At 43.4% G+C, this 110,620-nt stretch overlaps 1 protein-coding gene across 1 annotated transcript; it reads right to left on the bottom strand.

The window, feature by feature from the left end:
- Positions 1–9,768: 9,768 nt before the first annotated feature.
- On the bottom strand, positions 9,769–102,306 carry SAXO1 (stabilizer of axonemal microtubules 1). The gene is made up of 4 exons (XM_012535324.2): positions 102,065–102,306; positions 40,695–40,874; positions 21,871–22,073; positions 9,769–10,976 (listed from the first exon to the last, which is right to left on the bottom strand). Exons 1-4 carry the CDS (start codon positions 102,109–102,111, stop codon positions 9,973–9,975), a joined length of 1,434 nt encoding a protein of 477 aa, XP_012390778.2. The 5' UTR covers positions 102,112–102,306; the 3' UTR covers positions 9,769–9,972.
- Positions 102,307–110,620: the final 8,314 nt, after the last annotated feature.

Genomic DNA, 110,620 nt, shown 5'->3' with positions numbered 1-110,620 from the left:
ATCTGGGCACTTCTCAGTTGGCTCCCCTTAGAGTAAAAGCCAAACTCCTGGCAATGGTCTCTATAGCCCTCACGGGCCTCCTGACTGCTCCCTGGACACCCCTAGACCAAACTGTGCCCACCCTGGGGCCTTTGCACTAGCTGCTCCCCGAGAGCCTCACCTCTCCCTTTGAGACTCTCAAGGACCCCCTTCTCAGTGAGGTCCACCCGGACCGTTCCCTTCAAGACACCCTGTACCTCCCAGAGCTCCCGGGCCCTCTTTCATCCCGATCACCTTTTCCTTTTCCCATGGCTCTTATCACCTTCTAACTTACAATACAAAGGAGGCTTTTTATTTATCATGTGCGTATTACTGCATTTCTATTATATATTCCACACTATTAGATAGTCATATATTAGTGAACTGCACAGTACACCTATTTATTATTGAACGTCTGTCTCCCCCACTAGACTGTAAGCCCCACGAAGGGTAGGATCTGCATCTGCTCTGTTTACTGATATAGCCCGAAGCACCTAATAAATATTTTCTGAAGGAATGAACCAATCTATGTATGTATGTGTGTACAGGTGGCTGGGAGGGGGAGGACGAGGGAGGGTGGTCAGCGCTATGACAGACGGGGCGTGCTGTCCCTCCTGGTGACGGAGCTGAGACAGTAGCTGTAGGACTGTGGGGGGCAGGGAGGCGTATCTAGGGGGCGGAGGCACATATGATGGGATGTGTGGAGGGAGAAGGAAAGATTTCTGAGAAACCACCCATCAGACAGGGAATTCATTGGATGGAGTAGAGGAAACGAAAGCCCATGGAGACGCGGGAGAACACCTAAGGGCCATCTGGATGGGTCCCCTGGAGGTGCCCACAGGGCAAGGGCATGGCGAGAACTATGGCTGACCCAGGAGTCTGGGAAAAGGGCTGCACAGACACTGCGATAGCCTCAAGTCAGACAGACCCCTGGGGCAGCCAGGCAAGCAGAGGTAGGAGATACAGCAATGTTCGGATCTCAGGGACACAGCCTCCCTTTGAGAGCTTATAATAAAACATACACAGCAGATGTGACTGTATGTTACCAAATCACAAGATGAAAATAACTTTTTCCTTGGAAAATCCCAAGGGATCTTTTTCTAAAGTGATTAACTATTTTAGACCAAAAGCTTAAAATGTAAAAATCTCTGCAAATAACCTTCATCTCTAAATGTAATCATTCCTCATTATACATTACAGTTGTAAGTAAGTATCATGGAAAGAAGCCCTATTGCAACTTAATCAACATTTTTGTATCTATGTGTGTGTGTGTGTGTGTGTGTGTGTGTGTGTGTGTGTGTGTGTGTCCAGAAGCAATTAGTGACTAGGTCTGAATGCTAACTCAGTACTAGGTACAGTGGCGAATCACTCACACATACAATTACCATTCCCAAAGTTCTTTCAACCTTATTATTTCTGAAGCCACACACCTGCAAACCACAGAGCCTTTGAAAAGCTTTCCAAATTCCATTTTTTTCTCTCAACTTCAAGAGCCTCCTGCCTCTCTCTAGCAGCGCTCCCCTTCCTCCAAATCCACGGCATCATTCAAAAACATCTTCACTGTTCACAAGGTTTGTTTTACATACACAAGGTTTGTGTGTGTATAAAGTGAGGTGGTACGTGCTGGTGCTGTGGGAACTCGACAGAGTACGGCACGGGAGATACGCACTTGTGTCCACCGTCCCGTGCGTGAACTTTCTCAGGCTCCCTGTGCCCTGCGCTCCGGCTGTGCCCTAACTTCCCATTTACCAAGAAGCCACACGATCTCAACGGACGGTGAGCGGGACCCTGAGGCACGGCAGGATCCACTGTGTTTCTGCATCATCGAAGAAAGGTCCGACCACGTGTTTGCATGCGTATGTGTTTTACTGCATTCTAAACTTCTTTGAGAAAAATGTATGATGAGAGGGAGACGCAAGAGGAAGGAGATATGGGGATATATGTATAGCTGATTCACTTTGTTATAAAGCAGAAACTAACACACCATTGTAAAGCAATTATACTCCAATAAAGATGTTTAAAAACAAAAAATCTATGATGAGCTCTTGGCAGTATTTCTCCATGTGTGTTCCAATAGGTTTTGCACAATAAAAGGACTCTGTTGTTGGAGTTGGAAATGATTGTTTCTGCCTGCTCGGCATTTATCCCTCCCTTCCCTGGAAACCATAACCCAGTTTTCTTTGGGGCATCCCCCTCACTCCCAGCCCTCCTACAGTTTGTGTAGCTCACATGGGATTGACCGCCCCCCCCCCCCACACACACACACACACTGCTCAGTGCAGGGGTGGACCCTGACTCTGGCCTGGACAGTGAGTATTTTCCATCTCCCTGGCCATGGCCATCGGTTCAGGGACCAGCATGAGACACAGCCAGGCAAGACAGACTCAGTTTAGGGATTTTTACTGCAACCACCGGAAAGAAGCCCTTTAGCTAAAAGGATACTGTAAGGTTAGAATTGCTGGAAACTACCACATGGAAAGAGCCTGCCTAAGAGGGCAATGCAGAAGAAAAGAAAGCCAAAAGACGAAGACCAAGCCCCCATCACAGCATTCAGGCCCCTGGATCCAGCTGTGCCTAAAGCCCACAGATAAAGCCCTAGACTGTTCAACTGCCTGAACCAACAAATCCCCTTTTTCATTTGAGCACGTGTAATTTGAGCACTTACAAGAATGCTGAGTCGGGACTTCTCTGGTGGCGCAGCGGTTGGGAATCTGCCTGCCAGTGCAGGAGACATGAGTTCAAGCCCTGGTCCGGGAGGATCCCACATGCCGCGGAGCAACTGGGCCCGTGCGCCACAACTACTGAGCCTGTGCTCTGGAGCCAGCAAGACACAAAGACTGAGCCCTCATGCCTAGGGCCCGTGCTCCGCAGCAAGAGAAGCCACCGCACACCGCCAACGAAGGGTGGCCCCCGCTCGCCGCAACTAGAGAAAGCCCACATGCAGCAGCGAAGACCGAATGCAGCCAAAAATAAATAAAAGAAAAAGGAAAAGAAATAAATAAATAAAAGAATGCTGAGTCACAGCCTGGGTTATACAAAGTTAAACAAGGTGCCTTTACTATAGTGTTTCACAGACCTTTCAAACGATTAACACACATCATGCATCTCCAACAGGAGGCTCTAACATGCAGCCTTTCCCAAACTTAGATGTCCAATGAACGTTTTTGAGAACCATATCACAGGACTGGTATTCCAAGGAAAAGACCTTGGGCTGATACATATGACCTGTAGGTTGACCTCAAGTTAAAATACTCCAAATCCCCATTCCCTTATTATTCTGGATAAATGAGATAAACGGGAATTCATTTATCCAACACTACTGATGCATTTGTCCAGACTTTAAAAATGTGTACGATTTTTTATTCTTTTTACTAAATTGGGGTCATAAGCACAAACTATGGTATATTTTTTAAACTTAGTATGTATGCACATACGTGTGTGTGTGTGTTATACTGGGATAATTCATGAGCTGCCATACTTTTGAGTTCTGCCCTTTTTAATTGGGTTTATTTTATTTTATTTTATTTTGGCCTCTAGTCCCATTGCCAAGCTATTAGCTGTCACTGCTTTCTGTTCTAAATGTGTCTACTTCTATCAGCAGAGTCTCTGACTCTTCTCTGGGCTAGTAAACCAGGTAAGAGAAGCTCTTTGGGAACTTTGTGTGTTTAAAAAAAAAAAAAAGTGTGGATGACGGGCCCACATGCTGAGAGTGAGCGCTGCGTAAAGCACCTGAGTTTCCATACATGAACTGCATGTCAATGACTGGCAGCTTAAAAGCTGCTTATTTCCAGGTTCTTGCCTCAGTTTGGGACAGCTGAAGTTTCCAAATAACTGACCTCCAAATGTAAGAGATGTTACCATGCTTAGCCAAGAAAAGAGCCCCTCCAAGTCAACAGTAAGCATCGCGCCCTGCTTAGAAACTCCAAAATGAAAAAGGTTTGTTGGTTTTTTTTTATGCCCAGGAGAGCCTATAGTCCAAAAAAATTCCATTTCTTAGTTTATAAGTCATTCACTGGCATAGATGTCAAATTTCAGTCATTTTTCAGGTATTCTGTCTGTCTATAACTCTCAAGTAGCTGCTTGCCTGTTTTAAGGAGTATTTGTGGGCTCCCCTGTCCTATAACATGAAATGGATGGGGTATTGGGGACATCAGGGAAGAAACCAAGCTTCCCCCTTGTCGTTGAAAGAACAGCCTTGGTCCCGATGAGATGAGGTGTGCAGGCGGGCTGGCTGGTCTTGGGCATTAAAAGCCCAAGAAAATCAGTGTTTTAGATTCAACCACAGGAATGGAAAGTTCCTGAATCCTTTCAGTTAGCATCAAGCTGGGTTTGCTGCCACACTTCAGTTGACGAGGAAAACCCATCAGTACGTCTCACGTCGGCATCCAACCCTGTGACCCAGAGGTACGGCTTAAAGAGGAGCCCAGCTTAGCATTGCCCTGATGCCTCTTCCAGAATCCAGAGCACGTGTTCTGAAAGGCTCCCCCAGGGCACCCCCAACGTGGGGAGGAACCAAGCACCTGCTCAGCCAGCCATGTGGAAACTCTGAGCCTGCCTGGCCAAAGTAAACACCCCTGTCTGTCCCCACCCCTGGTGTTTATGCTCAGAAGGGCCTCTGTCCTCCGCTTCACTTCAAGGCCTGAGGACCAGATGCGGGCCCGGGTGATGGCTGGGCAGGCCTGAGGAGCCAGGGGGCCATTTAAGCCGCAGTTAGGACCTGTACACACCCCTCACCCGCCCTGCCCACTTCCTCTTGACAACTGCACAGCTGAAGAGCACTTTTGGAGGAAACGGACTGCTCAGCCCATCTTCATGGCCTAAATGACCAGATCCCAAAAAGGTGCGCCCCTCTGGGAAGGTTCTGCTGTGCCGATCCCATGGCCTTGGGGCACTTTGCTTCACTCCTGCATTTGAGGCAGAAGCGTGGAGCGGGGTGGGGAGCACAGCTACTCTAAGCGTGTACATTACTGCAAACACTTTCAGGGCCGTGTGACTATGACGAAAAGGCGTCTGGACACACAGCAGGGAGTGCTTGCTCCCCTGCCACCCCCAGCAAGGCCCTGGCCGGGACAGCTGCTCCCGGTGTCAGAACTGGGCTGTGATTTCCACTTAGTGGAGGGCTTTCCCTGAGCCCCCAGACCCTCCGCCATGAAATTGCTGGTGATGTCTGAAATGGGTAGGAAGGAGGGTGACTGGGGCCGAGGACGGAGTGGGAGAGCACTGTCTGATGCCGTCTGCACAGCGTTGGGGAGTGGCCTGGGGCTCAGAGGGTAGTGGCCCAAGATCCAGGGCTCCCATCACTGCATACACTGGTTGGCCCGGCACTTATTCTACACCAACTGCCCAGGTTTGCCTTTCGGTCCCATAAGCGCTAAAAGTCACCCTCCACGTGTGCTTTCCAGTGGAGAAGACCCCACAGAAGTCCATTAGTGCGGCACCACCTTCAACAGGCCCTCTGCCCAGGCAAGTGCCTTCCCGCTACGTCACATACACCATTCAACTCTAATAAAGCAATAATGAAATTATGAAATACCACAGGCAAGAAGGCGGGAGGAGGGTCATCAGTGAACAAGGGTTTTCAAGAAAATGGAAGAAGATGGGAGGTAGATGGCAGAACGAGCGCAGAGCAAAGCCCAGAATAAAAATGCCGCAGGCGTGCTGGGGCTGATAGGGGGCAGGTCTGCCAGGCAGAACCCAGCAGGGGCTCAGGATTTGAAACAGCAGGTACCACAGAAAGCAGAGAGACAAACAGTGCTGAAAATGGGGACTGCCGAAAGAATCACTGACAATGGGCCCCACCTTCCCCAGCCTCTAGACACTGCCTGGCATAAGATCTCAAAGCCAAGCCAAAACAGGGGGGCCCATCTTCAAAGACTTTGACCCCTGTGAAAATGCAACAAGCAGGAAAACGGAGATCCTTCAAGCTATTCTTGGTGCTGTATTTATGTCATAATTGGGAAGCCAAGTCGAAAGACGGTTCCTGATCTTCAAAAAATACAAGTGATGTGCCAGGGTCTTTATCCACACAGGTGGCCCCACTGGAAGGTGAACCAGGGGATAAGGGGCTCCCTGGCCACCTAGCCTGCTGACACAGGGCTGCCCCGTACAAAGCACGGGCAGGAAGACACCATCGTCAGGAGTGGGACATCCCAGCAGATGCCCCCGGGCACCATATGCTACACCAGCAGACCACATCCACCCCACCCAGGGTCTCCACACCAACTAGTCCCACTATCTCCAGCCAATCAGCCTCACCCTGAGGCCCCGCCTTCCTTAAGCAGGATAGAGTTTGCCATCTTTGGGCTTTAAAAGCTCCACCTGTTTTCTTCTCCAGCGCCTCATCCTCAGAGCATATTGGATTCTGCACTGGAGCAGGTTCCCTGCTTGGCCGTAACTTTTCTTCGTGTTTGATTTCTGGTCTCTAATAATTTTTCTTTTATAACCTGCTGAAAGCCTTGAAAACCCTGTGCTTTCATAGGTGATTAAGCTCCCACATCATTCCCACAAATGAAAAATACATGAAACAAATTATAAATGTGTATTTCAAAAGAAGGCAACGTGTTTGAAGTCTTCCATCATTGGAGTGTGTTGAATAGGATGCTATGGGGTATTAGAGCAGCGTGTGCACGCATGTGCGTGTGTTTTCACAGCTGCTAAAGAATCTTTCTCCCACAAACTCTTATATGGGAGTCCAATACACAGAACTGATTACAAGAAGCTACCATGGCAAAGCAGGGAGGGGAATCAAGGCCCCATCTGCGCAGCTCACCTTCTCTTTCCCTTCTCGTGGCCCAAGTAACTTCTAAAACGACATTTCCAGGGAGCACAGTTAGCAACCCTGCCTCGGAACAACTAAAAAGTAAACTTAACTATATGAAAAAAAAGGAGGTACTTTAACTTTATAAAATATACAAAATTTAAAACATGAGCAGTTATCCTTACCTGCACACTTGTGAACACTGACCAATAAAATCACCGGTAAATTCAGCCAGGTGGAATTCAGCCATCACCACCACTGTCTTCACCACCACCGTCCTCATCCTCACCTATGTTTAATAAATTAAAGGTGAGCCAGGCCTGAGTGACTGAAACATACTCAATCATTCAATCCAAACAACAAAACCATGAGACCAGTATTGCTATTATCCACATTTTAAAGAATTTGACCAAGGTCCCATAGCTAGTGGGTGACAAGGGCCAAGATGCAAGCCCAGGTCTGCTGGACTCTCCTTGCACACTCTTAGTCATGGTGTTCCACTAGTACCCAAGATAGCCACTTGTGTCCTTCTTTATGTGTTTTATGAATTTTTTGTACTTGTATTAACCACTTTCATAAGAAGGAAGACAGGTATCAGAGGGAGAGCCAACTCCTTAAGTCCTAAAGAGACAGGTAAGGCAGGGATGCCCTGGGTGGCTCATCTAGCCTGGGATCACCATGGAGGTGACCCCAAAAGTACCAAAGGAAGGGCTCAGAGGAAATTTCTCACCCCAAGGGGACTCAGTGCTCCTGAATCAGCCAGGTCTGCACATCCTTCTTCAGCTTCTTCCCTTCCTACTCATCAGACACATTAGAAAAGCTTATTAGTTTTGATATAACCACACACTATCATATAACTATACTAAGAAGACGGGGGAGAGAAGGAAGGGACGTAAAAGAATTAATATTCCTAATCCACCAAAACAGACAATGTCTAAAATTGATAAGTCAGGGACTTCCCTCATGGTGCAGGGGTTAAGAATCCGCCTGCCAATGCAGGAGACAAGGGTTCGATCCCTGGTCTGGGAAGATCCCACATGCCGCGGAGCAACTAAGCCCATGCACCACAACTACTGAGCCTGCGCTCTAGAGCCCGTGAGCCACAACTACTGAGCCCATGAGCCACAACTACTGAAGCCTGCGCCCTAGACCCCGTGCTCTGCAAAAAGAGATGGCACCCAATGAGAAGCCCACTCACCGCAACTAGAGAAAGCCCATGTGCAGCAGTGAAGACCCAATGCAGCCAAAAAAAATAAATAAAAATAGTGAGAAAATATTTTTTAAACTTTTTTTTCATTAAAAAATAAAATTGATGAATCAACAGACAGCAGTATATTATTTAGGAATTTGAAGGAAAATATTAGCAGAAACAGATCCAATAATTTACAAATTGTTCTCTGGGGAAGTCACAGTAGAGGCCAAGGGGCAGCTACTTAAGAGATTGCTACATTTTTATAAGCATTTTAGCACCATTTGGTTTTTCAAATCAAGTGCCAATATTTGATTTGTGAAAATGAAACAAAAATAATAAAACCTACCCTCCTAAGTGGTCTCCTCTAGCTTAATGGACTCCAGAAAGGAGTTCAGACAGAGACAGTGTGGTTTGATGTGGTTTGTGGAGCCATGCAATCTGAGCCACTGCAGATGGGGGGTGCCTGGTGTTGGGTGAACAGCCCTGGATCTTGAAACAGAAGACCTGGGTTCCAATCCTGGCCTTGGTGCTCCAAGCTCTGTGGCTTTCCGCAAGCTGCACAATCTCTCTGAGCTTCTTTACCACGTAAGGGCAGGCATCCAGACCTGATATAACCAAGAGGATTAAATAATATAGATCCCAACCCAGTGAAGCAAACCTCGTGAGAAGAAAAGGGTGGGGACCTGAATGTCTGGGCCAGGCAGGTGAGAGCCATGGAAAGACAGACTTGGATAAGAGACACAGGTTTCTTGCCTGTGAACAGGCACTGAGCTGAAATTTCCCCTCTCCCCTCCACACTGTTCCCCAGTTCCCTGAGACCGTGGAGTATATTTTAGGGTTCCACAGACTCAAAAGAGAGGTGGGTATCCGAGGTGTCAATCTGCATCCCTCTGTATGAGGCTCACCCAGACCCTGAATCCATCTTTGATCCTGGCCTGGGCCCTCCTGAACAAAGTCCCTCCTTGACTCTTCTGAATTAAAAAAAAAATCTCCAAACTACTTAGCCTTAGGATCAAACCTTAGGCCCCAAAGAGGAACCTCCAGCCCTTTCTCCAGGATAGGATCCAGCTCACCGCTGTGTCAAGCCTTGTGAGAGGTCTGATCACAGCTGTCATTTTAGGACAAGCAGGTCCAGGAACCAGCCCAAGCTGAGGCCATTTTTTCCAGGTTCTGAGCATTTCGAAGAGCTCACAGCTCAAGGGCCAGCTGCCGACTGCCTGGTTGCCAAGGGTCCCTTTTTCCCCCTCCTCTCCCTGGACTCAGAGCCTGCGCTGGTTTGGGAGTGAGAGAGGTCTGGCAGGTCCATGCTTTCCTGGGACTGCCATAGAACCTCTTCCTACCCCTCCAACTCCCATGACCAGACCCACACCCATTGAGACAACACTGCTTGTGCTCATATGCCATGATGTAAAGAGGTAGAAAGATGCCCTGTGCAACAGCCCTGGGCAGAGAGAACCCAAAACAAGACTCCAGATCAGGCCCAAGGCACTCCCACCGGGACGCGGAGGCAAGGAGAGTTAGGCTGAAATCTCCCCGAAGCTCGCAAAGAACACAGCCTGCTCTCTGTGTAGACAGCATGTGGGGTGAACACGTGGACCTGCAGATTCGATCCCCCCAAAGTAAAGTTTATATTCTTTGGCACTTCATACTCGGCAAGGGTTAATCATAATGTCGATTAATACAATGATTAAATTAATAAAATACATCTGGATGGGAAAAAAAAACCCTCAGAGGCCAGCTTTGATTCCATGAGCACAAGGTAAAGGACCCAAGAGGGGGAGACAGCAGAAGGAGGGTTAAGGGGACTAATTACCCAGTGATTAAATGTCATTTTCCTTGAGTCAAGTGATTCTCATTTTATTCAAGTGTGCTGGAAACGATGGTGAAGATTTCTTTTTTTTCGTTTTGGGGAATTCTTTTTTTTTTTTTTTTTTTTGTCCAACGAATAACTCAATCATCTGCTTTTAAAAGTAGTCTGCAATTTCTAAATTACAATCTTTCAAAATCAAGCTGACACTGTCAACTCCTGCTGGTTAGGATTTTCTGAATCACCTACAGAAAGACGGCTGCTCGGCCGAGAGCCTGTCTGGGAAACTGGCCTGTATATTCTGTGCCCCAAAGCATCTGTTTTCTCAAAGATGTAGCCGGGAGGCTCAGGGTATGAAGCCAGGCACCTGCTCATTTTCTTAGGAGTAAAGCTGATGGTATATGTGGTCTGGCCCTCCACAGGGATATTCCGTCGGAGGCCAGACCAGGCGGGCTTACAGCTTTTGGTAGTGACGGGAGGGCAGGGCACATAGTGGGCTCGTGTGGTGGTCAGGTGGTCCAAGGGCTCGGTGGGACGTTTCAGCTGCGAGACGGGCTTGATTGGCTTGGTCTGCACGCCGACCCACTGCTTAAAGTCCTCTTTGGTCGTGGTGGAACTTTCAAAGCGGCCACCCTTCTTGACCGAGAGCACCGGTCGGCAGGACTGAGCTGGGGCACCCTTAGGGTACGTGTAGTGGGCCTGCACTGTTGTCAGAAGGTCCATCTTTTCTTCAGGAGCGACATAGGTGGCGGGAGCTTTGGAGAACATCCGGGGCGTTGGCCAAGCTTGGTACTTATCTCGAAATTCGCTGGTGTTAGAGAACGGCGTGTCTAGCACACTAGGCCTGGCTGGAGGTTTCAAGCTCTTGGCTGGCTCCCCCATCAGGCCCCGGTATGACTCGTTGTGAGTGGTAAGGCTTTCAAAGGGGATTTCACAGGGCTTGAACTTCTCCGGCTCATACACATAGCGTTTCTCCATGGGGTGGGCCACGTAGCTCATCTTGTAGTCTGTCAGATCCTCCAGGGGGATGTTACAGAGCCTGAGTGCGGCCGGAGGCTTACAGCTCTTGGTGTTCACCAGGCCCTTCATGGAGTAGTCATCCTGGTGTGTGGTTCGGCTATCAAACTTGGTTGACGCTGGCCGGTAGCTGTGTGGCACACGAAGCAGTTCTCGTCTTGGTTGGTTCCAGGGTAAATAATCAGCTGAAAATAAAGCAGAAGTGGTCATCACTCATAAATCCAGTCACTCAACCTGCCTGTATTCCAAGAAGCCCCAAAGCCACAAGCCAATCTCCAGTGAGATGTTCCCTGAGACAAAGAACAGAGTAGATCCCTGCTACCACCTCAACCAAGGGCTTGGTGTTCCAACTTTGTGGTATCTGAGGGCTGCTGTGCGGATGAGACAAATTTAGAGGAGTCTCATCATACCCACGAGGCTGCATGCAGGGATTTTAGAGGGTCCACAGCCGTGGGAGGATACAGGGAAGCGATTCCAACAGAGAAGTCCAACCGCTGGTTTACCCTGATCCAAGAACAGTTCCACTCCTCTAAGGGGAAGGTGGCCTCTGTGAATCAGCAAAGAGTGGCTGTGAAGGTGCAGGCAGGGCAGTGAGACAGGGGATTCACAACCCACCACTGTTGGGCCACCAGCCAGACCTACCAGGCCTCCCTGGTCATCCGTGGCGTGACAGCCATTAAGTCCCTATAATCTACGCAAATCAAATATGGCGCTCCAAGGGAATAAGGGCACTGTGTTGGCTAGCCAACTCGGAATCCACAGGGAATTCTCTTGCCTACAACTTTACAAAGAAAACGAAAGCAGCTTCCCAGGAGTCTTTGAGGTATATAGCCAACACCAGTGGAGTCCACAGGCACACTTTCTTTAAACAGCTTTCTTGAGGTATGATTTGTGTAACATAAAATAAAATGTACCATCCTTCATACACAATTCAATAACTTCTACAGAGTTGTGCAACTATCTATAATCAAAATCTAGTTATACTGAGTCACCTTGCTGTACAGCAGAAATTAACACAACATTGTAAATCAACTATACTTCAATAAAAAAATAAATTTAAAAAATCTATTTGTAGGTGGGAGGGAGGGAGACGCAAGAGGGAAGACATATGGGAACATATGTTTATGTATGACTGATTCACTTTGTTATAAAGCAGAAACTAACACACCATTGTAAAGCAATTATACCCCAATAAAGATGTTAAAAAAAAAAATCTATTTGTAAAACATTTCCATCAACCCAAAAAATATCAATCAAGCCCATCTGCAATCTTCATTCCCATCCCTGGGCAACCATTTATCAGTTGTTGGTCTCTATAAATGTGCCTTTTTCTGGACATTTCCTATAAAGAGAATTGCACAGTAGGTAGTGTTTTGCATTGGCTTCATTCACTAAGCATGTAATGGAGGTTTATCCCTGTCATAGCATATATCAGTTCACTCCTTTTTATTGTTGAATAGTACTAGAGTATATGGATATACCAAATTTTGTTTATCCATTCATCAGCTGATGGGCATTTGAGTTGTTTTCACCTTTTGGCTATTATGAAAATTTCTGCTATGAACATTGACAGACAAGTATTTGTGTGGATATATCTTTTCATTTCTCTTACATAGATACCAAGAAGCAGAATTGATAGGTTATATGTTAAATCTATGTTTAACTTTTCAGGATACTGCAAACTCTTCCAAAGTGGGTGTGCCAGTTTACTTTCCTACCAGCAATGTATGAAGGTTCTCATTTCTCCACATCTTCAACACTTGTTATTATGGTTTGTTTTTTTAATTATAGACATTCTGTAGTGGGTGTTTAGTGGTATCTCATCGTATTTTAATTTACATTTCCCTGATGACTAAAAATGTTGAGTATCTCTATATGTGCTTATTAGCCATTCATGTGTCTTTTTTGGTAAAATATCTACTCAAATCCTTTGCCCATTTTTTAAAACAGTTGTTTGTCTTATTTTTGAGTTATAAGAGTTATTGGCATATTCTAGATACAAGTCCAATAGCAGATATGTGATTTGTAAATATTTTTTCCCGGTCTGTCACTTATCATTTCATTTTCTTGCTGGTATCTCTTGAAGCACACAGGTTTTGAATTTTCATCAAGTTCAGTTTTTTCCCTATGTCTTAGCCTAAAAGATTTAAAATTTTACCTTTTACATTTAGGTCTCTAACACTTTTCGAGTTAATTTTTTAGTATGGCGTGAAGTAAGGTCTATGCTCACTTTTCTGCATGTGGATATCTAATATGTCAGCATCATTTGTCAAAAAGATAAATTTTCAGCTCTTTTGGTTTGATTTTTACATATAAAATTTAGGATCACTTTGCCAATTTCTGCAACAACAAGCCTGCTGGAATTTTGATAGGAATAGCATTAAATCTATAAATAAATTTGGGTGGAACGGTATCTTAACTGTATTGAATCTTCCAGTCTATGAACATGGACTATTGCTACCTGTTTCCATATTATTTCTCTCGGCACTATTTTGTACTTTTCAGTGTACAAGCCTTAAATTTGTTTTTTTTAACTTATTACAAGTATTTTATTCATTTTGAGGCTATAATGAAAACTGTCCTTAATTTTGTTTTCAGATTTTCAATGCTAATATATATTTTTCAATGCTAATTTTTATATATTGCTCTTCAACACTGACACACTGATGAATTCATTCTAGTAGGTTTTTTTTTGTGGATTCTTTAGGATTATCTTATCTGAGAATAAAGACAGATTTACTTCTTCCTTTCTAATCTAGATGCATTTATTTATTTGTTTTTCTTGCATTACTGCACTGGCTAGAACCTCAACTACAATGTTGAATAAAAGAGGTGAGAACTGCTATCCTAGCCATGTTCCCAATCTTAAGGGGAAAGCATTCAGTCTTTCCACATTAAGTATGATGTTAGCTATAGGGGTTTTTGTGGAAGCACTTTATCAGGCTGAGGAAGTTTCCTTCTATTCCTAGTTTCTTGAGAGCTTTTATGGGTATCAGATCTTGTCAAATGCTTTATCTGTGGCTTTCGATCTTTTACCTTATTAATATAGTATATTACATTAATTGATTTACTGATGTTAAACCAATCTTGCATTCCTGGAATAAACCCCACAGTTTTATAATTATTGGTTCTGTAATTGTCTTTTAATTTAGAGAAAAGTATATATTTACCTATATAAGCAGTTTTATCAGTGCTCTTTATTCTTTGCATGGATTTGTGTTAACATTCAGTATTATTTTCTTTTAGCCTGAAGGACTTCCTTTATTATTTCTTGTAAGGCAAGTCAGTGAGCTACAAATAAACTCAGTCTCTGTTTATCTGGGAATATATTTTCCCATCATTTTTTTTAACATCTTTATTGGATTATAATTGCTTTACAATGGTGTGTTAGTGTCTGCTGTATAACAAAGTGAATCAGCTATACATATACATATGTCCCCATATCTCTTCCCTCTTGCATCTCCCTCCCACCCTCCCTATCCCACCCCTCTAGGTGGTCACAAAGCACTGAGCTGATCTCCCTGTGCTATGCAGCTGCTTCCCACTAGCTAGTTATTTTACATTTGGTGGTGTCTATATGTCCATGCCACTTTCTCACCTCCTTTCCCATCATTTTTGAAGCATAATCTTTAATAGTTATAGAATTCTTGGTTGACAGGATTTTTTTTCCTTTCAGTACTGTGAGTAGGTCACACCACTGTTTCTGATGAGAGGTTAGTTAGTTATTGTTGTCATTTCCCCGTACGTGATGAGTTGTTTCTCTTTTGCTCTTTTCCAAATCTTTGGCTTTCAACAGTTTGACTGTTATGTGCATAGGGGTGGATCTCTTTGCATTTCTTCTCTTTGGATTGTGCTTCTTGGATGTGCAGATTAATATTTTTCATCAAACTTAACAGTTTTGACAATTAAATACTTTTCTGCCCCTTCTTCTTCTGGGCCTCCCATTATCTGTCTGTTGGTACACTTAATGGTATCTCACAAGTCTCTGAGTTCATTTTTCTCAATTTTTTCTCATTCTTCAGATTGGATAATCTCTACTGAGATCTCCATTTTCATGGATTCTTTCTTCTGTCAGCTCAAATCTGCTATTAAGCACCTCTAATGAATTTTTTTATTTTGATTACTGTCCTTCCCATTGCAGAATTTTCATTCAATTATTTTTAGGATCTCCCTTTATAGTATTCTCTATTTGACTGGAAACTGTTTTTATATTTCCCTTTATTTCTTTAAACAGGGTTTCCTGTTGTTCTTCGAACATATTTATAATAGCTACTTTGAAATATTTGTCTGCTAGGTCTAACATCTGGGCCTCTTCAGAGGTAGTTTCTATTAACTGCTTTTTTCCTGGATCACACTTCCCTGTTTCTTTTTATGCCTCATCACTGTTTGTTAAAAACTCAACACTTTGGACAATATGCCTCAGCAACCCTGGATTCTGATCTTCCACCGGGAATAGTTTTTGCTGTTTGTTTAGTGACCTGCCTGCAGTAATTCTATAGAGACTTATCTCCCCTGCAATGTGCGGCCACTGATGTTTTTGCTGAGTGTTTTCTTTTTAATTGATTTTATTTTTAAGCCTAGGTTCCTAAGAGCCACCCTCTATCAGCATAGTTTAGCAATCAGCCTATGATTCACCAGAAGTTATACTTCATCACCTTAAGCCGCTAAGGCTTTCGCCATTTGCTAATGGATCCGTGTGTGGGTTGGGGAATAGAGTCAAAGATCAGGCAACTAACAAGTCTTCCCCGGCTTTTATTTTCTGCTGGGCTGTCTCTTGTCTCCTCTGCACATGCACTAGGCATCATATTCAGCCAGGAATGATGAGTAAATAACTAGACCCTTTCTCTGATCTCTTGAGCCTGCACACTGCCTTGCCCATATGCACAGTCTTCCAGACCACCAGGAATATGTAGGAGCTTATCAAGGCCTACTCTGTGTCTGTCTCATTCTCTGCATCTCTTTGGGAAATTTCTGACTCTTCTACTGGACTGCTGCTTGCTTCAAGTAGTACTGCAACCTCAGACTAACTGCACAAGTTGTCTTCCCTGGTTATTTTGCCATTAATATCACAATTTTTTTACGGGAATGCCTGCGTATGTACTTTACTCCAATCAGCCCCCACTGGCAGCAGAGCTGCTGGTTTTCACAGCCCAGCCTACCCAGGCAGAACCTACCACACAGATGGAACTTGGGGGAGGGGTGATGGAAGCAGCCCCAGGATAAAACACCACACACCCCCACTGTTCATAACAAAGTTTAGTAGTTTTTCCTGAATAAATGGTTCGCAATTTGTTGTATGCCTTTGGTTGATTTCCAGAGTCCTAAAATGATTGTTTTTTTACTATTTTGTTCCTTTTTTGGGAAGAGAATTTGTCAGGCTCCTCACTCTACCACTCTGTAAGGCCTGACATACCCCACCCCCCAGGCACACTCTTAAGCTTATTTTAGGCTAATAATACTACCAACTATTTATTTTAAATTGGCTTCATTTTAATTGAAAATCTAATCTTTCTCCAAGAGCCATTAATGGCTCTATCAGCATCTTGAAAGCATTAGGAGGCCTTAGAGGGAACCATCTCGCTGAATATAAACCACATGTTTCCCCCTCAGACTTTAAGCCTCACTGAAATGGGGGCATCTACCTGTAGATGCCTACACACTGCCTCAAGGTGCATGGGGGTGGGTAGGACAGGGTTTTCCGGCCCTCTTCTGGGATGGATGAAGTGTTACGAAAACAGGTTCCTAAACTGAAAGTTGCCTCATGTGATTTCTGATACCCAACAATACAGCTGAAACCACATTATTATCTAACCTCCTAACTTCCTCCACCCAGCATATATTACAAAAAACCTCCACAGGACCCTGAAAACCTCAGAATTCCACATGACAAACTATTCACATGCCTGAAAAGCCACCAGTAAAAGCCCTTCAGGGCCAGAGTGTCATGTGTGTAATTGGCAAGAACCTCTTTAAAAGAGATTCCATTCAATAAATGTGTCTTTAAAAAAAAAAAAAAAAAAAAAAAAACTTAGCTAAACCTGAAGCTGAGTATCAACTAATTACACTCTCAGTCTTTCCAATTGCACAGCGTTTTGAAAATGTCAAAATTACAACCAAATGCTACCGGAGCATATATTACTGGTGGTTTTCTGGAGCCCAGTAGAGGTGCTGGCCATAAGAGTAGTAAGAGAAAACTTTGAATATTTTTCCTATGGAACCAATAGTAAGCAGAGCATATAGACGTAATATAGATGCACCCATTGAAATACATATATTTAATGACCTTGGACTTTGATTTCTTTTTTCCCCTCCTTTGTAAGGAGAATCAGTGTATGGCCACAAAACTATGAAGGTTGCTACGAAACAGACTTATGAAAGCAAATTTCCACAAGAGAAACAAGTCATCAAATGAGTGATAAACCAAGAGATAAGGCAAGGATGTGGCCCCTCAAAGATGCGTGAGGTTGTGCGGGACCAACCACAGGGCAGAGCAAACGTCATGGGTCTTCTCTCATCTTCACTCCTGCTCTTGGCCTGCACCCACAGAGTAACAGACCTGATGGGGATTTGCGCAAATCTAATGCCAAAAGGTGTCACCTGGAGCCCTCGTAAACGGTGATCCAGAACCATGCGTTCATTTATTCCCTCACTAAACACACCTTTGTTGCTGCATCTCCTGTGCTAAAAACTGTAAGTACGTGTTTGGCATTCAAGACCAAGTTTTGGAAGCCACTGTATCATAGAGGAGTCATGGAAAAAATAAACCACTGGGATTATATGATATGACAAGTATTATTCAAAAAACTAGTAAGACACATAGACTGCAAACTGACACCTATAGGTGAGTTCTCATGACAGATATGTTCTCTTTGACTACAAACTGATTTGTTTCTTTTTAAACCTGAATTTCAGAGGAGAACTACGAAATCCACCCTCAAGTACATATGTAGCCAGAATAAAAGCAAAGGGTTGAGACTTCCCTGGTGGTACCGTGGTTAAGAATCTGCCTGCCAATGCAGGGGACACGGGTTCGATCCCCGGTCAGGGAAGATCCCACATGCCACAGAGCAACTAAGCCTGTGTGCCACAACTACTGAGCCTGTGCTCTAGAGACAGCAAGCCACAGCTACTGGAGCCCGTGCACCACAACTACTGAAGCCCACACGCCTAGAGCCCGTGCTCCACGACAAGAGAAGCCACCACAATGAGAAGCCCACACACTGCAACGAAGAGTAGCCCACACTCACTGCAACTAGAGAAAGCCCATGTGCAGCAACAAAGACCCAACACAGCCAAAAATTCAAAAAAAAAAAAATCCGCCTGCCAATGAAGGGGACACGAGTTCAATCCCTGGGCCAGGAAGATCCCACATGCTGCAGAGCAACTAAGCCCATGCACCACGACTACTGAGTCTGCGTGCCACAACTACTGAGCCCACATGCTGCAACTACTGAAGCCCGCGCGCCTAGAGCCTGTGCTCCGCCACAAGAGAAACCACCATGATGAGAATCCCGTGCACCCCAGCGAAGAGTAGCCCCCACTCACCGCAACTAGAGAAAGCCCGTGCACGGCAACGAAGACCCAACACAGACAAAACTAAAAAAAAAAACAAAGGGTCTAAGCCTGCCTGGTTCAGAAGAGTCCTGTTGCTACTTCACTGGTATACATTCATTAAATACGTGTAAGTAGATAGCAGTTAACAGGTGCCAGAAGTTTAAGAAAAATAAAAGAGAAGAAAATAAGGTTTTCTCAATCTTAACTTTCTCAGTAGGGAAAAGTCAGCCATGATTCAGTTTTAGCAGCGGAATACTATCCTCTGGTTTGCAGAGGGCAATTTGAGATGTAACTGTTTGGAGAAGGGGAGGAATGTGGGAGAGCTGGAGGTAGGAGAGATTAAAACTTAAGTATTAGGATTTTTTTTTTTTTTTCTGTGTGTTGATTTTGAGGGGTGAGTATTTTGTGGGAGGAAGTGGGGGGACTTTCCTTAAAATAACACCACTAGGCTACTCCATCCTTGCCAACCCCTAAGGAAAGCAAGGAGCATTTCTCACCCCTAGACCTCTCCCTGCATGTAGGGCAAGGCGGGGCAGGAAAACTGAGCTGAGCAGGCAGTTGTTCTGAAGAATCTCTAACTATTCCAAGATGTGTAAATCCAGGCAGCCCACAGGGAGGATGTGGAAAGTAGAGGATGTAGTTGGATGAGCCCGACCAAGTCCCTGCCCCTCCCCCAGTGAAGGAAGTGCTCACGGCAGCTTTGTTTTTTCCTGGTTCTCAGCGTCCATTTTTGGCCCTCCTGTAAACACTGGATGAAAAGAGAGACAAACGAGCCCTGCAGAGGCCTGAGTGCCATCCCACCGCATGCCTGGTTGCGCTGACCCCTTAGTAAAACATCTGCTATGGTGCCTGCTTTGTTGAGGGGTAACAGGCAAAGAAAAAGATCCCTGCCCTCCAGGAGCTTGCAGTCTAGCCAAGGAGACAATGTTAAACAAAATTACAAAATGAATTACAAAACAAGCGAGCACAAGACACTCTTAGAGCACCTAACAGGGTGTGTTTGGTCTGACATGAGGGAAGGTCTGGGACTCCCTCTGAAGGCGTGATCCTTCCGCCACTCGTTGAAGGATGATGCTGGACAGGAGACAGGAGGACAGCTCTCTAAAGAGGGAAGAGCAGTGCAAAATGCCCTGAGACAGAAAAGAAATAGAGCAAAGGAACTGAAAGAAGTTCCTGTGGTCGGAGCAGAGGGGCTCAGGGAGAAGGAACCAAATCTGCAAGGAAGCAGAGGATTTTATCCTAAGAACCATAATAATTACTTAAGGAGTTTTAGGCAGAGGTCACGTCATCTGCAAAAGCCCTCTCTGCTTCCATTCGGTGGATAGTGGAGATGAGCTGACAAGGTCGGAGCGACGCTCAGGCACATGTCCAGGTGTAGACATGGAGAAGACAGGGTTCGGTTGCTGCTAGGAGGAAGCAACCGCAGGACAGAAGAGAGAGGGAGTAGGAGACGGGCTGCAGTGATATAATGTGGAATAGGCTGTATGATGACAGGCACAGGCGGGGCTGATGCTGAGAGAAGGAAGGCTGAGGCATCAGTGGGCTGGAGATCCCAGTGAGGCCAAGGACTGTCAAGGTGGGCGTAAATAGGGGAGCAAGCCAGAAGGAGCCGGTGGTGGAGGGCACGAAGGTGGAGCCATGCAGGGGTATGACGACCTCCAGAATGTGGCTTGGCAGAAGGCGGCTACAGAAGAGTGGAAGAGGACGACACTGAAGGTAAGAAAGTAAAAGGACACACACACACACACACACACAAAGAAAAAGCAGAGAAGCTCAGCCACATGCAGAATCTTCAAGAATAATAGATCTAGAGCTCCTGGAAGGGCTTCAGGAAGATTCCTACAACCCCTCAAGCCTCCCCACCTCCCCTCGGCTAAGTGTTTGGCATGGCTAAGTAAAAGCCGTTATCATCACGATCACATAGACACCCACAGACATGTGACAGGAACAGTTCAGCACCTACTTTTAAGGCAGCCACGTGCATCGTAAGCAGCAAAGCTAATGGTCACAAAGCGGGCCTCCATCCTCATGGTCTCAGCCCTGTGGCTCGTGCTGCACGGAGAGAGCGACACGCTGCCTGCGCTACCACACCCGCCACTCCACACCCTGTCTCTCCTACTAGACTGTAAAGTCAAGGGCAGGTCACAGTTCCCAATACCATGCCTGGGATGCAGGAGGTGCTTAATGAAGAATGCAATCGTCCCATTAAAATGAAGTTCAAACCTGGCAAAAGTAATTTATGAAGTTAAAAGTCAGCATAATGGTTCTATCCTGGGTGGAAATGGTAACTGGAAGGGAGTATCAATGCTATATGTCTTGATCTGCATCCTGTTTTCCACGTGTATTTACTCAAAATTCACTGGTCTGTATCATTATGTATTTGTGCATTTTTTCTGTATGTTACGTTTTCATAATTTTTTTAATGAACCAACCCATCAGTCAGTGGTGGAACTCAACTAAGCTTAAACTTGAAATGCTTCCCTCATATAGGATGGGAACGGCAAGCTGAGGCAGGGGTTGGCAGATATTTTCTGTAAGCGGCCAGATATTAAATGTGTTAGCCCTCGCATGCCATACGGTCTCTGTCTCAGCCCCTCAGCTTTGCTGCTGTAGCACAAACGTAGCCATAGATAACAGAGAAACCAGATGGGTGTGGCTGTGTTCCAGCAAAACATAGCCATGATACTGAACTTTGAATTTCACTTACTATTCACATGTTCTAAAGTAATAGCCTTTTTCTCATTTTTTTTTAAGCATTCAAAAATTTAAAAAGCATTCTTAGCTCTCTAGCTGTACAGAAACAGGCTGCAGGCCAGATTTGGCCACAAAAAGTACTCTGCCCAGCACTATTTACAATAGCCAGGACATGGAAGCAACCTAAGTGTCCCTCGACAGATGAATGGATAAAGAAGATGTGGCACATATATATATAATGGAATATTACTCGGCCATAAAAAGGAACAAAAGTGAGTTATTTGTAGTGAGGTGGATGGACCTAGAGTCTGTCATACAGAGTGAAGTAAGTCAGAAAGAGAAAAACAAACACCATATGCTAACATAGGTATATGGAATCTAAAAAAAAAAAAAAGACGTTTCTGAAGATCCTAGAGTCAGGACAGGAATAAAGACGCAGACGAAGAGGATGGACTTGAGGACACGTCCTCAAGTATTTTACACTACCAAATGTGAAACAGGTGGCTAGTGGGAAGCAGCCGCATAGCACAGGGAGATCAGCTCGGTGCTTTGCGACCACCTAGAGGGGTGGGATAGGGAGGGTGGGAGGGAGACGCAAAAGGGAAGAGATATGGGGGCATATGTATATGTATAGCTGATTCACTTTGTTATACAGCAGAAACTAACACACCATTGTAAAGCAATTATACTCCAATAAAGATGTTTTAAAAAAAAAAAAAAGTACTCTGCCCAACCTCCGCGCTGGGGTGTGTGTGTATAAAACCCACTTCCCAGCCAGCACTCAGGCTCAGCCCATCCTTCCCCCAACCTGCGCCTCGGGCACTCTCCCACCTTTGTAAGTAGGCAGACACTCCATCTTGCCCCCGCGTGGGTATTTACTGTCCTGAGGTTTGATGGGGTCCACTCGACTGACAGGGTACGGGTTGTAATCTTGTTTATACGTCGTGAGCAGATCCATATCCTCTTGGCTTGGGACAAACGGGTCGGGCTGGTGGATCTTCACCGGTAACACCCTGTGAGGCCCAAAATCTCTCCTGTAAGGAAAATAAGCACACACCTTGGGGGCCCTTGCCTTGGAATAAGGCTCATGGTTTCCATTCAACCCGGTTCTACAAATGCTTGCTGAGAAGTCATCCTCTCCTCTATCCCTTAAGCACTCTTCCTCCTGTTTCCCGCTTTCGAGAGAGATACTGCCATTCACTCCTCTCTCAAGTCAGACGCCTTCACGGTCCAGTCATTCCCCAAGTGTGCCCGCCTCACAGCTCCTCGGTGTGTCTCTCCCCCTCAGTTCAGACCCTGACCATTTCTCATGTGGGTCATGTGACAACCCATCCCCCGGGCTTCCTGCATCATTCCCGCCACTCCTACTTCCATCCTCATAGTGTGGTCAAAATCAACTCTCTAAAACCAAAAATCGCACCTTTCACTCCTCAGATTAAAAATCTTCCAGATAAAACCCAACTTTCCAGCATAGTATGCAAGCCTTCCTGGACCTGCCTCGGCCTCCTCCCCAACCACAGCTGCCCCCTCTCTCTCCCACTCCCCACGCACATTCTACCTCAGCCGCCCTGGGCCACTGGGAAGGTCTCCCCTGTGCCTGCTCTCTCCACCTCCCTCCCCCAACCTGTTCACTGTGGAGCTAACTTCTGTTTTTCAGGGCCCACCACCTCTTTCTCTGTGCTCCCAAGAGCTCCTGCTGAGATTTATCTCCTGCCTCTATTCAATCTCCCAGAAAACCCAGTAGAAAAGGCCAATAAGTGGAGGCAATGAACCTTTCACTTCTCAGCTCTCTGGCATCAGCGCCCCCATTATTTCAGGCTATATGAAAACAATGGGATAGGAAAAGCAAGACACCCTTTACTGAAGAGTTTAGGAAGCGCTCTCTTCCCAAAGCATCCCACAGTTCTAAAAAGGCCAAGATGCGACTGCAACACCACCACGAAGCACCCTGCGGCACCAGGGCTCAGCTTGGGCACCCACTGCCTACCGCGGCAGTCTCAGCCTCCCACTGCCCAGGGCAAACTCTCTTGAGCAAACATTCCCCCCCATCCTCCGAGAACTTCTGCTTTACACAATGGCCTGTTTTTGCCTGAAAGCCATTTATCCAACTGGACAAGAGGAAGGTAGGTTTTCCCTGATGGTGCTTGCTAAAACAACCTCACCAAAGGAAAGGGAAGGCTTCCGGACAGGAAGACATCAGGCCCAAACACCAATAAAACCTACTTCCTGGCCAAAATGTGGAGCAGCATTACTGAGCCATGCTTGACTAGCAGAGGTAACACGCTCCACTGTAACCTGTCTTGCATGAATTATACACATGGTTGTCGATAAACCCAAACCGGGGCCTGAAAATGCTTGCTGGGATGGGAGGAGGGAGTTAGGAAGCCGGAGAATTCGTCTCTCTAGGGCTCAAAGGGGGAAATAGGAGATGCTTCAGTTGAACTCCCTGTAATACCCTCTGGGTAGGTTTAAAAACACATCTCAGCAGCAGTTACCGGACCTGCAGCCTGGGCTGCCTTCTCGGGGGCCCCATGCTGGCAAACAGCAAGAGGAAGCCCAGTGACCCGAGGCGACTGGAAGCTGACTGTGTACGTCGGGGTTGATGGAGGGAATGGGCTAAACAAGAAGCCAAGAATCAACTCCATGCTCCTACTCTCCTTAGTGTGCAAGTACCTCACGCTGGTGTCCGTTCAGTGCGAAACCAACTGCAGCAGGGAACCAGAAGCGTCAGGCCCTAGGCTTCAGAGAGAAATGGAAATGCCCAGAAAACCCTGGCTGAAAACCAGTTAACTGCAAAGTGGCTTTGGTCAGAAAGTCTCTGTTCTCAGGGAAGGGCTCCAAAGGGGTGGAGTGGGGTTGAAAGCAGCCTGAGACCACACAGCTCCATACAAACCTGTCTTCACTGACGGCTACCCAAGGGTTCAGCCCTCTTTGCTTCCAACAAAGGAGATACCAGGGGATACCAGGGGCAGGCACTGAGAAACAAAGCTGAATGCCCAAGCTGCCCCGTGGAGCCCCCCGAAGCCCAGAGCAGCCAGGAGCGCTCTCCTGTCATGGCCCTGTCGCACCCTGGAACCCCGCACACAGGGCACAACATTCTCTTCTGCTGTTACTTCTACTGAGGGAACCAACTTCCCCTCAGAGATACTGCAAGAACCTTCCTACAAGGCCTGCCAAGCTCTCTGGCAACTAAAATGTGCTTAATGCCCCCATTTCCTGCTGCTACAAGAAAAGAACAGATAAATGCCCACAACCAAACTCACCAATTCATGGACTTTCCTGAAGCTGGTTTTTCAAAAGCAAAATGTGTCGCAGCAAAATCCTTACTGACCATGTTCAGGGAATGAAATTGTTAACTGAATCTCCTCCTCCGACAAAAAATTTAAGTTATTGTAATGAAAGTACGTTTATGGGTTGAATTTACGGAGGTAGTGATCTACCTCTGAAGAGAGGAAAGAAGTTTAAAGTCTAATTCATTTCTCTTCCACCCAAAATTATTTACTGTGGCTTAAGGGTGAATTTAATCAGAATTTATGTGTTTTCTCATTATGTTTTTATGTTCAGAACATTCACTGAAACCTATCATTAACCACAACATAACTGCAGGTCCCCAACCTCACATAATCTTACAGCCTTTAAGCTCACGTAAAAGAAAAATATTTTATCCTTCCCAGAAATTGCTCAATTTTAGTAGCTTTTTTTTTGTTTAAGAACACTCCCTTCTCTTCCTGTGGTACATTTCCTAGTCTCTGTGCCCATTCTGACTATGAACCAAGAAAACAATTGGTCAAAGATGTTAATAAGTTTCTTTTAGGTGCATAGCCATGAAAGTTATCTAGTATGGAAAGCCCCGAGTTAAACTCTGAGTTAAGTAAAGGTTAAAGAGAACTTGCTGGGAAGCCATAACAATTTGACTTCCCATCATTAGGCAAAATTAAAGAAAGGCATTTGAAAAGAGTCTGGCAAAAGGAAAGAAACTGTAACGTAACAGCTAACTAGGGTCATGAGCCTGGAAGAGGGAAAAGGATATTTTCATCATGATAAAGAGGATACGCAATACTTTACTTTTTTTTAAATCTATTTTTAATGTTTATCTATGCAAACTTCAGAATTTGTGAGTATGCCCAGAGAGTTCATCATATTAAATGGAATCCATTTTAAGAAGAGCTCCTGCCTGGAAATTAACCCATGCACTTATGATCAATTAATCTACAACAAAGGAGGCCAGGATATACAATAAAGAAAAGACAGTCTCTTCAATAACCGGTGCTGGGAAAACTGGACAGCTACATGTAAAAGAATGAAGTTAGAACATTCTCTAATACCATATACAAAAATAAACTCAAAATGGATTAAAGACCTAAATGTAAGACCAGAAACCATAAAACTCTTAGAAGAAAACACAGGCAGAATACTCTTTGATATAAATCGTAGCAATATTTTTTTTTTGGATCTGTCTCATAAAGCAAAGGAAATAAAAACAAAAATAAACACATGGGACCTAATTAAACTTAAAAGCTTTTACACAGCAAAGGAAACCACCAACAAAACAAAAAGATAACCTATGAAGTGGGAGAAAATATTTGCAAATGATATGAGCAGTAAGGGGGGTTAATATCCAACATATATAAACAGCTCATATAACATCAAAAAAACCCCAAAAAGCCTGATTAAAAAATGGGCAGGGGCTTCCCTGGTGGCGCAGTGGTTGAGAGTCCACCTGCCGATGCAGGGGACACGGGCTCGTGGCCCGGTCCGGGAAGATCCCACATGCCGTGGAGCGGCTGGGCCCTTGAGCCATGGCCACTGAGCCTGCGCGTCCAGAGCCTGTGCTCCGCAACGGGAGAGGCCACAACAGTGAGAGGCCCGCATACCGTAAAAAAAAAAAAAAAAATGGGCAGAAGATCTGAATAGACATTTTTCCAAAGAAGACATGCAGATGGCCAACAGGCACACAAAGAGATGCTCAAAACCGCTAATGACCAGGGAAATGCAAATCAAAACCACAGTGAAATATCACGTCACACCTGTCAGAATGACTATCATCAAAAAGAACACAAGTAACAAATGTCAGAGAGGATGTGGAAAAAAGGGAACCCTTGTACACTGTTGGTGGGAATGTAAATTGGTGCAGCCACTGTAGAAAACAGTATGTAGGTTTCTCAAAAAACTAAAAATAGAGCTACCATATGACCTAGCAATTCCACTCCTGGGTATATATTTGAAAGAAATAAAGACACGAATTCGAAAAGATACATGCACATCAATGTTCATAGCAGCAGTATTTACAATTGCCAAGATATGGAAGCAACTTAAGTGTCCATTAACAGATGAATGGATAAAGAAGATGTGGTGTGTATGTGTGTATATATATATATACACACACACACACAATGGAATACTACCCAGACATAAAAAAGAATAAAATTTTGTCATTTTCAACAACATGGATGGATTTGGAGGCTATTATTCTAAGTGAAATAAGACAGAGAAAGACAAATACTGTATGATATCACCTACATGTGGAAGTGGAACCTAAAAATTACAACAAACTAGTGGATACGACAGAAAAGAAGCAGACTCACAGATATAGAGAACAAACCATCAGTTACCAGCGGGGAGAGGGAAAGAGAGAGGAGCAATATACCGGTAGGGGATTAAGAGGTATAAACTATCAATATTATGCATAAAAAGCTACAAGGATATATACTAGAAACTCACACAACATTGTAAAACAACTATACTCCAATAAAAATTAATTAAAAAAATTTTTAAGCTACAAGCATATATTGTATAATACAGGGAATACAGCCAATATTTTATAATGACTATAAATGGAGTATAATCTTTAAAAATTGTGAATCACTATATTGTACACCTGTAACCTATACAATATTGTACATCAAGTATACTCCAATTTAAAAAAAAAAGAGTTCCTCCTCTTGGCCCAAAGCCAATCCCTTCACCCCTGCCCTAAATCTCCCCAACCTCTTTCTCAAGGACCCCTTCTGTGGAGCCCGTCAGTGGTTTCACCTTTTCCTCCTACTGGCTGCTTTCTGTCAGTTTTGGGGGGAGGGGGTTTGTTTGTTTTTTGGCCACGCCATGCAGCTTGTGGGATCTTAGTTCCCCGACCAGGGAATGAACCCAGGCCCTTGGTAGTAAAAGTGCGGGAATTCCCTCTATCAGTATTTAAACATGCTGCAGTCTTTCCCACTTTTAAAGGAAAACAATAAACAACAACCCTCACTGGAGTTCACTCTCCTCCAGTTCTCTCCCCTCCACTTCTCTCTGCTAGAAAGGGCTGTCTACAGATACAGGCTTGCCTTCCTCACCCCCTACTCAGGCGCCATCTATCAAATCTCATTCTACTCACTCCTTGCTTCAGCCAAGGCCTCCAAAGAACCACCTTATTTCCAAATCCAGTCACTGGTCCCCAGGTTTCTACCATTATGCACATCTTCATGGCATCCATCCTCTCACTCATTTTTGTAATACTTTCCCTTGACTTCTGCGATACTCCTCCTTGTCATTTGTCCTCTCAGTCTCTTCTATGGGGTTTTGCTCTTTGTCTTTCCATTAATTTCATTTCACTACTTCCACATGTAATTCTGAAACTCCCGGGGTACAGGAACCCTCTAAGGAAACCATTATGTCATTGCAGGCAGGTTGGGCAGGCCACTCCAGCACACTGAGAAAGATCCCTAGGCTGATTCACAGGGCTTGATTCGCGCCGCTTATCCTGGTAAGGACACACTGAGCCCTCCTAACCTTCTCTGTGATAGACGGATTCCAAGAATACGCCTCCAGTATGGACATCCCTCAGTATCCAGTATCCGTGGAGGACTGCTTCCAGGACCCCCCATAGCTACCAAAATCTCTGGATACTCAAGTCCCTTACATAAAATGCTGTAGTATTTGCAGATACCCTGTGCACAACCTGTTGTATACTTTAAATCATCTCTAGATTACTTACAATACCCAGTGCAATGTAAATGTTATGTAAATAGCTGCTAGTGTATGGAAAATTCAACTTGAGCCTTGGGGAACTTTCCGGAATTTTCAAAAATATTTTCAATGCACAGATGTGGAAACCACAGATATGGAGGGATGACTGTACCTGTCTATTCCTCTACTCTCTCATCTCCTCAAACCCCACTAAAGCTGAGGATAAAATCTGTCATTGCTTCATATAAACTCTGGACAAAATATGAAAATGACTACCTGTGAGCACTAAAGAGCAACAAAGATAGGCAAATTCTGGAGCCGAACCAACAGGTGGGAGAAGAGAATGGTACTGGGTGAGTCTCTGTGTTAAGCTTCCTTTTTTTTTTTTTTCAGTGCTTCCAGTCTGAAGGCAGGCTCCAGCCTGTGCCAGGCAAGGCAGCTAAAATGTGAATAGAAAACCTTCCATCCTTCTTGACTGAAGAACCAGAGGATGAAGTTTGAGACAACCACAGATGCTAGAAAGTGAGGAAGGAATCCTGAAAAGGAGAGACCAGAGACAGGAAGGCTCAAATTCTGTTTATAAACTGGGCTCAAATCTCTGGCTGACCTCACTTGCATGGGACAGACTTCAAACAATTGCGCGAAAGATAAAGAACTGAACTGAGATTAGAGTTGCACCCAAAACACCAAGTTTCCATTTTGAGTCCAATCAACTTACTATCTGCTTTAAAAAACACACTCTACAGAGGAATGTAAAAAAAATCCAGACTCTACATGCACCCCAATGTTCACTGCAGCACTATTTACAATAGCCAGGACATGGAAGCAACCTAAGTGTCCATCAACAGAGGAATGGATGAAGAAGATGTGGCACATATATACAATGGAATATTACTCAGCCATAAAAATGAAATAATGCCATCTGCAGCAACATGGACTTAGGAAATTGTTATAGTGAAGAAAGTCAGACAGAGAAAGACAAATATCATATGATATTGCTTAAATGTGGAATCTAAAAAAAAAGTGGTACAAATGAACTTATTTATAAAACAGAAATAGAGTCACAGACATAGAAAACAATCTATGGTTACCAAGGGGGAATGGGGGGAGGGATACATTGGGAGATTGGGGTTGACATATACACACTACCATATATAAAACAGATAACTAATAAGGACCTACTTTATAGCACAGGGAACTCTATTCAATACTCTGTAATGCCCTCTACAGTAAAAGAATCTAAAAAAGAGTGGATATATGTATACGTATAACTGATTCACTTTGCTGCACAGCAGAAACTAACACAACATTGTAAACCAACTATACTCCAATAAAAAAATTTTTTTTTAAATCCAGAGTCTCCACAACATAACAATAACAATGCACAGGGCAGGAGGGACTCTGAAGGGTGGGCAAGAGGCCTCTGCATTTGGCACCCTATGAGCAAGTGAAACTAGATGATGCACAAAGGAAAAGAAAAAAAAGGTTCTGCTGTTTGCCTTCTGCCACAAGAGTAGCATGTCCCCAAAAGGAGCTTCTCTTTGACTCTGGTACCCCAGAATAAGAAGACCTGTGGAACAGAGTAGCCAACATGTAGCAACTGCCATGCAAGACTTAACAACAAAAACACAATCTGGGGGGACCTTCAAGATGGCGGAGGACTAACACGCGGAGATCACCTTCCTCCCCACAAGTACGTCAAAAATACATCTACGTGTGAAACAACTCCTACAGAACACCTACTGAACGCTGGCAGAGGACCTCAGACCTCCCAAAAGGCAAAAAAGTCCCCACGTACCTGGGTAGGGCAAAAGAAAAAAGAATAAACAGACAAAAGAATAGGGACGGGACCTGCACCAGTGGGAGGGAGCTGTGAAGGAGGAAAGGTTTCCACACTCTAGGAAGGCCCTTCGTGGGCGGAGACTGCAGGTGGCGGAGGGGTGAAAGCTTCGGAGCCGCGGAGGAGAGCACAGCAACAGGGGTGCGGAGGGCAAAGCGGGGAGATTCCCGCACAGAGGATCGGGGCCGACCGGCACTCACCAGCCCGAGAGGCTTGTCTGCTGACCCGCCGGGGCGGGCAGGGGCTAGGAGCTGAGGCTTGGGCTTCAGTCGGAGCGCAGGGAGAGGACTGGGGTTGGCTGCATGAAGACATGTCTGAAGGGGGCTAGTGCACCACAGCTAGCCGGGAGGGAGTCTGGATAAAAGTCTGGACCTGCCTGTTTTGAAGTGCGCAAGGAGAGGGGATTCCTTCCCCGTGTGCCCACAGAAGGCAGAGCACTGCCTAAGTGAGCTCCGGAGATGGTCGTGAGCCACGGCTGTCAGCTCAGACCCCAGAGACGGGCATGAAATGCTAACGCTGCTGCTGCTGTGCAGCACGCCACTGCCAGGGTCCCGAGATCCAGGGACAACTTCCCCATGAGAACACACAGTGCGCCTCAGGTTGCTGCAATGTCACGCCAGCCTCTGCTGCCACAGCCTCACCCTGCATTCTGTACCCCTCCCTCCCCCGAGCCTGAGACAGCAAGAGAGCCCTAATCAGCTGCTGCTTTAACTCCCTCCTGTCTGGGCGGGGAACAGATGCCTGAGGGCGACCGACAAGCAGAGGCGGGGCCAAAACCAAAGCTGAATCCCAGGAGCTGTGCAAACAAAGAAGAGAAAGGGAAATTTCTCCCAGCAGCCTCAGGAGCAGCAGATTAAAGCTCCACAATCAACTTGATGTACGCTGCATCTGTGGAATAACTTAATAGACAACAAATTGTCCCAAAATTGAGGCGGTGGACTTTGCGAGCAACTGTAGACTTCGGGTTTGCTGTCTGCGACTGATTTCTTTCTGATTTTTATATTTATCTTAGTTTAGTTTTTAGTGCTTGTTATCATTGGTGGATTTGTTTATTGGTTTGGTTACTCTCTTCTTTCTATTTTTTTTACTTTTATTTTTTAAATATTTTTTTAATTTCTTTTTTCTTCTTTTTTCTCTTCTTTTTCTTCTGAGCCATGTGGCTGACAGGGTCTTTGTTTTCCGGCCGGGTGTCAGGCCTGAGCCTCCAACGTGGGAGAGCAGAGTCCAGGACATTGGACCACCAGAGACCTCACGGCCCCACCTAATATCAATCGGCGAGAGCTCTTCCAGAGATCTCCATCTCAACACTAAGACCCAGCTCCACCCAGCGGTCAACAAGCTCCAGTGCTGGACTCCCCATGCCAAACAACTAGCAAGACAGGAACACAACCCCACCCATTAGCACAGAGGCTGCCTAAAATCATACTAAGTTCACAGACACCCCAAAACACACCACCGGATGTGGTCCTGCCCACCAGAAAGACAAGATCCAGCCCCACTCACCAGAACACAGGTGCCAGTGCCCCCCACCAGGAAGCCTACACAATTCACTGAACCAACCTCACCCATGGGGGACAGTCACCAAAAACAACAGGAATTACGAACTGCAGCCTGAGAAAAGGAGACCCCAAACACAGTAAGTTAAACAAAATGAGAAGACAGAGAAATATGCAGCAGATGAAGGAGCAAGGTAAACACCTACCAGACCAAACAAATGAAGAGGAAATAGGCAGCGTATCTGAAAAAAAACTCAGAATAATGAGAGTAAAGATGTCCAAATCTTGGAAATGGAGAAACTACAAGAAATGTTTAACAAGGACCTAGAAGAACGAAAGAGCAAACAAACAATTATGCACAACACAATAAATGAAATTAAAAATTCTCTAGAAGGAATCAATAGCAGAATAACTGAGGCAGAAGAACAGATAAGTGACCTGGAAGATAAAGCAGTGGAAATAACTGCCACAGAGCAGAATAAAGAGAAAAGAAGGAAAAGAATTGAGGACAATCTCAGAGACCTCTGGGACAACATTAAATGCACTAACATTCAAATTATAGGGGTCCCAGAAGAAGAGGAGAAAAAGAAAGGGTCTGAGAAAACATTTGAAGAGATTATACTTGAAAACTTGCCTACCATGGGAAAGGAAATAGTCAATCAAGTCCAGTAAGCGCAGAGAATCCCATACAGGATAAATCCAAGGAGAAACGTGCCAAGACATATATTAAAAAACTATCAAAAATTAAATAGAAAGAAAAAATACCAAAAGCAGCAAGGGAAAAGCAACAAATAACATACAAGGGAATCCCCATAAGGTTAACAGCTGATCGTTCAGCAGACACTCTGCAAGCCAGAGGGAGAGGCAGGACATACTTAATGTGATGAAAGGGAAAAACCTACAACCAAGATTACTCTACCCAGCAAGGATCTCATTCAGATTTGACAGAGAAATTAAAACCTTTACAGACAAGCAAAAGTTAAGAGAATTCAGCATCACCAAACCAACTTTACAACAAATGCTAAAGGAACTTCTCTAGGCAAGAAAAACAGAGAAGGAAAAGAGCTATAAAAACAAACGCAAAACAATTAAGAAAATGGTAACAGGAACATACATATCGATAATTACCTTAAATGTAAATGGATTAAATGCTCCAACGAAAACACACAGGCTCACTGAATAGATACAAAAACAAGACCCATATATATGCTGTCTACAAGAGACCCACTTCAGACCAAGGAACACATACAGACTGAAAATGAGGGGCTGGAAAAAGATATTCCATGCAAACGGAAATCAAAAGAAAGATGGAGTAGCAGTTCTCATATCAGACAAAATAGACTTTAAAACGAAGACTATTACAAGAGACAAAGAAGGACACTACATAATGATCAAGGGATCAACCCAAGAAGAAGATATAACAATTGTAAATATTTATGCACTCAACATAGGAGCACCTCAATACATAGGCAAATGCTAACAGCCATAAAAGGAGAAATCGACAGTAACACAATCATAGTAGGGGACTTTAACAACCCACTTTCACCAATGGACAAATCATCCAAAATGAAAATAAATAAGGAAACACAAGCTTTAAATGACACATTAGACAAGATGGACTTCATTGATATTTATAGGACATTCCATCTAAAACCAACAGAATACACTTTCTTCTCAAGTGCTCATGGAACATTCTCCAGGATAGATCATATCTTGGGTCACAAATAAAACCTCAGTAAATTTAAGAATATTGAAATCATATCAAGTATCTTTTCTGACCACAACCTATGAGATTAGATATCAGTCACAGGAAAAAACTGTAAAAAATACAAACACATGGAGGCTAAACAATATGCTACTAAATAACCAAGAGATCACTGAAGAAATCAAAGAGGAAATCAAAACATACCTAGAAACAAATGACAATGAAAACACAACGACCCAAAACCTGTGGGATGCAGCAAAAGCAGTTCTAAGAGGGAAGTTTACAGCAATACAATCCTACCTCAAACAAGAAAATCTCAAATAAACAAGAAAAATCTCAAATAAACAAACTAACCTTACACCTAAAGCAATTAGAGAAAGAAGCACACAAAAAAAACACCCAAAGTTAGCAGAAGGAAAGAAATCATAAAGATTAGATCAGAAACAGATGAAAAAGAAATGAAGGAAACGATAGCAAAGATCAATAAAACTAAAATCTGGTTCTTTGAGAAGATAAACAAAATTGATAAACCATTAGCCAGACTCATGAGGAAAAGAAGAGAGAAGACTCAAATCAATAGAATTAGAAATGAAAAAGGAGAAGTAACAACGGACACTGCACAAATACAAAGGATCATGAGAGATAACTACAAGCAACTATATGCCAATAAAATGGACAACCTGGAAGAAATGGACAAATTCTTAGAAAAGCAAAACCTTCCAAGACTGAACCAGGAAGAAACAGAAAATATAAACAGAGCAATCACAAGCACTGAAATTGAGACAGTGATTAAAAATCTTCCAACAAACAAAAGCCCAGGACCAAATGACTTTACAGGGGAATTCTATCAAACATTTAGAGAAGAGCTAACACCCATCCTTCTCAAACTCTTCCAAAATAGAACAGAGGGAGGAACACTCCCAAACTCATTCTACAAGGCCACCATCACCCTGATACTAAAACCAGACAAAGATGTCACAAAGAAAGAAAACTACAGGCCAATATCACTGATGAACATAGATGCAAAAATCCTCAACAAAATACTAGCAAACAGAATCCAACAGCACATTAAAAGGATCATACACCATGATCAAGAGGGGTTTATCCCAGGAATGCAAGGATTCTTCAATATACACAATCAATGTGATTCACCATATTAACAAATTGAAGGATAAAAACCATATGATCATCTCAATAGATGCAGAGAAAGCTTTTGACAAAATTCAACACCATTTATGATTAAAAAAACTCTCCAAAAAGTAAGAATAGAGGGAACCTACCTCAACAAAATAAAGGCCATATATGACAAACCCACAGCTAACATCGTTCTCAGTAGTGAAAAACTGAAATCATTTCCTCTGAGATCAGGAACAAGACAAGCTTGCCCACTCTCACCACTACTATTCAACATAGTTTTGGAAGTTTTAGCCACAGCAATCAGAGAATAAAAAGAAATAAAAGAAATTCAAATTGGAAAAGAAGAAGTAAAACTGTCACTGTTTGCAGATGACACGATACTATACCTAGAGAATCCTAAAGATGCTACCAGAAAACTACTAGAGCTAATCAAGGAATCTGGTAAAGTAGCAGGATACAAAATTAATGCACAGAAATCTCTTCCATTCCTACACACTAATGACGAAAAATCTTAATGTGAAATTAAGGAAACACTCCCATTTACCACTGCAACAAAAAGAATAAAATACCTAGGAATAAACCTACCTAAGGAGATGAAAGACCTGTATGCAGAAAACTATAAGACCCTGATGAAAGAAATTAAAGACAATACAAACAGATGGAGAGATATACCATGTTCTTGGATTGGAAGGATCAACATTGTGAAATTGACTCTACTACTCAAAGTAATTGTCAGATTCAATGTAATCCCTATCAAACTACAAATGGCATTTTTCACAGAACTAGAACAAAAAATTTCACAATTTTTATGGAAACACAAAAGACCCTGAATAGCCAAAGCAATCTTGAGAAAGAGAAACGGAGCTGGAGGAATCAGGCTCCCTGGCTTCAGACTATACTACAAAGTTACAGTCATCGGAACAGTATGGTACTGGCACAAAAAACAGAAATATAGACCAATGGAACAGGATAGAAAGCCCAGAGATAAACCCATGCACATATGGTCACCTTATCTTTGATAAAGGAGGCAGGAATATACAATGGAGAAAAGACAGTCTCTTCAATAAGTGGTGCTGGGAAAACTGGACAGCTACATGTAAAAGAATGAAATTAGAACAATTCCTAACACCATACACAAAAATAAACTCAAAATGGAATAAAGACCTAAATGTAAGGCCAGACACTATCAAACTCTTAGAGGAAAACATAGGCAGAACACTCTGTGACATAAATCACAGCAAGATCCTTTTTGACCCATCTCCTACAGAAATGGAAATAGAAGCAAAAATAAACAAATGGGATCTAATGAAACTTAAAAGCTTTTGCACAGCAAAGGAAACCATAAACAAGATGAAAAGACAACCCTCAGAATGGGAGAAATGTTTGCAAATGAAGCAACTGACAAAGGATTAATCTCCAAAATACACAAGCAGCTCATGCAGCTCAATAACAAAAAAACAAACAACCCATTCCAAAAATGGGAGAAGACCTAAATAGACATTTCTCCGAAGAAGACATAGAGATTGCCAACAAACACATGAAAGGATGCTCAACATCACTAATCATTAGAGAAATGCAAACCAAAAGCACAATGATGTATCACCTCACACCGGTCAGAATGGCCATCATCAAGAACTCTACAAACAACAAATGCTGGAGAGGGTGTGGAGAAAAGGGAACCCTCTTGCACTGTTGGTGGAAATATAAATTGATACAGTCAGTATGGAGAACTGTATGGAGGTTCCTTAAAAAACTACCATATGACCCAGCAATCCCACTACTGGGCATACATCCAGAAAAAATCATAATTCAGAAAGAGACACATACCACAATGTTTATCGCAGCACTATTTACAGTAGCCAGGACATGGAAGCAACCTAAGTGTCCATTAATAGATGAATGGATAAAGAAGAGGTGACACAAATATACAATGGAATATTAGTCAGCCATAAAAAGAAATGAAACTGAGTTATTTGTAGTGAGGTGGATGGACCTAGAGTCAGTCATACAGAGTGAAGTAAGTCAGAAAGAGAAAAACAAACACCATATGCTAACATACATATCTATCTAACATACATACATATCTAAAAAACATACATACATATCTAAAAAAAAACATGGTTCTAATGAACCGAGGGGCAGGAAAGGAATAAAGACACAGATGTAGAGAATGGACTTAAGGGCATGGGGAGGGGGAAGGGTAAGCTGGGACAAAGTGAAAGAGTGGCATGGACATATATGTACTACTAAATGTCGAATAGATAGCTAGTGTGAAGCAGCCGCATAGCACAGGGATATCAGCTCGGTGCTTTGTGACCACCTAGAGGGGTGGGATAATGAGGGAGGGTGGGAGGCGCAAGAGGGAGGGGATATGGGGATATATGTATACATACAGCTGATTCACTCTGTTATACAGGAGCAACTAACACAACATTGTAAAGCAATTATACTCCAATAAAGATGTTAAAAAAATAAAAAAACACAATCCAAAAACAAGAGCAATGTACAGGATCAATCCAAATTTCTTGACATACACAGAGAAAATGTGACGCATTCTCAAGGGAAAAAAAAGATAATCATGAAGACCAGCCCCAAGCTGACCCAGATGTTGCAAGTAGCAGGCAAGGATTAGACAGCTGCTATTTTCACTATGCTTTGTTGCAAAATGGAAAATAAGGTCACAATGAATTAAAAGGCAGGGAGTCACAGAACAGAAAGAGAAATTGTATATGAAAAGAACCACACGTAAATTCTAAAACTGAAAAACACAACATCTAAAATAAAACACTCACTGGATGGGCTTAATAGCAGAATGGAAATAGAGGAAGAAAGAAAGGCTTGGTGAACTTGAAAATGGTTGAATAGAAGCTCTCCAATATGAAGGATAGAGAGAGAAAAAGATTGGGGGAAAGAAATGAACAGAGCCTTGGGTACAGAAAAAATACTTAAAGAAAGAACGGCCAAAATGTCCCCCAAATTAATCAAAGATGCACATCAAAGGCTCTTAAACTACCCAAGCAAGTCTAGCGCCGAGACCTTTTACTGCATGTCTTAATTCTCAGGTCCAATCTATAGAGGTGAGGAAGTATACCTGCACTGGGATAGCTGTGAGTAGAGAAATATGTATTTGAACAGGAAATGTGTAATATTCAATAGGTAGGAAAAGACTCAAGCCTACTACCATCTTGCTTCTTTCCTGGCTTTTCTAAAAGCCCTTTCACTTTTAGCTCTTCCCCCTTACACTCCGATTTACCAAGGAGTCTTGTCAATACATGAAGGAATCTGTGCCACCAACTTCCTGCCCTCTTCCCTGCAGCCAAACCCATCAGGGGTGAACCCGATTCCATCCTCCCCCTCTGCACCTCCATTTCACCCTACCCTCGGCCCCTCTCCCTTTAAGAATAAAGGTCTAACACCATCTTGAAGACTCACCTCTTTTTTCTGAGGCTGTCACTTTGCCCATCTTTAGGGATCTCACTTAGCTAACAAAATAATGTCCCCTAATGGGGCCCAACTGTTTTACATGGTGACGTGCCTAAGGGGAAATGAGGTTTGAAGTACAAACCTCTTATTCATAAACTGATCTCAGGTCTACCCGAACTAAAGGCAGATCCTCTGTGAGAGAATTACTCAGGGCGGCAAGAAACAGTTCAACGTTAAGAAGGGCTGAAAAGCACAAGCATTCACCTCATGGTACCTGCTGTAAATGCCCAAGATTTACAGTCAGTAAGAGCTGTGTGCAGCTGTAATCATGCCTCATGCTGGGATGATAACCTTTCCAGAAACCAGGTGTTTTTTGTGTCTGAGCTTAATCGCCAAACCTAGCCAAGCCACGGGCCACATGACTTTTTCATGCAGCAGGTGGCAGCCCCAATCTCAGAAACTAAGCCAGGTCAGCCTTTAGAGAGGTAAGTGGGTCGGACATTCTAATAATCAGAGTTCTAAGGGCAGAAGGATGACGATCCACACAGACACAGAGGTGTGCAGACACAGGGCTGGCCCATCCTTTCCCCAGCATCCTCTGGCAGAGAACCTAGATGACAACAACTCTACATTGCCCAATGGGGAACACTTTTACTGTATGTATTCAGATACGGGCCAGAGTCTCTGCTGAGTTTATAAAGTTCAGAAAAGATGGTTAGTACAATCTCGATTTTTGTTAATTTATGTCAATAAAAGCCCACCAAAGCTCAAAAAAAAAAAAGAAGGCATCCTGACAGGGGCATAGGTTTTTTTTTTTTTCAGTCTATGAAAATGTGCCCAGCAGGGTAGGCACAGGGCTGAGAAATGATGAGATTGAGGGACGGGGGAGAGAAGAGATGCCTTCTGCTCATCCGTCCCTTAGTCCTCTTTCTGGGGAAGGAAATAAAGGAGAGGAGAGAAGCACTTCTGTTCTTTTTTCTTCCCATGGGTAACCATGATCCTGCCACTTTTCTTTTTAAGGCTCTTACAATCATTAATAAGTTGTTTTGGAAATTCTTTCAGTATCTTCATTCTTCCACTTCGGCCGTATCTTAACATGAATGATTTTGTTATTCTGGCCTTGGCAGGGACAGAGAGACTTTCTGGGTGAAATGTTTATTGTTGTAAGTGACACAAGGCAAGGATAATTTAGGACAGGTCAAAGGGCAAGTTTTTGTTTTGCAAAGCACCATCGGGAAGAGGGAGGGCATGTGGGGCTCCACTGGAGGCCTCAGAGCTAGGGGATGGGACAGGACGCCTGCTCCAGAGAAAGGATTTGTTCTCATTCTCCTGAGCTTGTGGGCAACAAAAAGAAAGCACTCCTCAACATCCAACACTCCAAGTATCCAAATATTTCCAGGACAATATCTGAAACTGGCCTGTACTCTGTATTCCACAAGGCACTCTTGACTTCCTGCAAATTGGGTACAAAGAGAAGTGAAGACCAGCATCTAGAAACTGAACGTGATGTTTGTAATCCATTCCTCAACACTGCTCTTATCCTTTCCTACCAATTACATGTCTCTTATACATAAGCCTAGTTCCTTTCATGAGCACTGACTGTGGTTTCTTAAAACGAAAAGCAATGCTCCAGAATGATCCACTTCTCTTGTTGTGGTCTTTAGACTCATAGAAACAAAGAACGCCGTTTTCCTGGGAAAATGAAGCCCAAACTTTAAGGTTTATATTGTTTAGTAAGTCACAGGTTGAAAAACAGGTTGCATAGATTACATTTTTTTTCATGAATCAGGACCCAGAAACCTTGTGCTGACCTCAAATCATTTAATGTAACTACTCAGCATAAAGGTGACCTGATTCAAGTCAAGAGTCAGATAAGACCCTCGAGTCCCTCTCATTCTCAAGCGGCCCCTGTCCAGGGGTTCCCACAAAGCCGAGAAATCCCTGGGCTTCATTCCCCACATTGTGGGTCTTTTCTGATAACCCAGACATGGACTTCTTCCTTTGGATCTAGAAGACAGCAGCTTTTAGGAGGAATACTTCATGCCTCCAACCCACATTCTAAACAGAGGACATTTCCAGGCCCGTCCTGGGGGAAACTGAATGAACTGGTGTTCTGCTCAGCCAGGGTCACCTGGGACCTTTACAGAAAAGCACAAAATTGCGAGGCAAAGGGGGAAGCAACAGGAAGAAATTTTACCAGGTCTTGCAAACCTGTAACGTGCGGGCATCATGGTAGAACAATTTCACCTCCACCACACAGCAATCCTGCCCTGTAGGGATGAGGAACTTGGGAGGCAGAGAAGGCGCCCAGCTCTCAGGTCTCATGTGGGGACTGAGTTCTACAACCTGGAACACTGCCCAACTGACTCAAAGACGTTTCTACTCCTCTGGGTCACCAGTCACAGGTCATCACCTGGAGATCACTAACTGAGCTGTCAACAGCAGATTCTGTTAGAGCCCTGCAGCATGTGGAACAACCCTGAGACTGATCATGTGTGCCCACCCCCTCAGTACAGATACCTCTGCAGGCCTGACACGCTGAGCCACGGGGTTCAGTCTCCTCACAGAGCTGGAGCTCAAGAGCCAGAGTTGCTAAGTCAAGGGTAATGTAAAAGGAAATATTCTTTGTTCATATTCCTGAAGAATGTTCAAGGGGACCCCAACTCAAACTCTATAGCATAATTTCAAAAAAGCTCAAGTTCTCTTTCACCACGACCGACATCACTACCACCACCCAAGCTGACCTAGAGCTTCTGTGCAGAAGCCCAAAGCTCCTTTTTCTGCAGTAGCCACCCTCTTTCTAGTTATTATTTTCCTTTCATAGTTAACTTAACCTCCCACCCTTTTGATGTAGATCAATTTACAATTCCCACCCCACGGCTCCCCCTTCCCCCGCCCCAAGTAAGAATCCTTTCTCTTTAAGAGGGGACTAGGGAAAACTAAACAGGCTAATAAATGCAGGGTTTTCTTTCAGAGATACAGTAAATTAACATTCAAGCAGTAATAGCATGTATTGATAGTGCACGTCAATGCAATTTGAACGTTAGGTTAATGCTGTACGTTACTCCAGTAGTGGTGTGCGTTTATACGTTCACACTATTGCCCTCACCTAAATGTGGTCAGGCCTTCCATTGGCGCGGACGCTTTCTGGTACTCCAGCTTGGGCTTGAAGGACTCTCTGGGCAGGTAAGAGCGATAGAGAGGGTAGTTCTTGGTATATTCGGAGAAAAGACATGGTTTCTCTGTTTTATCATATATCTTGGTAGGGAGGTGTGGACAGTGATGCCGCCTAATTTAAAAAAAAGAAAAAAGAAAACAGGAATGTTAGGTTAGTTACCTTCTTGGGAAGAATACATTCAGTTTGCTACCTCCTCAAAATCTGACCCAGAGTATAAAATCATGACTGCCGGCATTGAAAACAGCACTTTAACCCTTCCTTTTCTCTACTGAACTATGTGAGGTGGCCATAATTTCTTAAATGATCTGTAACTGCCATTGGTTAATGGTCAAAATACCTTGAACCATAAAATTATGCACAAGCACGGCTGATGACCAGCCATCACACGTGCCATGCTGCTTGTTTAAATACTGAAATACTTCCATACCATAATAGGTGAACGGTTGTGGCCCCCAAGGCATCTGAGTGCCAACCTAGTCCCTCCCCTGAAACCCGCCCTCCCAATCACCCAGCAATTAAGGGCTTAACACCTGCCCTAATGGGGGCTCCAAGGCTGTGCTCTAGGGCCAGGCTACTGTCTTTCCTCATTAGTTCCTGGGTCAATTCAGAATATCACCCTCGCACACAAGTGGCATCATACATAGCAGAACCACCTCAGTTCTGAGTCTACTAAACACCACTGACTATGTGAAACCATTTTTACATTGAAAGCCTGGCTCCTTTATTCTTTCAGGTCTCACTTCACTTAGGCTTCCGCTGATCATCTTTACCTAAAATACACCCCTCCACGCCCTCACCTCTCAAACAGAGTTTCTCTCATCACGTGGATGCCTTTCCCATCGCTTACTCTTATCTGTAATTGGCACATTTGTTGCTGAGTTTATTATCTGTCTCATCTGTCAAGCTCAGAACCTTTTTCTATCTTGTTCACTGCTACATCCCTAGTACCTCTCATATCCTGCCTGGCACAGAGTAGGCATTCAATAAACATTTATTAAACGAATACTGAACATATGAAGGAATGATTAAATAAACTTTATGCCTCATTATGCAGGGAGATGATAGATAATAATTTGAAGTTATAATTTATAGTGAGTTTTTCCATTTTACATGCATGGTAATAAATGACCTTATTATTCTACTTGCAGGTGAATAAAGGGCAGCTATTTGAGCTGTCCAAAACAAAGTAGTGTATCAATTATTTAAATGCCCACATACAATCCTTGCAAACCAGCTAGGGTACCTCTAATCATCAGACACCAGCACATCCACAAAACTCCATGTTAGTGATCGCCAACTTAGTTACATCCAGAAATGGCACAGAATTTTAAAAAACTTTTTACACTAAACTGATTCTGATTACAGAAACTAAGATACACAGTATTCTGGGGCAGCACATCAGAGAAAAGAGAAACAGACATACAGAGAACTCATCACTGCTCCAATCAAAAGCTGGTTTCTAGGCAACAGTTAGCGTGCTGCTCCCGTTGTTAATAAGTTCAACCCTCTACATGAATATTGCTGCCACCACTGTTATTACTGTGTGCCTCTCTTCAACCTCCAACCACTGCCCTGTCACCTGCCCCCACCAGGGAAAATGGTCAACACCTGCATGGTTCGTACGGGTAGAGCTGCATATGAACAAGTTTATCCCTATTTTCATTTCACGTGTAGATTTGTGTATCAGATTAGGATTCCTACAAACCTCAAATTAAAAGCCAAGAAGTGCTGGTTACTCAAAAATACCTCTGCAGATATATTTTATTCACCCAGACTCTGAGAGAGAAATCAAGACTTTATTAAGGGTAACTTAGATTCAGGCACTTGTAATAAAGTGGACTCCACAGGCCTAACAGTATTTTCCCTCTCTAGTGCCCTTCTTTTTTTTTTTTTGCGGTACACGGGCCTCTCACTGTTGTGGCCTCTCCCGTTGTGGAGCACAGGCTCCGGACGTGCAGGCTCAGTGGCCATGGCTCACGGGCCCAGCCGCTCCACGGCACGTGGGATCTTCCCGGACCGGGGCACGAACCCGCGTCCCCTGCATCGGCAGGCGGACTCTCAACCACTGCGCCACCAGGGAAGCCCTCTAGTGCCCTTTTTTAAACCAGTAAAACTTTGCTTTTATATAACCCCCTTTCTATATTGTTACTTTTAAAAAATGTAACATATATATATATATTTATAGGGCAGATTTTATTCATTTGATGTGTTGGTAGTTAACTAAGACCTTGTCTCACTCTGGAACATCAAAAACTCTCAACCGAAAGTCAACTTTTCATCGCCTAGTGTGCTCATGGTGCCACCCTCTTTCCTCACCTGTGCCCACCCCAGCTTGAATGTCCCTCTCAAGACAGAAAGCACCATGTATTCACCTTGTTGGTGAAGTTTAAAGGTGGAACCCCTTTATCCAGGAGCTCCTCAAGGATAAAGACCAAGTCTTCTACTTCTGTGTTCTGGAAACTAGCCCCATACCTGGTATATTTTATTTAATAGCAGATGGACAGTGTATAAGAGGATGAACTGCTGAAAGAAAAGATATTTACAAAGACATGACTGATTTGTTCTAACATTAGTAGAGCCAAAAGGGAAAATACAGATCAGATTCTCAGTTTTTATGGACCTAGACAGTGTCTAAATAAACTTTATGGGATCACCGTGCATGGGGTATTCAAAAGCAGTCTTAACAGTCATGAACCAAAGAAAGGAGAGACCTCTCCTCCCAGCTCTCTGATGCTTCTACCATTTTAAAGGAGCTGGTGGGCCACCTTGTTCAGGAGCACACTGAAACAAGCCAAGATGGGCCAACAGACAGAGAAGAGAAGGAGAGTAAGAACGTTTCCTTAATCTATCAGAACTCTGAAGTCTTTCCACTCCAAGAATTACTAAAGGACCACAAGTAAGAGGAAATAATCCAGACTTTTTCTGACATTTGGTAAAGGGAGCAGTAGAGACCTTTCAATGGAACCCAGAAAAAGTTAATAGCTGACACCAAGCTAGAAACATAGAATTTTTTTAATTGAAAGGGGCCATGGAAAATATCTGATCTAACGTCCGCACTACACAGATGAAGTCTCTGAAGCTCAGAGAACCATGTATGTAACCTAGCCATAGAGAGAAACTAGGTCTCCATCACATCTGAATGAGCAAGTATGTTTCCTGAGGTGCACCCAGCTCAAAGCCATCTAGGACTCAGATGACCCCAGAATGGATGACAGAACTTTAAGTATAGAACAAGTCCCTCCAGAATAGCACCATCCAATAGAAACAGAAGGCAAGCCACGAATGAGAACCACATGTGTCATTTTGTTGTTTTTTGTTTTTTGGGTTTTTTTTTTTGCGGTACGCGGGCCTCTCACTGTTGTGGCCTCTCCCGTTGCGGAGCACAGGCTCTGGACGCGCAGGCTCAGCGGCCATGGCTCACGGGCCCAGCACCTCTGCGGCATGTGGGATCTTCCCGGACCGGGGCACGAACCCGTGTCCCCTGCATCGGCAGGCGGTCTTTCAACCACTACGCCACCAGGGAAGCCTCACACATGTCATTTTAAATTTTCTAGTAGCCACATTAAAAAGGTCAAAAGCAGGTGAACTTAATTTTAATATTTTACTTTTAATCCAATCTATCCAAAATACCATTTCAACATGTAATCAATACCCAAAATTGAGATATTTTCCTTTCTTACTATGTCTTCAAAATCCAGTGTGTGTCTCACATTGACAGCACACGTCAGGAGGACCACGTTTCAAGCCATATGTGGCGGTGGATTCCCCACTGGGAAGTGCAGGTACAGACAGAAGAACTGCAAGCACCCTGGTGCTGGAAGCTCCCCTACAGATGGAGGAAAGACAAAGATGCTTAGAAGTATTTTTGTTGACAAATAGGGTATCTGCCTCTTGGACTCTCTGACCTGCCTTCATGTAACACAATCAAAGGCATTAAAAGACATGAAAAATTAGTTGGAGGATTTTTTCATTATCTCCTCACTCCACAGAGCTCAGCTTCAGTGTTATGCACCTGGAATGCACCCTGTAGCTGCTCTCTTTCCTGCCACCTCCACTTTTCCAACATGTTTCCCTTCCTTCGAGGCCCATCTTGAATGCTACTTCCACCACCACCGTCACCGCCATCACCACCACCACAGGAAGCTACTGATGATCCCACTGTACCCTGTTACTGGCCGTGACTCTCTCTCCTCTGATTGTGCATGGTGTAGTGTCCCTACCTCTTTCAGGACCCTTTACTGCTCTGCTCTGCCTTGCATGGTCCTCTACTTATCAATTTTCAGGTTAAGAATTTTCATGGTTGCAAACAAAGCCGTTCATCGGGGGAAAGCATGGTAATTCTTCCTGCCACCAAGAGGCAGCATGAACAGTAGCTACTAGAATGTCACTCTGAACTTTTCAAACAAATGAACTTCCAGTAGTTCTTTAGAACCCAACCTGTTTGTAAGCAGAACAGCTTTTGGTGGATATGGGTGACTCGTCTTGCCTCTCTCATGGTCTTTTAGAATCCCCTGCTGAGCCCAGCCTGCTGTGGGCAGTGAGGAGGGCTCTCCATTCCAGGAGGCAGAGGGCATGGCAGAAGGAGACTCTGGAGGCAGGAAGATGCGGTTTCCAATCCTAGCTCTGTCACTGACTGCTTGTGTAACGTGGAGAACATTACTTAACTCTTCTGAACTTCGATTTCCTCCTCTGTAATTTGTGGCTAACAACTTCTACCATTTAGTATGATTGTGTGACCTTCTCCTCAGATACCAGAGGAAAAATGCGTAGCCCAGTCTAAGGCAAGCACTCTGATTAAGAGGCTATGCTTATTGAGCAATTACTGTACACCACATGGGCTAGGAGTTCTGTATCTCATCCCATCTAATCCTTACAGCAACGCTACGATGGAAGCACTCTTATTTTCCTCATTTTACAAACATGAAGACTGAGGTTGAAGAGATGTGATCTCATTGAAGGTGACAGAGCCAGATGGTAATGAAGTCAGGACTTAGAACCCCAGGCTTTCTGCCTGGTTCCAAAGCCTGTGCTCTTAATCACAGCCATATACTGTGTGGCTTAATGGGATGCCAGCCTGTACCAAACACCTCTGTTTCCTGGCTGCTCTGATAAACCTAAGGGCAGTCAATTAATAGGCAGTTCTTAGACCTACCCATCCCCCGTCCCCCTAGCTACACTCAGCCTTCCAGGACAGGATGTGTCCCTCTTTCCCGAGGACCCCAAAACCATTCTAATATAAACCAACAAATAGATGCAATTCCAAGTGCTTTTTAAAACACTGATCGTTCCACAGAACTTTCTTTACTGTCTAAACAAGAAAGTCTCATTAGATAAAGTCATAACAGTAACAACCAGGCAAACAAAGAACATGGAACGCTGGGTCTCAAAGGACCCTCAAGATCAGCCAACCCTTCAGTTTCAACAGGCAGGTGAGGGCACTGGGATGGAGGGACGCCAGGCTTCCAGCCAAGGTCACACAGCTGGTCAGCGGCAGCGTCCACCCCGGGTCCCACACCACCTCCCACATAACTGACTTCCATTTACAGCCTGACTTAAAACTCCAAGTGCAGACTCTTAAAGGATTTGCAGCCCAGTTTTCCTTTTGTCCGGTAGTTGGGAGACTGTGACCTGTCACAGCAGCCATGCGACGGAGGAAAACACTTAGAGCGGAAAATGCATTCTTGGTCTAGAAGAGGCGAAGGTGCCAACCGTCACCAAACCTCAAGTCAAAAAGTCATCATTCTATGACGACGGTTTAGAACGATTTCAGGGTGTCTGGAGTAAGAAGAACTCTGAGACCCTAGAGGCAGCATCCTCTCAGAGGAGGACCTACATCCCTGGAATGGTCTTCTCCCTGAACAGCTCACAAAGCCAACCCAATTAGCCTCTGAGGATGGACAAAGCCATTGTTTTTCCCAACGTGCATGTGTATCTACCTGCAGTGGCTTATACTTTTAAAATGTTTACTAAAATGCTTAAACTTTTAAAATGTTTACTAAACTTGGTTCTCTCCTATTTAGAATATACCCAGAGGCAAAGGGATAAGTGAGAATGCTTTTATGAACTGCAAAATAAGACCACTGTTGAACATACACAGATATATTTCATACCAATCTTAAGACGACTCACGTTCCCCCTACCTACATCTTCTGCCTAGATCTTTAAAGAAATGTTGCATTGTGAGAACTCTGAATAACTCCAGCTTATGTCCTGCCCACGGTGCTAGGAAATTGGGCAGGGATTATAAACTGACCCTTGGTGGTGACTAATCCTTCAGGGGATCAGATTCTGGGCAGGGATTACAAACTGAACCTTGGTGGTGACTAGTCCTTCAGGGGACCAGATTCTGGGTAACAGAAAGCAGGGCCATCTGGTACAAATATGACAGATAGATGCAACTGATGTACCAACTAGCAGAGGCTGCCTGCGAGCCACACTGAAAACTTCCTAGGTCACAGCCAAGTCTAGTGAGGATGACCGTCTTCATTGATTAGCCATGCCTGTCAAGGGTGCTGGTTTAGGGAAGTGAGGATGGGTGATAAATATATGAATGCAGGGAAAGGGAGGGAAGGCATTCTGGTGGAAATGTCCTAAATGGTGACTTACAGGAATCGCACGTTTGGAAGACATCTAGAAACAACAAAGCCATAAGAATGTAAAGTTGCCAAGATGAGAAAAAAGGAATAAAAACAAGGCCAAAATCTTGAAGAACACCACATTTAGGAAGCAGGATAAAGAAGTCTCAGGAGGAAAAAACTGACAAAAAGGAGAAAATTCGGTGACAGATCAAATAGAAGATTTTAAGTGTTCAACAGTTAAATGCCTCAGAAAAATCTCATATGGTGACTAGAAAGCAGCTTTAGCAGAGTGGCTGTGCTGCATCCAAGGAACGGATGCTGCTGAGGAAGTGGAGGAGGGGAGGGAGACCACGCTGAAAAATCTGGCGACAAAACCATCAAGAAAAGTCCAACAGGAGTTCAAGAAATTACCCGGGACACACACAAGAATTGCTAACTATGTGATTATCATCATGCGGTATTGGGTAAAAGAAGTGAAATCAGATCATCTTTGTAGGTAGAGGAACAGAGTAGCAGACAGGGATTCTTTTTTTTTCTTTTTTCTTTTTTTTTTTTGCGGGCCTCTCAATGTTGTGGCCTCTCCCGTTGCAGAGCACAGGCTCCAGACGCGCAGGCCCAGCGGCCATGGCTCGTGGGCCCAGCCTCTCCACGGCATGTGGGATCTTCCCAGACCGGGGCATGAACCCGTGTCCCCTGCATCGGCAGGCGGACTCTCAACCACTGCGCCACCAGGGAAGCCCCGACAGGGATTCTTTGATGAGCAAAAACAATGGCTGGAGTCACAGCCTGGACTACAAAGGAGATATGATGAAGGCGGGAAGGCGGGTGGGATTCAAGAGACAATTTGAGAGGAGAGATGGGAACCTGAGCAGTACCAGTCTGGTGGCCTTGACGCAGGACACAAAGGCATCGAGAGGAAGAAAGCGGATGAAATGAAGAGGTGCAAGGCATGCACAGGGCACTCCATAGGGAGTGTGTTGAAAGGGCAGCTGGAAAAGAGTGCAGACTTGCTTCCAAGGAGTAGTGATGCCAAGGGAGAGGGGCCCAACTAGGACCTTGTGCGGCAATGCTCAGAAGCTCTGAGGGAAGATACCCTGGTTCAGCAGACTGTGAGGCAGAGGGCCTCATGGGATGGCAGGCACCAATGAGAGGAGCTCTGGTGGGGTGTGCAGCCAGCAGGCTGAGTGGGCAGGAGGGCAGTCAGTGAGAGCCAATGGTCCTTTGAAAAGCCAAGAGCCTGGAGAGAGCAGCAGAGAGTATGTTCAGAGCCACAGAAGAGCACCCCAGGGGCTCTCCCTGTCCCTTTCGTCTTAGCAGTCAAAAGGAAGAAGAGTTTCTTCGGTGAAAATAAAATAGATGAATTGAGGAAACCTCTTCAAGAAGGTGCAACTGCTCAAGGCATCCTGAGGAGACACAGGGCAGGCATTTTAGCAATGGCCCCACTGAGTCTTGGAGAGACACACAGAAAGGACCATGCCAGTCACCAAGGCGCCTTCTCTCTCCACCTCTTAGACAACCAACCCTCTGGGGGAAGGCAGGTGCCACCTGGGCTGTTCCAACTTGGCATGTCTCCTCCCCACCAGCCCTGACAACAGTCTACCCAGACCCCTAGTCCCACCTGACCCCCTTCACCTCCTTCAGACTTCAGCTCAAAAATCCCTCCTGCCAGGAGGACTTCCCAGACCCTTCATCAGATGGCGGTCACTCTGCTCATCCCCCCATTCTCACACCACATGCTGGCAGCCACCTGCTCAGTCTGACGTCCTGGCAGGCGGGTCTCGGGTACCCCTGCCTTCGTGCCTGGCACGTGGTGGGCATTCAATACTCGATTGCTGAACACAGGCAAGAAGAACAGGGGCAAGTACCATATGCGGCTAAGTCGTGCCCACTGTGGCCTGAGCCAGCAGCACACCTACAAACTGCTTAAAAAGCAAACCCAGCGGCTAGACTCCTATGTGTTGACCCTTGCGGCACGGCGCTTCCTAGGTAAACACAGCTTAGAAATTGGTTTTAAAAAAACAAATCCTTGACCCAATCGCAAATCACACACGTACATCATTGGAGCTGGATCACAACAAACCTTAATGTGCAAGCTAGTATTATAAAGTTTTTAGGGGAAAACACAGGCGAATACCTTTGTAAGAGTAGAAGGCAAAGACTTCTTAGGTCCCAGAAAGTAATAAGCATAAAAGAAGGAACTGGTTAAGTTAGACAAAGTCAAAAGCTTCTGCTCATCAAAGATATATTTAAGAACATAAGCAAGCCACACATTTGGAAATAATATTTGCAAAACAGGTATCTAGCAAAGGACTGTTATCCAGGATATATAAAATCATCTATAACTCAATAATAAAGACACAAAAATCACAAGCAAAAATCTGAACAGACACAAAAAGGTATACAAATTGGACAATAAACATATACCAAAGTGTTTAACATCACAAGTCATCAGGGAAAGACAAGTTTAAACCACAATGAGATACCACTACACACATACCAGAACAGCTAAAATTAAAAAGACTAACAAAACCTACTGTTGGCTAAATAGAGTACCAGCACTGTCATTCACTGTTGGTAGGGATGTAAAAAGGTCCAAACCAATTTGGCAAAAGCTACGGCAGTTTCTACATGCTGGCCTACCTCTCAGCCCAGCAATTCAATTCCTAGGACTTTATCCAAAGAAATAAAAGCCATACGTTCACAAAAAGGAGTTGGGCAGGAATATCCAAAGAAGCTAATTCATAGAACCAAAGAATAGAAACAGCCCAGGCATCCATCAATGGGAGGACAGATACATCGTGGTATCATCATTCAATGGGATACTACTCAGCAATAAAAAGAAGCAAACTACTGGCAGCCACAAAGCTGCAGACACATAACAGCATGGATGAATCCCACGAACACTTCTGTTGAGTGAACAATATCAAGAGTGCATACTTGACGATTCCATTTATATGAAATTCTGGAACAGTAGGAACTAACCTATAGTAGAAAAAAATCAGCTCAGTGGTTACCACAAGGAGAGAGAGATAAGAGAATGATTGGGAAGGAGTATGCAGGAACTTTCTGGGGCGCAGGTATGGTTCTACGTCTTGATAGGGATTGGAGTTACACAGGCACATGAATTTGTCAAATTCAGCCAACACCTCAAGATCTGTGCATGTCATTGTAAATTTATCTCAAAAGAAAAAGGAAACCAATATTAAACTGTTAATGACATGAATGTTGAACTATTTAGGGGAGAAGTTTACTGATGTATGTGATTTACTTTGAAATACATAAACGAGATGGACTGACGCATGGAGGGATAATGAGAGGACTAGATGGAGAGGTGTGTCGATGTGGATGATAGCATCTAGGCAGTGGATGTACAGCCGTGCACTTTCAAATTCTCAACTTTGTCATATGCTCAAAAAATATTTATTTATTTATTTTTTGGCTATATTGGGTCTTCTTTGCTGCACGTGGGCTTTCTCTAGTTGCGGTGAGCGGGGGCTACTCTTCTTTGCAGCGCACAGGCTTCTCACTGCAGTGGCTTCTCTTGTTGAGGAGCATGGGCTCTAGGCACACGGGCTTCAGTAGTTGTGGCGCACAGGCTCAGTAGTAGTGGCTCCCAGGCTCTAGAGTGCAGGCTCAGTAGTTGTGGTGCACAGGCTCAGTAGTAGTGGCTCCCAGGCTCTAGAGTGCAGGCTCAGTAGTTGTGGTGCACGGGCTTACTTGCTCGGCGGCATGTGAGATCTTCCCGGACCAGGGCTTGAACCCGTGTCCCCTGCATTGGCAGGCGGACTCCTAACCACTGCACCACCAGGGAAGTCTGCTCAAAATTTTTCATAATCAAATGTTGGAGAGGAAAAAGAGCAAGAACAAGTTTCTAAAAGTCCTCTGTAGATGTGATCGTGGCATCGTGGTTACGTAATATAGCGTCCACACGTTTAGAGAAGCACGATGAAGTAGGTAGGGGTGAAATGACATGACGCCTGGAATTGATGGATGAACCAAATGTGACAAAATCTTGATAATTATTGATGCTGGAAGATAATTATTGACGGGGGTTCATCACTATTCTCATTTTTGCAGATTTAAATTTTTTTAATTAAAGAAATATTAAAACAAATCCCTAAGAGGCAGGGCCTACATGAAACAAGCATGTATCTGCTTCAGCAAGAGTTTCCCCGAGGCCAACACGGCTTTAATCCAACCACCTGGGACAAAAGAGGATCTTGATTTAAGCTGATGGTAAGTGCAGAGCCAGCAACCAAAGGAAGCTTTCCTTCTCACACTCTGAAGTCTGTGTCAGCTGCACCGGGCTTGTTCCCATGTGGCCTTTTAGGGTCCTCCAGCCAAAAAGCAGGAAGCTCACATACTTAACCGGAGTTTCACTCTCTTCTCAAGAAATCGAGTGAGTACCCCGCGCATTTCAGATGAAACCCAACAGCTGTGCTCAGCAAATCTTCCCAAGGCTCTCTTCCAGGCATTGCCAAAAAAAGAAAAAAAAAAAACTCCAAAGCCTCTTTAATCCCTATTTTTAAATAATAACTGTCTCTGACCCACCACCTCACCCCTAACCCAAGATTGTGTTGTTGCCGAGCTCACTGTAATTATTCTTGTCACAGCATTTATCCCACAATACTACAAAATGCTTGTGTGTTGCCCAGACTGGGCTCCTTGGTATGGGGAGTGGGGGGGGGGGTATCTTGTTCACTATTATATAACCAGCTAAGCACAACGCCTGGAACACCTACAAGCTTCCTAGAATAGTTTTGGGTGGCTGGGTGAACCATTTATAAAACATGCACAGTTTACAGAGCCTTTCCATATGGTCTCCTTCTTCCGGCCACCCTAAGAGCTAAGCAGGGCAGAAATTATTCGCCTCCCCGCAATATCCCAGATAAGGAAACAAGGCCAAGGGGGCATTCAAGATGCGCTTCCATCTCACAGAACAATCAGTGGTAAAACCTGGGCCAGGGCCAGTTTTGCTAACTCCTTGAGATGTTCTTTTCATCGTATCAGATTCCTTTCTGAGGAAAATTCAAGTTGATCACTCAGAAGACGAGACACTTCTCTAAGCACGATCAAAACGCTTGGAGTTAGGGATCCTGTGGCCTCTGAACTGACTCACTTTAAGAGTGAACAGGACCCAGTGAGCATGGATCTTCCTCGGAAAGCAGGGAGAGTAAACAGCTGGATAAACGCCACTACCCATAAAAGCCCAGATGTTCGGCTTGCTGTTTCAACATATTAAATGTCTCATCTAATTAATTAAGGTACAAAGACAACAGGGGCGCTGTACACCATGTTAATCTCCACCAGCCAGCTGACATCAGCTGCTCGACATGCATTAATCTGTTGCAAAATTTCTCCCTCCAAACATGCCCCTTCCCTCATTTTGCATAAACAACAACCAAGTGCTGTTTTCGTAGCCCCTTTGGAAGGATCAGGGGCTGGCTAGGATTACCCTGAGCTGTCATCTTTGAGGTCAAATTACCCCCAAGCAGTAGTTCACACAAAACTCGTCCTCTTCTCTTAGCTTCTCTTAGCTTCAAGCTGATGGAAAGAACTGGAAGTTCTGGTGCATCTGTAAATAAAACGCCATCAGCTGAGGTGCATGCCCTCCCTGAACCCATCCACGCACACATGAAATGCAGCCCAGGATTCCTGCTTTGAGTTTCAGCAGGTGAACTGGCAACAACTTGCACGGGGCCAAAGGTCCAAAGAGCAGGTCTCCAGGCACAGCTGCGCTCCACCTCCTTCAGATACGGAGTTGCCGACAGGCCTGGGAGCTGTCAAGGGCCTTGTGAATTACTGTGGAATTACCAGGCACTTCACTGAAGATTATTGATATTCCATTGCCTTGGGCTCCAAAACTTGATGCTGAGGTATCTTAGCCTCCATGCTAGGTTTTCAATGCCAAGGTCTTGCTGTGTCAAGATTTCTGGGAACCTTTCCTTCTCTAAATGTGGACCTGTCTCATGCTGTGGGGTAATGAGGAAGAAATGGTTCCCATCAACTATCCGCAGCCCCAGCCCTCCTACCCAACATCATTTCCCACCTAAGCAGCCACAGAAAGGAGTACTTTTGTCCTTCAGAGCAGCACGTGGCCAAGCAAGACACGCAGAGAGAACAGATGTGAATCTAGTAGCCAATGCCCAGTTTCAGCTCTGAGGATTTTCTCCCATGCTTGCTCATAAGCTACTGACTTTACCATCATAAACTGAGGATTCCCCGTGCCCCACTGCTGCTTGCTTTAATTCTAGAAACCTTTGGAATTTCAACTGATACCAAAATTTCAACTACTGTTATATCCTCCATCAAAAAAGATTTACCAATACTAATCTACATTTTTTTTTCCTCTGCCTCTAAGGAGCCTTTCAAAATTTGAGCCAAATCTCCTATAACGTCATTAAAGTGAAAGAAAAATAATTTAAACAATGAGTGGAATGATTTTTGAAAAACAGCCTTATTGAGCTAAATGTATTCCTTTGAGTACCAGAAATATTTTTAAACAAGCATTTGATTCTTAGGGACTGAAGTTACTGTTACGAGATCACCACCACCCCCACCCCAAAAAAAAGCAGGAGGCTGAATTTCCAGTTTAATTATGACCACAGATGAGCAGCTGGAATGAAATTACTTCACTGTGCTGTGTGTTCCTAATTCATCATATACAAGTGATCTCTGATTTCATTAATGACTTTTCTCTGCTCCTCAGATGTTTAGCTTAAAGGGAAATTCTTTAAATTATCTCTTCCCAACTGTACTTTTTCAATATAGTCTTTGCTCTGGAAATTCAAATTTACTGATATTAACTTCATACTGATAGTGTAAAACCCACTCCTTCGATAAAACATGACCTTATAAAATATTAAAGGCAACTCACTCTCATCTCTGAACAAATATCCTGCTTTATATCAACTGCCCAATAACCAATAACAAAAGATTCAAGTTTTACTTTGTTACCTGACAAACACACAAAGATGTGTGGCATAAAAAAACCGAGTTACAGAAACTGTACTTTTTTCTTTTTAGGTTTATATGTTTTAGCTAAAATCAGAACTTGTTAAACCCCTTGGGCTTCTGGAAGAATGCAGAGGATTTAAAGAGCATTTCTTCCTGGACCTCCCAGATGCTGGCCAAGTCCTCGGGAATGAGGAGGCGTTAGGAGAGAACAGGCAGATATACACACACGATGGGTATTAATTCCGGTCTTGACTTCTGGTAGAAGGCAGCCCTTTACCAAAAAGATGAGATTCACAAAAATAAAATTCTTGGCTTTCTATCATCTCTGCAAAGTGACCTCCCCTTTCTCTTCTCAAACCACTGAAGAAATAAACACCATACGTTTCCATTAACCTGGATGAGAACAGTTCTCCATGGGGCCTTTGGCTTTCCGTAAAGGTAGAAAGTCCGTACACCGGTAGATCTGTACACCTTCAAAGGTAACAATATGAATACTCAACACTGATGGAGCACTGACTACGTACAAGGCACAGCTCTTAACTCTTTATCTGTATTATCTCAGTCTTTACAACAACCTGCCCTTAGACCAAAAGGCTTACAAAAAACCCAGATCCTCAGGTTGTGAGTCACGCTGCACAGAGCCCATGGCTGCAAAGGGCCTTTAGAGGAGCAGCTCAATGCAAAAGGCGCACAAGGGCATGAACGAGGGAGTGGACCTGAACCTCTAGGAAGCCTGAGGTGCCAACGGTGGGCCTCCCCCAAGCTTCCGTCAGACTCCATCTCTTTCCTCATCCTCTCCCCTTTGCTCTTCCCCTAGCTCTTTTTCTCCTCTTGGTGCCCACACTACTCTAAACCTTGAGTCCTTCAGGATTGAAGGCAGAGACCATCCCCAACCTAGACAACACTCAGGGAGAGAAAGCCCATTGAGAGAACACGGTGTCAGCAGCCTCAGGCACTCAGGAACCCGACCTTCTGCAACCAGACAAAGGAAAAGTGAAAGCTACTTCCCCTAATCCTTTTCACTAACTGGAATCAGGTCATAAGCCACACCCAGCAGCAAGGGGAGCTGCGAAGTCAAGGATCGGGTTTCACCACAGTGGGCAACAGGCATGACAGACGGGGATACTTGGAGTGGTCACCCAACAGAATCTGATTCTAATTTTATGTACTGTCATGTAGTACATGCAGGTACCATGTAAGCATTGGTGGAAACTCTAATGGAATAGTAATGGGTTTTAAGTATTCACAAAACTAATACGCACATTTATTTCCAGTTGCACACTACCAGAGAGGATTCTAAAGCACTAGCACCTTTACGCTAGCAACTGTCTAGCAACTGTCAACATAGCTGCCGTAAAGTTACACGTCCCAATGGAGTTGGACAAAAATGTCATGAAATACTGCAAGCCAAAGAGAATTTCAGAAATCACATCGGGGGACAAGAACTGTTTACTCTGGAGTGTTGCCTTGTATTAGCTCTAAAACACACACACACACACACACACGAATCTCAAACAAAACAAAGCAGCCAAAGCTCAGACTGTGTCTTGCACTTGTTCCCATCATTATATCATTATACCTCCTGGTTAAAGGGTCCCCTGGAGCTGTGCTGGATACAAAGACAAGCTGGTGGCCTCCTCTGTCAACTGACTCCAGAGTTTCATTTAGCTTCTCTGGCTGCTTGAGCAGGTATTCCCATATCTGCCCCTTTCCCCTGTAGTCTTCCAAAGCTGCTTATAAGGGTGAAAAGAGACAAACATCTTCCTGGATAGAGAAGATGCTTTGGTCTTACCTATTCTGTTCTCATCCTCTGATAATCCCAACATAACACTCACAAGATAAACAATGCACAACAGTAGTACAAGTTTGTTTACGCTTCCATTTGTTCATTGATCCATTTATTCATTCATTCATACAGCATTTATAAAGTTGTACCATGTTGGGTGGGGAAAAGAGAAAGCACATATCCATTACTTCTTATCTCCACTTCTTGACATTGGTACTCAGCATTCAGAAATGTGGGGAGGCAAGAGAAGAAGCCCTTATGCCTTATGAAGACATTGGTGGCAGCATCCCCAAGGGCCAAGAGAGCAGGCAGTAAGAGGTCGTAGATACGGAGGTGGCAGACAGAAGAGGCAGCCAGATAGTCAGGAAGATCAGTCACACTGAACAAATAAATAAATATAGTGAGAGTAAAAGGAGTCAGTTTTCTCACTCTGAGAAGGGATTTCTGAACATGGAAAGAAGGCTGGAAAGACCTCTGAGGTGTTGGATTGGAATTAGAAGTATTGGTGTAAAGTGATGGGTTTTTAAATAAAAAATAGATTAAATATTTATTTTTTCTGTATTTGTGTGTGCGTATACATATTTATATGCACGACTGTGTGTGTGCACACGGCAGCAATGAGCACAGTGAGCAATCAAACTTTGGTTTCCAAATATCACCCTCCACTAAAGTGAATCAGAACAATTCGAAGAAAAGTTGATTTCAGAGTTGGAGCAGAGAAAATACAAGATGATCCTGGGACATCTGTGTCAGAATATAAGGAAGTGCTTAATAAATGATGGGCATCTGTCAAGAGGACAGAGCCAGCTTGAAGAAACAAATCAGGAACAAGTTGAGGATGAAAATGATAGTTAACAGGTTATAACCCATTGGTTAAAATAGAACCATGAGTCCATACTGAACATACATGTATAAGTGGAGGAGAAGGGAACCCTCTTTCTTACAGCAGAAAGCCAAGTAATAAATGCAGAAATGGTGGAAACAGATTATTTCTATTCAGCAACCATGGTGGTGGTGCGTGCAGGTGGGAGTCGACCATAGATGATAAGGTTGATGGGTGACAGTTTTGTTTTGTTTTGTTTTGTTTGTTACGCGGGCCTCTCACTGTTGTGGCCTCTCCCATTGCGGAGCACAGGCTCCGGACGCGTAGGCTCAGCGGCCATGGCTCACGGGCCCAGCCGCTCCACGGCATGTGGGATCTTCCCGGACCGGGGCACGAACCCGTGTCCCCTGCATCGGCAGGCGGACTCTCAACCACCGCGCCACCAGGGAAGCCCTAGAAGTTCACACTTTGGGGCTTGCCTGGTGGCGCCATGGTTAAGAATCCGCCTGCCAATGCAGAGGACATGGGTTCAAGCCATGGTCTGGGAAGATCCCACATGCCGCCGAGCAACTAAGCCCGTGTGCCACAACTACTGAGCCTGCGCTCTAGAGCCCACACGCCACAACTACTGAAGCCTGTGCGCCTAGAGCCCATGCTCCACAACAACAGAAGCCACGGCAATGAGAAGCCCGCGCACCGCAACGAAGAGTAGTCCCCTTTCCCTGCAACTAGAGAAAGTCCACATGTGGCAACGAAGACTCAACGCAGCCAATAATAAATAAATAAAATAAATAATTTTTTTTTTAAAGTTGACACTTTGCCCTCTTGGCTAGGGAGGACACGGCACATCTGCTATCAGCGCCTCTCCCTACACATCAGACATTACAAATCATGGCACTTTATGACGCTTCAGACAGCCACTACCAAATAACTGGAGTTGACATCTGAAATAAAATCGTTTGCCGCCCCTGCTCTAGGCAACAGGGAAACTTACAGGGTTTTTAACAGGTGGCTGGTAAGATTGCCTCTGTTCTTAATAGAGCACAACCAGCACAGCAGCAAAGATTGGTCAAGAAACAGACTACAGGGCTTCCCTGGTGGCGCAGTGGTTGGGAGTCCACCTGCCGAAGCAGGGGACGCGGGTTCGTGCCCCCGTCCGGGAAGATCCCACATGCTGCGGAGCGTCTGGGCCAGTGGGCCATGGCCGCTGAGCCTGTGCATCCGGAGCCTGTGCTCTGCGGCGGGAGAGGCCACAGTGGTGAGGGGCCCACGTACCGCAAAAAAAAAAAACCAAAAAACAAAAAATAAACAGACTACAGGGAACTTCCCTGGGGGTCCAGTGGTAAAGAATCCGCCTTCCAATGTTGGGGGGGCGCTGGTTCAATCCCTGGTCAGGGAACTAAGATCCTACATGCTACATGGCACAGCCAAAATCAATCAATAAATAAAAAAGAAACAGACTGCAGGCACTGTGACAGGTGAGAAGGTCACTACGATAGTCCTGTGCGGTGTATAAAGGAAAGGTGCACATGCAAACAAAGTCAGTATTTGGTCAAACTCCAATCTTTCATCTAGTCATTGTCAGAAGGCATATTATGGTGGAGAAAGCATATAAAGTGCTCTTCAAACAACAAAATCCAAGGCAAGCTGAAGGCTGTGCTCAGGGGACAGTGAGACCCAGGAAAACAGACTACACTAGGAGTGAAGCAGGCCGACCAAGAGAGATGTAAGTTTCACTAACCTTGAAATTCCACACAAACATAGTTGCAAACTGACCACAGCAGTAGTGTAACACCTATCAGGTATCAGGCGCTATCAGACTACTAGTCATTCCCTGCAACATTGAGGTGCTCAATTAAAGGATATTATTGAAAGGCAACTAGTCGCAGTTTCTACATCTTGGGAAAAGACATGATATTTAAGCACTTATTTTTTTTTGTTTCTTTTCTAATTAATTTTTATTGGAGTGTGGTTGATTTAACAATGTTGTGTTAGTTTCTGCTGTACAGCAAAGTGAATCAGTTATACATATACATATATCCACTCTTTTTTAGATTCTTTTCCCATATAGGTCATTACAGAGTATTGAGTAGAGTTCCCTGTGCTATACAGTAGGTCCTTATTAGTTATCTATTTTATATATAGTAGTGTGTATATGTCAATCCCAATCTCCCAATTTATCCCTCCCCCCCTTTTTGCCCCTTGGTAACCATAAGTTTGTTTTCTACATCTGTGACTCTTTATCTGTTTTGTTTTGTTTGCAGTACGCGGGCCTCTCACTGTTGTGGCCTCTCCCGTTGTGGAGCACAGGCTCCGGACGCGCAGGCTCAGCGGCCATGGCTCATGGGCCTACCCTCTCCGCGGCATGTGGGATCTTCCCGGACTGGGGCACGAACCCGTGTCCCCTGCATCGGCAGGCGGACTCTCAACCACTGCGCCACCAGGGAAGCCCTCTTTATCTGTTTTGTAAATAAGTTTAAGCGCTTAAATTAAAATGCACACACATACATAAACCCCTGTGTGCGCAGAGACCTAGGACACAATAAGGAAGCATTCCAACCCAGGATGTGGGCGAGAAACTGGTTTCTTGAGTTTTAGGAGCAGTGGAGTGCTGGGTGTAGTCAAGAGTACTGGGTAGAACTGGGTTTCATCTCTTCTCTGGGCCTCCGTTTCCTTGACTGAAAAGTGAGAGAACGATAAAGATAATCTCTTCACACATAATAATGCTGCCTCTGAACTCTCCTCTCAGAATGAAAAGAGCAAGGAGGTTTGGGAGAGCGTTCTTGCTACGCGCACAAGACCATCAGGCTAAATCCTCCTGAGTGTGAATCTCGTGAGGGTAGCAACTCATGGCACATCCAGAAACTTGGTAATACGATTGAGAAAACTGGAAACACATTGCAAGCGAAAGCCTGCGGAGCATACTACATTCTGCTTAAAGATGCTGACTGTTTTTGAAATAAAACTTTAAAACATGCCATAAAAAGCAACTCTTCCTCTGGGGAAAGAGTGGCCTAAAGTGTCTTTGATTGTAACTATGGGAACGGCTTTCATCTGCGCTCTTTATGAGGTTAACTGTAACTCTCCCCCAAGCTCAGAATCTTTCTGAATCTTGTGGTTGTCATCTTACACTCTGCGTGATAAACCTTCGTGTTCAACAGGCACATTCCAAAATGTTTGAACTCGCGGCTCAGAAAGCAGTCAAATGAGTGAAGGCTGATAAAAAGAAGCTCTGTTTTTGCTAGCCTGCATGCGTGTGTGTCCGTGCACGCACACACACTCACACACACACACAGCCTGCTGACTTCCAGCTACACCCAGTGAGAGTGCTTTATGTTTGACTTCGGCTCTTCTAGGTGATCAAGCTTCGTCAGAAAGGACACTGCAACCCACACAAACGTGAGGCACTTAGCACAACGCCTGGCTCATGGTAACCCCTCAGAAGCTCATAACTGTTACCATTTATCCTTCTTTTTCTTCGTTATTGCTGATGGACTATAACACTGTTTGTATTTAGCAGTCATTGCGAGATTGATTCCCTCCAATGAGGTCATCTGCATGGAGCACATAACCACAGAAACACCCCTATGGAATGCTGTGGTGGTAGCCCTTTTTTACCAATGGGCAGAAGACAGTTACCATAAATGTGTTGTTTATACAGAAAAAAAAAAAACCTACCATGTTGTTCTTCACAGTCTTTCATATAACAAGGACCTCCACTGAAAACTGTGGTTCATATTCTCCTCCCAGAGGCTAATAGGAATTAATCTCCTGCTGTACTTTCATGGCTCCCTTATAACAGGCTCACTAGGAATAATTATGTGTCAACATTTCTTGAGCATTTGCCACATGCCAGGCACTGTGCTAATCGTTTTGTTTATTATTTCATCTTCACTACAACCCCATGAGATGCTGCTGTTATTCTCATCTACACGAGATGTCTGAGGCTTAGAAAGGTTAAGTTATCCAAGGTCATTCATTCAGTGAGACACACAGCTGGCAAGGGGGTGGAACCAAACTCGAACCAGGTGTTTCTGAATCCAGTGTCCGTGTTCATGTTTTTCACTAGATTGTCATTACTAAATAAAGGGTTCTTAACTTAGAATCCTTAAATGAACTTCAAGGGATCCATGAGCCCCCTGGAATTGTATGTAAAATGGTATGTGTACGTACACATTTTCCTTGGAGAAAGTCCAAAACTTTTACCATATTTTCAAGAGTCCAGGACTCAAAAAATATATTTAAAAAAGCCCAGACTCAGGTGGGACTATATCTTATCATCTTTATATTCTGCACCACCACTCCCCTCACTGACCCCAGCACCCAAAAGCAGTGCCTAGTACATGATAAGTACTCAACCACCAGTTATCTAATTGACCCCATTCTCTTCTCTGGTCCTTTCTTAGTCTTTGCCCCCATGGAGACACAGTCAGAGTGATGAATTTTTTACAGTTCTGTTTTTAAGCCACGCACATGTGAGAGCTCCATTAGCATAGTTCCAGGGTCCAGCCTTTCACACTGTTGCCCTTCGCAGCCACACACTACAAAAGAGCAAACAGGACCCCATCCTGCCTTCTCATCCCAGAAAACCACACATCTGCTTGTTCTGACCTGAAAAGCTCACCTGCTGGGGAAGACATGCCCAGCACGGCATAGCAGCACACCTGGCCCTTCTGCGTGAACTCAAGCCCCATTTTCAGAGTCAGCTGTCAAGTAATCCTCTGCTTTATGAACTATCTCACATTTTAATAAAAGCCATTGTGCAAGGTGAGCTCTTGAAATATGTAAAGTTGGTTTGCAGTCTGCAGCTGCACTTAACAGATGCCCCAATTTCCAACTGAACCGTGTGTAATGGATAGGAAAATAATAACCCATTATTGCACTTTGGGCATGCCTGTGTGTCAGGCACTGTCCTAGATGCTTCCATCCATCATGCTGCAATCCTCACCACAGCTTAGGCAGATATTATCAACATTTTGCCAATGGAGAACCTGAAGTCCTATCAGAAAGCTTCAATAACTTCTCAGGAGCCAGGATCTGACCCCATGTTGGGCCAACGCCAAAACCCTTACACACCTCTATCCCTCCATGCCCCCATTTTCTCATGGAACTAAAATTATTCTGTTTTTTAGAGAAAGTTTACTCAAGTTGGAAAGTAGCAAAGATGTCCAGGCCTCAACATCTTAAGTAGCTGCAAAACTATCATTTCACAGCACTCTATCGATACTAAAATGGGATAGCATAGAATGTTTTCCACTCTTCCCGAGTGAAGGTAAGAAACAATTAGTTTATTTCTTAAATCTATTCTAGATGCCTCATTAAAAGTCATTTTTGAATCCCATTATTCAGTTACATTCAACAAACAAAGGAGGTTCAAGGCACTGAGCTAGAGAGTGTGGAGAAACCCGAAAGCGTGAGGTAGCCTTGGCCCCTCCATGGATCTTCCAATCAGCTGAGCAGACGAATCCCCAAATTGTTTCATACATTGCTAAAGCAAGAGAAGAACAATTTCCTAGTATGCTAATGGACCTCAGAGGAAGGAAATAAGGACAAATTGACTTTCAAGGGGGCGGGGGTGGGGATGGGGGTAGGGAGGAAGGTATGTAATAAATACAGAATTCATGAGGAGAGAGCACCCAAGCTGAGAACGAGCGGGCTGTGGCCTGTGAGGGACGAGCGGACAAAGGTGAAGGGCGGTGTCTGAGCAAAGGCTCAGGGAGAAGGCACAAGGCCCTTGGCATGACGGTCCACAGCCACTCTCTGCCAGGAGTGCATGGCCTGGAGGTGGCCGTGAGGCTGGGAATTGCACTGGGAAGGGCTCACCGACCTGCTCCATTCAGTGAGGGCAATGGGAGCTCAATGAAGGTTGTGGATTGGAAGTGACCCGATCAACTCTATTTTCCAGCAGGACTGATCTGGTGGAAGTGTACAGAGGGAGAAGAGCCCAGAAGCAGGGAGACCAATTACAGTCATCTGGTGGTGAGATGATGAGGCCTAAACGAGAATGTGGAAGCGAGAAAGTAAGGAGTTAAGAAACGGCTGTATCGGGGAATGCAAGGAAATTCTCCACCAGAGAAACAGTCTGAAACGGGGTAGTTAGAAAGGGAGTTTTGCTAGAGAAAGGGAAGGAATTCAGGTTTTCTAACTGATTGATTCTGACTAATTCAAGTATTTACACGTTAGGATTAACAATTTAGACTAATTTCAAAGTTTAATTGGCACGGAGACTGGAAACAGGGTCATTCTGGAGTCATTTTCATGCTCTGAGGTTGCTGAGCTCTTTCATAAAGCTGTTTTCTGGCACCTTTTGGCTTAAACTCTCAGAGGCAATAGTAGGAACAGAGGCGCTGCTTGGGAGCGTGTGTTTAAGCAAACAAGTCAGAAGTACAGTGGGAGGTGGAACATGGCTGTGGTAGGTTGTATTTGGAATCTGTCGTTCAAAAGGAAGCTTCAGGAGATGAAGAAGGCGAGTTTTAGCAGCTCATTAATCCTCCAGACCCACCGAAACTGGTTATGTGATGCTCACCAAACTCCCCGCTCCGTAAGGCCTGGCCTGCAGGGAAGCCTTGTGGCCACTGGCCCGGCTCCGAGCAGCTGCGGGAGAGGACGGAGGGGGGCCCTTGTGCTGAGCTCAAGGGAAGTCTCCACCTGGGTGGGCCCAGCTTGCCTTTGGGAATTTTCTAGATACACTGGGCCTCTTCAGTATACTGGTAGATCACAAACTTTCAAAATCCCTATTTTCCAATCTGAAATAGCATTACATTCAATTTGTGTGAGGAGGTGCATATATTTTTTGGATTCCAAACAACAAAACTCGTTCTTGAAAGGTTGCCAAGTACAGAAGAAGGGTAGAAAGAAAAAAAGAAAACCTCATTGAGAACTCAAGGATGAACCCTCAGTCAACGTTTTGGTACATTACCTTCCAGTCTTTTCCACCTGCATTTTTAACATGGTCAAGGGATTTTCACCTTTAAAATGTGATTATCCTGTAGAGCGTTATCTAAGAGCTGAGGAATAAACTGACTCATGGACTTGTGAAACTCAGATCTGACCAGCCCCTAGTCCAGCACCTGACAGCAGAACAGGTGTCGGGTGTTAAACCAACTACAAAGTCTCTCCTCAGAACCTCCGGAAATGGATATGACCACATCGATGAGCAATCACTTTAACAGAAACGCTTCTCCCCCGTGCTCCTAGTTTATTTCTTTGTGGCTATGATGATTAAATAGCTTGCTCACGGAAGGAAGGGAGAGAGAGAGGACAAGGCCGCCCCCCACTCACCCCTACTCTCAGTCATAAGATACCCCGTGGCGTTCTCATAACAACGCTTGCACACCTACATTATTTGCTTTCATGTCAACAAACACCTTGGGAGGTGAGTGAGGCTGGTCCTCACGGATTTCCAAAGGAGTCTGGAAACTGAGGCAAATGGAGGGAAAGTGACTCACCACAGGTCATACAGGTGGTTGGGGGGCAAAGGCAGAACTAGAACTCAGGCAATGTGCCCCCTCCACCCTTTTCCAGAGGGGCCCCCGAGCAGATCCCCTGGAGAAGGGAGCAGATGGAAGCTCCTCACACAGCGGGGAACCCTCCCTGCGCCGGTGTGATACTAGTCATCACAGCCATCTCACTGGTCCAGCGTGCAAAACCAAGTCACTCTCCCTTTCTGCGCCTCCACAGACTTCTCGAATGTACTGAAAGAACAGATATGCACAATTGGCAGTAATAACTTTTGCACTCCTGATACGCATCACATTTCATCTCGCAGCAACCCACAAGGAGCCTGGGCCCTATTTTATAAGTATAAAAAACCAAACAGAAGGGTTCCGCAATTTCTCCAAAGTCCTGCAGTAAGTTCCAGAAACAGGATTCTAAATGCCGTTCTGCACAGCTCTGCATTTTGTCACACTCTTGAAGTTCCGAGGCATTCAGCTCCCAGAAGCTGGGGGAGCTGGACCTTGTCACCCGGGAGGAGGAAAACCCTATCCCAGCAGAGGCTCTCAGACCTCTCACACGTTACCCCGTGTCCCCACCGTGGCCAGGCAGGGCTGCATTCCCGAGGGCGGCCTGCAGGACGGGGCGACAGAGCCCTCACCAACCTACTCGGCCAAAACTGGCCACAGGCCACAATACTAAGATGCCCAAGCAGTGAAGATACAGTTGTCCCCAAATCTGGAGAAAATATAAGCCCTGTAGTGTGAAACCGAGAAAACATTTCACTACAAAATGCCGCGTGATGAACCGACATGTCCTGCACCACCCCGAGTCATCGGCAGACTTCAGAAGCGTCACCATCGCAGTGGGGGGTGACCCTGAGCAGTGCCTTCCTTCAGGTGACTTTGTATGTAACATAACATAGGAGAGAAAGCAACAAGCACAGACATGAAAAGGCAGTTCAGCTGATTTTTCTCCAAGATAACTGAGCTCTTTCACCAAAGCCATTCCATTCTAGGTTAACTTGCCGGATTTAGAGATACCCGCCTTTGAAAAGAATGGCGTTTGAAGACTGACCTTGGTAATCTCTCCTTAATTCATTCAGGGAACTTCTATATACCCAGTTTGTGATAGTTTATGGAGACATGAATTAAAAGCTATGATCCTTGACCTCAAGGAGCTCCAAGTGCAACAAGTATTTACACTCCTAGGCAATTGCTTTGATGGCTGTGTTGACATAAAGCTCAAAGGGAGCGCAGAAGGCTGAGCACCTAAATCAGGAGAGGAAATCAGGAAGGGCTTCCAAAATGAGGTGGTATGGGGCTAAGGAGAGTTAGCCAGATCGACCATTCGCAGGGAGGACATCCAAGGAAGAAAGAGCAAAGGTACGAAGTGTGCGAGAGCAAGGTAAATTTCCAAAATCACCATCAGTCCTATATTCCTGGAGCATAGAATGACAGGTGAGAAAGGTCAGGAGACTAGGCTGGACAAGGCGGCAGAGGCCACACCTTGAAGGGCATGCAGAGAAGTCGAACGACATTCAGAGAAGTTTTCATTATACGCTGGAGGTGACAGGGACCCCAAATGAGTCCCGAGCAGGGAAGAGAAGGTCACGTGTCTTTCAAAGATCTCTCTGGTTACAACGTAAAGGGTGGATCGGAGAGCCCAGGGAGGCCTATTCGGAAGCTCCTGCACCAGTTCAAACACGATTCGTGGGATCCTGAAGCAGGCAGGGGTCTCAGCAGTGGAGAGCAGAAATGTTAGGAAGTAGAATCGTCAGAACTTGGAACACTCTTCAGCGTTCTCTGCTGTCAAAGAACCAACACAGGCCTCGCTCTAGCGAGTATTTTCAGTGGAAACCCGAATGTTGGAAGTTTAATTACATACAGTGTTGTACATACAGTGGGACAACGGGAGCTAGACTGCACGGAGAGGTGAGGTCCATTTTGTTATCTGGTTTGGTAGCTAAACAGAGCAGCCTTGGGCTTAGGTTATGGGGCTCCCCGACTGCACCTCCTGGCATGGCTGCCCAAGGAAGAAGCGGGCTCCTGCAACTCAGAATGGAGCCCAGAGGTCTCCTGCCAGAAGAGGTGAGAGTATTCGGGGCCACCTCTCCGTCTCTGTCTCCCCTGCCCCTTCTGTTCCGGCAGCTGCATTCCAAAGACTAATGAGAACAAGGTGCAAATGGTTTAACAGTTTTGATACATTCCTTAGCAAAACATAATTTCTTTAAAAATACATGGACTGCCTTACAGTGACTCCATCAGGCAAGACACATGTCAGGGAAAAAGCATGAGAAAATTTGGCAGGTACATATAACGTGTCAATAAATTAAACGAAGTTTATTTTCACAAAACCAAATGGTCGGACTTGCATGCAGTTTCCTACAAAGGAGTAAGAATTACTCCCTAGAGAGAGTAATCAAAGTGCAATTAGAGCAGTCTTGGAATTTTTTTAAACATACTATCCTTTCTTCACACATGATTGCTCCTGCATTTTGAGCAAGGGTCCTTAACTCAGAGAAATAGTAATGGGCTTTTCTAGGTTTGGGTCCTTCTGTGACAACATACAGTCATAAAACAGGTTTTGTGGGGGTTTTTTGTTTTGTTTTTTACAAAAGCAATTGGTTTACAGTTAAGACTAAATGTCCTTCACAATGTATCCACTCATTTGTTCATTTAACAAATAATAGCATTGCCTGTTGGGTTGGTCTATTTCAAATGCCGGCAACAAAAAATCTATTTTCCTAATGATGTCAATAATTTTAAGCCCCCGGGGCAAGAATTTTATCACTCTTTGGATATTTCATTAAAATCCTAAGTTATTTGAGTAAAAGGTTTTTTTAATAAAAAGAGACTATTGTACCAGGGCGACTCCATATTTTCAAAATGCAGCAAGTGGTCAAAGAACAGAGAAACCAACAATTGAGGAAGTTAAATATAGTTTTCAAACAAATCAGACTAAAGATGGATGATGTATGTCTCAGAAGATGGCAAAGAGACTTCGCCTTCCTGTGGCCTAACAGAACTGAAATCATCTTCTTCCAAAAAATAGATTTTAGTTTACAAAGATAGTTTACAAAGATTTTCAAGATTTTTATCTGGAAATATCTGTAGAATTTCAAAAAGATTCAACAGTAAGAGGCAAGGGGAACAAAGGCTGTTATACACAGTTGTACAGGTTATGTACTGCACAAGGATGACAGGGTGACATCTAAGAGGACACCGTTCATTTTGGAGACATTGTCAATTTATAAATTTAGACAGTTTTTCAGGAGACACTAGGGAAAGGTATTGCTCTGAAACTCAGCATGACAATTTTCTGACAGGTGAAAGTAAAACACATTGAGGAAGGGGTGTCTGTTTCTAATTTGCACAAAGGCTTCATATGGGTAACAGTGGCTCTGGTGGTAAAGTTATGATTTCTGGATGACACAATTCACGTGATTCTTTGGAATGAACCGCTGCTTTGTGTCAGCTTTCCAACCCAGTGCCTTGCACATAGCACTCCTTAAATGTTTATTAAAACAAGCCACCAACGTGAGTGTCAGGTACAATCAGCTCAGGTGATTGGCCAGGACGTCACTGAAGACAGCATCATGATTCAATTGCTGGAGAAGCAATCGTCTCAGCACAGAGAAGAGCAGGTGAGCTTGAGACCACACTCCACACCCCTTAATCCAGGGGCAGCCACGTGTTTCCTCTCCCTCTTTCTCAAACCTGGAAACAAGGAACTCCAAGATGGCTAAGCTGCAGGATGGCAGCAGCCCTGATCCTTTGGTCACTGCACAAAAAGAGCCTCTGACTTTGATAAACCTTTGTCATAACTAATGAGATGACAGGGTTTGTTTCTGCAGCATTGACTAGTATTACTTGACTAATACACTAAGGTAAAGACATAGGGCCCTGCGTGCCCCTTCCATGCACTTTCCTCAGGTTGTCCACCTGCCCAGCCTGCCATGACCACCTGTATTCAGTAATGCTACGGGGAAGGGGGAGGGAGCAGGGAGAGCAAGGACTCAAGAGTCTCTTACTCTCTGAACCCTCACAGCTGAAGTCTTCTCTGAGGACTCCACGCTTTCAGACACTTAACAGTTCCCTTTGAGAGTGACCCCAAGTTTGCACACTGCTCTAGGATGCCTGAAATAATCGTGATGCCATCTGCTTATCCCAAGGAAAAATGTCAGGTCCTCATGGTGTATTTAAAAGGGCACAGAATGAGGAATCAGGAAGAACAGGTTTTAGTGTGGGATTTACAGCTTCCTAGTGACAGAGTGACTCTGAAAGTGCCACTCATCTCTGATCATCACTGCCCCTTCTTCAAAATCGGGCTAATGGCATCTTCTCTCAAAAGGTGGTAATGAGGCTACAAAACACATGTAAAAAGAACATCTGAAACAAAGCATGTAAGTGTAAGAAATATTACCTAGTTCATGAGTCACCCAAACCCCCAAATGTCCTTCCAAATTCTAAGGAGAAGAAAAAGAATCCTAACTAGACATTTAGGAATGTCTTATTGCACGTGTATTACGTTAGGCTATATGCACAACGCTAACAGAATTTCAGCTTACATTTGTATAGCACTCTATTAGTTAAGTTCTTTCATATACATGAAATCATGGCAGAGCTGTGCATTTTATATGCCGAATGTATGTTTTATAAAGCACTTGGGCCTTTGGATAATCTGTGTATGTACTATATGCATGCCCATTGTATGTAACTAGGAGTATAATATTATTTAAATTATTACACGATGTATTATCATTGTATCTTTATTTTTATAACATATTAGTGGTAATATATATGATTTATACCATGCTGAGCACTTTGTCAGGAATAAAACCTCTAATTAAAGCTAGATTCAGGGACTTCCCTGGTGGCACAGTGGTTAAGAATCTGCCTGCCGATGCAGGGGACACAGGTTCGATACCTAGTCCAGGCAGATCCCACATGCCGCAGAGCAACTAAGCCCGTGTGCCACTACTGAGCCTGCGCTCTAGGGCCACAACTACTGAAGCACGTGCCAAAAATCAATCTATCAATCAATCTACAGTCCTGTGGGAAAATATGATTTGCTTTATGATGATTCATTTTATACTGGTTTCCAGATTATATAGCTACACAAATCAGGGTCCTACCTGAACACAGTTTGTGAAAATAATTAGAAAAAGAGGATATTAAAACTTTTGGAAATTTCCTCTGTTTTTAATTTTCCCCTATGGAATTTCTAAGTTTTTTATTTTTAAAAGGAAGTAAGATCATTTGACTTTAAGTGCACAAAACGCAGTTATAGAATGAAGTTATATTGATTATAACAGGCATGAATAATCTCTGTCTCCTATCATCTATCATTACTTTCCTGGAAAATGGCAAATATCCCACCTCCTTTTAACGGAATCATCTGAGAATGGCTTTGAGACTAGAAAATGAATAAAACAAAACGATGCCAAAACCTAACATTCTATGCCTCTTTCTTTCCCTACTCCATTGCTTTTTAAGTGAAACTAGAGAGTAGACTCCTCATGCAATACCAAAAGACTAATTCAATTAAGCTTAAACAGAAGTCCTGTTTTATATGGATATTAGTACAGTCTGCACTGGTGTTTATAAAGAGCTTAGAGATTTTTAGGTTATTGATGTTATCTGAACCCCAAGTGCTCAAATAGCCATGGTTATTAATGCAGATTTATCTTAGAGAACTTCAAAAATATACATTTAAATCCTAGAGATGACCAATTCATAATTAAAGAATACTAGCTATAGGAAAATTTACTTTTTTAGCCATCATGCACACACACACCCCTGTCTCATGATACCTCATTCTTCAAATGTTTAGTCCTTTCAGACTTTTTTTTAAAATAAACAACTCAAAAGTTATATCACCAAAAGAACCATAAGAAGAATATCAAATTCACTTCGTACCATGTTGAAATAAAGTTTTCAACCTGCATTATGTCACTCAAAGGTTCTCAGCCTGTAGGTGGTGGGTAGCTTTCTCCGGAGTATAATTTAAGGGGCACAATAAACTCTTAACCTATCCCAAAGCGACCTCCACATCAAGCCTGAAGCGACCGGCACCTGAGACACCGACAGTTGAGGAATGGGGAAGCGGGGAGGAGAGGAACTTTTTTGTTTGTGAGTAGGATGTACCACATAGAAGAGGTGTTTCTCTACCTATGTTATCTTCCTTAAACCTTAAAACAGCCACTTGGGCAGGTAGCATCACCTTTGTTTTATAGAGAAAGTAGATGCTCAGAAAGTAACTGGCCCAAGGCCACACAGGTACAAGTGTCAGACTGGAGCCCACCTCTGATTCCAGACGCCAAAGCCTCCCAAAGGCTGAGAAGGATTTTAATTCATAGATTTTAATTTTTCTTCCATCACCAAATAATCCAGGTCCTACTTCCTATAACCTACAGTGACAGGCATTCAAAAGTAAGGAAATCAATAGGTACTTAAAGGTTACTGTATAACCTAACGAAGACTCCCTGTTAAAATGGTTACCAGAGAGGGTCCTCAGCCCATTCACACATACTAACCTATCAGGATGGGATGGTTTTGCAGATTATCTGTTTGTCACTGAGCACACCGTCTGGAAATAAAACCCCTAATTAAACTAGATTTCCATAGGAAAATATGATTTGCTTTACATTAAGGTTTCTAGATCTATGGCCACAGAAACCAGACCTGGCTCAACAGCTTCTGAAGAAAGGCAAACAAGGGACTGAAAAATGCAAAGTGGCCCAGGGCTGAGGAAATCTTGGAATCTGTGCAATAACAGCAAAGGGACACCATCAATAAAGGTCTTTTCAAAATGCCAGGCACTATGTAATCCTCAGAAGAACCCTATGAGATAGGTGTGATTTGTCACACCCTCCCATTCTACAGATAAGGAAATAAGGCTGAAAATTTTAATAACTTTGACCGCTTCACATAATATATTCGTTGCCTCCATAACAAAGTACCACACACTGTGTGGCTTAAACAACAGAAATGCATTGTCCCACAGTTCTAGAGGTTAGAAATCCAAAATCAAGGTGGTGGCAGGGTAGGTTCCTTCTGAGGGCTGCGAGGCAGAATCTGTGTTTGTTCCACACCTCTCTCCTAGCTTCAGGCAGCCTCAGGCATTCCTTGGCTTCTAGATGTTCTCTCCGTGCCTTCGCATCGTCTTCCCTCTGTATGTGTCTGCCTCTGTCCAAATTTCCCCTTTTAATAAGGACACCAGTCGTATTGGATTAGGGCCCACCCTCATGACCTCACGTGACCTTGATTACCTCTGCAAAGGCCTGATTTCCAAAGAAGGTCACATTCTGAGGTACTGGGGGTTAGGACTCTGACATCTTTGGGGGCGACACAATTCTACCAATGACACACAGCTATTACGTGGTCAGGCTGGCTCTGATTGACCACTCATCAATAAGTCTGAGCTCCTTGAGGAGGCCAAGCCCACTCAGGTGACAGAGTAGAGCCTTCCAAGCAAGAGGGCTGGAGAGAGATATGGGGCGTAGGAGGCAGCAGGGACGAGGAAAACCGGGACCACCTCTTGAGCGTGTACTATTCTACTGATGTGTTTCAAAAACCACCCCACAGATCCACTGAGAGCTTATCCGAGATCACACCTGCTGTGTGGCCAGTATGCGTTCATGTCCTGTAGGAAGTGCAGGGCTCGGTCAGCCTCAGCCTCTGTCCTCAGACAGCCCTCATTCAGTGGCTCAGCTGTGGGGGGAGATGGGGGGATATACAGAGAGCTCCTCCAGCATCACCACAGTGAAAGACACCACGTCCAAGACCACATGGGAGGGGCGGAAGGAACAGCGCACTATGGAAATACAGAGCAGCACAACTTCATTCCAACTGGGGATGGCTTCACGAGAGGGCAAGCTTTGCTATGGGCAGGTATCAGCATGAGAAGGTGTAAGACACACAGCTAGAAGGCAAAGAAAGCCAATACCTGTCGAGAGCTTTAGGTGGAGGGCCTGTGATGTGGGGCTCTCCTGGAGGCTACCACCCTCAGTCCTTACAATAACTCTAGGCAATGGGTATCCTCCGCAATTTACAGGTGAAGAAGCTGAAGCCTGGAGATTTCAGGGAGGGGAATAAGGCGAGAATCCTAACCTCCAACTCACCTGGAAACCCAAAGGTCTTACACAGCACAGGACTCAGAGCTGGCTCTCAAGAGCTACAAAACTACAAAATGAGTAAAGCCAATTCATCATCTTATCACTTCTGACACTAAAAACAAAGGCAAAAGTACGGTTCAGCGTGCAAAATCAGAAGGATTGTATTTCAAAAGTACCAAGTCTGCTCAAATCCACTGCAGTATGAACTAAAATCATTTCCTGTAGCCAAAGTAGAAAAAAAATCCAGAAAGGTATAAAATTGGTGATTTCTAAAAACAGAAGTGATCATGTAGCAAGCTAGGGTAGCTATGCATATGTGGGTGTGTTTGTGTACGTGTGTTTTTACGTGTACATTGTTTCCTTTAAGCCATTAGAACCTTAGGAAAATTTTATGACAATAATGTGCCATGTACATAAAAGACAGATGGGTTAAAGTTACTATTTTCTTAAGATCTGTCTGGCGTTTGACAGCCACACACCAGTGCACTATCTGGAAAGATTTAGGACCTCCGCTGTAAAATTATTTATTAGTTGTTATTTATACTACGTGCTCCCCAGCAGACCACCCAGTGCTGTAACAACAAAAGCAGTCACGCTGCATCTCTCCAAAACAAGCAAAAGACTACAGGGGCCACCTCTGGGTGTCACCACTGAAAGATGTGGCTTCTGGCAGGGAAGTATGTTCTGTGTTCTGAAGGTGCTGCCATCCTAACAGAGACCAAGTAAATGGAAAACGCTGGGCTCAGCATGAGGGGGCCCTGGCAAAGCCGTCCCTTTGGAGGTCTCAGATATGTCATCTGTAAAAGGAAGGGCTGCACCAAAAGCCTCTCAGATCCCTTCCCCTCTGAATCCTGGATTTTTAGAAGACGAATCTGTTAGCAGTTGCACACTAACCCTCAGATGTGATCTGGGGCTAATCTCAGTGCCTGGGGGCCTCAGGATCTGACAGGCTGCCAGCATCTTTTTGACCTCCCAATTTGGCTTGAGTAAGCTAACAAGGCATATCTGAACATTCTTCAAGGCTTCAAAAGAAAAGCTCTTTGTATAATGCTTAATTATGATGTATTAAATATGTCAAGGTTGTGGTTCCACTAGACCATCCAAGAAGAGATCGAGTTTTGCTTTTTGAAATGTAGAAAGTAACTATAGAATGCCACGTTTCTACCGCTTATACTGATTTAAATAAATAAGTATAAAAATAAATGAATAAAGTAAGCTTCTTCCCCCAACCCCCCACCCAAAAAAAAAAAATCCTTTGGTCATCTGTAGTTTTTCCTTTGAGCTATTTGTCTAAACTTCAATCAACCTAATACACAAACATCTTCTTCGGTTCATGGAATTATTCCACATTAATCCCCTCATTTTTAGCGGTCAACATCTCTCTCTCAGGCTGAAGCTGGCATTAGCCAAAGTTTCATCATGAAATAACTCATTCAGGGAGCTCACCACTGGCATGGTTCAGTCTCCTAATTTTTCTGAGAGTGAAGTTACCTGTTCAACCAAAGTCATCTAGGTCTATGGCCTGGACTGGAACTTCTGATTCCAAGTCCTGCTCTCTTCCTATTGAAGCAAGATAGTCTCTAGGCTGGAAGGAGGGAACAAAAAGGGATGTTGCCCCCATGCCCCTTCTGAAGTCTTGTTCATATTTAACGATTCCCAAACCTGGCTGCATCGCAAACATTTCTGGGGACTAAATCCCACTCCAGGCCTGATGAATCCGTCCTACAGAATCTACACTTTTTTCAAAGCTCCCTCAAGTCATTCAGGTTTAGAAACTGCACACTCATAATACTCAAGAGATCACAAGAATCAACTCTACCAACTTCTAAAGGCACGAAAAGCACTTTAAGCAAGAGTGAGACTCTTACAAACAGAAAAAATATAAACAGATGCTTTTTCTATCTTGGGAAAAGGCAAAAGTATAATATAGCTGGATGTTGCAAAAGAACACAGGAAACCCTAAAACGAGGAGAAAGTAAAAGTAATCAAAACAATAATGAATTTAAAACAGAAATTTTAATAAATAAGGGCATTCAACAATGTAAAACAATAAAATAAGTACCCTAATAAAAGTTTAATTTCCAAACATACTCAAAAGTAGAAATAATCATTTAATAAATTCCCAAAGCATCATCCATTCTCCACAATTATCCAGATTTTGCCACACTTCAAACCCCTTTTTTTCTTTACTGAAGTATTTTAAAGTAAAGCTCAGAAATTACCCTTGTATACTTTAATATGCATGTCTACAGAAAAGGCTTTACACAAAATTCAACATCCTTTCTTGATTTAAAAAAAAAAAAAACAACTAGGAACAGAAGGAAACTTCCACAACATGATAAAGGCCATATATTAAAAACACATAGCTAAGATGATACTCAATGGTGAAAGACTGAAAGCTTTTGCCCTAAGATCAGGAAAAAGACATGGATGTCTACTTTCACCACTTCTATTCAATATAGTATTAGAAGTCCTAGCCAGAGAATTAGTCAAGAAAAAGAAATAAAAGGTACCCAAATTTGAAAAGAAGTAAAATTATTTCTGTTCACAGATGATATAATCTCATATGCAAAAACACTAAAAAAATTGTTTTTACTGTTAGATCTAGTAAATTCAGCACAGTTGCAGGGTAAAAAGATAAAATAAAAACACAAAAATCAGTTGAATTTCTGTACACTAACAATGGAAAATCCAAAAAGGAAATTAAGAATCCATTCCCATTTATAATAGCACCAAAATGAGTAAAATACTTAGGAATAAATTTAATTAACAAAGGTGGTGAAAGACTCGTACACTAAAAACTAAACTGTCTGAAAGAAATCAAAGACAACACAAATAAATGGAAAGACATTTCCATTTCCATGTTCACTGATTGGAAGATTTTAATATTATTAAGATGGAAATACTACCAAAAGTAATCTGCAGATTCAATGCAATCCCTATCAAATTCCCTGGCACTTTTTGCCAAAATAGAAAAACTCATCCTGAAAATCATATGTAATCTCAAGGGACTCCAAACAGCCAAAATAATCTTGAAAAAGAAGAATAAAATGGGAAGACTCACACTTCCTGATTTTTAAACTTTCTACAAAACTATAACAGTAATCAAAAGAGTGTGGTACTGGCAATACGAACACATATATAAACCAAAAGAACAGAATAGAGCACTCAGAAATAGACCCTCACATCTATAGCCAAATGATTTTCAGAGGGTATCAGGACTATTGATAGAGTCTTCAACAAATGGCACTGAGAAAACTGGACATCCACATGCAAAAAAATGAAGTTGGACACTTACCTTACATCATATATAAAACTTAACTCAAAAGGGAATAGGGCTTCCCTGGTGGCACAGTGGTTGAGAGTCCACCTGCCGATGCAGGGAACACGGGTTCGTGCCCCGGTCCAGGAAGATCCCACATGCCACAGAGCGGATGGACCCATAAGCCATGGCCGCTGAGCCTGCGTGTCCGGAGGTGGTGCTCCGCAATGGGAGAGAGAGGCCACAACAGTGAGAGGCCCGCGTACCGCAAAAAAAAAGGGGAATAAAGGCCTAACTGTAAAAATAAAAACTATAAAACTCTCAGAAGAAAACATAGAGGGAAAGATTTGTGACACTGGATTCAGTAATGATTTCTTGGCTATGACACAAAAACACAAGCAACAAAAACAGATAAATTAGACTTTATCAAAATAGAAACTTTCGTCATCAAAATATACTACCAAGAGAGTAAAGAGACAACCCACAGAATGAGAGAAAATATTTGCAAATCAAAAATCGGATAAGGTATTAAAATCCAAAATATACAAAAGAACTCCTACAACTCAACTACAACAACAACAAAGAAAAACACAATTTAAAAATCAGCAAAGGACTTGAACAGGTGTCTTGCAAAGGATTTATACAAATGGTCAATAAGCACATGAAAAGATGCTCAGTATCATCAGTCATTAAGAAATGCAAATCTAAACCACAATAAGATACTACTTCACATGCATTAAGATGGTTAGTACAAAAAAAATTTTTAATAACAAGTGTTGGTGAGGATGTGGACAAATTGGAACCTTTGTGCATTACTAATGGGAATGTAAAAAGAATGCAGCCTCTGTGGAAAATAGTATGGAGGTTCCTTAAAAAGGTAAACATAGAATTACCATTTGATCTAGCAATTCCACTTCCAGGCATATACACTAAAGAACTGAAAGCAGGAACTCAAACAATACTTGCACACTAATGTTCACAGCAGCATTATTCATAATAGCCAAGAAGTGCAAACAACCACGTTATCCATCAACAGATGGATAAACAAAACGTGGCATATACATAAAATAGAATATTATTCAGCCTTAAAAAGGAATGAAATTGTGATACATGCTACAACATGGATGAACCCTGAGGACATTATGCTAAGTGAAATAAGCCAGATAAAAAAGGACAAATAGTGTATGATTCCACTTACATGGAACCCAGAATAGGCAAATTCTCAGAAACAGAAAATACAATAGAAGTTATGAAGGGCTAAGGAGATGGGATAATAGGTAGTTATTATTTAACAGGTACAGAGTTTCTGTTTGGGATGATGAAAGATTTCTAGAAATAGATAGTGGTAATGTTTGAATGTACTTAATGTCGTTGAATTGCACATTTAAAAACTGGTTAAAATGGTAAATTCTGTTATATTTTATCATACTAAAGAATGAAGACAATGCATTTCTTTAAAATATGGTAATTTTCCTAATCTGGTGATCTATTTTTAAGCATTTTAGAATATGTGGCCTCAAAACTTCATCAATTCTTCTAAATATTTTTAGATTCTCCTTCCCTCTGCCCCATTCCTAAATCTCACCCTAGTTGACCAACTTCTCTTTAGAATAGCAAAACATTACTTTCTTTTCTTACAGCTTATTTCTAACAACCACCATCTAAATTAGCAACCAGCAAACTATAGCTCTGGGGCCAAATTTGGCTTACCACCTGTTCTTGTACAGCATGTAAGCTAAGAATGATTTTTACATTTTAAAATAGCTGAATAAATTAAGACAAATATTTCATGACACGTGAAAAATATATGTGATTTAAATTTCAGTGTGATAATAAAGTTTCACTGGAACACAGCCATGCTCGTTCTTCTATGCACTGTCCACAGCTGCTTTCATACTAAAAAGGCAGAACTGAGTAGTTGCAACACAGAGGACTTGGCCTGCAAAACCCCAAATATTTACTATCTGGTCCTTTACAGGAAAACTTCGCCAACACCTGATGTAAACGATCGACTTGAAAAAGGCCAAACTGCAACGTAAAACCACACTGAACTTTCCACTGAGCTAATGCAGCACTTGGTCATTTTTTTTTTAATAGATCTGACATGGCCATTTCAGACTGAACTGACCTTTACTTTCACAAATCAAATCAAAATTTCTGAAAGAAGCACAAAGTTATTTTAAAGACCATGGTGAATAAGAAATTTGGGGGGGGGGGGTCACCACTATATTTGAAGAGTTGAGTGATTGTGGCAGAAAATGCTAGTAGCTACCTACCCCATTATCTATATTCCCCTTCTTCTGTGGTAACAGAATCCCCAATGTTTAGCTGCACCAGCTAGAAAGGCTTGTATGACACTTCTGTGAAGTGTACATGATTTGGGGGTTAAGGGAGACTACCCTTTCCTGCTGCCTAGAATATGGATGTAATGGCTGGAGGTTAAACAGCCATATTCGATTATGAGGCAAAGCACTAGAGAGGGCGAGTCATGAAGACAGAAAGATCCCAGGTCCCTGACCTTGTGAGCTGCCCTATTAACCCTGGATTTCTCTTCGGGGAAAGAAAAACAAGCTTTTATCTTGTGTAAGCCACTGCCATTTCACATTTTCTAACACATGTGGTCAAACCTTGTCCTAAATACTACAGTGGTATAAAGAAATAAAGGTACGGACTTCCCTGGTGACGCAGTGGTTAAGAATCTGCCTGCCAATGCAGGGCACACGGGTTCAAACTCTGGTCCGGGAAGATCCCACATGCTGCGGAGCAACTAAGCCCATGTGCCACAACTGCTGAGCCCACACGCCACAACTACTGAAGCCCGTGCACCTAGAGCCCGTGCTCTGCAACAAGGGAAGCCACCGCAATGAGAAGCCCGGGCACCGCAACGAAGAGTAGCCCCAGCTAGCCGCAACTAGAGGAAGCCCACGCACAGCAACAAAGTCCCAACACAGCCAAACATAAATAAAATAATTAATTAATTTTTTTTTTTTAAGTCTTGATTAACAGTAAGGTGAAAAACAATGAATTAAAAATACATTTAAAAAAAGAAATAAAGGTAAAGTTAACCCTAAAACACAATTCTGAATGAGATGAATTTTAAGGACAAATATATGCCTATTTGGGAATGGCTGAGGGGAAGGACTCAGGTGACCCATTTGGTCAGGGCCTTACATTAACAGAGGATAACAAATGGGCATATTATGTCTCATATTATTTAAAAAGTAGGCTGCAATTTGTACATATGCTTGTATATTTATAGAAACTCTCAGAAAAGATACATAAGAAACCAAAAACAGTGGTGCCTTAGGCAAAAGGAACTGGGGGACTATTTAAACTTTTTAGTCATGAACCTGTATTCCCTTTAAAATTTTTGTTCTTAAATCTTAAAGTTCTGAAAAATAAATTAATAGTACAAATGCTGCAAACTCAAGCCTAAATTCCCTAGAATGCTTCAAATAATAATGATGAAAGATTTGGGGCAGTCATTTGTATTTTAAGACAGATTAGTATAGTCAGATTGCTTTCCATCAATAGACTAATTATTCATTTATTCATGCAAATACTCATTGAGTGACTACTATGTGCCACTGTCCTTATGGAAATATAACCATAAGTCAGTCATCAAACAAGTAAACTGCAAGTTGCAAATAACAAAAGGGCATTTCAAAGTCAGGAAAGAAAGGAGAAGTAATGGTAGAGCCTCGGACACAGGGGGGCAGGCAGCCCTGGGTCTCACTGGGGGTCTTTGCACAGCCACAGGACACTGAACTCCTGAAGGATGGGGCAGCGGACAGCTAGGAAGGGGATGTGATAGAAGGACCACAGGGACCTGTAAGACATTTTCCCACGTCTCATGTCCGATCTCTCACCCCCTGGCAAGCTGTTACTGTGATGGCACTCAGCTCACCTGTGGTGTCAGAGGGTGAAGAATGGGACAAATGGAGTTGGGGGGCACGGAATGTAAATTGGTGCAGTCACTATGGAACTTCCACTGCATGGAAGTTCCTCAAAAAGTTCAAAATAGACCTACCATATGATCCAGCAATTTCACTTCTGGTTATACATCCAAAGGAAGTGAAAACAGGATATCAGAGATATCTGCACGCCCACATTCAATGCAGCACTATTCACAGTATCCAAGGCATCGAAACAACCTAAGTGTCCATCAAACGATGAATGGACAAAGAAAATGTGGTATCTATACACAGTAGAATATTACTCAGCCATGAGAAAGAAGGAAACCCTGCCGTTTGTGACAACATGGATGGACCTTGAAGGAATTATATTCAGGGAATTAAGCCAGGCAGAGAAAGATAACTAGGACATGATAACACTTATATGTAGAACAACAAAGTCAAACGTCAAACTCATAGAAACAGAGTAGAAAAGTGGTTGCCAGGGACGGGAGGTAGGAAAAATAGGGAGAGGTTGGTAAAAGGTACAAACTTACAAACTTCCAGCTCTAAGATGAATAAGGTCTAAGGAGCTCATGTATAACATTATGACGATAGTTGATAACACTATATTGTAAAATTGAAATTTGCTAAGAGTGGAACTTAATGTTCTTACAAAAAAAAAAGATAAATATGTGAGGTGATGGATACATTAATTAACTAGATGGGAGGAATCCTTTCACAATGTATATCAAACCATCATGATGTATATTTTAAATATCTCAGTTTTATTTGTCAATTATACTTCAATAAAGCTAGGGAAAAAACTGTAAAAAGAAAAAAATCTTTCCAATAATGGTTTAAAAAGGGGAGTTGCGGAGAGGGAAGTGTGCCCTAGCCATTGTGGGGACCTTTCCAAGGACAGGCCAGCTCTCTGGAAGCACTTTTGAGCACGCATGCAACTTAGACCCTCAGCTAGGTGAACGCTGATGACAAGACCCAAAATTCATTAATCCCCAAATCAAAAGCAATTCATCATCCAGCTAATTGATGGATCAGTTTAGTCAAAATGGCCAAATTTCATACATGCAAACTTATTTCCCAACAAAAATCCATATTTTACCTTCAAATAAACAAAGATGCTTCATTTTAATCAGTGCCACACAGCTCCGGCAGACAGAACTGAATCTTATCTTTATTGCCCGTCCTTTTCCTCTCTGTGTTCAGAGAATAAAAGACTGATGCTGACAAGGTTACACTAAAGCTATTTTCTGTATCTGCAGAGGAAAAAATAATCTTTATTTTTAAAAATCTTCCAAATTTAAAAAAAAGAAAAGAAAAAAAAATCCCAGCAGAGATGAGAAAGGTCAAAAGGGATTTTCAAAAATTAAGTCGCCCCAAAGCATCACAGCAGAAAACTCTCCAAGATGATGTTGGTTTTTAAGCAGGGGGAGAGGAGACCCACCACTTCTGAGATTCCAGCTTCAGCTGAAACTAAAAACTCAACTAGGAATACCCAGAGATATAGCGATGATGACATAAACAGCTCACAAAGAAGCCCCCAGTTCTAAGATGTGGGGGAAACAGCAGATGCTTTTTTGGCTCTCTGCAAACTCCTGAGACCCCAGGTGGAAACTGTGAAGTAAGAGAAGCAATTTGGTATTTAAATCTGTGAGGAGAGGAGTACACAGAACAAAATGGAACGAGTATCAGAGAAAATCAAGATTTCTTGTGGTGTTATTCCCCAAGTGCAAGCACTCTGCCTACTAAAACAGCTGTGAGAAATCCTGACTTTCTTACACTCTTTCATTACCAAAGCCAGTCAGATTTTCCTTTACTCATGCAATTTCCATCACCTTCAAAAGAGAATATTCACTCTTTCAAGAAGCAAAGTCCATTAAAGTTTTTGGGGGTCAGGGGGGTGTTGGTTTACAAATAAACATTATTAACCTAAAAAAAAATCTTATATGAAGTTGAGATGTAGTAAGTTCATTTTCACTCATTCTGCACCTTACTCTTCCCAGGAGGGTCTAAAGTGCCTCAGTAGCTCTGAAGACCTCCTAGGGCAATGAAAGCCGCATTCCGTGGAGAGGCAGCCCTGACAGTATGAGGGCTGGAACCCCCATTTCCTGCCTGCTTATGAATCAGACTTTCCATCATGCTCACCTCGGATGGGAAATAAAGATGATGCAGGGGCTACTCACTTTTCTTTACACTTCTGGTCCTACTATACAAACACTCCATGTAGCCACATTCCACGCTTCTAGAAACCCCAATCTTTCAGAGCACAGCCAATAAGGTGGGAGCAGTTGGAGTACCCCCAACACTGAAGATCTCCCAGAGCTGACTTATGAGGCCTCCTGCAGGCCCTTTACTTGACTCCTTTGTATACATTGTTTGGTTAGCTGATTCTCCAGAACAGAAGCAGCTTATTAAAAAACAGGGATTAAAAAAACAATTACAGGCAGGCACACTGACTTCAAACAAGGCACTTTTTAAGAGAGGATCAATGGGTCCATATTTCTGTCATCACAGAAAAAGTTTATTAAAGAAATAGAAATGGTATATAATAGTATTTTAGGAAATTTTCTTTCAAAGTGATTTACCTGAGCAGTAAACATGGAAAACCCTTCCCTTCTCAATAAAAGGGCATAAAGAAACATTTTATTAGACCCAATTACTATGATTATCTACCAAATATTGAACTTTTAACCACATGCCAGGCTCTAGGCTAAATGCTCTACGTACATTATCTCATATAATTTTTTACCGTATCAAGGAACTAAGACACAGAAAGGTTAAAAATAAATGCAGGGGGCTTCCCTGGTGGCGCACAGAAAGGTTAAAAATAAATACAGGGGGCTTCCCTGGTGGCGCAGTGGTTAAGAATCCGCCTGCCAATGCAGGGGACACATTTTTGAGCCCTGGTCCGAGAAGATCCCACATGCCGCGGAGCAACTAAGCCTGTGCGCCACAACTACTGAAGCCCGCGCGCCTAGAGCCCGTGCTCCGCAACAAGAGAAGCCACCGCAATGAGAAGCCTGCGCACCGCAACGAAGAGCAGCCCCCGCTCGCCGCAACTAGAGAAAGCCCGTGCGCAGCAACGAAGACCCAGCTCAGCCAAACATAAATTAATTAATTAATTAATTTATAATAAATAAATAAATAAATGCAAGTCTGTCTAACTCCAGAATCCCTACCCTAGTCACTACACTATGCCGTCCTGCATTGCTCTCTCATTGTTTTATGTACATGACGAAACTGCATAAATTTTAAACTCTATAGAAATAGGAATTAAGTCTTCTACTTATCTACATAGTGCCATGAAACTCAAGCAAAGGTCAGAGCATCAAAAGGCATTTAAATACATGCCAAATGGACTTCAGTAGCAAATAACTCATTTTTTAACAGTCCTATTTCTGCAAATCCTCTAGAACTACCCAAGGAGGCATCCGAGCCATGGCCCCCTCTCTGATGAGGGAGGCAGGGATGGGCACAGTCACAGCATCAACACACACGTGTCTCTTCCTCCCTTTGCATTGAGAGCCCAAGGACCATGGGTGATTTTAGCAACAAACGGACCCAAGGAGACACACCCTGGAGCCTATGGAGATTCCCCATCAACTAAACTGAGCACAGGAGTGAAAATGACCAGAAATGTTTCCCAGTCAGCACTCACACCCCTCACCTGTCCAGAACTAAGTCTGAGACTGTAAGACCCGAGGCTGGGTCAACATCCTTTCTGACTGAGGGCAAATGAGTGGAAAATGAAGGCAAAAATAGGATTCATAGGCTAGTATGTATGTATCTTTAATTCAGTATTAACTTTACCTAATGTCATGTGGCTATTTATTCAACCCAAACTGACACAGAAAAAAATTTACAAGTTTAACAGCCAGTTTTTTAAAAACCCAAGACCCAATTATTCCATATATGCTCTTTCTCTTCCCCCACTTTTCCATACTTCCACATTCTCTTTTTTTTTTTTTTTTTTTTTCGGTACGCAGGCCTCTCACTGTTGTGGCCTCTCCCATTGCGGAGCACAGGCTCCAGATGCGCAGGCTCAGCGGCCATGGCTCACGGCACGTGGGATCTTCCCGGACCGGGGCATGAACCCGTGTCCCCTGCATCGGCAGGCAGACTCTCAACCACTGCGCCACCAGGGAAGCCCCACATTCTTATTAAACCACTGCAAATATTACCAGCATTTAGGATGGATAAAAAGAAATGAGAAGAAACAATGAGGCAAAGATGAGCCACTTTGTTGTTTGAACCAAAGGCAAGCAAAGAGAAGAAAGCCAAAAGAGAAAGTAAGATTTGGAACCTTTGTTTTCACTTAGCTGTACTTAAGTCACCATATGCAGTTAAGAGCTAGTTTTATTTTCTTAAACCTTTGCAGATATCTTCAGGTACACTCAAAGGTGCTAAGGGGCCTCAACCCTAACACCGCCCAAAATACTTAGGCCTAAATTAATAAAATCATTTGTAATACGGGATGTCCCTGGTGGTCCAGTGGTTAAGACTCCACGCTTCCACTGCCGGGGTTGCAGGTTCAATCCCTGGTCGGGGAACTAAGATCCCACATGGCGCAGGGCGCGGCCAAAAACAAGAAAAAAAATCATCTGTAATAGCTAAGATGTAAACAGGACCTGAAGTAAAAAATGGCACATGCGAATGTAATTTAATAACTTATGGCGTTATCTACTGACTTGTATATCTGGCACAGACCACAGGGGCAGGGCGCAGACTGAGTCAGAGGCAAACATGGGAAGGCACCCATAGCCCTGCTCCCATAAGGAAGCCTGGCAGAGACGCTCCACGCAGCCAGCCCCTCACTCCAGGCGGGGGCGTCAGAACATCCCAAGGGGACCTCCCAATGAGCAAATCAGAGCACTCCCCTTGCTCAGAATGCAGACAAGCAACCTGGCAACTGTATTTTGGCTTCTATTCTCAATTCTTCTACAAGGAAAGTACACTCTGGCCAGCAAAACTGAGTTTCTAGGCCCCCTCGGCAGATACGTCTCGTTCTAAATTGAGAAATAGACATTTGGGTTCACGCATCAGTCTCTGCTGGCCTGGTTAGTGTTAAGGCACGCCCAGGGGTGACGGCTCAGCTCTTGGGGTGCTGACAAGCAAGATTCCGTGCCAGGGAGAAGCACTGCCGAAACATGCTAGGCTGTCTCCACGGATCAGGCATTTTCCCAGAAACAATCCTGCCTCATCAGCCTCCATCAGACCTCCACGACCTCCACCTAGGCTGAGCGGCAGCTCCCGAAGCTAACCGTAGGCCCTGCTTGCACACGCTTAGCTCAAACTGGCTTTCAGATTCACTGCTTAAGATCTGGAGGGGAAAGGAGTGCGTGCAAGGGTGAAGAGCACACAGCCTGCTGCAAGCCCATTCGGCATGCAAAACGCAGGTGGGCGCCCAAATAACTTCACTACGGTGACAGGGCCAGGCTAGCAGCTTCTGCAACTTTGACTTTTTGAGAGATTATATTGCCCTCTTGTGGGATATGGGAAGGTAAAGTTTCACGGCTCTTCCCCTTCCCTTATCCAAGGACACTACGGAGAGAACAAGCCCCAGCTTGGGGCAAGAGCAAGACGGTCACCACTTCGGAATGTGGGCAATGGTAACTGTCACATCTTTTACTTTTTCAAGAGAAACAAAGTCCAGACTTCTTAAAAATTGGGAAATATCACATTTTAGCAACCAATTCCTTTTTGGAGGAAAAATATTTGGCAAGCTCCCCATTTGTGAACTGGGTATTGCACGCTAGTCTGTAGAACAGTCTGATGAGCCTGGAAAACAGGGTGATAGAATAGTTAGCATTCCGAGTATAGTTAGTATACAGGGTGTCAGCACAGCTTGGGGAGCCTGGAACACAGGGTGCATGGTAGGGAATAGCGGGAAAGGCAGGGTAGGGTCTTGAATGATGGAGAGTTGGTTCTTTGATCAACGGGCTTTGAACTACCAAAGGCTTTGAACCAAAGCCACGTGATCTGAGTTTTAGAAAAACTGCTGTCAGAAATAGCATTGTGTCTAGTCCCAGCCAGAGCAGAAGTGAAAAGAGAACCAAGGAGCTCAAGTAAGCACCCTGCCCCCCAAACATGGTAGAAAACTGCAAGATGCTGTGTCTGTGGGTGGGATCTTCTTGCTTAGATTTAAGGCTTCCTGAGAGAAGAGCGCAGAGGCTCAGGAGGGCCACAGCTGTGTCGCAGGTATTACCAGATGTCTCCTCCACCCACAATTAGAATGTGGGACCTCCCACCGTGGAGGCTCCACAGGCAGAATGAAGCCAGCGATGCTGACTCTGCTCCTGTGGAGGTTAGGGCGTCCGTGAACAAGACCACTAGACAGGCCAGGGAGAACTGGAAAGCATTAAAAACCTCCCTGCGAGGTTTGACTAATACTTATGGGGGGCGGTGGCGGTTGAAGTGAAAGGTCCTTTCCCAAGGGGGATTGAGAGGCAAGTCAGAGCTCCAAACAGAAGACACTTCTCGCTGATGGCGATGGAGAGCGATGAGTGCCCGCATCACATGTCAAGGCTGCTTCCAAACAACCCTTGCCAAAAACTCCTGTAAGAACAGACTGCATCTTTACCTTGCTTCTTTTTAATCAACAACTGAAAAGATCTGAAAGCCTCAAAACCATGTCTCTTCTCCTTAAAGAAACACATGCCTTTTATTTTTGAGGCCAATACTCCACGTAGGAGCTATGCGTTTCTTAACGTGTGGTCCGTAGCCCACCTGCATCAGAATCACGAGGGTTCATTGTTAAAACTTGCAGATCCCTGGACCCTCAGGCCCACAGAATCAAACTATACAGAGGCAGGGCCCAGGAATTCACGTCTTTCAAAGGGCTCTCCAGCGGATTCTTAAGTACACTTAAGTTGAAGAACACTGCAATTTCAGACATTTGCATGTCTGAAGGGCACCAGGTGGGGAAAGCTTTGTCTCTCTCCAAGGACAGTAGTATAAGATCCATTCCTGTGCTACAGTCGTCATTGCAAGGCTATCAAATCATAATCCGTGGTTTGAGAATGCCTCTAGCCCAGTGATTCTCAGCCAGGCGGATTTTACCCCCCAGGGAACATGTGGAGATAACTGAAAGCATCTTTTATTGTCACACCTGGGTGGCTGCCACCGACATCTAGTGGCCAGAGGCCAGGAATGCCGCTCAACATCCTACCAGTAACGGGACAGACCTCCACGTCAAAAATACCAAAACGTGCCACAGCTGAGAAACCCTGATCTAATTCTATTTTCCTAAGTTGGTACTGAAATGTAAACAAGTTAATTTTCAGCAATTTCTTTTTTTAACTGCCTAACATCCGAAACCCTTCCTTTAAGGAACTCCCAACCACGTTCGTCTTGTGAGAGGCAGTGCCCACCTCCAGAAACCAAAACATAAAACACGCCTCCCAACACCCAAGTCCACAGTGAGGCCTGAGCACGTGACCGAAGCACAGCAAATCAGAAACACCCACCTGGAAATTTTAATATAGAACAAGTGATGCAAAAATAAATAAATAAAAAGTGGAGTGAGAGTGAAGAATTTGCTCTAGAGGCGTGACATCGGCAGGGCCAGGGCTATGTCCAGGGGCAGAAGCTACATCCGCAGCGTCCTCACCAGATGGTCTCTGGAGAATGACTTGGGCTGTGGCTCTGGCCTCCTGGCCTCTTCTATACCTTCCCATCTGCCATCCTCGGCTCTCCACCCTTCCCCATCATTCTGTGCATTGCACTACAGCTTTTCATTTGTTTAAACCTGCTTAAGCCAGTCAGTGTCCATTTAAGTTGCTTCAACCAAGAATTCTGAATACTATAACCATCTTAAAAGCTCTCGTTAGTACCAGCATCATCATTAAAAGATAGCCACACCAAGTTCCTACACCTTATGCAAGGACTAGAAGCTTGAGAAGCTAAGGACAGCAAAACAGAGACCCTAAATCCACACACTATAAGGACTCAGAGAAGGCACCCAAGTGCGCTATGGGGATGGAAGACTTGGACCTAGGCACCATGTTTTTCTTTCCTATGGTACTGCATTATGTGATGTTACTTAAGATTCCCCAAAGTCCTTTTGGGGAAGAAAGCACCTTAATAAAATCCATTTCTAAATAGAGCAGTAGAAGAGAAACAGGAAGGCTTGATTCATGGAAGTGTTAGAATTTCAGGAACTGCCATCATTGGCAGCAAGGAGCAAGGAGGGGCTTTCAAGCCCACAGCCCAGCTTAGAAAAGGCCCCAAGGTGGTGTGCAGTGAATCGTCACAAGGCAAAAAGAAGCATGGGTCTCTCCAGCATTGCAATGCAACACGTTTCAAAAGTCCATACACTGCTTGTTGGACTTGAAATACATTTCCCACAAAAGTATTGCTTCATGTGATGGCTAGAGTCCCAGGCTAGCCCACAAAAGCCTCCTAAATATGAACTTCTACACGTAGACATAATCAGGGAAAGTTACGGAAGCAAAACAATGAAGCTCCTTTATCCATTATCCGAAGGTTATCAAAGGGCTCTCAGAAAAGAAGGGGCACCGAGTAATGAGGCAGGTTCAGAAGGAGCAGCGGATGGAGACAGGAGGCTCCAGTCTGCACATGTGCCTTACGCATTAAATATAAACGTCTTAATAACCCTCAACGTCCTTGGTTTTTCAGGCACATACGGATCTCAGCTTATTCTTCATATCACATGTACCCATAGTTCTTTCCCCTGCAGTAGTCTTTCAAGTTCAATCATCATATTAAAATAAATGGTATGCTCCCCTTCCAGAAATCTGGGTTTTCAGCGCTGAAAGGGACCCTAGAGATCCTTTCGTCAAAGCTCCTGTCCAAGCAGGAATCCTTTCCACAGCATCCCAACAGGCGCATGCCCAGCTCAAGGGCGAAAGGCAGTCCCCTTCAAGTCCCTACGGTTCTAACTGCTACAAAACTCTTCCTTCTTCGTATTCACCTCGGATAAGCTCGCGTGAAGTGACCACTCCGTGGTCTTAGTTCTACCCTCTGAACAACCCAGAACAAGTACAGACCCTCCTCTGCAGAATATAGCCTCGTTGACTGTCTATCCGTCTACTGACCCTGTCAAGTTCAAGTTCTCTCACTTCCAGAATGCATTCCCCACAACCTGGCCTTCGCGATCACTTGCTGGTATGCTTTTAAAAATACAGTGCCCAAATGGAAAAGCAACCTTCAGTTGTGATCGGATCAAGCCCGAGTCCAATGAAGTAATTACATCTGCTGACTTGGACACCCTACTGTCATTTAGCATGAAACGAAGTTAATGTTTCTTATCAGTCACATCATACCATCAAGATCATATGAAACTTGTGGTTAAGTAAAACCCCCAAGACCTTTTCACAAACTATGGCCAAGACAAACCTCTCCCATTATGAATGTGTAGAACTGATTTTTCATCCCAAATGTAGAACTTCATGTTTACTCTTAAGTCTCAGCTTGGTTTTGGGCCCTGCATTCCAGCCGGTCAAGATAAGTTTGAATTTTGACTCTGTCGTCTATCACTTGCTATCTTCTTCTCATTTTGTGTTTTCGGTACATTTGATAAGGATGACTTCTATGTCTTCGTCCAAGTTTTGATAAAAATGTGGAACTGACAGAGCTAATGATGGAGTCCTGTGGCATGGTACTAGTGATATTGTTCCAAGTAGGCAAAAAGCCATCAGTCAACACTCTAATGGGCCTGCTTGTTCAATGAGCTAGGAATCCACCTCATTATACTATCATCCAATCCATCTTTCACCAACTTCATCTTCAAGGATATCTCGGCAAGAGTCTTCAAGAAGCTATTCATTTCTCCTAATCATTCTTCTTCCTACCCATTCCCCCTTATACAAAACAGCCCCCTCCCCAAACTGCCCAGTTTTTATCATGTAACTCCCACAGCTCAGCTGACTGGACCAAGAGGAAGGACCCCGGATGCCAGAGGAACCAGGTCACAGGCTGATCCAACCAGGCCCTCTTCCCCTTGAAATGTGGAAACAGTACACTGAATTCTACTCAGTCTCTTTGGTTACCTGAAACGGTAAGCAGTGTAAAGCAAGGGCTGGGCAGCCACACATGGCAGAGGTGCAGAGTGCTGAGAGGAAGCCAGATAAGACATGCCCCCAAGATCACACTAGGCCACAACGAGGCCTGAGACAGACATTCATTCTCAGCAGCTACTGAGTAATTTTTGGCAAACTCAAGAGAACATCTGTCCATCTTCAGCTCTGTGACACATCTCCACTTTTCCCTCACTTCTCCAAGATCACCAACAGAGGCCCTAGGAGACCTCTGCAGACACCTTCAGAACCCTGAGATGGAAATTCTCTGAATCTAGAAAAAAAAGCTGTTATGGACAATAGGGGCTACTGCATTGGGACTTCCCTGGTGGCGCAGTGGATAAGACTCCGCTCTCCCAATACAGGGGGCCCAGGTTCGATCCCTGGTCAGGGAACTAGATCCCACATGCATGCCGCAACTAAGAGTTCTCATGCTGCAACTAAGGAACCCGTCTGCCGCAACTAAGGAGCCCGCCTGCCACAACTAAAACCCAGTGCAACCAAATAAATACATATTTTAAAAAAATAGGGGCTACCTCACTGTCTGAAGATCATTAATTTTTAATTTTAGTTTTATTGTGATAAGAGCACTTATCACACTTTAGATCTTTAGATCTATAGAGAACTTTAGATCTATCCTCTAAATATTCAGTGCACAGTACAGTACTGATGACTACAGGTACAATGCTGTACAGCAGATTTCTAAAACTTATTCACCTTATACAACTGAAATTATATGTGTTGATTAGAAACTCCCCATTTCCCCCTCCCCTCATCCCTGGCAACCACCATTCCACTTTTTAATTCTATAAATTTGACTATTTTAGACAACAGGATGAGGAGAATCACATTTGTCTTTCTGTAACTAGCTTATTTTACTTAGCATAACATCCTTGAGGTCCATCCATGCTGTCACATATTACAGCATTTCCTTGGTTTTTTAAACTAAAGAATATTTTATTGTGTATATGTACAATATCTTCTTTATCCGTTCATGCATCAGTGGACATTTAGGTTGCTTCCACATCGTGGCTATTGTGAATACTGCTGCAACAAACATGAGAGTGCTAAGATCTCTTCAAGATCCTGATACCAATCCTTTTGGATAAATACCCAGAACTGGGACTGCTGGATCATATGGTAGCTCTATTCTTGCTTTTTTGAGGAACCCACCATACTGTTTTCCATAATGGCTGCACCACTTTGCATTCCCACCAACAGTGTGAAAAGGTACACAGAATGGGAGAAAATATATATCCAATAAGGGGTAACTTCCAAAATACCTAAGGAACTCATATAACTCAATAGCAAAAAGAATAACTTGATTTCAAAATGGGCCTAGGACTTGAATAGACACAGATATATGGAAAAAAATGCTCAACATCACAAATCATCAGGCAAATGCAAAGCAAAGCCACAATGAGATACCCCATTATTAAAAAACAAATACTGGGCTTCCCTGGTGGCGCAGTAGTTAAGAATCCGCCTGCCAATGCAGAGGACATGGGTTTGAGCCCTGGTCCTGGAAGATCCCACATGCCACGGAGCAACTAAGCCCGTCCGCCACAACTACTGAGCCTGAGCTCTAGAGCCCACGAGCCACAACTACTGAAGCCTGTGCAGCTAGAGCCTGTGCTCCGCAACAAGAGAAGCCACCGCAATGAGAAGCCCGTGCACCACAACGAAGAGTAGCCCCCGCTCACCGCAACTAGAGGAAGCCTGTGCACAGCAACGAAGACCCAAAGCAGCCAAAAATAAAATTAAATGAATTTATTAAAAAAAAAATACTATTTGTTCTTTAACAATACTATTATCAAAAAACAAAACTGATGATCACTGATTTTTAGAAGCCCAGAGATGTTAAAGGACCTGAACAAGTTCACAAACTTTATCATTAATCAAAACCAGGACTAGAATGCAGACATTCTGACTCACTGTCCCAAATTCTTTCCTTAACACTACCCACTGCCCTCCCATTTGAAGCAGGATACAAAACAAGGGATTCAGTCAATTCTTTGCTTTTCATCTTGAGCTCTTGTTCACAGATTTATGTAGACTTTATTTGGAGAACAGAGTTGAGATATACTTGAAAGAGAAAATGGTAGTTTAAGAGGAAAAGTTTTGATTTTTAAAAATAATCACGTAAATGGTAACGTTTCTAAACTAAGTAACTGACCAGCACAGGCAGAAATTTAACTTGTTCTTTACCTTACAACTCAATTTGTTAACATAAGAAGGAGGGGCTTTTGGATATCCTGGATATCTAAAATACATGGATATATCTGGCTAAGTGGTTAACTTGACAGCCATTTAGAAACACTGTCGTTTCCTTTTAGAGAAACAATCACAGATACTTCAAAGTTATTCTGAATGAGCCCGTAAAGAAAACTCCAGAACAGAATGGTAGAGTATGCTATGCAGTGAGGATGCCCACAGCAGATTCAATCTTTGCAGACCATCCCTATATCCTTCACATTTAATCAAGGTCCCCAAGCACTTCAGCACATCACTCTGCTTTCATTCTCTTCAGAGCATTTTTCACTACCTACCAGTGAATAAACAAAATTAACTCTCCCCTAGAGTGCAAGCTCTTCATGAGAGCAGAGATCTTGTTCACACCTCCCAGAACCTCATGACCTAGAACACAGACCGGCATCTTATTCATATTTAAATAGTAACACTTATCTATGCCTTCCGATGGACGCCAGGCATTGTTCTGTTTGCTTAATAAGGACATAAGCCTCACAACAACCCTATGAAGTAGGCTCTGCTGTCATCTGCATTTTACAGATGAGGACCCTGCGGCACACAGGAGACTGTGCTGTAAGATGGGTCAACGAGACACAGCTGGCGAGTGGAAAGGCTGGGATTTGAACCCAGGTGGTCTGGCTTCACGATCTGTGCTAACACCTATACTCAGCTGGCTCTCATACTAAATTCATCAATAAATTATTTGTTGAATTTTTTTAAATGCCAAGAATAGAGTGGAGATTATACATTTAAAACAAAATATTAACGAACTACAAATCCATTCTGGAGATCTAACTGAATAACAGGCTTAACGTCGCTCTGATTCAGACACTGGACATCTATTTTAACAGAAAAAGAGAAGAGAGAGAGACAGCGAGAGAGGGAAATGCTGCTCCTTTAAGTACTTCTTCTGGGGAGAAGAGTGCTTTATCTGTTATTCGCCTGCTCCAACCCGTCAGTGGCTCTCTTTGCTGCGTGAGCTCACATTCTGAGGCATGGACGGGCCCCCGTGCAACCTGCCTCCATGGAGCTTCTGGTATGATCCCCCGCTTCAGGCCTGAGCCCTCAACGTGGGTGTGATGTCTCCATGTCTCTGCCCCCCAGGCCCCTGCAGCTGGTGGAGACAAGCCCTCACCAACATAACATTTTCCTTCAGAGCTTGCCCCGCCTGCTAAGGTATAGTTATTACCCCTGTTTTCAACTTGCACAAGCTTGCACAGTTACAAAGCGGCAGAGCCAGGATTCAAAACCAGGCAGCCTGACCCTGGAGCTTACTTTCCTGACCACCCCAAGCATATCATTTCCCCTTCCTATAGCTTGCACAGTACCCCCTCCCAGAGTGATCTGTCCCACCTCTGAAATCCTATGTCACTTATTGTATTCATCTCGTTCATTTGTAGCTTAGCTATGCTTTCCCCCCACGGGACATGTCATCTCCTCAAATGAACTTTATCACCTGAAGGCCAGTCTAAGATATTTTAATATCGATGGATGGAAGGGTGTTTAAAACTACCCAGGACAGAATGGAATTGGAGTGGGGTTCTCTAAACTCATCTGCTTAGAAACTCTAAGACTGAGGAGATCATTTTAACGACTAATTTGAATTACTACTAAGCTGTACTCAGCAATTTCCTAATATCTGAAATTTGACTAATTATGTATACTGACTTATACTCATTTTACAAGATTAAGGGTATATACAAACAAATATTAATTCTGATATCACAAAAATACCATTATTTTTGATGAGCATATAACATTCAAGTGCATAAGTTCTACAATAAAAATAATTCAGTGTTAAAGTGAAAGATTTTTTTTTTTTGTCCTGGCTTCTCTATCTGGATTCTGTTAAAGATAAAAAGTCACCAGCAAGCATCTATTAAAAGCTGTTCTTTGTCTTTTTCTCTTAATCAGAATTTATGAAGTCAATTTTATTTAAATTAAAAACAAGAATTCTTCTTGAAACATGTAATATCAAACCAACTCCTCGATTTTTTTTCCTTCCTCTTAATTTATAACAGAGACTCTAAGAAAATAAAATCTAAGGTTAAGGAAATTTCCATCGATGTGAAGAAAATATTTTCCAAAATTAAAATAACAAGTTCCTCCCTGGTTAACATAACTGATTTAAGTTGCAGATACATGGCTGCCCCTGAGATCACCTTCCTCCCCAAGGTCTGTGAAAAGGCCAAATTCACATCCTTTTCAACAATTTGCAAGTCCTCTATGGGACTACCTTTTTTATGAAATGCTGCACATACTACCAATGCTACATAAATATTTCATGATACATTACCCAGTCCTGGAATTTCCTGCAAGATTGCACAAAGTCTTTAAAACACTGCACTGCAAGCCATAAAATAATCAGATATAAAAGTAAGCTGTATCAATCCCTTGATTCACCACAATTTTTTTTTACAAGAATTTCAGAAAAAGTACTGTTACTACATCTTAATCTCAGGAGAGACATTTGCTATTTATATTACTTTACTAAAAGGCTTTTAGAATTACACCTCTTTTTTTACATCAGGTAATATTTCTCAAATGGACAGGAACCTTTCCGTTATAATCTACGCTCAAAAATTGCCCAGTGTGACTTGAAAACAGATCATAGACTGAATTGTAACATCTAGCAGAGTCTGATACACAATAAAAGATGAAAAAAATTTAATTGTTGATCTAATTGTGCCTAAAGCTTAACAAAATGTGTTCTTGTATATTAAAATTAACCTCAATGCTTCAAACTCCTTATCTGTAAAATAAGAAGAGCTAGAGACTGCTAAGATCCCTTTCAGATTTAAAAAGCTAATAAGCAGGACTTCCCTGGTGGCTCGGTGGTTGAGAATCTGCCTGCCAATGCAGGGGACACGGGTTTGAGCCCTGGTCCGGGAGAATCCCACACGCCGCGGAGCAACTGAGCCCGTGCTCCACAACTACTGAAGCCTGCATGCCTCAACTACTGAGGCCTGCATGCCTGGAGCCCGTGCCCCGCAATGGGAGGGGCCACCGCAATGAGAAGCCCGCGTGCACTGCAATCCTCGCCACTAGAGAAAGCCTGTGCACAGCAACGAAGACCCGACACAGCCAAATAAATTTAAAAAACAAAAAAAAAAGCTAATTAGCAATTTATTTTATCTACAGCCCTCCCCAGAACCCTCCTCCTCCCCACCCCCAGTTGCAAATTTAGTAATCTGGGACAAGAACAGCTCAGTAAACAGAAAACATCCCCAGGGAAAATGAAGGCTAAGATCAAGGAATCAAATTTCCAAGCTAAGCCATGCTCCCCATGTTGAGGGACCACCCCCCACCCCCGCAAATCCCGAAGGATAATAATGTATAAGAAGGTGCTTTGAAAATTTTCGAAACACTACAGAAATGTAAGGTAGTATAATACTGAAAACTGTGAAAGGTGGCCTTTTTTTCAGTAACAATAAGTACTGGGGACATTCAGATGATCTTATTTTCTCATATACAAAAGTAGGGTGACTACAAACACTCCAATCCCCCAGTGTAGCTCTGTTGTGTCAAGATGATTAAGTGATAGGATGGTTAGAAACAACTTTTAAACTGTTCCATTACTGTATCTCTACAACTCATGAATATTTTTGCTTACTTGGCACTGATCGCACTGAAAAGAGAGTATAACACTTTATGGTAATAATACCGATCGCCAGATCTTGATTGTCAAGTGGAGTGCTGCTGTGGATGGAAAGCCTTGAGCTTAATTCAGGAAAATGCGCCTGGTTTTTTAAAACCTGCAAAGCTCATTAAAAAGTTTTATGAGGGGTTGGAATCTCCAGATTTAGATATTTGCAACACCTTCACTTTGTCATCTGTGATCTACTCTCAAGGTATACCACTTCCTGAGCTCTGCTGGGCCCTAAACTCTAATTGCTCATTCTATAAAACTTAAGGTAAATCTATAAAAAATTACGCTGAAGAAAAACCCAGAACGAGGTGTTGTTTTCCCTTTAGGCTGATCTAGCAGTGAGACTTGGTTGGGAGAAGGCTGCCATCTTGTGGCCAAAAGAAAGAACTGGCTCCAAGAGCGCTGCCCATTCCTGGAGCCTCTGACAAGCTGCTCCCACACAGGACGGCTACCTATCCAGCTATCCGTGTGCATCCTGAGCCTCCCCAGTAACAAGAACAGAGTCTTCCAAAGTTAAAGTTGAGGACTTCCCTGGTGGTGCCCTGGTTAATAATCTGCCTGCCAATGCAGGGGACACAGGTTCAAGCCCTAGTCTGGGAAGATCCCACATGCCACGGAGCAATTAAGCCCGTGCACCACAACTACTGAGCCTGTGTGCCTCAAGCCCGTGCTCCGCAACAGAAGAAGCCACCGCAACAAGAGAAGCCACCACAACAAAAAGCCCGCGCACCACAACGAAGAGTAGCCCCCGCTCGCCGCAACTAGAGAAAGCCTGTGTGCAGCAACAAAGACCCAATGCAGCCAAAAATAAATAAATTTTTTTTAAAAATTAAACTTGAAAGGACATTAAAGAACTATTTGCTCAAACAAAGCCTCAGGAGGAAAATGCAGTGGAAGAGGAAGAAAGAGATGTGGGCTTCCTTCCCTCCCTGGCAGTCCCAAGAGCCTCCACAAGTCTCCTGATTTTAAAAACTTGGAGGAACTGAAGCCCTGGGAAATCAAATGACTCACTCAGAAACCCCAGGCTCCCCTCTCCCACTGAAACACTCTCTCCTCTGACCAGTAGTGTTCATCTTCACACATACTTTTCCTCCAGATTTCTCATCACTTTTTCCCATAATCTCAGGCTGGCAAAGTAAAAAATCTTCGACTTCTAAAGCTTAGAGAACACCTATATAATTCCTCTCATTCCTTCCCAACCCATTTCTAAGCAGATTTAATTGGGGGTGAGAAGGAAGCCTTCCAAATAATGAGACTCTAGGTCAGGGTTGTCCAGTGTAACTCTGCAATGATGGAAATGCTCCCTATTTGCACTGTGCAATAGAGTAGTCACTGCACATGCATAGCTACTGAGTGTTTGGAATGTGGCTACACACGTGACTGAGTATATTTTATTGAATTTCAAACAGTTTAGATGAAGTTGCCACATGTTGCTAGTGGCTAACCTACGGGACAGCACAGCTGTAAACCCAGGCTCCCTAATCCATTCCGGTATAACACCTTGACAAACAAAATCCATCTATTTATTCAAAAGGATATGTTTTGACTGCTCTGTGGAGAACAGTGTGTTAGTATTATACAGCACACACACACAAATAGAAAACATGAGCTCTGCTTTCCACAAGTACACAAAGAGGGGAGAAAGCATGCAGACAGATAACTAGAACCATTAACAGAAAATGGGGTCCCTCTCCAAAGGGGAGCTACGGGGCTCGATTACTGAGATAGGCAACAGATGCAGGGCCTTAAAAGATCATGCAACAGGAGGAGGCGACACAAGCGTTTTAGAAAAGGGGCAGTAAGGGTAGGGGAAAAGAGATGGGGAGGGTCACAAGGTCTGCTTAGGGGATGCCAGGAAGCCCAATCCAGTATGAGTGGTTTTATGTAAGGGGGTCATGGAGAGAACTAGAAAGGTACATTAGGACCAGTTTCCAAACATAAAAATTAGAGACCCAAGGGGAGAACAATGAGAATAAAAAGGAAGGAACCAATATAGATTTCAAAAGAGGATGGTTCGAGACTTTGGAGATGATATGAATACTGGGGATGGTGGAGGATAAGAGATGATTCAAATTTTTAAACCCAGGATAAAAAGACAAGGATGTCCACCTAGCCACTTTTATTCAACATAGTTTTGGAAGTCCTAGCCATAGCAATCAGAGAAGAAAAGGAAATAAAAGGAATTCAAATTGGAAAATAAGAAGTAAAACTGTCACTGTTTGCAGATGACATGATAATATACATAGAAAATCCTCAAGATGCTACCAGAAAACTACTAGAGCTCATCAATGAATCTGGTAAAATTGCAGGATACAAAATTAATACACAGAACTCTCTTGCATTCCTATACACTAACAATGAAAGATAAGAAAGAGAAATTAAAGAAATAATCCCATTTATCATCACATCAAAAAGAATAAAATAGCTAGGAATAAACCTACCTAAGGAGGCAAAGACCTGTACTCAGAAAACTATAAGATACTGATGAAAGAAACTGAAGATGACACAAACAGATGGAGAGACAGACCATGTTCTTGGATTGGAAGAATATTGTCAAAATGACTATACTACACAAAGTAACTGACAGATTCAATGCAATCCCTATCAAATTACCAATAGCATTTTTCACAGAATTAGAAAAAAAAATTTACAATTTATATGAAAACACAAAAGACTCCAAATAGCCAAAGCAAACTTGAGAAAGAAAAATGGACCTGGAAGAATCAGGCTCCCTGACTTCAGACAATACTACAAAGCTACAGTAATCAAGACAGTATGGTACTTGCACTAAAACAGAAATATAGATCAATGGAACAGGATAGAAAATCCAGAGATAAACTCACATACCTATGGTAACCTAGTCTATGACAAAGGAGGCAAGAATATACAATGGAGAAAGACAGTCTCTTCAATAAGTGATGCTGAGAAAACTGGACAGCTACACATAAAAGAATGAAATTAGAACAGTCTCTAACATGATATACAAAAATAAACTCAAAATGAATTAAAGACCTAAATGTAAGACCGGAAACTATAAAACTCTTAGAGGAAAACATAGGCAGAACACACTGTGACATAAATCGTGGCAAGATCTTTTTTGATCCACCTCCTAGAGTAATAAAAATAAAAACAAAAATAAACAAATGGGACCTAATTAAACTCAAAAGCTTTTGCACAGCAAAGAAATCATGAACAAAACAAAAAGACAACCCACAGAATGAGAAAAAAATTTGCAAATTAATCCTGACAAGGGATTAATCTCCAAAATTTACAAACACCTCATGCAGTTCAACATCAAAAAAACAAACAACCCACTGAAAAAAATTGGCAAAAGATCTAGACAGGCATTTCTCAAAAAAAGACATACAGATGGCCAAAAAGCACGTGAAAAGATGCTCAACATCAGTAATTATTAGAGAAATGCAAATCAAAACTACAATGAGGGGGACTTCCCTGGTGGCACAGTGGTTAAGAATCCACCTGCCAATGCAGGGGACATGGGTTCAATCCCTTGTCCAGGAAGATCCCATGTGCCGCGGGGCAACTAAGCCCATGCACCACAACTACTGAGTGTGCACTCTAGAGCCCACAAGCCACAACTACTGAAGCCTGCATGCTCTAGGGCCCACATGCCACAACTACTGAGCCCACGTGCTGCAACTACTGAAGCCCATGTGCATAGAGCCTGTGCTCCACAACAAGAGAAGCCACTGCAATGAGAAGCCTGCGCACCGCAATGAAGAGTAGCCTCCACTCGCCACAACAAGAGAAAGCCTGCGCGCAGCAACGAGGACCCAATGCAGCCAAAAAAAAAAAAAAACTGTTAAAACTACAATGAGTTATCACCTCACGCCAGTCACAATGGCCATCATCTAAATGTCTACAAACAGTAAATGCTAGAGAAGCTGTGGAAAAAAGGGAATCCTCTTACACTGTTGGTGGGAATGTAAATTGGTACAACCACTATGGAGAACAGTATGGAGGTTCCTTAAAAAACTAAAAATAGAGCTACCATATGGTCCAGCAATCCCAATCCTGGGCATATATCCAGAGAAAACCATAATTCGGAAAGATACATGCACCCCAGTGTTCACTGCAGAACTATTTACAAAAACCAGGACATGGAAGCAACCTAAATGTAACTAACCATAGACAGATGAATGGATAAAGAACATGTGGTACATATATACAATGGAATATTACTCAGCCATAAAAAAAGAATGAAAGAATGCCATTTGCAGCAACATGGATGGACCTAGAGATTGTCATACTGAGTGAAGTAGGTCAGACAGAGAAAGACAAATATCATATGATATCACTTATATGTGGAATCTAAACAAAAAAAGGTACAAATGAACTTGTTTACAAAACAGAAATAGAGTCACAGATGTAGAAAACAAACTTACGGTTACCAAGGGGGAAAGGGGAGGGGAGGGATAAATTGGGAGATTGGGATTGACATATACACACTACTATACATAAAATAGATAACTAATAAGAACCTACTATATAGTATAGGGAACTCTACTCAATACTCTGTAATGACGTATATGGGAATAGGATCTAAAAAAGAGTGGATATATGTATGACTGATTCACTTTGCCGTATACCTAAAACTAACACACATTGTAAATCAACTATACTCCAATAAAAATTAATTTTAAAATAAATAAATACACCCAGGGTAAATGGACAATAGAAGGCACCATTAATGGGACAGATACTGGAGAAAGGGAACGTGGTGACTATCTGAAGGTTGTTGAAGTTGAGGTTGATGAGATAACCAGATGGACCAACAAGCACTCTGAGAAGTGAAAGGAGACTGAAATAAGAGAAGAGAGGCTGAGGGGTGTGAGAGTCAAACCAGAGACCCCTGACTGAAATCAGAGTAGAGGAGTAGGTAGGAAAGAGACCCATGGACAGACTCTGCATCCAATGGGAAACAGCCCCTTTTCATGGGGGAAGGAGAAACAGAGAAGGAACGTCCCCTACTACAGGGACAGGACGGAGACTTCTCACTGCATACCCTCTGTACCTCTTCAATGAGCATTCCTGGCTTCCTAACTGGAATGCATACTGGGCAAAGATGGAGACTGTATCAGATATTTCAATCCCAATGTCCTCAAGGGAGCAAATTAAGCCCCAGTCCTACCTGAATAACTCAATACCTCAAGAAGAGACACGAGGGTATGTAAAGGGCACCAGCAGAGGGTGAGCCGTAGAGGTTTTGCCTCAGTATGTGGAAAATTAGCCCTAGATTAAAACACTGCTCTGGATCCCCCTAACCAACCTTAAAAAGCAGGACCCATGCTTCTATGTGATCTAGTTCAGCGGTTCCCAATCCTGGCAAATGGGGAAATCACCGAAAGACTGCTGGTGGGGCCCACCCTCAGAGAGGATGATTTAACAGCCTGGGAAACCAGTATCACTTTAAAGCTCCCCAGGTGACTCTAGGGGGCAGCCACGGTTGAGAACCACCCACTGACGCCAGAGATGTGTAAGATTTCTCACCCAGTTACTAGAGTTCCCTTTAATTCTCCCCACTACTGATGACATTTTCAATATTCACGTAACAAAGTTAGCAAGTGTTTTTTGCAGCTTTCCAGATGCTAAGATATTTTAAGCACAACCCATTAGCAGGAGTCTCACACACATTATCTCATTGACTACTTAGAGAATCCCGGAGAAGTTCAGTTACCTGCCCAAGACCCCACAATGAACAACAGCCCATGAGGGCTGACCCCAGAGCCGCCCCTCTTTTCTGTTGCTCCTGTGCTGTCCTCAAGCCCAGCAATTCTTACATGTCCTAAGAAGGAGGTGAAAGAAGCACCTCAGGCGTTGTGAGATACAGGAAAGGAGTCAGCGGCAGAACTTTGACTAAAACCCGGGATTTCTCCCTGGACCCACCTGCTTCACCCAAGCATGGTTAATAAAGGCAATGGTCAGGAGAGACACCTGGCAAGGCCAGGACAAGTGAGCGCAAAAATAATTTCCTTTCCTTATTCTTGTTCAACTCTATACCAGTGTGGACATGAGTTTTAGAATACCTTACACTCCTAAGTAGTAAGAATTTCTCTGAATGAGAAATTCAGTTACATGAAAGGATTCCTCTTCCCCAAAAGGAGACCAACAAAAGATGCAAGACTTGGCCCAACCTGGCCAGGGGGGTTTCTATCCTTGTCTGACACTCTCTAGGCTGCAGGGAGGGGAGCACAAACTCTGCGGGTCTGTGCTCATTTTCAACGTCCGCGCAGCTCTCGGCGAGAAGGAAAACGGAGAAGGCCTGAGAACAGCCACGTTCATCGGGGCTGATTCAACGCGGCGCGTTAACTGCTAACAACAGTTAGCAGCAGCCTAAAAGAGGCCGCCGACAAGTGGACGCACCCACCGTGGTGCTGCCTGATCTCGAAGCTCAGGGTCAGGGCTCAGCCTAGCTTTCAGAGTCTGAAATTCCAGGTTCCTGGGCCCTAGGCGCGGGCGCGGACGCCTTACCCGCAGGAGCACAGGTCGCAGATGCACTTCCTCTTCATCGGGGCCATGCACAGGCCTGGAGGCCGGCGCAGGGCATCCCACGCCGCTGCCTCCGAGACGCCGACCGCCTCGCAGGGGGCGCGCCGAGTCTCCTGGGTCTTGGCAAATATCCTGAATACTGACTCCAGAGAAAACTTAAGTGACCCTTTTGTAAACTCCGGTCTTCCGTTTCCTTCCCTGAGCCGGCCTTGCACCGGGGCAGAACAGAGCGTGGACCACGCGGGCCCGGGAGACCGCCCCCTGCACGCACCGCCCCGGCCCCTCCACGCACCGGCCCCGCCTCTGCCCGCCCCAGGCCCGCTGGGCCTCTGTGACGGCACCGGGGCCACGGGTGCACCTGTGAGGTCAGGAATCCTGCAGCGGCTTGCCTGGCAGGCCCAGGACCAAGGTCCCCCGTTGGGCCTTGTTGAAACCTCGGGAAAAGCGAAGACTGTGACGACTTTGGAAAGCTCGTGGGTGCACAAGTCAGCAAACGCCCTGCTCACTTGGGCAAAAAGGCCGAAAACCCCACCTTCATCACACTGGGTGGCATTTTCTATCTCTAGGATCCATGGTGCCCCTTGGTGTAGAAAGGCATCCATTTCCAGATCTTCCTTGTGGAAATCGATGCCTTCAGCTCTTCACACAGGCCTCGCACTCTGAGAACAAAGCAGTTTCAGGGCGCCTCGGCCTTGACTGCTCAAGTGGGCGCTCAATCACTGCCCCAGGTGATAGTAATGAAGCCGGGGCAGTGGGCCTCAAGTTTCCGTGTGCATCAGAATCACCTGGCTTGATAAAAGCCAGATAGCCACACCCTACCCCCGAGTTTCGGATTCAGTGGACCTAGCAAGTTCTGAGCCACTCGGATGCCGCTAGGCCAGGGGCCACACTTTAAGAAGCACAGTTTGGGAGATTATTTTGCCCTCTCTATAACCAGCCTTCCCCTCTTATAGTGTTTCTTCAGCTCACCTGACCCTGAGAACCACTACAGAGCCTACCTAGAAACCACTGGCATCAATAACTCTCATCTGGGACCCTAGTTTCAACAAGAAGCCAGGTGATTTGAATCACAAAGCAAACTCAGGAGACACTGCTCGGATGGGTGGTTTGGAATTAAACACGATGACTTCCCCATTGTGGGACATGGGAGCTTCAAGTATTGACAATCCTATGGTTGTTTTTCTTTCCCACACTTCCTCACTCTTCCCATTAGTTTTTGTGAAGGAGTGAGTCAGTAAGTCAGAGGCATTTTAGACTGCAGAACACTTAATATTCAGAGTTTTTTGTATTTTGTTCTTCCACGTTCGGCTCTAGAATAGAGCTCAGCAAAGTATTGGCAACAGGCCAAATTCAGCCAGCCACCTGTCTTTGTATGGCCAGCAAGCTAACAATGTTCTTTTACATTTTTAAATGGTTGAGAAAAGTTAAAAGAATAATACATGACCCGTGAAACATATAAAATTCAAGTTTCGGTGTCTACAAAATTTGTAGAAATATTCCTGATTTTGCCTCTTGGCCCACAAAAGCTAAAATATTTACTATATGACTTTTTACAGAGAAAGTTTGCTGACCTCAGCTCTAAAAAGTCAAAGAGGGAGATCCAGAGGGGAGCAAAGCTTACTGATCATTCTTAAGAACAGGGGAGGGTGAAGCTGCTCCTTGCCTCCTCAGTAGGAGGTCAGGGCCCTAACAGCTGAGGATGGAAACCTGAGGGGACAGGATGGAGACAGGGAGGCTATTGGAAGCCGAGGAAAAGCCTGCATGCCATCCCTTGCCATTGACAGGGAACATCACATGGGCCTTACAGAGGAACTACAGTGATGAACACCAGCCTTCTCTTGACAGCTGTCTTAACATTACCTATGAATCTTCCAGAAGAAAAATGTCACACTCATGCCCCCAGACTTGGATGAGAAGCACCCCCCCACCTTTCAAACTGCCCTTGTGGAGAGCAGCTTTGTCAACAACCCATGGCACTCCCAACTTCCCCCATCCCTGCTCTCAACAGAGGGTGGAGATCTTGAAAGATGAAGATGGTATGGATAAAATGGCATCAACACTGGTACTTTTGTAGAGCTGGTGCTGGACAAGACAACCTTTCCTCCCCCTCCCTGTTACAATTACTGCCCATGTCTTGTTAGTTCCAGACAACTCTACCCTAACTCATATAAACAACTCTCTAATCCTGTTCCAAAACATCCTTGCCTATGAAGAATTTACTGTCACTTGCTATGCATACTTTCCCTTAAGCTCTCTTGTCCATCTCTTAAAACTGGCATAAATCTGTCTTACCCATATTGCAAACAAGAACACTGAAGCTAGGAGGTAAACTCACTCAAGATCACACAGCTAATGAGGACTAGAGCTGAGATTCAGGCCCACTTTGATCTTTCTTTTCAAATTTGTCCTCCCAGGATAAAGAATGAATGGGTAAGCTGGAGATCTTAGGGACCACTGCAAATGGTATTTTATATTTACTTCTTAATATGGCCATCTTTAATATTTCCCCAAACTCTTTTTGTAAAATGGACACTCAGTGAAGCTATACAATTTCTTTCCTGTGGCCTTAAAACCCATCCAACCCCAAACTCACTGCTGTATACCATCGGAAAATCTACTCTTTGTAGACCACTGTTAAAACTCTATAGTTACTCCTCTGAGTACAAAGCACTTTAGCAAACATTGCCTTTTTTACCATCTTTAATTATTTGGAATTGCTAAACTTCATTGGCACCAATAGAAGACTAGCCCATCAAGACACATAAATTGGGCATCTACCATTCACTCCACAAACACTTACTGATCTCCTATGATGAATCAGACACTGTGCTGAATGACAGACAAGGAACAGGAACCTCATGGAACCTTAATATAGAAGGAGAAGCAGGTGACCAAAATATTGCCCAAGGGTATCATTATGAACTATGTTAAGTATCAAGAAGGATAAATAGGGGGACCTGGTGAATTCTATCAAATATTTGAGAAAGAAGTAACACCAATCCTACACATGATCTTTTAGAAAATTTAGGAACACTTCCCACTTATTCTACAAGGCCAGTATTACCCGGATTCCAAAGCCAGACAAAATTGTCACATGAAAACTACAGACCACTATCTCTTGTAAATATAAATGTAAAAATCCTTTAAAAATATGAGCAAACTGAACCAGCAATATATATAAAGGATTATATGCCATGACCAAGAGGAGTTTATACCAGAAATACAAGGTTGTTTTAACACTGGAAAATCAATTAATGTAATATACCACATCAATAGAATAAAGGACAAAACAACTTGATCTTCTCAATGATTCAGAAAGGCATTTGACAAAATCCAATAACCATTCTTGATTTCTTTTTTTTTTTTTTACAAAATCCTCAGGAAATTAGGGAAAGAAGGGAACTTCCTCAACCTGATAAAAGTCATTTACAAAAAAGCTACAACTACCATCATGCTTAGCAGTAAGACTGAATATTCCCTGCCACTGTGAGGAACAAAACAAGATGTCTGTTCTCACCACTTCTATTCAACACCCTACTGGAGGTTCTTGCCAGTGGAATAAAAAAAAGAAAAAAGAGTTAAAGGCATCCAGATTGGGAAGGAAAAAATAAAACTGTATCTACAGACGACATGGTCCTATACTTAGAAAATCCTAAGAACTCTACACACACACACAGAACTACCAAAAACAAGAAAGTTAAACAAAGCTGCAGGAGACAAGATCAATTACAAAATCAATTGAATTTCTACATACTAGCAACAAACAATCCAAAAGTTAAATTAATAAAACAATGCAATTCACAATAGCATAAAAATGAATACAACACCTAGGAATAAATTTACCCCTTAAGTGCAAGACTTTACAGTGAAAACTACAAAGCATTTCTGAGAGAAATTAAATAAGATATAAATGAATGGAGAGATATATATAAATGAATGGATCAGAATATTCAATATTGTTAAGAAGGCAATTCTCCCCTAACTGATTTATAGATTCAGTGCAATCCCTATCAAAATCCCAGCAAACTTTCTGTTACAGAAATTGGTGTGCTGATCCTAAAACTGTATACAAAAGGCAAAGGACCTAAAATAGCCAGACAGTTCTGAAAAAAAACAACAAAAAAGACTTAAACCATTCAATTTCAAAACTTAGTATCAAAATTATAGCTAAAGTAATCAAGACAGTATGATATTAGCTACAGATAAACATACAGATCAAGGAAAAGAATGGAGAATCCATAAATAAACTCTTACATTTGTGGTCGATTGATGCCAAAAAAGTGTCATGGCAATTCAGTGAGGAAAGGATGGTCTTTTCAACAAATGACACTGGGATAACTGGACATCCATATACAGGAAATTTAAAAAAAGAGCTTAAACACTCACACCACCTCACACAAAAATTAACTCACAATACACCACAAACTTAAATGGAAAACCTAAAACTGTAAAACTTCTAGAAGAAAGCATATAAGTAAATCTTTATAACCTTTGTTAGACAAAGATATCTTAGACATACACCAAAATCATGATCCATAAAAATAAAAAATTGACATATTGGACTTTATAAAAATAATTTACTCTTCAAAAGACACTATTAAGGGACTTGCCTGGTGGCACAGTGGTTAAGAATCTGCCTGCCATTGCAGGGGACATGAGTTTGATCCCTCGTCCAGGAAGATCCCACATGCCACGGAGCAACTAAGCCTGTGTGCCCAAACTACTGAGCCCGCAGGCCACAACTACTGAAGTCTGCGCGCCTAAAGCCCGTCCTCCACAAGAGAAGCCACCGCAATGAGAAGCCCATGCACTGCAATGAAGAGTAGCCCCCACTCACTGCAACTAGAGAAAGCCTGCACAGAGCAAGACCCAATGCAGCCAAAAATTAATTAATTAATATTTAAAAAGACAATTAAGAGAATGAAAGGACAAGTACAAGCAATCCTGAGAAAGAAAATGGAGCTGGAGGACTCAGACTCCCTGACTTCAGACTATACTACAAAGCTACAGAAATCAAAACAGTATGGTATTGGCACAAAAACAGAAATATAGATCAATGGAACAGGATAGAAAGCCCAGAAAGAAACTCACGCACCTATGGTCAATTAATCTATGACAAAGGAGACACAAATAAACAATGGAGAGAAGACAGTGTCTTCAATAAGTGGTGCTGGGAAAACTGGACAGCTATATGGAAAAGAATGAAATCAGAACACTCTCTAACACCATACACAAAAATAAACTCAAAATGGATCAAAGACCTAAATGCAAGGCTGGATACTATAAAACTCTTAGAGGAAAACTTAAGCAGAACACTCTTTGACATAAATCACAGCAATATCTTTTTTGATCCACCTCCTAGAGTAATGAAAATAAAATAAATAAATAAACAAATGAGACCTAATTAAACTTAAAACCTTCTGCACAGCAAAGCAAACAATAAACAAAATGAAAAGGCAAACTTCAGAATGGGAAAAAATATTTGCAAATGAAGTGACCAACACAGGATTAATCTCCAAAATATACACACAGCTCATGTTAGCTCTATGTCAAAAAACAAGCAACCCAATCAAAAAATGGGCAGAAGACCTAAATAGACATTTCTCCAAAGAAAACATACAGATAGCCAAAAAGCACATGAAAAAATGCTCAACATCACTAATTATCAGAAAAATGCACATCAAAACTACAATGAGGTATCACCTCACAACAGTCAGAATGGCCATCATCAAAAAGTCTACAAACAGTAAATGCTGGAAGGGTGTGGAAAAAAGGGAACCCTCTTACACTGTTGGTGGGAATGTAAGTTGGTACAACCACTATGGAGAACAGTATGGAGGTTCCTTAAAAAACTAAAAATAGAGCTACCACACGATCCTGCAATCCCACTCCTCGGCATAATCCTAAACCATGATCCTAAAGGATATATGCACCCTAATGTTCACTGCAGCACTATTTACAATAGCCAGGACATGGAAGCAACCTGAATGTCCATCGACAGCAGAATGGACAAGGAAGATGAGGTACATATATACAATGGAATATTACTCAGCCATAAAAAAGAATGAAATAATGCCATTTGCAGCAATATGGATGGACCTAGAGATTACCATACTAAGTCAGACAGAGAAAGACAAAAATCATATGATATCACTTGTATGTGGAATCTAATTTTTAAAAAAAGAAAAGAAACCAATGAACTTGTTTACAAAACAGAAACAGATTTACAGATGTTGAAAACAAACTTATGGTTACCAAAGGGGAAACATGGCAGGGGGAGGGGAAGGGAGGGATAAATCAGGAGCTTGGGATGAACACACACACACACTGCTATATATGACAGATAACAAAGGACTTCCCTGGTGGTGCAGTGGTTAAGACTCTGCACTCCCAGTGCAGGGGGCTGGGGTTCAATCCCTGGTCAGGGAACTAGATCCCACATGCATGCCACAACTAAGAGTTTGCATGCCACAACTAAGGAGCTGGCAAGCCGCAACTGAGGAGCCTGCTGCAACTAAGGAGTCTACCTGCCACAACTAAGACCCGGCACAGCCAAATAATAAATAAATACTAAAGAAAAAATGATAGTGCCTACTTAAAAAAAGATAGATAACCACCAAGGACCTACTGTATAGCACAGGGAATGCTTGTCAATATTCTATGATAACCTATATGAGAAAAGAATCTAAAAAGGAATAAATATATATACATGTATAACTAAATCACTTTGCTGTACTCCTGAAACTAACACAACATTGTAAATAAACTATACTCCAATAAATTTTTATTTCATTTTATTTATTTTAATAAATTTGTTTATTTATTTATTTTTGGCTGTGTTGGGTCTTCACTGCTGCACACAGGCTTTCTCTAGTTGCGGGGAGCAGGGGCTACTCTTCATTGCGGTGCACGGCCTTCTCATTGTGGTGGCTTCTCTTGTTGCAGAGCATGGGCTCTAGGCACACGGGCTTCAGTAGTCGTGGTATGTGGGCTCAGTAGTTGTGGCTCACGAGCTCTAGAGTGCAGGCTCAGTAGTTGTGGCGCACGGGCTTAGTTGCTCTGCGGCATGTGGGATCTTCCCGGACGAGGGATCGAACCCATGTCCCCTGCACTGGCTGGTGGATTCTTAACCACTGCACCACCAGGGAAGTCCCTTCAATAAAATTTTTTAAAAGAAAAAAAAAAATTGCTACTATGTGAGTGACCACTGAAGCAACTTGGAACTGATGTCAGTGATAAGGCCAACAGAAAGAAAATAATTTAGTGAAAAATTAAATAAAGAATAGTTGATAAAGGAAAATAAAAAAGATGAGTACAGACTGAGAGAAATACTTGCACATCATTTATCTGATAAAGGACCATATCCAGAATATGCAAAGAACTCTTACAACTCTTAATAACCAACACAATTTTAAAAGAGCAAAAGATTTTAAGAGATACTTCACCTAAGAGAATATATGAATGCTTAATAAGCACATGAAAATATACTTGTGCAGAAAAGAGTTAACAAAGCAAGCCTGAGACTGCTATGCTTAGAAAGTCCTACTTGCAAGGATTGCCCTTGGCTGAGAACTTGGATCTCAGGAGAGTTCCCACCATTCCCTAGTAACAATAACTCACTGTGCCTAAAGTGTAAACACTGTAGTTTACACTGAACACCTACTTTCCTTCTAGGAACCTGAAATTTTGGTGCATGGTAGGTAAATGGTGCCTAAATGACTGGCCCCCAATAAAAAACCCTGGGCTCTGGGTTCCCAATGAGATTTCACGGTAGACGACATTTCACACGTATTGTCACAACTCGTTGCTGGAGGAATTAAGTATATTTTGTGTGACTCCACTGGGAAATGACTTTTAGAAGCCTGTGCTTGACTTCCTCCAGACTTTACTCCATGTGTCTTTTCTCTTTGCTACTTTTGTTATGAGTTCTTTTACTGTAATAAATCATAGCCATGAGCATGACAACATGCTAAGTCCTCTGAGTCCTCCTAACAAATCATGGAACCTGGAGGGTGGTCTTCAGGACCCCCAACACAATCTATGACATCAATAATCATTAGGGATATGCAAATTATAACCATAATGAGACTCCACCTCACATCCATTAGAATGGCTATAAACCAACATTGTTCCCAAGGATCTGAAAAAAGTGGAACTCTCATGCATTGCTGGTAGGAGTATAAAATGGGTCAGCCACTTATGAAAAAGTTTGGTAGTTTCTTTAAAAGTTAAACATATACTTACTGTAATTCTACCCGTAGGTATTTACCCAAGAGCTATGAAAACATGTGTCCATACAAAAACTTTAATATGAATGTTTATGGTAGCATTATTCATAATGGCATAAAAACTGGAAACAATCTCCATTTCCATCAACTGGTGAATGAACAAAATGTAGTCGTATATATTCATACAATGGAGCACTATTTAGCAATAAAAATAAATGGAATACTGAAACATGTTACAATTTGGATGAACCTCAAAAACCTTATGCTAAGAGAAAGAAGCAAGATACAAAATAACTATATGATTCCACTT

Source organism: Orcinus orca, chromosome 6 (genome assembly GCF_937001465.1).
Source record: "Orcinus orca chromosome 6, mOrcOrc1.1, whole genome shotgun sequence".
Classification (NCBI taxonomy): Eukaryota; Metazoa; Chordata; class Mammalia; order Artiodactyla; family Delphinidae; genus Orcinus; species Orcinus orca.
This window is presented reverse-complemented; position numbering and strand designations above follow the sequence as displayed.

Bases quoted from the DNA above. Each gene is read 5' to 3' on its own strand.
- SAXO1 (XM_012535324.2), bottom strand. From the start codon at position 102,111: ATGGCCCCGATGAAGAGGAAGTGCATCTGCGACCTGTGCTCCTGCGG. The intron at 40,875-102,064 runs GTAAGGCGTCCG...TTTTTAAATTAG, and splicing joins TGCGACCTGTGCTCCTGCGG to GCGGCATCACTGTCCACACC. The intron at 22,074-40,694 runs GTGAGGGCAATA...TTTTCCTTACAG, and splicing joins GAAGGCCTGACCACATTTAG to GAGAGATTTTGGGCCTCACA.